General features: G+C 42.0%; 1 protein-coding gene and 1 long non-coding RNA gene across 2 annotated transcripts; one reads left to right on the top strand and one right to left on the bottom strand.

Moving 5' to 3' along the window:
- Positions 1–28,331: 28,331 nt before the first annotated feature.
- On the bottom strand, positions 28,332–50,656 carry LOC122728067. The gene is made up of 3 exons (XR_006353229.1): positions 50,472–50,656; positions 32,183–32,355; positions 28,332–30,735 (listed from the first exon to the last, which is right to left on the bottom strand). It is a non-coding gene; the product is annotated as an uncharacterized LOC122728067 (long non-coding RNA).
- Positions 50,657–50,717: 61 nt separating this feature from the next.
- PIK3R4 (phosphoinositide-3-kinase regulatory subunit 4) lies at positions 50,718–103,111 on the top strand. Its single transcript, XM_043966154.1, has 21 exons — positions 50,718–50,864; positions 51,504–51,650; positions 53,453–54,227; positions 56,444–56,577; positions 57,523–58,105; positions 60,667–60,801; positions 62,051–62,272; positions 67,877–68,050; positions 70,410–70,555; positions 76,999–77,202; positions 80,420–80,621; positions 83,399–83,598; positions 85,908–86,118; positions 89,847–90,012; positions 91,214–91,378; positions 92,590–92,801; positions 96,175–96,306; positions 98,700–98,800; positions 99,483–99,571; positions 99,955–100,063; positions 102,492–103,111. The coding sequence occupies exons 3-21, from the start codon at positions 53,492–53,494 to the stop codon at positions 102,660–102,662; spliced, it is 4,092 nt and encodes a 1,363-aa protein (XP_043822089.1). The 5' UTR covers positions 50,718–50,864; positions 51,504–51,650; positions 53,453–53,491; the 3' UTR covers positions 102,663–103,111.
- The last annotated feature ends 926 nt before the right edge of the window (positions 103,112–104,037 follow it).

Raw genomic sequence — 104,037 nt, 5'->3', positions numbered from 1 at the left:
GTTTCTATCTGTAACTTGATCTGTGTCATGGCTACACAGCAGCTTTGCAAATTATTATCCCTCTGCCCAAGCAGAGCACCTAAATGCTAAGGGTGATTGGCTAGCCTGGTTCTTAGTAGTTGCTTCCGTTACAGGAATGAAATGCATGGTTAGGAGCACCGTGGCACTTACAAACATCCACAGAACTCCAGTTGAAAAAGCGTTTGTTCAGTGCTGACTTTGTGCAAGGCACTGTTTAGTGCTTGGAATTCAAAGACAAAAACAATCCCTGCCTTGATAGAGTGTGTACTTTACTGTGGGGTGTGTGTGATAATTTCTGCACCATCTACTTTGTAGAATTGTTTAAAGAAAATGCTTTGTAAATGATAAAATATTATACATGTATGATATTATTATTACTGGGGTCACCAAAAGAAATAGATGTCACAATTTTTACCTTTAAGAAGCTTTAAATACAAGGGGAGGAAGCTGAGTTTACTTGATAATCATGATGAAAACACCGTATCTTTCATTCGTTAAGATGACACTTCCACATTGGTTCCCCAAATTTTTCTTGGTGTCCAGGTCATGATTAAGATCCACAAGGCAAATATGAAGTGCTATATGATGCTTCAAAAATACCATTCTAAAATGCCACTTGTATAGAAGTTCAAATTAGTAGTTGGAGAGAAATGGAGCTCAGCACTAAGACTTGTTTATTTGATTTAAATTCTCTTGTTGTAGAAAGTGAAAGCAATAGCAGTAGATCAGTAAAGGAATGTAGAAATGGATGAAAACAAGAGATTATTTCTGTAAGAGGCCCAATGAAAATGTGCTGCATTCTCTAAACAAGAATAGTACTAATGACCCACCATGATTCAGGGCATATGCATGGAGTAGTTTTTCCATGGAGGTCATGAATCAGCATTGATTCATCCACCCATATTGTCTTCTCCTTTCTGCTGAGACTAGCATACAGTCACAAGATGATTATCTAGAATTTCATAGAATCATAGTCCTTAGAGATAAAAGGAGCCTCAAGAAATCTTCTGGGTCAGCTCCAGAGCCTTCAGGTAGGCGTGGCATTATTAGCCTTATTTTGCAGATGAGGAAAGGAAGGCTGTGATATGCCCAGGGTCCCAAAGTCAGTAATTGATGGAGAAAATATTCATAGGAATAATCTGTGATGGAAGGTAGCAATATAGTCCAAGAGTTACCACTGGGAAAATGAGATTGGTTGATGGAGGATTTCACACATTTAAGTATTGAGAATGAAGTAAAAATCCCGAATGTCAACACATCAAGGACCTATGATTTTGATACTTAACCACTGTGTGACCTTGGGCAAATAATTTAATGTCTCACAACCTCAGTTTCCTCATCTGTAAAATGGGGATAATAATAAGCATAGCTTTAGTTTCCTCATCTGGAGAATGGGGATAATAGTAGCACCAACCAGCATTGTTCAGAGGATCGAATGAGATAATATGCATAAATCTCTTTACAGACCTTAAAGCACTATATAAATGCTAGCTACTATTATTATTTTGTCAGTGTAGGAATTTCTTCCAACATGAATTAGAAGCCATCTAGAACTTATGATCCTAAAAGAAATTCCTTGAGGCTCACAGAGGGCAAGCCACTTACTATGGTCACACAGCTTAATACCAGAGGCAGGATTTGAATCCAAGTCTTCTAGACTCCAAATTCACACTGTATCCACTTCACTGCAATGCTTCTCCTGAACACAGTGTGTTCAAGGAATCTTTTCTCTCAAGGATATTATTTGCATAATAATTAGAAGCAACTAATCAGCACATATTATGTACCCATGTGACCACATAAACCTTGCCCATATAATCCTTGATCACTCATGGGTCTAACCTCGTTATCAAACAGCACAGTAACTCTGACCTGCCTCACTTCACCCCTCCTTGGGGAGCCTGGTGGCCCCCATTTGGCTCACCATATTAGTGCCAGACTTAGTGTGGACACCTGATTGGCTTAGCTTACTATGATTCAGGACTCCAGGATTTTATGTGATCTGCCAGTCTCAGGCTCACCAACAGAGGAGATTACAGATACATGCTACAATGCACAGAAAGGCCATTTAAAAAAAATTTCCATTTTGTGCTCACCTTTGGATTGAGGTCATCAACAAGCAAGTCAATGTGTTGACTTGGTTTGGAGTATCTTGTCAAATTCTTCATAGAATTTCTCTGCCTCTTCAATCCTCTGTAACAGATGTTCATGCATAAACTACAATTATTTTTATTGTGTTCTTTTTGCCTATGATCATCGTTAGACCTTCAAGATATGTGCTGAGACTTTTATCTTCCAGTTTCACTCATGAGTGTCAATATCAATATGGTTCAGTTCCTCTAGAAGTATGTCCATTTGTTAGCTATTGGATAAGGACATCATTAGAGAAACAACTATTAAATTCACCTTTATAGATGGCCCCAAAAGTTGAATGATTCTTAGCATTCCCTTTCCTACCCCTGCAGAGCATCTTTGCAGAACTGTAATGGGGGCCTTACCAGACTGTGGATCATTCTGAATTTTTGTTCACTTCAGGAGGTGCCATGGCCAAAAAAATCTTTCCATATTCAGCTAGGTTGGTCCTTGGGCAACAGACACAGTCTCTCACCAGAACAGCATTCAAATCTTTCCCCACTTTGTAAACCTGCTGATGTTTGCACCTTGATAGAATAAATTTTGAAAATCTAGAGTTGCCCCTACACCATGATGAGTCATTAGAGTGTGGCATTTATGGCAAGAGTCAACAAACATTTGCTCTTCTTGCCAAGCAGACAGATATGATACTCAAAGGCAACCATAGATCAAGAATAGAAATGTATTTATACATTTTTTACAGAAGATGATCATGGAAGGTAATGATCACTATTGATCTCATGAAACAGAAAAGACTGGCAAGTTAATTTTTTAGAAAGTTTGGCAAGGACCCCAACTAAGCAAATTCATCACAAGATAATTTGTGGATGAAATTAGAAAGACAACAAGTAGTCAAGAAATGGAACAGGTCTTTCAGCAATACTGTATCAACTTTTCATCATGAGTGACAATGGAGCCACCATATTTGGATCCAACTTCTCACTCCCCATTATGTTTTTGTGAAAAAAAAAAAAGGAAATGAAACTTAGGTAAATCAAGTCAGAAAGAGAAGTGGAACCAGACCAAGTCCACAGATGTTATTTTTCTATTCCAAAAGTATATGAAGGCTAAGTTATTGCACAGAGCCAAACAACCAAACCTATTATTCTTTGTAAAAATATTTTATTGATGTCTTTGATTTGCATATTATAGTTGTTTCTGGAAAGATACCCTGCCCTTTGAAACTGAACTTTCCTTTGGGATAAAGAAAAACAGTTAAGCAAACAACAACCACCACAACAAACAAGACAGTTGCTATAAGTCTGAGAATGCATATGACATTTTGCTTTGGTAAGCCCCCTACCTCTGCTAGGGAGATGGAGAAAGAAAATTTTCTGCAGAATGCTGTTTCTAATGCTCTTGGTGATCTTTGGAAAAGGAGGAGGAAAGGCATTTTGAAGTCTAGAATTTTGATTTGTGGTGAAGAAAAAAAACCTGGTCAGGGCTGTCAGAAATGTTTGCAAATGTGTGAAAACCAGAGCTCCTTGCAAGGAAAAAATAATAGAATGTCACCAAGTAGATAATGTTGTGTTAATTTAGGGTGGCAACCCCATGACATTTTTCTTTCCTCCTCAGACCAAGTTTTACACTTCTTTGTACTAACCCGTTCTGACAATGATGTGCAGTCTAATTATTTTTTTGGCATGGCTGTTACGGAAGCCCCTTTATCCTTTATTCAGACTTGACAGTGCCTACCTTAAAAAATATACAAAGCAATTTTCAAAAATGTATTTATGACTTCCACCTGCAGTGCATTTCTACTGTTAGAGCTTTGAAGGCAAAAAACATTCACCTTTCATTTTACCCCAACACGGTTAAGATTAGCTTATCGGTGAGATCACATGAAAGAATAAAAATCAGTCCAAGCAGACATATATCATCACCACCTTTTGTTTTACAAACGTTTTGATCTTCTCAACTTGAGCTAGCTGGATTTACAAACTCTTCAAGATATAGGAAACGAATTAATTTGGGAACATAATTTGAACACTGAGGAAAAGTTACTTGTTTCACCCTCAAGTAATTTTCAAGTGTGAAATTGTTATTGTATTAATATTGTGTTACATTGTTAATATTGATTTGTACTGTATTGGTTACTGTATTTTTGTGTTTTGTTTGTTTTTGCGAGGCAATGAGGGTTAAGTGACTTGCCCAGGGTCACACAGCTAGAAAGTGTCAAGTGTCTGAGGCTGGGTTTGAACTCAGGTCCTCCTGAATTCAGGGCCAGTACTTTATCCCCTGAGCCACCCAGCTGCCCCAGTTACTGAATTTTTAAAAAAAGTCATCTCCTGCATTAGAAAACATATAATCTGAAACAGCCATTGGGCCATTCATCAGTTGCACTCAATTACACCCAGGTTCCCTGGGGCTGGAAGGGCCTTTGTGCTGCATTCCTGAATCTATATCTAAATTACTGTTCTCCTTTTTCTTGAACTATAATCACAATTTTAGATAAAATACAAGAAATTACCTTCATTTTGTTTGGTTTTTTGTGGGGCATTAGGGTTAAGTGACTTGCCCAGGGTCACACAGCTAATAAGTGTCTGTGGCTAGATTTGAACTCAGGTCCTCCTGAATCCAGGGCCAGTGCTTTATCCACTGCACCACCTAGCTGCCACGAAATTACCTTCATTTTGAAGAGCTTTACGTTGGACATAGGGAAGAGCTTTTCCATGGTAACACATTTGGTTGTCCATACTAGATTCTTATCCCATTTACGAGTCATTTCATGTGTGTATATCTTGCCTCCTCATATACCTAAGGATGACTAGAGGATCAGAGTCGCAACTATCAACTTTGGTACCAAGGGCAAATGGCATGAGATATTCTCTCACTTAAAAAATAAGTTTGGGGGCAGCTAGGTGGCGCAGTGGATAGAGCACCGGCCCTGGAGTCAGGAGTACTTGAGTTCAAATCCGGCCTCAGACACATAACACTTACTAGCTGTGTGACCCTGGGCAAGTCACTTAACCCCAATTGCCTCACTAAAAAAAAATAATAATAATAAGTTTAGTTGGGGGTGGGGTGCAGAGAGTCTGGGGAATTGGTCTCCAAACTCACCTGAGGTGGGGAGAGGAGGGAAGAGAAGAAGAGAGGGAATCGGAGGGGAGGGGAGGGGAGCAGGAAACATTCCATCTGCCAGCTTCTGATTTTAACCAACTATTCTCAATAACTATATGTTAAGCTCAATCGTTTCTGACTTGGTGAAGGAGTGGAAATCCTCCCAATATGCTCTACATTTTGGTGTCCTGTTGGAAAAGCCCCAGTTGCGCTTTGTTGAGGATGAAGCCTGTATTTTCTCTTTCTTGTGAATCATCCATAGTACCTAAAATAGTGTGCTGCTTATTGTGTTTCCTTATAAATGTTTGTTTACTGACTATTATGGATGATTCGCCCAGCATCAACTCACATGGCATCATAAGTTTTTCAGCAGGTGTATCTTTTGATTTTCAGGACATCTACTAGACCCCTCCACTGTGGGGTTATCCCAACAATTATTTTTCAGAATGGGAAAATTCCATGTCAAATGAAATTGCTTTACCTATCGGCTATGCCAGAGTTAATAAAATTCCAGAGTTACTTGAAAAGTAGCAAATCTTTCTAGGAAGATTCTATTAAGGACATCCCAGTATTCATAGCTATTTTGATTCCTTAAGAGCTTAAGGAAGAGCTAAAGATCCATAAAAATAAAGCTTTTAAGTTCCAGAAAACTTGAAGAAAATTAGTCATTTGATTAAACTTGATTCATAGCTCACAATAGTAGCTGTGCAAAAAACAGCAAACTAATCTAATAAATAAGCCTTCTTTGAACTGCTTATAGGGTTAGTGTTTGAAATGTATCCATGAAGGGACAAAGTTGGGAATGACGTAATTCAAACCAATGCAATTCAAGAGTTCTTATGCTTTCAGACATTTTATTACAGAGCTACTGAAGGATATATTGGATGAACATCTGAATTTATTAAGGCTGTTAGATGGTACAGTGGCTGGAGTGGTGGGCCTGGAGAAAGGAAGACCTGAGTTCAAATTAGGAATTTACTGGCTGTGTGACCCTAGACAAATGATTTAAACTGTCTGCCTCAGTTTCTTCTTCAATAAAATGGGAATAATCGCAACACCTACCTCCCTGGGCAGTTGTGGGGATAAAATGAGATAATATTTGTAAAGTGCTTTGCAAGCCTTAAATTTCTCTATGAATGCCAGGTATTATTATTATCATCTTGATTTTGTGTCTGATACCCAAATCACCTGTTTTTAGACAGCTGTGGCAGAGTGAATACAAATCCAGCTTCACAACAGTTATACCCTCAGATCCTTACACCTCTGACAGGTAGTGGCTCCGTCACCCTGGGAAAGTCAACCTTTCAGTGCTTTGGTCTAGATGCAGAGAAGGCACTAAACCTCATTGTAGATCTGTTTGCTCACCTGGCTTCCCTATAGCAGGGACATCACAGACTAGCCTGCTTCTCACCCATCACTGTGGCTCATTTCTCCTAAATCTATCTGCCTACTAAGGCACAGCAATGAGAAGGTTATTCTTCCTCTCAAAGGCTGATGACTGACTAAAGGTTTTATTCCATTTTTATACACAGTTTCCTCATCCGAGGCAGCTGGTAGCCCACTGGGTATAGCACCGGGCCTGGAGTCAGGAAGTCTGAGTTCAAATCTGGCTTCAGATACTTACTAGCTTGTGTGAACCTAGGCAAGTCATTTCCTCTCCTGTTTACCTCAGTTTCCTCAAATGCAAAATGGGGGTGATTATAGCACCTTCCTAGTAGGGTTGTTGGGAGGATCAAATGAGTTATATTTACTACTTAGCTGGACTAGTGGTTTCTTTTTCTAGGCCAAAGAGAGAACCAGATATAAAACACTCTTTTTTTAAAAAAGGAAGACAATAATTGGAGAGATATTTATTGTTCATGATTGGGCCATGCCAATATGTTTAAAAGTATGATACTACCTAAATTAAATTTCAGATTTTGTTCCATGCCAATCAAATTACTGAGTGGCTACTTTTTAGAATTAGACAAAAGAAAAACAAAATTAATCTGTTTCTTTACCACCTTCATTCTATATTCCTGTATTGCAGCCTCTACCTAGTACTCTAATTCAGTTCCCTCCTTAATTCCTGGGATTCTGATTGATGGGTGATCACAATAACTAGCTTTACCAAGGCTCAGTCCACTGCTTCTTCCCAGGAATCCAGTACTGTGGCCAACTTTCCTTTCCACCTCTAGTTCTGGGAAATCATATCAATACTACCACACTACCACTACTGGTAGTGTTTCAACCAATTGCCTTGTAAGTCCACTCACCATTCCTATGGCTTTCCAGACCACAATATACTTCCTTGGCCACCTTATACCTATTAAGATATAAGCTCTGGGGGGCAGTTAGGTGGTACAGTGGATAAAGCACTGGCCTTGGATGCAGGAGGACCTGAGTTCAAATCCAGCCTCAGACACTTGACACTTAACTAGCTGTGTGACTTTGGGCAAGTCACTTAACCCTCATTGCCATGCAAAAAAAAAAAAAAAAAGGATATAAGCTCTGCTTTTCATATTTGTATGTCCAGCATTTAGGATAATTCCTGGAACATAGTAAGCACTTAATAACTGTTTTTTTCCAATTATTCATTCATTGACAGTAACAGAAGGTCAAGGATATTAAAGGAAAATAATGAAAAAGTAGGAAGAAGAGACTTGCAGTGGCAGATCTCAATGTTTGCTACAAAGCAGTAACCATTAACATTATTGGGAGGGGGGCAGCTAGGTGGTGCAGTGGATAGAGCACCGGCCCTGGAGTCAGTCAGGAGGACCTGAGTTCAAATCCAGCCTTAGACACTTAACACTTACTAGCTGTGTGACCCTGGGCAAGTCACTTAACCCCAATTGCCTCACTTAAAAAAAAAAACATTATTGGGAGGGAGGGGGGGGAGGGAGGGAGGGGGAGGGGGAGAGAGAGAGAGAGAGAGAGAGAGAGAGAGAGAGAGAGAGAACTCTATGGGTCAGATAGAGTAAAAAACACAATACAGTAGACATTAAGAATACTAAGTTGGGGGGGCAGCTAGGTGGCTCAGCAGATAAAGCACCGGCCAGGGATTCAGGAAGACCTGAGTTCAAATCCGACCTCAGACACTTGACACTTACTAGCTGTGTGACCCTGGGCAAGTAACTTAACCCCTGTTGCCCTGCCCCCCCCAAAAAAAGAATACTAAGTGTGGGGGGGGGTGGAGCCAAGATGGCAGAGGAAGAATACTGAGTTGATAAACCTAAGGACACCAATTACAGGGAAAAGGATTCCCTATTGACAAGAACTTCTTGGAAAACTAAAAAGTAATCAGAAAGAAAGTAGGATTAGACCAGCAATTCATACTATATTACTACATAAGATGAAATAAATACATGACTTAAATATAAAAGGTAACATAATAAATCAATTAGAGAAGAAAGGAAGGAGATAGTTTTCACAACTCTGGATGGAGGAAGAGTTCTTGACAAATTAAAATATGGAGATGACCGTACAACATAAAACAGATAATTTTGATTACATAAATTTGAAAGTATTTTGCTTAATCAAAATGGATACATTTTGAATTAGAAGAGAAACAGTTACTTGGGAAAAAAATCTTGGTAGCAAATTTCTCTGATAATGGTCAGATATGATACTTATATAGGGAATTGATACAAATCTATAAGAGGCATTAAGAGCTATTTCCCAATAGATAAGTGGACAAAGAACATGAATAGTTTCAAATGAAAGAAAGACAAGTCATTAATAATTAAATGAAGGGAAATGCAAATTATAACAATTATGAGATTCCACCACATAATCATCAGATTGACAAAGATGAGAAAAGAAAAAAATGTCAGTTGTTGGAGTTGTGTGAGGACAGGCTTAATAACGCATTGTTTGAAGAGCTAAAAAAGAATTCTGAACAACAATTTGGAACTATAACCTAAAAGTCACTTAATTATGTACACTCTTTTTGACCCAGTGATATCACCACTAGGCAAAAGGGATCAAAGATGGAAGATGATGCATATGTACAAAAATATTTATGTTAGTACTTTTTGTTGCAACTAAGAATTGGAAACAAAGTGAGTATAGAAGATATATGAACTGATGAAAGGGTGAAATGAGCAGAACCAGAGAACAATTTACATGATGATCAGAGGGGGGAATGTATGGGGGGGGGAACTTTTAAAAACTATAGAACCAGAGACAAATGTATTGATTGCTTATGATTTCAGAGTACTACTGATGAATCCTGCCATCCACCTTTTGGCAGAGAGAGAGGTCATGAACTAGAGGTGAAGAATGAAAACATTTTCAAATATAGCCCATGTACTCATTTCTTTTTTAACTTATGTTTTTTGTTACAAGGGAGAGCTTCTATGGGAAGGAGTGAGGAATGAATTTAGGTAGTGATAGAAATGCACTCCCCCCCAAATAAATGAAAAACAAGAAAGGAGCATCAATAAAGCATTAAAAATACACAAAAGAAGCACTGGCCCTGGATTCAGGAGAACCTGGGTTCAAATCCAGCCTCAGACACTTGACACTTACCAGCTGTGTGACCCTGGACAAGTCACTTAACCCTCATTGCCCCACAAAAAAAATACACAAAAGAAAACAAAAAATTTAAAAGGAGATACAAATGAACAAGGGCAATTTTGTTACTATTATGTTACATTTAATAAACTTAAAATAAATTAACCATACAAAACTGTTCATGGTTTAATATATAAGCCCTCCTCTTTCTTTCTGTATACTGAAATGTTCAAGTAAGTTTGATGACTGTTAAGTTTGTAATGAAAAAAAAAAATAAAGGGATTGGAACCAGGACTGAACTATGATCTTTCTGCTATAGGAAGCTCCCAGGTGAAGAAATGCCCTTTATTCATGGAAGTTGACACCTTATGTACAACATATGATCTTAGAGAATTGTCTAGACCCCTTAGAAGTTAAACAAGTTGCCCAAGGTCGCACAGCCAGTATTGTGTCCCAATGACGGGATTCAAATCCTGGTCTTTCTTATTGTTAGCAAGACCTCTATTCACTGTTGCTTTCCTAAAAGAGAGAGAAACAGAGAGGGGGTAGAATTTTAGGGGGGAGGCATTTAAGACTTTTACAATAATAGTTTAAGCAAAGAGAGAGAGAGAGAGAGAGAGAGAGAGAGAGAGAGAGAGAGAGAGAGAGAGAGAGAGAGAGAGAGAGAGATAATGGTATAAACTAGGACAGGTACAAAAGGAATGGAGAGAAGCTAAATGTGAGAGACACTGTAGAAATGAAAGATCTTGGTAATTGATTGGGTGTATTTGGTGAGGAAGATGGAATAATCCAAAATGAATTCATGGTGATGAGCCTGAGAGATGAAGAGAGTGGTGGCAGTGCCAATAAAAAAAGAGAGCTAGAGAGAGGATGAAAAGGTTTGGGGGGAAAGATGATGAATTCAGTTTTAGACATGTTGAGTTTTAAGTACCAGGTGGATTTACAGGTGGAGATATCTAGCAGGCAGCTGGAAATACATAATTGAAGCTCTGGGGAAAGGGTTGGAGGTGGAGATAGAAATGTGGGAGTCATCTGCATGGAATGATAATTAAACCATAGGAGTGGATGAGAGCAGAGGGCCTAGAGAAAGGGGAAGGAAGCGAAGCCATGAAAAGGAAAATGAGAAGCCAGAAACAGCAGAGTATAGAAGGGGAAAGAGGAGAACCATGAGATCATAGTGTCCCAGAAGCCAAGGAATAAAAAGTAGTGCACAGTATCAAATGCCTTAGAAAGGTTGAGAATATACTGATATATATATATATATATATATATATATATATATATATATATATATATATATAAACCAACAATAAAAAACATCATTTAGATTTGGTCATAAGCAGGCTATTAGTGACTTTGGAGAGGGCTGGGGGTGACTGAGTTTGAAGAAGTGTAGGTAGTTCTTATTCTTTCTAGGTATTTGGCAGTGAAAGAGAGGAGGGAGAGGGTTATGGTTTGAGCAATAGATTGAGGGGAAAAAAAGGGTTAAGAGAAAGGTTTGGTTTAAAGACAGAGCAAACCTGAACGTGTTAGTAGATTGAGGGGAAAGTCTCATTAGAGAGGGGAAAACTGAAAATAAACGACAGGCTGATTGCTCGAAGAAGGTCTTAGAAGAGACAGCAGAAGATGGAAGGAAACCTATCAGCTAGAAGGATCAGTTTCAGTAAAGAGAAAATCTGCCTTTCCCTTTGAGACAATAGAGGGGGAAATGGAGGATTGGTGAAGACATTGAGAGAGGTAGAGGATTATCATCAATTCCTTTACTCTTATCTTCCCTTCAAATTCTTCCTAATTATTTCAGTTTATCCAGGTTCTTCTCACTCCCCTTTCAGATTTTTTGACTCGGGTTAACAGGTTTCCTAAACTACCCAGTGTTCCTCTCTTCTCTCTCCCCTAAGAAGCTTGGGAATACTTGTGTTTCTGGATTCATATTTGTTTCACCAACACGACATGATTACAGGTAGCCCTGCAGAGCCCATAGTTCATGGAAGAGTAAGCTAATTTCTATCCTGCATCATAAACCAGCCTAAGAATTGCCCCCACTGTGTTTTGTTGCCCAATCTTTATAGCTGGTGTTGATATATAGAGTAGAAGAACCATAGATGCTTTAGGAAACTCAAGAGCTTGTAGTAACAGGCTGTTAAAAAGCTTCCCAGGGGCCCCTGATAGCTTTGTCAATATCATATATTTTTTCAGAGTTCTGCCTTTGCACACTGGACTGGGAATATGTAGGTACAATGGTTATCTTTTAGTAGTACAATGGTATTTTTTAGCCAGTTCATACCAGGAGTTACACTGGCAAACTTGGAGAAGTCCTATCTGCTAGGATGTCTTGATTTTTAGGCTAAAAGCAAGCGTGAAAAGTGTACTATTTCAATAAGTTTGGACATGCAATCTTCTTTCCTTGACCTAATTACAAAATGTCTTCCTTGACTTTAGGGTTCAGATTGAGATATACATTTTTTTAACATGGCCAATGGGGGAATTTGTTTTGATTGACTATATATAGTTACAAGGTTTTTTTTTTCTTTCTTCTTTTCAATACTGGGGTGTGGGAAGGAGAAAGACTAGACTTTTGTTAACTGAAAAACAATTTTTAAGATTAAAAAATGATCCCCAATTAAGAAATGGTCAAAGGATATTGTGGGGACCAATTTTTAATTGGGGAGTGTTAGCTAAGCGGTTCGCTGCAATGTTGGGGCAAGGAAGGAGACCAGCAGCCTCCCCCAAAACAGAACAGGCTTTATTTTAACAAGAACAAACTTAAAAAAAACACACACACACACAAACAGGATCAGTAGGATCAGGGGAAAGGAAATAAAATGGGGAAAGGGAAATTATACAACCTGAGAAGATACCACCGCCCAGGAATCAGCTGAGAATACACAGCAGACCTCCTCACCAGCAGTCGTTCCAGCATCCCCTCACCAGGCTTCCAATGATTGTAATTTTGCCAGGCCCATGTAGGCGTTGAGTGGTGATGAGGTGAGGTGCCAGTGCCATGGCAATGGCTACAACCAGTGGGTGGAGCACCCTTCGGTTTGCGGAACCCCAGGCCAGTGCTCGCAGAGGCATAAAAACCTCAAATAGCAATTAATTCTTTACAATATGAACAGGGAGTTTTCAGATGAAGAAATTAAAGCTATCTATAGCCATATGAAAAAAATGTTCTCAATCACTACCGATTAGAGAAATGCAAATTAAAACTACTCTGAGGTACCACCTCACACTTATCCAATTGGGTAATATGGCAATAAAGGAAAATGATAAATGTTGGGGAGATATGGAAAATTGGAACAGTAATACCCTGTTGGTAGAGTTGTGAACCAATTCAACCATTCTGGAGAGCAATTTGGAACCATGCCCAAAAAGCTATAAAACTGTGCATACCTTTTGACACAGCAATAACCACTAGGTCTGTATCCCAAAGAGGTCATAAAAAAGGGGAAAGGACCCACATGTACAAAAATATTTATCTGTTCTTTTTGTGGTGGCAAAGAATTGAAAACTGAAGGGATTCCCATCGATTAGGGAATGGCTAAACACGTTGTGGTATATGAATGTAATGGAATATTATTGTGCTGTAAGAAATGATGAGCAGAAAAAAAGAAATGATAAGCAGGTGAATTTCAGAAAAATCTGGAGAGATTTACATGAATTGATGCTGAGTGAAATGAGCAGAACATTGTACACAGTATCGACAATATTGTGTGATGATCAACTGTGATAGACTTAGCTTTTCTTAGAAATACAATGATCTAAGACAGTGCCAAAAGACTCATGAAGGAAAATGTTCTCCACATTCAGAAAAAAGAACTATGCAGATCAAAGCATAGTATTTTTACTTTTGTTGTTGCTTTTTTTTTTTTTTTTTGCTGGGCAATGGGGGTTAAGTGACTTGCCCAGAGTCACATAGCTAGTAAGTGTCAAGTGTCTGAGGCTGGATTTGAACTCAGGTACTCCTGAATCCAGGGCTGGTGCTTTATCTACTGTGCCACCAGCTGCCCTGTTGTTGCTTTTTGTTGTTGTTGTTTCTTCTTTCTTATGTTTTTTTTTCCTTTTGTTCTGACTCTTCTCTTACAACATGACTAATGTAGAAATATATTTAATATGATTATAATGTATAATTTATATCAGATTGCTAGCTGGCATGGGGGGGAAGGAACAGTGGGAGAAAAATTTGGAACTCAAAATCTTACAAAATGAAGGTTGAAAATGATCTTTCTTTATATGTAATTTGAAAAAAAAAGTCTGATAAATTTTTTTTAAAAAATTAAGAACTAAAAAAAAGTCTCCCTTGAGCTATTTTTCACCAATTATTTTCTCAATGATCTAGTATAAATCAGCCACTGTTTGAAGCAATTTTGAATGGTGAATGGTATGTTTTTAACTCAGTTGAGTTCTTCCCTTTATCCAGTATTATAGGAATCATTAGATATAAAAGATCACTATTTCATCTTTTATGGTGTTTTAGGTAATTAAAAATGAATCATTTTTAATTTCAAAACTTCCTGCTACTTTCTCCTCCTTTCCCCCCCTCATTTTCCCTCAGTAGTATCCTTGCAAGCCTACTTCCACCCATAATCTCTTCAATGAGTTCCAGAGCACAATCTCATCTTGTGTGATCCTTGGCCTTGTGTTTCCATAGAGAAGGCTTCAGGCCTTCCTCTGATTCTTCTAATATTTTGTGAATAACAATTCCAGAGAACTCATGATGAAGCATGATATTCACCTCTTTAACAGAGGGATGATGGACTTGGGGATGCAAGCTAAGAAATATATGTGTATGTGCTCATTTATATATTGGATGTGGTCAGTGCATGAAGTTATGAATTTTGAATATACAAAGTTTGTTTCAAGGATTTTGCTTTTCTTTCTTTTTCATCAGCATGGGGAAAGTGAAGAAAGAGAATGTTTGTTAACTGAATAGACGTTTGATTTAATTAAAATGTATATTGTAGGGGGCAGCTAGGTGGCACAATGGATAAAGCACTGGCCCTAGATTCAGGAGCACACCTGAGTTCAAATCCAACCTCAGACACTTGACACTTACTAGCTGTGTGACCCTGGGCAAGTCACTTAACCCTCATTGCCTCACCCCCCCCAATGTATATTTTAGGATACTAGCACAATAGAGCCATCCATCTCTTATCCTTTCCTCTTGCCCAATGATCTTGTCCAATTTTTTCCCTATATGTCCTCTATGATTTAGATTATGCCAATGCTCATGCACAGTCATTAACAGTAATGTGCTACAGCTGAAATGTGCCTGCCCTGCATCTTTCTAGTATCATTTGAGTTGCCTACAATTTAAAAAAACCCTGTATTTTTTTTCAATCAGCAAAAATCCACCTTCTCACCCTTCACCCAAACCTCTCCCCATCCCTTATCCCACTCCAGTTGAGAACTAAAGAAAAACAAAATCTGGCACAAACATGTATAGTCAATCAGAACAATTTCCACGCCAACTATGTCCAAAAAACCCCATTGTTTTCATCCTGTACTCTGTGTTCTTCACTTCTCTATCAGGAGGTGGATAACATATTTCATTATTAATCCTTTGGGATCATGATTGGTCATTACAATGATTGATTCCCAAGTCTTTCAAAGTTTACTTTTATGTTGTTGTTGTCATTGTATAAATTGCTTTCCTGGTTCTGTCCATTTCACTCTGCATCAATTCATACAAGTCTTCTCACATTTCTCTAAAAAACCCCAACAAACCAAAACCCCAAACACTCCATCATTTCTGACAGCACAATAACATTCCATCAATTTACATACCATAACTTATTCATCCATTCCCCAATTTATGGGCACTCCCTCAGATTCCCATTCTTTGCCACTTCAAAAAGGATCATAAACAAATTTGTACATTTTTGGAGATTGTTTTGCTTAAGACTAATCTGTTCCTTAATCTATCTGCCTTTTAATTCTCCCTTCCCCCTTCTCCTATTTCCTAGCCACATAAAGTAGTGCTAGCCACCAGATCAAAGTTTAGCCCCCTTGTCCATAATAGTTTCTTTCGTCTGTTTCAGTGTCTTCCCAGAATGTACTCCAGCCATATTGACTCACTTTCTAACCTTAACTAAACGCACACACAGGACTCATTCTACCCATTATTCACTGAGACTCCTTCTATGTTCCTGGCCACTAAACTATCTGTTGCTATATACACCTCTGCCCTGAGACTCCTTGCTGATACTCTGAATGCCTCCTGTGAGGTTACAAACATTTGTTGCCCCTTGTAGCCGATCTTGCAACAGCAGGCTCAAAGGAGGGAATCTCCAGAGATAGGAGCTCACTTTTGTCTCTGTCTCCCCTTTGAACCTTATAATACCCCAAAGTCTTGACAACTAAGAACTGTACCTTTCGGATTTTTCTATTGCTAGTTACATTCCTGATGATTAAAAGGCTAGCCCTGAACAAGAGTGGCCCTTAGTAAAATTGTAAAATAGGTATTGTCTACTGGATGTCCAATAGACACTTTAAACTCAATATATTCAAAACCAAACTCATTGTCTTTGCCCCTAAACTCTCTCCATCCCTCCTACTTTCCCTACTACTGTAGAGAGTGACACAATCCTCCCTTGTCCCTCAGGCTTACACCCTAGGGAGTCATCCTGGATTTCTCATCTCTCACCCCACTGCCATCCAAGCTGTGGCTAAGACCTATCCATTTCACCTCTGCAGCATCTCTCAGATTCACCCCCTTCTCTCCTCTGACACTGCCAACCCCCCTGGGGCAGACCCTCATCACCTCTCTCCTGGACTATTGCTGTGGTGGCTGGTGGGTCTGCCTGCCTCATGTCTCTCCCCACTCTGGTCCATTTTCCATTCAGCCACTAAAGTGATTTTCCTAAAGCACAAGTAAAGTAGTGTTAGCATTCTGGCACCCTTGTCCAACTCTTTCCTCAGGTTGATGGCATATTACTCCCCCATTCCTGAGTCATGCAATGCCCCCCCTTTTTTTGGTGGAGCAATAAGGGTTAAGTGACTTGCCCAAGGTCACACACCCTTGTAAGTGTCATGTCAAGTGTCTGAGGTCACATTTGAACTCAAGTCCTCCTAAATCCAGGGCCAGTGCTTTATCCACTGTGCCACCTAGCTGCCCCAATGCAATGTCCTTTTAAAAATATCCACCCTCCATAGCTATATCTTCTTTCTTCATTCCAATCTGAAACAATTGTTCTTGGGAAAGGATCCCACACTCATGTACAAGGTATAAATGACTGCTTAAAGTGTTATCTTTCCCAGGAGTATCTTTTCTTTTAAAATAGCTAGCAAAACTTTAAGCTAAAGGAATAGAGAACTAACTCTGTCGTCATCAAGAAAATGTGTGTGTGTGTGTGTGTGTGTGTGTGTGTGTGTGTGTGTGTGTAATGGGGCATGCATTGCATGGGGCATCTTCTTCTTCCCACTGAAATGATACCTCATGAATCTCTGATTCTATCTATGGTGAAGACTGGGCCTGGCCCTGAAATCTGATTTTACTGTGTAATTTAAGTGTATGGACGTGAGAGACACACAGAGATTTCATTCAGCATGTCAAGATGTCTTTTTTAATATTCATTTTTCTTTTTAGATTTCAATCTCAGTTGGGGAGTGCCTCAGGAGAATCAATAGCTTTGGTCTGGATCATGAACTAGGAAGACAGAAAACATAAAACTGTCAATTCCTCAAAAGGAACTAAGCATCATTTATATTACATCCTCATACACAATAGAATTTCATGAGTCAGTTGATAAGGATAATTAAACAGTGTAGGTCAAGGACTGGACACAATCCATTCAACATCCTGAAAATCCATTAGTCTAAACGCTGAGAAACATTATTTAAAAGCTATAACATTTAATCTGTCGGTGCATATCTAAAAATTTTTTATTACAGTCAAGTAATATTCAGAAAAGGATAAAAGAAAATGTCTAAATTATCAGCTCCCTTACATTGTTAGAAAACTCATGATGAGAAACTATAAGGATAACCTTCTGTTTGAGATGTTACACTCATTCCCACCTCTGAATTTTGCTTATTAAAGGGAGGATTCCTTTATTCTTGTTCACCTTTATGAGGTACTGCTTCACAACCTGGCCCAGCCTCTCTTTCTGAAACATCACCGGACATTCCTTCTCTCCTTCTGAGCTCTCCTCTCTTCACGCCCACACTTATACTCCATCTCCTGTCTCCTCTCAGGCCTAGAATGCCCTCGCTCCTCACCTCGGATCCACAGTATCCCTTTCTTTCTTTAAGATTCTGCTTAAACACCACCTTCTACATGAATGCAGCCTGGCCTGATTCTCACTAAAGCCTGTGGCCTCCTCTTGGACTCTCTGGTATTGATTTTGCATTCTATAGGTAAACATACACACATATGTAGTATGTAAATAATGCATGTGCGTATATATATGTGTGTATGTGTCTGTAGGAGCTCTTTTCCCATATAGCATATAAGCACCTTGGGGAAAGGGTTCTTCCTTGTTTTCCCAGTGCTTGGTATTTCCTGGGGCCCTGTCTGGAAAACAGCAGGCACTTAAGGAATGCTTATCGGTTGATTGGCATGCACCCTACAGCAAAACACTCCACATCTAACTGATTCCAGATGCGGGACTCTGCCCACCAACCCACACCAACTCTAGGATTACAACAGGTGCTTCTAAGTTCTTTGTTCCTTGATTTGGTAGATGGTTGAATCACTCTCTATGTATAGCAATGTATTTGTTTACTGACTTCTGCAGAACGAATTCAATAACAGTGCAAGAGTTGATTAAGTGACTGTTGTGTGCTAGGTCCCAAGCCCACCGAGGTAGATTTGACACAGACTCTTTTCTCGTGGAACTTACAAGTAGAAGAGAAAAGGAAGGGGCAGCTCTAAGAGATTTGGGGTGCAGCAGTATCCTTTCCAGGAATGTGTGCATAGATGATAAGGGTGATGCACACATTGCCAGAGCTGACTCAGTGTTCAGGAGGCTCTGAAGAGAAGTGTCAGAGAGAAGAGGTATTAGACTGCCTCTCAAACTGAAGTCTACAGAGCCACTGTGCTGACCTTGCTGTTGTATGCCTGAGAAACCTGGACAGTCTACCTGCGCCATGCCAGGAAATGGAAACACTTTCATTTGAATCGTCTTAGGAAGATTCTGAAGATCATCTGGCAAGATAAGGTACTGGACAAAGGTCCTTTTTTTTTTTTAATGAAAACGTTTTTACAATTAATTAATTAATTAATTTTTCCATTACATGTAAAGATAGTTCTCAACTTTTGTTTATACAAGCTTTCCAATTTCAGATTTTTCTCCCTCCCTCCCCTCCCTCCCCCCTCCCCTAGACAGCAGGTAATCTGATATAGGTTATATATATATATATATATATATATATGCATTCTATAGGTAAACATACACACATATGTAGTATGTATATATGCATATACACACACACACACACACATATATATATATATATACATAATAACATTAATCCTATTTCTGTATTGGTTATGTTATAAGAGAAAAATCAGAGCAATGATGAAAAACCTCAAAATAGAAAAAACAACAGCACCAAAAACAAAAGAAATAGTATGGTTCATTCAGCATCTATACTCCACAGTTCTTTTTTTTTTTTTCTTGGATTTGGAGATCCTCTTCTATCATGAGTTCCCTGGAACTCTTCTGTACCATTGCATTGGTGAGAAGAATATAGTCCATCACAGTAGATCAACACTCAATGTTGATGATACTGTGTACAATGTTCTTCTGGTTCTGCTCTTCTCACTCATCATCAGCCCACACAAGACCCTCCAGGTTTCTCTGAACTCCTCCTGTTCATCGTTTCTTACAGCACAATAGTATTCCATTGTATTCATATACCACAACTTGTCCAGCCATTCCCCAATTGATGGGCATCCCCTCAACTTCCAATTCCTTGCCACCACATAAAGAGCAGCTATAAATATTTTTGTATATGTGGGTCCCTTTCCCCTCTCCATGATTTCTTTGGGAAAAAGACCCAAAAGTGGTATTGCTGGGTCAAAGGGTATGGACAGCTTTATCGCCCTTTGGGCATAATTCCAAATTGCTCTCCAGAATGGTTGGATCAGTTTACAGCTCCACCAACAATGCATTAATGTTCCAATTTTCCCACAGCTTCTCCAACATTTATTATTTTCCTTTTTTGTCATATAAGCCAATCTGATAGGTGTCAGGTGGTACCTCAGAGTTGTTTTAATTTGCATCTCTCTAATCAATAGTGATTTAGAGCATTTTTTTCACATGGGAATAGATAGCTTTGGTTTCTTCATCAGAAAACTGCCTCTTCATATCCTTTGACCATTTCTCAATTGGGGAATGACTTGGATTCTTGTAAATTTGATTTAGTGCCCTATATATTTTAGAGATGAGGCCTTTATCAGAAGTACTGGTCACAAAAATTGTTTCCCAGCTTTCTGCCTCCCTTCTAATTTTGGATGCATTGCTTCTGTTTCTCAAAGGTCCTTTCTTAAGCTAAACTGCCAAGCATTTAAACTCTATGCAGAGAGTGCAATTCGGATGGGCTGCACATGTTGTTTGAAGGCCAAACATAAATTTGACTAAAAGACTATTTTATGGAAAATTCACACAAGGCAAGCACTCATGTGGAGGTCAGAAGAAGAGATACAAGGACACTCTCAAGGTCTCTCCGAAGAACTTTGGAATTAATTGGGTGACATGGGAGACACTGGCACAGGACCGCCCAGAGTGGCGTGCCCTCATCAAAGAATGCGCTGTGTTCTATGAGCAAAGCAGAATTAAAGTAGCTCAAAACATGAGATTTAGAGGCATCGCCACTCTAAATGTTCATATGGATTATTTGTGCCTGACCTGTGGTAGAGCCTTCTGAGCTTGTATAGGTCTAATTGGCCAGACACACTGTGCCCTGACTCCAGCACAATGATGTCACCATGGTCCCCTTTGAGCCGGAAGGACAACCAGAAACTTGCAATCAAACTAGGGGAAATAAAAACAACAACAATAAAACAAAATAATAAACAAAATAAAAACCAAAACAAAATTAACTGTGTATCGCTCCTGGCCTCCAGTTTCAAAGCAACCACAGTTGCCTGTTGTACCTCTCCAACTCAATATGATTCAGGCACCTCAAACCCAACATGTTAAAAAAAAAAAGTATCTCAAACCCACCCCCTGCAAAATTTCTCCTCCTGGTTTTTCTTTTTCTGGGGAGGGGTCCACCTAGTGGTGTGTTGGTAAATGTTTCACAAGGGGTGGGGGAAAGGGCAGGATACACTTGCTTCTAAATTCATGAACACTTTCTGCATCACTTTTTTAAGTCTTGACAATCAACAATACACTAAATCAGGCCCTGACTTGAAGCGTTTGCGGATTCCTGAGGTGTAAATACTCAGACTAAGCATTTAACAGGGGGCTCCTGAGCAGGATGAGCTAGTTCCAGCACATCCCTGCTTCCAGACACCAAAGGTTTGTAATGCTGGAGTTTATCCTTGACTTCTCCTTCTTCCACAACACAATCTGACATATTCAATGAGGACTCTACTTCAAAGACTGCTCTTGCATCTCCACTCAAATGGGCATCACGGCAGTTCAGTGTCTTACCCCCTTCTGCCTATTGCTATTGTAATAAGCTCTTATGCTGACCTCTAGTCTCTTCCCTTTCCAAGTCATTCTGCGCGCAGCTGCCAAAATAATCTTCCTTTTTGGGGAGGTGGGGTGGGGTAGGGCAATGAGGGTTAAGTGACTTGCCCAGGGTCACACAGCTAGCGTCAAGTGTCTGAGGCTGGATTTGAACTCAGGCCCTCCTGAATCCAGGGCCGATGCTCTATCCACTGCCCCCCAAAATAATCTTCCTAAAGCACAAATCTAACCATGTGACTCTGCTGCTCAAGAAACTTCAAGGGCTCCCTGTTACCCTTGGAATTAAAATAAAATTTCTGTACTTGGTATTTGAAACTTCAATCTCATCAGTCAGTCAGTCAACAAGCATTAAGCACCTCCTATATGCCAGGCATTGTGCTAAGCACTGGTGATAATATAGCGCCTGCTAAGTGCCAGGCACTGTGCTCGGTACTTTACAAATATTATCTCAAATGAGATCCTGGAACAACCCTGGATGGTAAGTGCTATTATTATCCCCATTTTACAGATGAGGAAACTGAGGCAAACAGGTGAAGTGCCTTGCCCAGAGTCACACAGCTAGGAAGTATCTGAGTTCAGATGTGAACCCAGGACTCCTTAACTCTACATCCAGGGCTCTATCCACTGTGCTACTAGCTGCCTCAAAAGGCAAAAAAAAAAAAAAGAAAAAAAAAAAGAAAAAGAAGAAAGACCAATTTCCAGGAGTTGACATTCTAATGAGCTGATTTCAGACTATTTAAAGAGAGAGTCAGAAAACTGTCACTATAGTTAAAAGATGTTCTTGACCTTTAATAACAAGAAAAAGGGCCCTGGAAGGCATTGCATAGTCAAGATGGGGATGGGGTGGGATGGTTATTCTTCTGAATTTTTTGAAATCATGGGATTTTAAGGTTGGAAGGTGCTGCTTGCTCAGGTTCACACAGCTAGGTTCACAAAAATCATTTTATTTTGTGACCTGAGCTTAGAACCTGTGCCTGGGAAGTGAACTGTGTTTTAATATTCTATTTTCCTGTTTCTGGAGATGTGGAGGCTCAACAGAGGGGCAGAAATCTCCTAACATGGATCACAGCCATTCCCTCTGACATTAAAAGAAATCAAAGGTCATTTCATTGCCCCAAACATTACTCTTGCTGGGAAACCTCAACCTCTGTCCTTGAGAATCAGAACCTCCCACTGTCCTGGTGATGGATGGAGGGAGCTCTGACCGTAAGTCAAAGTCACTGCAGAGCATTTGGGGCTGTTGGAATGAGTTTCTGTCCTCCAACAGCTTTGTCTGTGGCGGTGGAGAACTCTTTCTAGAGCACAGGCATTAACTCTTTAGCGGCTGTTGAGTCTCAAGCGGCCGAGTCCACACTGCAATGCCATCTAATCCAACCAACATTCATGAAGCTCAAGGAGCTGTGTGAAGCAGAAGATAGACAAAACAAAGCAAAACAAAGCAAAACAAAGCAAAGCAAAGCAAAGCAAAGCAAAGCAAAGCAAAGCAAAGCAAAACAAAACAAAACAAAGCAAAGCAAAGCAAAGCAAAGCAAAACAAAGCAAAGCAAAGCAAAGCAAAACAAAACAAAACAAAACAAAGCAAAGCAAAACAAAACAAAGCAAAGCAAAACAAAACAAAGCAAAACAAAACACCAGTCCCTGGGAGCTTACATACTACTCTGGGAAATACTTTTGTTTAGGGAACTATTCAGGATTGCCTAGTAAAAATTCCATGACCCACAGTCCTCTAACTTTCCATTCTTTCCTCCCAGATCTACTTGCAAGAGTCCAATGGCTTTAGAATTCAAATCCTGTTTTTGTCACTGTGGAAATTTATTTTGATTTGGGGACCCTACCTTTGGGCTGAGATTAGAAAGCCTTAGGCCCTCAGGGTCTCTTCTATGTGGGAGGTATTGGTGCCCCTCCCCTTCTGCTTCAGCTGAGCCAAAAAGCCCTGTGGGCTGTACAGCTCGGGGGAGGGATCCCCAGCTCCCTCCACCCTGAGCGGATGTATCTGAGTGATCCTGAGCTTGTCCAGGCTGGGCTCTGGCATAGCCCGTGCCAAGGTCCCAGGCCCAAAGCAGGGGCACGGGCCCCTGGAGCTCTGGGTGTGGTACCCACGGGAGGCTCAAGCATGCCCCCCCCCCACCAGCCGCAGCCTTGGCTGTCGGATTAGCTTGGTGTGTATGGGGGCACAAGAAGCCCGAGATTTGAATGGAGAGAAGTAAGATATATATATATAGACCTGGGAGTTAGATGGAAGAGAGGCTTGCAGACGAGAATGAATGGGAACAGAGAGGGGAGGCCAAAGGACAAGATTGAGCAGAAAGAAGGAAGGAGAAAAAGCTAAGAGCAAGAAGGGAGGCCAAGGGACAAGATTAGAAGCTTGGTGAGAAGGGGGGGACTGACAAGATTAGAAGAACAGAGAGGGGCTGACAAGATTAGAAGAATGGAGAAGGACAGGGGCGGCAAAGGTGGCAGAGGGCAGACTGACTACAGACAGACAGAAGAACAGGACACAGCGGAGAGCACAGAAGAGAGCACAGGGTACAGGTTGGAGAAAGCAAAGATTAAGAGAACAGAAGGACACTGGAGCACTAGGAGAACGGAAGGAGAGGTCGGTGAGAGAGAAACACAGGGGTTCAGCAGAGGAAAGTTAGATGCAGGGGGATTGACAAAGTGAAAGGGGCTTGGAGTTAGCTGAGCAGTGAAAGTGGAACATACCCTAAGGCAAGAGGTGCTCTTATTGTATTAAAAAAGTTCCAGGCATAGCAGGTGGAAAGAGACACAGGCTGGAAGGCAGTCAGGTTGTACATTTTATTTCCCTGTATTCCTAATTTTAAATAGTATCTCATAAATAAACTCTGCTTTGATTATTTGGTTAAGAGGCTTCTTCTGCTTATCAATTTGGGAGTGGAGAAGTGTGGTGGTACTTTATAAACAGCCCATACTAAGTTAATATAAGTCAGACAGCCAGTTAGTCAAAAGTCCCCAGATTAGTCCTCCAGCCAAATTAGTTTCCAAATAAGGCCCAGCTAGTTTAAAATATTCTTCTGTCACTTACTCTCTCTATGACCTTGGGCAAGTCACTTCCACTCTGTGGGCTTCAATGGACTCATCTCTAAAATGCAGGGATTAGATTAGACAGCTTCTGCGTCCCTTACAATTTTGAGTACAGTGATCTCTAGCTCTCTGCATCACGGCTGACATGGGGCAGTTAAATTTGTCCAGATTGAAGGGTCTCCCTAACCCTTGTTTTGCAAATAAATTTCCAAAATTTAAAGACCCCTCCCCTCCTTTTCCCCCAAGTTTTTGTTTGTTTGTTTTGGTCGGGCAATAGGGGTTAAGTGACTTGCCTAAGGTCACACAGTCTGAGGCTGGATTTGAACTCAGGTACTCCTGAATCCAGAGCTGGTGCTTTATCCACTGTGCCACCTAGCTGCCCCCCAACTCTCCAGTTTGTTTTTTATTCAGTTCAATTTCCCTCAAATACCATGCAGAGAGCAAAGTATGTGACATCATGATTCTTTGCAAATCAAAATGGTAACCTGCCTACAAAGCTGGTTTATCAGGCTAAGGGCAGGAATGAGCAAAGCCAGAACATAGAGACTGGCCCACGAAGGCTGAGTGCTGAGGGCAGCCTTCCCCAAAGGAAGAAGTCATGAGTGGTGACTCATCCTAGATTAATGCAAAAGCATAGGACAAACATTTCTCTATTTAGAATTTTATTTTTCCCCAATAACATGTAAAAACAATTTTTTACATCCATTTTTAAAACTTTGTGTTCCAAATTCTCTTCCTTCCCTCCACCCCTTTAAGAAGGCAAGCAATTCAATATAAATTATACAGGATGAACATTTATCACCAAGGGCAGGGTGCATCACAGCAGTGTCCCACTTGGCAAATACCTGAAAGCCAGGACAGCCCTTGTACAGCATCTCCTGCTTGGCCTATTAATTTGTTTCCCATTGACAAATGGGCAGAATGCATGTGGAGACCTGGAAACCGATTTGGGATGATTTATCACTCTCATACTGAGATGACCAACCTGCTAGCAGAGCAAGGTCAGCTCTATGACTGTGCCAAAAACCACATCTGAGGGAAGATAATCAAACACAGGCACCGGGCACAGGAATATTTGCAAGCTTTCCATACAGCTTGTCCCAACTTTTAGGCTTATTTCTCTTGGAGGTCACACACTGAATTGAAGTAAAAGACCTTCCTTCAAAAAGTAGGAAATCGCTCAAACCAACTACAAATGAAATACAATTTAAAAAATTTACCATTAATGTAAAAGGCTATTTGCTTCTCCCCTTTATTTCCCTAAAATATTATTATATAATTCATGTATCCATATACTTGACTATCTGCATGATCATGGGTAATTAATGTCAGTTCCTTGAGTTTCCACTGATAAAATGGGGGATAATAATACTTGATCCAGGGCCATCACTAGGAAAGGAATGCCAGGATTTTGCCCCAGGGTCCTGGCACTCAGAAGTTTAACACGTAAACTCCTTTAGCAGATGTAGATATTGGGTAACTCACCTAGCTTCCCTGGACCTGTTTCCTCAACTGTAAAATGAATGAGGTCAAAATAGATGGCCTCTTAGGTCCCTTCTAGCCCTAGGTTTACAATGCTATATGATCCTAATAATCCACCATAATAATTCATTCCCCTTCCCCTCAATTGAAGTTGTTTTTTTTTTTGCGGGGCAGTGGGGGTTAAGTGACTTGCTCAGGGTCACACAGCTAGTAAGTGTCAAGTGTCTGAGGCTGGATTTGAACTCAGGAACTCCTGAATCCAGGGCCGGTGCTTTATCCACTTCGCCACCTAGCCGCCCCCAATTGAATTTGGTTTTGTAACATGCATTATGTTCTGGATCATAGATGATAAAGTGGAAGTGATGACATTTCCTGCTCCTTGCCCTGGGGTTAGTTACATCTCTGACTCGGACTTTCCACCTTAAGGGGGTTGCCAGGGTGCTGCATCCCTAACCTCCACGATGTGGAAGGGGTAATTGTATATGGAAAAGAAGACGTCCCAGAGAGATGTCCAGGTCCTGGACCCCATCAAGGTGTCATCCCAATCAGCATCCCAGGTACAAGTCTGCGGGATGGATAGGTGCACTTCCTTCCTGCTCTAGCAATTAGGAGCTTCAGGCCAGACCAAGCTACCAGGTCAATTACAAAGTGAGCTACCAACCTATTTGCCTGAAGAATAGTTTGCCCTGCTAGGGCAAGCAGGGAAAAGCTTGGAAGTTTTTGGGAAATCTTGGCGGCCTCTTCTAGAAGGAGACTGCAAACCCTGACAAGAGTAGGGGTCAATAGTGGACTATGCCAGTGAGTTCCAGGTCCTGAGTCAGGCTCTGGCCTGAGACAGGCTGGCTCTCAGAGAGATTGACCTCCAACCCCTATGGAAGACTAGCCTTGTGGAAGCTTCGGCCTCTTGGTGTGAGTTGATCCAGCCATGTCTAAGGATCAAAGACTATCTCCACCTTTCTAGGACTCTCTGAAATTCCTCTCCCTCCACCCCTTCTGACCATTCCTCTGTCTTAGAACCATGGACTGTTAGCACATTAGCACTAGCAGGGACCTTAAAGTCATCTAGTCCAATCTCCTCATTTTACTAGAAAATCTGGGTACATTTTTTTGGCCCTCCCTTCATACCAGAGAAGGTCTGAATTTTTTATTTTTCTTTTTTGGGGTGTTTACAGTACCTTATTGTAAAATTGGGGTCATATGGTCATAGGCTCTGTGTCATCTGAGGCTTCCGTAAAATCCTTCCAACATTCCCAATTAAATTTTTTTTTTTTGGCAGGGCAATGAGGGTTGAGTGACTTGCCCAGGGTCACACAGCTAGTAAGTGTCAAGTGTCTGAGGCTGGATTTCAACTCAGGTCCTCCTGAATCCAAGGCCAGTGCTTTATTCACTGTGCCACCTAGCTGCCCCCCAATTAATTTCTTATGCCAACTCATAATATATCAAAACTTTGATGGGGAAAGTACTCATTACTTTTTGCCTATGAACATGCTCAGGTCTTCCTAATTCTAAAAATCCAAAGCAAAACACTTTTCCTTGATCCTGATACCTTTTTTATCCCCCAGCTTCTTGAACGAGTAGACTGTCTCTCCCTCATCACCAACCACACACTGACCAACTTTTTCTAATCCAACGTCTACGTCTTATATTGTACTCCAGCTCCTTTCTAGAACGGGGGCTTCTCAAGTTCACCAGAGAGAATTCCAGTGGCCTTATCTTAGTCATTCTCCTAGAGCTCTCTGAAATAGGCTAAGGAGGAGGACACGCCTCCTCCTTGACGCTCCGTCTTCTCTTGCCCCCCACTGATACTGCTGGTTCTTGTCCTTTTTCTTGTCCTGTTTTCTCTTTTTCCTCTCCCTTGTTTCACCCATCCAGTCACCAAGGCTTGAAAAGTCTGGCTTTATGGAATCAGCAAAGTGTTATCCACTAGAAGGAACCTCAGTAGGACCTGAACACCCACAGAGATTCCTTCAACTTCTTCCATTGGTGAACGTGTCTCCCTCATTTATGCTTTAATATTGATAATCAGAGGGCTGTTAAACAGTTTTCTCTGGGATGGCATCCCTGACAATTCTCCCTTTGGAAACATTTTCCAAATTTATCCTCTCTTCTCTTTTTCTGTTGGCACTATCTTAGTTCAGACCGTCACTCCATCTTGGCTCCTCATTGTTCTCTACTATCCATTTCTCATAATCCCCCTCAGCTCTTAGGCTTCGTAAACTCTACAGGCTATTCTCCATAGCCCCCATAGGGGGCAGCTAGGTGGCTCAGTAGATAGAGCATTGGCTCTGAAGTTGGGAAGACCTGAGTTCAAATCCCAACTCAGACACTTAGTAGCTGTGTGACCCTAGGCAAGTCACTTAACCCCAACTGCCTTAAACATCTGGGGCCATCTCTTGTTGTCTTAATATCTATCTTGCCCCTGGACCCAGATGACCCTGGAGGATAGTGAGGTTGGTGACCTTGCACAGCTTTGCCTTACTTAAATCCAATTCACTGCAAGTCATGATATCACCCTGATGTCATGGTCCTCTTCAAGAACTAAGGACAAACAATAACAACATAGCTCCAGTGACTCAGTTCCCAGCAATGCTGCTCTTCCTTATAGTTCTTAACTTGGAATCTGTGAATTTGTTTTAAAAAAAATATTTTGATAACTGAATTTCAATTTAATTGGTTTCCTTTGTTGTCCTATGTATTTTATTTTATACATTTTAAAAACATGATTCTGAGGAGTCCATAGGCTTCACTGGATGGCCAAAGGGGTCCCATGACACATAAAAGGTAGCATCAGCTCCTCTGTAGGGAAAATGTCTGCCACCATACAGCACGTGACACTTGTCATTTTATACTGAGAAATAGCTCTCTGATCCCTGGTCTATATATAGCAATCAGCTTTCGGTTATATTAATCAAATCCAAAGAGACGTGCCCATTTTCAGCCTATAATGTCTGCTTGTTCCAAAGATGTTTCTGTAGATTTTTGACCTGTTTATTACATGCTCTATGAATATCTTTTTAAGCCTATACTTTTTTTGGCAAGGAGGCGTTCACATTTCTATAGTTATTTTAGGGTTATTGGCACTGTTTATTAATATTGAACAGATTTTTATTGGGATACTTTTGTATCTGTTATGGTGCATTGTACAGTTCTGAATGTATACATTAAGACTGGTATTGCATAGGGGTTAATTTCTTTAAATATTTTGTTCCCACTCAGCATTGAATGCACTTTCTCAGTAGATCTTGTGAGGCCTTCTCTTTCATATCTTAATAAATTTTGCCTAGAGGAGACAGATATTATTTGTAGGTATCACCTTTTATCTTATCAATGTGACCTCTGTATTCAAGCTCAAAGCCTCAATCTTTACCTTCCTTTGGAACAAATTAAGAATTTTACACTTATTGAGCTCAAATGACATTTTTATATCCTTGGAGAAAGAGACCATGCTTTGAAGGACTTATTTAATGTATTTTTTGGTGGGGTCATAGAGGCTGTTATGATACATGTACACAGTAGGCCAAAAGTCAGAAAGGGGGCTGCTGTTTTAATACCTTTTTGAAATTTTTTTGCTTTTTATGAGATTTTTCATACAGAATATAAATTCATTTTCTATATATACTGCATCCAATGCTGAGGTATTGTAAATCAAAAACAAAAAATAAAGGAAATATTAAATATTCTTGACTTTCGACCCACCCTGAACATCCAGGGATTAATCAAGTGTTTGGGTTTGACTTCTTAGTTTGGAAACTATACTTAGTCCTATTTAGGAAAGATAACTGATTTAAATCTAGGCATAATTATAATGGACAAACTTCCTCCTTGAAAAATGCCTCATGTCCAATTTTTCTTTATATCATCATGTTGGTGTTTTGTTTTAAATACAATTTTCCACGTGAACATAAAACTTTCTAGTGTTCTCACTTTATTAAGGCCAGTCTATGTATTTTCAGGACATGAATAAGCCATGAGTGCAGAACTTTGTCATAGGGTTTTGGATAACCAATAAAGGCAATATGTTATGGCACTTAGGGCCGGTTAACAATTACCAAATTGATAACAAATTGCTCTTTATACCTCTGGGATTTCTTGACACACCACTCATGCTCTTCAGATAACATATTGTTTTATTCTAAGTATTTAAGGGGTTGGGAAAGGGAGACAACCTGTGAGTATGTTATCCAGAGTTCATAAATACATAAACGACCTTTATTTGGAGGAGTCACTGGTGTTCTCATCTTTTGGCAATAGCTACATGAAGGCTCCTAACACGAAAGGTGAGATCAGGCTTGCTTTCAGAGAGAAAGCTGGTAAAGTGCTTTGCTAGTAATTCTTGTGCCACTGGGAAACATTGGAGTCAATAATTGACCTTATGTGGCTTCTGCTTCCATTTTGCAGAGAAGCTAGAATTTCTGACATCTCCTTTGATAGAATATCCTTCATTATTGCAATAGTGTGCAGTATTTTTTTTTCTTACTTGATCCAATGTGCATTTTCATTGTGTTGAACTTCTTGTAACCACATAGACTAAAAAGTTTCCAAAGCCTACTGCTCTGGGTTCTCTCTCACCTTTAATTTCTTTACTTCTCAAACTTCTGTAGTCAAGTTAATTGATGTTGAATGGTTTGTTTTATTATTTATGCTCGATTTGATACTTCCTATCACTTTAATCTTTTGACCTTTAATTCCATTCACTGATTAAGGAATCAATGATAATAGTGGGCAATTTATAGTTATTGTTGCCATTTCTCTCCTGGATCTTCTCTTCTTCTCTCTTTCCATCATTCAGAGAGTTGGGCCAATTTCCTCAAAGTACTCCAGGCCTGGTTCTGAGAAGACTGGCTGTGGATTGTGGAAACAGCAGCTAGGCAGAATGAAATTGGTAACCCCATTAGAATTCTTAAAGCATAGCTGATTACATCTCTAAAACATAAATTCTTTAGCCCGATATTCAAAGTCCCCAATAATCTCATGCTAAACTACCTTTCTCTTTTTCTCCCACTACCAATCACCTTCTCCCACCTCTAATTCCAATGCACCAGGAAAATGGTACAATTTGCTGTTCCCAAACCTGCCCTCTGCTTTTTTTTTTTAAATCACCATATCTTTTGATATGTTGTTATTTTTCCAAGTCTAGCTTACTTTCTTCTATGAAAGTCTTTTCCAAATCCCAACCAGACCAGAAGTAATATGGCCTACTTTGATAGCCCTTTGATGTTCTCTTGTGGTCTTGATCACATTTTGCACATACTCCAGAATTATTTTCTTGACCTCTACCAGCACTGGCTGATTACTGGGAAGAATGTCAACTCATTCCCTCAGACTCTAGGGAGCAGCTGTGGGGATAGTTGTTGTGTTTCCTGATTGATATTGATTAGTCAGACTACATTAATTGTTAGCAAGGGTTATTTACTGAAGTGGGAGAGTAAGAAATTGAAACAAAACATCCCTTGGATAGGGGTACACTTTCCTACCTTTACCAGACCAAGGGAAAGCGGGCTCAAGCTTAGAGAACACAAATGTGAAGAGGTAGCTCACAGGTCCTTGAAATCCTCTTGTTGGAGGCCTTAAAATATTCCCTTTAGGGATGGTATTTTTCCCCCCTAATGGGCACTGTAAGGGCCAAATTTAGTATGGGGAGAATTAATTGGGCAGCTCGCCATAATATTGGGGTTCAGAAAATAATAAGACCTCTAGGTCCAAAGTTTCCTCCCTTACAAACTGCCTTTTTTTAGTTATTTCTTCCAGACTAATAAAAAAGCAGATTAACAGCCTCTTTTCCACAAACAAACCAGGTTTATTAATGGGAACAAAATTTGCAACACATGTGAAGTTAATAAAGCCAGGGACAATGAAAAAGAGAATGGGGGAAGAGAAAAAATATGACCCACTTCTCAGATGATTAGAATCTAACAAAGACTGACTCAAACCCCAAACTTGCCTCCAGCTCAGCTAGCCCAAAGACCTGGCCTTGCTTCCACAACACAAACTCACCACCACCTGGAATCCCTAGTTCCAATGAGAATCAGCTGTGCTGTCTTTCCCGGTTGGGTCCGAAGGTCAACCACCACCCAGCTCCTCTCTCTCCATTTCTCCTGGAGTTCTCCCTTCCCCCTTCCTACCTCTCCCACAGGAAGGGGAGGCTTTTAGCCATGTTGAGTCTCCAATTGGTTCAACATATCCCCTGGGCTGTCCTCATTATAATTTGGCCAGGCCTATGTGGGTATAAGGGAACTACTAGGGGAGGCTTACTTAGTTTGATATTTTGACTCAATAAATGTTTTTTTTCTATAATCTCTTCAAGTACTCACCCATCTTCTCTTAGGCTTTTCAGGATTACATCTGTTTAGTCCGACCATAATGAAGCAAAGATGTGGTCATGGAAACCCCGAACGCCAAATTCCTTACACCACTTTGGAGAGTCTTGAATCTACATTCAGTCTGTCCTTGGCTTCTGATGCAGATGCTGAAGTTAGCCAGGATGCTGGTGAGAAAATGGGAATCCAAAATTCTCTGGACCTTTGAAGCTTACAGGATCCTCTTTCAATGAAGGGGGAGGAAGGAGGTAGCCAAAACACTCTCTCCACCATGGCAGTCCTCACGGGAAGGGTGAAAGGCTCTCTATTCGCCTGAGTTTTGAGCTTGCTACCTGGTTTTATACAGATCCACCCAATCACAGCTGACTTCTAGCATCTAATTGAAATGTCTTTGGTTTAAGGAGGTGTTCAGGCCTTGTTCTCACCTAATTCCCATGGGTTCATCCAATCATCACTTGTCAAAGGTAATTACTTTCAAATGGGATAAGGTGGTCCGTGGAGCCCCACCCTTAGAAATGGTTCTTTTTTTTTTTTCTTCTGCCTTGTCTCTCTTGCAAAACTACCAATTGCTTGAAAAGCAGGACTACGTTAGAGGACAAGGGGCCTTTGGGGTCATTTGCTCTAGAACAACTCTCTCATTTTACAAATGAGAAAATCAAAACCAAGAGTGGGTAGGTGACTTGCCCGAGGTCATCTAATTAGTAAGTAGCAAAAGCCAAAATCTGACCCCAGACACAGAGATAGCAAATGTAATGTCCTGTACATGGAACAGTAAGTAGGTTGGTTTGCCTGGAACATAGATTTCACAGAGGAAAATAAATAACATTCAATAAGTTTAGAAAGGGAGGCTGGGGCCAGATTGAAAGGGTTCTGAAATTCAAATAGAAGATAATATACTTTAAGAGGCAAGAGGGATACAATGAAGTTTATTGAGCAAGAAGAGAGTGACATAGTCAAATCTGTGCTTTGCTGCTGTTATTGCTGTTTCAGTCATGTATGACTCTTTGTGACTCCATTTGGGGTTTCTTGGCAAAGATACCGGAGTGGTTTGCTATTTCCTTCTCCAGCTCATTTTAAAGATGAGGAAACTGAGGCAAGTAGGTTTAAGTGACTTGCCCAGGGTCACACAGTAGGAAGTATCTCATCTCAGACACTTACTAGCTGTGTGATCTGGAGCAAGTCGCTTAATCCCAATTGCCTTAAATATATATCTTGCCATTGGACTCAGATGGCTCTGGAGGAGAGAGTGAGGCTGGAGACTTTATACAGCTCTCCCTCACTTTGATCCAATTCACTGTAAGTCATGACATCACCTGCCAAAGTCATGGTCCTCTTTGAGAATGAAGGACAAACAACAATTTGAGGTTCAACTTAAACTCAGGAAGAATCTTCTTGACTCTAGGCCCAGAGCTCTGTGCACTATGGTGCCACCTACCTGCCCACAATTTGGCAGCTGTCAGTCAGCAAGGATTTATTAAGGGTTTACTTTGTGCCTAGGACTGTGCTAAGTGTTAGAAATACAAATAGGAGACCGTATGCAAACAACTGGTGTAAATAGGATGTAATCTCAGAGGGAAGACATGGCAGAGGATGGACTGGGAAGGGGAGGAAATGAGGGCCCAAAGTCCAGTTAGGAGGCCAATGAAATAGTCCAGTTGAGGGGGTTATGGGGGCTGTGTGAATGGAGAGATGTTGGGAAGCTGTAAGGGTGAAGGAAGAGAGGATGAGCCTGAGTTTGTGAGCCTGAGGGACAGAAAGGGGGGTGGTGAAGATAATTGGAAAGAGGGGAGGGAGGGTTAAGGAGAAAGATAAGGAGGGGTTTTTTTGGCGATGTATTGAGTTTGGAAAGTATATCTAGACAAAAAAAAAGAAAGTATATCTAAGTAATAGTTTTAGAAAGAGAAGACAAAAAAAATTTTAAAAGAAGAAAAAAAAGAAAGAAGAATTATTTTCAGGAGTGAATAACTGTCTCTGTATTTGTCTATTTTGAAATGTGGGTTTTCATACATAGAATTTTCTATTTTAAATTTCTATCTAGAATTTCTTCTAGAAATTTTCTAAAAGCAATTTATCTGTCCCCTCCCTGAGAATTTCAAGCATATGAACTCAAGAAAGAGCTACACGACTGATGATGTTGCCTATGGGTTCCTATTGTTTTTCTTCCTTGTTGACAAATGATTATTTATTGGTCTGGAAATGAAAATGAAAGGACAGAAATATGATGGCAGCACCAATACTAACATTATAGTAGGACTTTGCCTCTACACTGTGTCTCTCCTTTGAGTGACATAAAGTTATGAAAGAAAAAGGCCTCAGGAGAATGTTGGCCTGGGGCCCTTGAAGAACAAATTTTTTTTAAGAGGAACAATTTAAATTTATTTGACTTTGACATCCAGAATCTATAAGAAACTTCTACAAATTTGTAAGAACAACCAATATCCAGAATTGTAAAAATAAAGCACATTTTTTCCATTTTTTAAAATCATAAAAGTATTTTATTATTTTCCAGTTACATCTAAAGATAGTTTTCAACATTTGTTTTCATAAGATTTTTAGTTCCAAATTTTTTCTCCCTCCCTCCATTTCCTCCTCCCTCCCCAAGAAAGAAAAGCAGTCTAATATAGATTATATACGTACAATCACATTAAACCTATTTCTCCATTAGTAATGTTATGAAAGAATCAGAGCACAAGGGAAAAACCTCAAAAAAGAAAAAAAAAATAACCCCAAAGTAGAAACAGTAGGGTTCAATCTGCATTCAGAATCCACAGTTCTTTTTTCTGGATGTGGAGAACATTTTCTATCTTGAGTTCTTTGAAATTGTCTTGGATCACTGCACTACTGAGAAGAGCCAAGTCTATCATAATTGATCATCACACAATGTTGCTGTTGCTGTGTACAATGCTCTCCTGGTTCTGCTCACTTCACTTAGCATCAGTTAAGTCTTTCCAGGTTTCTCTGAAATCTGCCTGCTCGTCATTTCTTACAGTACAGTAGTATTCTATTACATTCATATACCACAACTTGTGCTTCCCTTCTAATTTTGGCTGCATTGCTTCTGTTTGTACAAAACCTTTTTAATTTAATGTAATCAAAATGATCCATTTTGTATTTCATAATATTCTCTATCTCTTGTTTGGACATAAATTGTTCTCCTTTCCATAAATCTGAGAGGTAAATTATTCCTTCCTCTCTTAATTTACCTATGGTATCACCCTTTATGTCTAAATCCTGTACCTATTTTGATCTTGTTTTGGTATATGGTGTAAGATGTTGGTCTATGCCTAGAAAACTATAGAATTAATCAATAAAACCAAGAGCTGGTTTTATGAAAAAATCCATAAAATAGATAAAACTTTGGTTAATTTGATTTAAAAAAGAAGAAAAGCATATTACCAGTATCAAAAATGAAAGGGGTATATTTGCTATCAGTTAAGTGGAAATTAAATAATAATTAGGAGCTATTTTACTCAACTATATGGCAATAAATTTGACAATCTAAATGAAATGGATAAATATTTACAAAAATATAAATTGCCCAGATTAACAGAAGAGGAAATAAAATCCTTAAATAAGCCCATTTTACAAAAAGAAATTGAACAAGCCATCAATGAACTCCTTGTTAAGGGCTAAAATTCCAGCTAAACTGTCTAAAATATTTAATGAGCGGTCGCCAATAAATTATAAGCTTTAGCAAGAGTTAGGCTTTTAAGCATTTATTAAGGAGAATAAGAATTTGGTAAAGAGAGAGAGAAAGGCCTACATTCATCTATCTATTAAAGGGAGAGCACATTTCTAGCTCCGCTCTCCACCAGAGTCCAAAGGAAAAGAGCGAGACAGAGCGCCAGTCTCTTCCTTCTTCCTCCCACTAGCCAACATCACTTCCTGACGTCAAAGAAAAGACGCACGTTCTTGCCCTCAAAGACCTTCCTTTCATGGCGGAACTTTTCTACAGTAAGTCACCAGCAGGTGGCGTCATTCCAATCGTTACACTCCCTAAGAAAAAATCTCCAGGGCCAGATGGGTTTACAAGTGAATTCTACCAAACATTTAAAGAACAATTAATTCCAATACTCTACAAATTATTTTGAAAAGTAGGTGAAGGAATTCTATCAAATTCCTTTTATGACACAAACATGTTGATACCTAAACGATGCAGAGCCAGAACAGAGAATGAAGATTTTCCTAATGAATATCAATTTAAAAATCTTAAATTAAGTATTATCAAGGAGATTACAGCAATTCATCGCCAGGATAATACACTATGACCAGGTGAGATTTATGCCAGGAATGCAGGGCTGGTTCAACATTAGGAAAACTATCAATAGAATCAACCACATCAATAACAAAACTAACCCAAATCATATGATTCTCTCATTAGATACACAGAAAGCTTTTGACAAAATACAGCACTCATTCCTAATAAAAACACTAGAGAGTATAGGAATAGGTGGAGCTTTCTTTCAAATAATAAGCAGTATCTACCTAAAACCATCAGCAAACATGTTATAGGAATAAGTTAGAGGTATTTCCAATAAACTTGGGTGAAACAGGGATGTCTATTATTTAATATACTATTATACTCTATTATTTCATATATACTAGAAATGTTAGCTTTAGCAATAAGAGAAGAAAAAGGAATAAAAGGATTTAGAATAGGTAAGGAGGAGACAAAACTACCACTCTTTGCAGATGATATGATGGTATACTTAGAGACTCCTAAAGAATCACCTAAAACACTACTTTAAACAATGAGCAACTTTAGTAAAGTTGTAGGATATAAAATAAGTCCACATAAATCATCAGCATTTCTATACATGACCAACAAAGCTCAGCAGCAAGAGATAGAAAGAGAAAATTCCATTCAAAGTAACTGTGGCTAGCTGTGTGACTCTGGGCAAGTCACTTAACCCTCAGTGCTCCCCCCCCCCCCAAAAAAAGTAACTGTAGAACATATAAAATACTTGGCAGTATACCTGCCAAGACAAACCCAGGAACTCTATGAACACAATTATAAAACACTTTTCACACAAAGAAAATCAGATCTAAATAATTGGAAAGATGTCAATTGCTCATGGATAGGCCAATTTAATATAATAAAAATGACAATTCTACCTAAATTAATTTACTTATTCCATGCCATACCAATCAGACTACCTACAAATTATTTTATAGAGCTAGAAAAAATAATAACAAAATTCATCTGGAAGAACAAAAGGTCAAGAATATCAAGGGAACTAATGAAAAAAAAATGTACAGGACGGTGGGCTAGCCGTACCAAATCTGGTACACCAATGGAATAGGTTAGGCACAGGAGACACAGTAGTAAATGACTATGGTAATCTACTGTTTGATAAACTCAAAGACTCCGGCTTCTGGGATAGGAACTCAGTATTTGACAAAAACTGCTAGGAAAATTGGAAGATAGTAAGGCACATTTTAAGAACAAAACAGGAATGACAAATTTTAAATGTGAAACATTCAACATCATCATTGATCAAAATATCAGCCTCTTCCCAAAGTTCCTCCTTGTTGCTTATTTTTTCTACCTCTGCCAAATCCTAAAGATTTTTCATAAATGGAAAAAGGTGTTTGTTTCATAAAGTAAAGATGGTACTTATTGGAAGGGTTGGGGAACCATAAACCAGACATGATGAATTAATGAAAAAACACTTATTGAACTCCTATTCCTAAATTGCAAGTGCTATGCTCAGCACTGGGGGAAAACAACTAGAGAAAGACAGTCTATGGTCAAGTTGATACTTTGGGTGGAAGGACAACATATTAAGTGTTTAGCTACTGGGTAAATGAAAAGTTTTACATCTTCTAAGTCATAAGAATGCACCAGAGGGGCATTTGGCATGGCCCAGGCAGGCATGTTAGATGGTCAGCAAATCAGATGGATAGTAGGAAACTGTAGGGCATAGAAGCAGGGTCAAGTGGTAAAGCCAGGAAGTCCTTAGACAGCAGTGTCAGGGCAGATGGCAAGGTTTATTTCACAGTCCATCTTACCTGAAGGAAAAGATGGTGACTTTCATTAACCCAAGTCATGTGAGCAGTCAAGCAGTCTGGCTTGGCTTCTAGGTGGTCTGGGGCAAGAGTTAAACAAGTCAAAGTTCAGTTGGATCTGACAGAGATGAGGATATCTGCCCTTCTCTTATTTTTTAGTACATATGAACACTTTTCACAGCTGTTTATAGTATGATTTCTTTTTTGTTTGTATTATTTAAAAAACAGCACATAGAAAAACTGAGAAAGCATATTAAGGGAAAAAATGGCCAAATATAGCCATGGAATGAATACAGTTCCAACACAAGGGGGAAAAAGGTCAAGAGAAAAAAAATGATTTGGAGATTATATTGTGGGTTCAACAGTGACACTTTAAATGTCAACATCTGGAAGTACTGATTGAGTCTTCTCACTTCTTTCTAGTTGCTTCTCTGGCTAATCTTTGAGCTTCAACACTGCCTTCAACTTTTGAATGAGCAGGAACATACTTCCACTCTACATTCATGTCCCGGGTCACATTATCCAGCCTAGTGAATTGGTCTCTGTGGATGACATCGGTATTTTTACTTGTTTTCCAGCCATTTTCTTTCCAGTTGTCAATCCATTCACTCATCCCTCTGGTGATAAGTTGGTTATCTGTTCACACAATGAGTTTGTCCACATTTTGGGCCTTTGCTCAATTAATTTGACAGCAGCTTCTAATGATGCTCTTTGGTTTGTCCATCGTCCAGAATGTGTGCCACTTATGTTTAGATCATGGCCTGGTCCCCAGCAGACACCAACACCTCCTTGTGCACCTTCTCTTCCATTATGTTTGCAGGCACCCTTGACACACACAATGCTAGGGTCTGAACCCTGCTGTGGCTGCCCATACCAACTTTCAGAGCCTCTAGTCGGCCAGTCGTAGTCACAGCTCCATGAGTCCCTTGGATTGTGTTGCCAACTCATCTTCAGTCTCTCATTGGAAAAGATAGCGATGCTGACCTTCAGAGAATGTGAATAGAACAGACAATTTTTAATCCTTTTATTTGAAACCACTGTAAAATGATGCAGGTTAGTGCGGCACACTGTGACTTACTGCTGCCCCCTGGTGGAACTGCTTCTTCTAAAAGAAGAGAAGGAGAAAATGTGGTCTCTGATCGTTGCTACTCCTGCCTCTGGCAGGTGTCTTGATGGACAATCTATCAAAGTCTGGGGAGACTCGTGGTGGGAGAGATGGCTGATAACTACAAATTTACTGAGAACTGACTGATTTCCCACCTAGTCCCCTTCCCAGGCCAGTGAAAAGTGAACTGCATGGGGCTAACCAATCTTTGTCAATTCCAGACTCTTGATCGACTTATGGACCTCTCCCACCTCCCCCCAAGCAAACTATCCCCTCCCAACGGCTCCCCCCCTTATTCCCTGGACTTTGTGTTATTTTGCAAAAGGGTCCACCTACAAGCAGTTTCTATTTAGAGTTAAGTAGCTTCTATACTTAACTAAAGGGTAGTCTCATAGCTCCCTTTGTTAAAGATTTATTTACATTAAGTTCCCTTTGTTCCGTTACCCTGTAAGAAACAGGTAAACTGAGGCAGGACCCCGGTCTGGTGCAAAGCAGGAAGGCCATTTATTCTCAGTCTTGCAAGAACGGGCAAGTACCCCAAAGGAGTACTGCAACTTGTCCCAGTGAAGTCCTCCTTTTTATCCTAGATCTAACGCAAGGTCCCTCCCCCATCTGGGTTCACATTCTTCTCAATACTTCTAAACATGTAGGACCCCCCCCCCAGATGTGGGAGCACCAGACCCTGAGATTTTACAATCCTTTGTTCTCTAACTTTAGAGAAAAGGAAGGGAAATTTTGGGGCGTGGGAATAAGCTTTTAGGGCTTGGATTACGTGGTTTGTTCTTAGGGAAACATGCTCTACTGGTTAACTGTTAACTCAGAAGGAAAAAGGAAGGAATGGCGGAGATGGGGGGAAGAAGGCCCCAGGACTTGAATAATGTATCCTGCCCATTGAGGCAGACACATCAGTCCTATCACATCCCATAAAACCCTGTCCTCAGTTCCCATCTTTGGGTATTCCTAGCTTCTTGTTTTATGATACCAGGAGCTATAGTTCCTCTGCCCCGATTAAAGACTTTCTTTTTTCCTATATTGCTCGTTTCCTTAATTAACATGGCCAGAAGGTGAAAACATTTGTTTTTGGCCATAATTGTAGATTATGGCATGGAGGAACCTGGCCTACGATGGAGGAACGGATGACATACACACCTCAATGAAATTACTAACAACCATCCTTTTAATCTGTCTTACCCTTTCTAGTATCCCCTGCCCCACTCTCACTCACACTGGTGGGCCCTAGGTTGACTACTCTTGCTTTGGGGTTTGAGGGGGTAACCCTGGGGGTTGCTGGAGTTTCTAGAAAAGCCGTTTTATAAGCCCTCACTGGTATGCTTCAGACCGATAAGCCAGGCTAAATTGGCTTTAGAAAGGGTATTTGCTAAGTAGGTATAGGAAAGATAATTGTTACAACCAAAACCTCTCCACCCTCACCCCCCAAAGTGGGGACCTATTTTCCACTCACACTCACACACACACACATAGAGGTAATGAGGCATACCTACAGAGAACAACCATAGCAAAGGGATAACACAGTTCCTTATCCCTTTTCTCCCCTTGAAGAGGGAAGTTCCCTGTAGGTGTACCTCTTCTGGGCTCGGAGGATTGGTGCTTTCCTGGAATCCATGGCTTACACAACTCTCTACCCTGAGGAGTCACACTTCCTGAAGTTGCTATTCCTCAGTGTTTGTAATTTGTCCTCAGTAGGGCTCCCAGAGCAGATGTTGTGAGAATGTAGTGGGACCCCAACCTCCAAGGAATCCTTAAACATTCCCAAGGGAAAGGCAGTTCTGTACACCCAGAGGAATGGGTGTTGCTGAGCAGGACCTTTGGAAGCTGATAAGCAATACCGAGGTCTACAAGACGATATGCAGGATATGGATGGATGCTGCATATCTGATACCCCATTATTCAAAGATCCCCTCCCACTTATATTGCCCCTCCCAGTTTTTGCATTTCCTCTTGCTTCGTCATTTCTTCCCCTTTGTTTTATAAGCATATAAAAGATCAGGTCTTTTCTCACTTAAGTGGTTTTCCATAGTGATCTGTTCCCTGGCCAAATATTCCTCTCGCCTAATAAATCTTTTTATATTTGTGATGAGCCTCCAATTCTTTGGGTGAGCTAGTTTTCCCCCCACACCCATCCAGGTCACAAGTCCCCCCAACACAGATACTGCCATCAGTCTTCACTTGTTGCTGGAACACTGCTACCTAGAAGATGGTAACTACAGATTTTCTGACCTTTCAAAATTCATGAAGTCATCACCTGATCTTTGTTTTTTTTTTGTGAGGCAACTGGGGGTTAAGTGACTTGCCTAGGGTCACACAGCTAGTAAGTGTTAAATGTCTGAGGCCGCATTTGAACTCAGGTTCTCCTGACTCCAGGGCTGGTGCTCAATCCACTGCGCCACCTGATCTTTGGGAGAACAGAATGAGAGAAAAAAAAGAGGCTCTTCTTCCTACACCCCCCCAGGCAATTCCCTCTTAGGAGTCCTCTAACTCTGGATTTGACCACCACTTGAGTGACTGGTTTTGAACATAATCCAAAGTCTAATTCAGTCAAATCACTGTCTTTGTGGTGATTAAAAAGATTCAAGAGGCATAGTTTCTGCATAATTTAATCATTTTATTAATAAACCCAGCACGTTTATTAATAAAAATTGGTCATTTGGCCATCTCTCTTAGACCAAAGACAGCCATGACGGATGGGTTCACAGTTTATATACCCTTCAGAAGAGATGCTCTCCAGGGTGGGAATCAACCCTGAGTAGTTAATAATTAATAAATTAATAAATAATTAATAACAAGGAATATTACAATGAAGGGCTAAGAGTGACCTCATATCAGCCTTGGATAGAGAGACTAACTTTATACTCAGACCACCTCCAACCTGGAGCAATTTAGACAAAAGGGTCTGTCTCCACCCAAGCTTGATTGAATGGAATTTACCTTAGACTAAAGATAGAGAAAGTTAACACAACCTTCAAAGACTGAGGTCCTGAAAACAGAAAAAGAGGGAACTTCAAATCTCCCCAAATCATTAGTTTATTATTAGATTATGATTATCAGAAATAATTTCTCTCATCTTTATGTAATAACCAACACATTTTATTCCTCTTAAATTGATTAAGATCTTCTTTCTACTTAGAAGCTCTCTAGCCTTTCTATGATTAAGTGGATCTTTGTTGTTGTTCAGTTGTTTTCAATTATGTCTGAGTCTTGGCACTCTATCCACTGTGCTATCTAGCAGCCCTAAGTGGATCTTGACATAGCCTCTATTCATTAAAATACCAAGTAAGTCCTTTCCATCAATTTCCTCCAAAGTACATTTATGTAATTATTGCCATTTTATAGATGAGAAAATACTGTGATTTCCCAGGCAGGCACTGAAGTAAGGCTAGATTCAGAATTTATCATTTTTTGTGTTGAAATCAACATGGCCAAAGGGCAGCTGGGTGGTGCAGTGGATTCAGGAGGACCTGAGTTCAAATCTGGCTTCAGACACTTGACACTTATTAGCTATGTGACCCTGGGCAAATCACTTAACCCTCATTGCCCAGACCTGCCCCTCTCCGCCCCAAAAAAGAAATCAATGTGGCCAAATGATTTCTTTGCAATAATTTAATAAGGCATCTCTTAGGCATTCTTGCTGCTTCCTTCAGGTGTCTCCATTGCCCTCCACCCGTCTTTTTTTTTTTTTTTTTTTTGGTTTGGGGATACATTAAACTGCCCCAGATAAAAAGGGCACAGATAATGTATGCAAAATAAATGTAAATTTATGGGAATTAGAGAGCAGAGTAAAGTGGGGGGGGGCGGGAAGAGAGGGAAGGGAATAAGCATTTACATTGTTTATATTATCTTCTTCCTCTCTCCCTTAAGCAAATCACTCGATCAATCTGGGCCTTTTGTAAAATGGACTTGGACTAGATGATTTTTAGGGTCCCTTCTACCTCTAAATCTCTTATCTTATGGTGCAAAGGTGGTTTTATTTTCCCAGAGTTTACCTCATCCCTTGGTATTTTTCCAACACTCATTCCTTTGACTTAGGAAATATAAAAAGCCGACACATTGCTAGAAATGCACATTCTTCACAAGCCCCCTGAGAAGGAAGCAGTGCAAACGTACTTATTTTTACATTTCCAGCTAAGGAAGCCAATTGTCCCAAATTCAAGAGCTGGGCCATGAATGTGAGCCTCTGACCCCCGAGCCTCCTGCGCTTCCCTGCTCCAACGTCGCTGTCTTTCAAGCAGTTTGATTTAATGAGAAAACAAACCATGCTTGTACTCTGACCTCACTGTTGGGCATAGAAAGCAAGCAACGCTGAAAGATAACGGTTTTTTTTTAGGGAATTGGGGTCATTATTTTTGCTCTTGTTCATCCAAAAGGGGCACCCAAGCCAAAATTGCTGATGCTATCGGCCTGGAAAAAGCCTGATGGCTAAGCTGTAATTGTATTGTCCGAGGCAGGCGGGGCATGTTACCCGGTGTCACCGTGGGGGCCTCTGCTTGCTTCATCTTTATTAGAGAGTCAGCTATTAAAAATTAGACATGATTTCTGAGGATTCCAGAGAGAAAAGGGCTGCATGACACATACTCTGTATTTAAACAACAAGAGAACTTTTCAAAGGCTCAGAGTGCTCTGGGAAGCCATCAGGCACAATTCTTTGTGCTACAGTCTGAGGATATCAACCTTATCGGAGCCTAGATTTCTGGATTAAGGGGAAAGAAGAGAAAGCACTCAAAGCCTAAACACAAAAGCAATTCCTAACATAAACGAACCTGAAAAGGTGAACCAACAACAAACACAGTAAAAAGTCCACAACAGAAATCCCTGTAGTTAGTGATATTGAAGACAACTTAGAAATGTATGGAGAATGTTATTGTAATCTGTTACACATCATCTCCAAGGGCTTCTGATTTAAAGGTTGGTGTTGTCAAGCCCAAGAGACTGGTGAGATCTATAATCATTCAAAGAAAGCTTGGCCATCTAAATAGCCACACAGGAATAAACAAGGGGATGAAGAAAGGCTGTTAATGATGCTATTCGGCTGAATGGACAACCTATAGAACCTGTCCACTGGCACACGTATAATATATGAGGACTGACGCTGAATCAGTAATGGAGAAAAGCAGTCTATATCACCTTTGGGAAATTCCAAGGTTCTTTGGATGGCTTCAAACTTTTCAAGGAAGCAGTGGCCCACCTTTAAATATCAATATTCTTTTTGTGTTATTCTAGGGTGACAACTTATGTAACAGCAGAGTCTCTGAAGGACTGATGTTCGAGATTGCCCACAGGCCAATGGAGAGGTACTCGGTGGATGTGGGGAGGCCTTAACTATTAACAAAGAATTCTGAAGAAGCTGTAAAAAGGATGTTATCAAAGGAATATATGATGGATGATGAGAGTGAGAGAAAGCCAACAGACACTATACTGCACTAGTTTCCTCAGTGTTAAGAGAAATTGAGGAAGGCCTAGCCCACTTAGTATATTGCGTAGGAAACTTATGGGAAGAAATGGACAAAAATTCACTCAACATGGGCAGGCATGGAAGGAAATGCTTTGGTGGTATAGTGGATAGAGTGAAGGCCTTAGAATCAGGAAAACCTGAGTTCAAATATTGAGATACTTTGTAGTGGAAATACATTTTGCTGTGTAATTGATATTTCTTAGACTCTACTTTGTCGCTCGGGGCCCAGCTTGTAATTTTACATGGACACACTTTTAATTTGCTGTGCAGTTTAATTTTCTAGCTGGCTCGCTGAACGCGTTGCCTCCCTGGAATGTCTATTTTGATAAGCTACAATACTTTGCCCCATCTGTTGGCATCAGGCCATCATTGTTAAGAGCACCTTGCTCATATCCACCACCAGTCTCAGGTCGTGGCAAGTGCACCACCAAGAAAGCTTCCTGTAATGACTCTGGAAGTTTCCCCTTTCTCCCAGAATCCAACTGCATCAGCCACATGGTTAATAGGTCAAGCCTGGACCACCAGTAGCTCCCTTCAGCGCATGAGCCCCTGACCAAAATTAAGACTAGGTTTCTTGGCAGCCACACCTCCACAGGCAAGGTCGGACAAGCAGCCTGGCCTCCATTCTTTGCCCCCTCCGGAGAGAACAAGGGCTCCATCACTGAATCTTGTGCTTCAAGCTCTGTGGAAGCCCCTATTGTCTTATAAGTCACTGACCGGGGCTGGGACTAGACCTCCAGTAGCTACACCTTTGTGTACTTGTCCTCACTAAGCAAGGACTGAGGGCTCACAGAGAGGGAACACCTTCCGGTCCCTTTGGACAATGAACTGCTGACTAGGGCTGAGAACAGGACTCGTGCCCCAGTGGAAGGAAGCCCTTTCACCATGATACGGTCAGTCAAGGTGAGGCCTGCAACTCAGGAAGATGAGTCTTCTTGACTCCAGGCTTGGTGCTCCTGCAAGGCCTCATTTTCCAAGTTGATTATTTTTATAGTGTTGTTGTTCTTGTAAACATTGTTCTGCTGTTCTGCTCCCTTCACTCTGCATCAGTTCGTCTGTCTTTCCTTCCTCATTGCTTACGGTACAATTGTACGCCGTCACATTCACAGATTATTCAGTCACTCCTCAATTTTTCAGCATCCTCCTAGTTTCCTGGGGTTTTTTTGCTACCACAAAAAGAGCTGCTATAACTATTTTTGTACATAAAGGGCTTTTTTCTCTTTCTTTGATCCATTCTGGGTATAGGTCTAGTAGTAGTTTTGCTGAGTCAAAGGGCATGTCCTGTTTAGTAACTTGTGTATAATTAAAAGTTGCTTTCCAGAAGGGTATTCATTCACAGGTCTGCCAACAGTGCATCAATATGCTTGCTTTCACACAGGCCCTCCAACATTTTTCATTTTCCATTTTTGTCATCTTTACCACTCTGATGAGTGTGAAACAAAATCTCAGAATTGCTTTAATTTGCATTTCTCAAATTAGTAGAGATTTGGGGCATTTTTTTTTCCATATGGTTCTAGATAGCCTGTGTCTCTTCTTTGAGAACTACCTGTTTGTATCCTTAGACCATTTATCAAATGGGGAATGGCTCATTTTCTTATAAATTTGAACCAATTCTTTACATATTTTCTACACTGGACCTTTATCAGAAAAAAACTTACTACAAAAATATTTCCCAGTTGTTTCTTTTATTTTAGCTTTATTAGGTTTGTGCAAAAACTTTTTAGTTTTACATTATCAAGATTATCCATTTTATTTCCTGTGATCCTCTCTATTTCTTATTTGATCATGAACTTTTCTTCTAACCATAGATCTAATAGGTAATTTTCCTTCATGTTCTCTAATTTGTTTACAATGTGACATTTTATACCCAGTTCATGTATGGATTTGGAGGGTTTTTTTGCATAAAGTGTGAGGTATTGACCTAAATCTATTTCTTCTATGTTGCTACCCAATTTTCCTGGCAGTTTAAAAAAAAATAGTGAATAGTCCTAATCCCAGTATTTTAAGTCTTTGTATTTATCAAATTCAAGGGTATTAGATGCATTTTCTTCTATACGTTGTATACATAATTGATTCCACTGATTGATCTGTTTTTTAAATCACTTTCTTTTTTTGGGTATACTTCTTGCATTTATTTAATTTTTTCTTTTTTGGTGTGGTAATTGGGGTTAAGTGACTTGCCCAGGGTCACAATGCTAATAAGTGTCAAGTGTCTTGGGCTGGATTTGAACTCAGGTCCTCCTGACTCCAGGGCTGGTGCTCTATCCACTGTGCCACCTACCTGCCCTGATTAATCTATTTTTTAACCAGTACCAAATTGTTTTTAAGAATTACTGTTTGAAATTTGGTACTGCTAGGCCCAACTGTTGCCATTCTTTTGATTATTTCTCTTTAGATTCTTGAGGTTTTTTTCCTATTACTTTTTCTCATTTTGTAAAGCAGTACTGCTAAGTTAATTTAGGCAGTATTGACATTTTTATTATAGTGGCTCTTCCTACTCACGTTATTCAGTCATTTCAGTCATGTCTTACTCTTCATGACCCTACTTGGGGTTTTCTTGGCAAAGATACTAAAGTGGTTTGCCCTTTCCTCTTCCAGCTCATTTTATGGATGAGGAAACTGAGCTAAACAGAATAAAGTGACTCGTCCAGGATCACACAGCTAGGAAGTGTCTGAGGCTGGATTTGAACTCTGGTCTTCCTGACTCTAGGTCTGGCACTCTACTTACTGCACCATCTAGCTGCTCCTTACCTACCCATGAATGATCAGTATTTTCCTAATGATGTAGATTTGTTTTTATATATGTACACAGTGGTTTGTAGTTGTATTTATACAGTTCTTGTATGTTTCTTGGAAGGTAGACTCCCAGTTATTTTTATACATTCTGTAGTGATTTTAAATGTAGGAGATAAATTTCTCTTTTCTCTTCTCGTTATGTTAGGGCTTGGTTTAGAAAATAAGGTGTATATATATAATATGGATGGGCTTGCCTGAAGTAGGAGTCCATGGGAGGTACACTCTAATCAGGATACCTAGATCCCAAGATATTTTCTGAATGATGTTCCAAGAAAAGGCTATAGCCAGAAACATGAACCAAAGAAAGGGATTTTGAGAGATTTTCACTCCTCCTTAAGATTTAGCCAGCATCGTGTAAGCCCATAGTTGAGGCTCTGGGCCATGTGTTATCCCCTCAAAAATGTGAAAAAGCCCTAGAATAAGGGTTCCACACATTGAACTCAAGATTGTATTGGATAGGACAAGAAGACATGGATCAGTGTGGTGAACGCTTATCACTGGTGGTTTGTGTATTTATGGATAAATCTTTTAGAGCTAGACTTAAGCAGTATACAGCTATGTTTTTATCATTGATATCTAGAACTGGACTAACTTAGTATGTTTAACTATATTCTGTGAATAAGCAGGTGTCTGGTATGGTACAAAGTGCTTTCTATCCAAAGTCCTAAGGACTGTGGGGGTACAGTCAAAAGGGTGCTGAACTTGGAATGATAACATTTTGGTTTGAATCTAGCTCTGCCATTTATTAGCCATGTGACCTTGGACAAGTCACTTAAATCTCAGTTTCCTGAGATGCAGGCATCTCAAACTCATTATATCCAAAAAGGTCATTATCTTTCCCTTTAAACCTACCCTCTTTAGAAATTTTCAGTTTTTGTCAAGGGCACAACCAACCTTCCAAGACAACTCAGCAAGCAATTTTTTTGGAGGGTGGGGCAATGAGGATTAAATGACTTGCCCAGGGTCACACAGCTAGTATGTGTGAAGGGTTTGAGGTCAGATTTGAACTCAGGTCCTCCTGAATCCAGGGCCGGTACTTTATCCACTGCGCCACCTAGCTGCCCCTAGCAAGCATTTATTAAGCGTCTACTATGTGCCAGGCACTGTCTGAAGTGCTGGGGATTTTTAAAAAAAGGGCAAAAAACTAGTCCCTGATCTCAAGGAGGTCTTGGTATAATAGAGGAAATAACATGCAAACAACTACATACAAGATAAACCGGAGATAATCCCAGGGAAAATGTACAAGTTAGAAGAACTGGGGTGTGGGCAGCTAGGTGGCGCAGTAGATAAAGCACTGGCCCTGGATTCAGAAAGACCTGAGTTCAAATTCAGCCTCAGCCTCAGACACTTGACACTTACTAGCTGTGTGACCCTGGGTAAATCACTTAACCCTCATTGCCCTGCCCCTCCCCCCCCCAAAAGAACTGGGAATGATGGAACTTTAGCTGAGACCTGAAAGAAACCAGCAAAGCATGTCACAGAAGTTCTGAATTTAGGTGTCATCCTCTACTCTAGACTCTCCTTTATCTCCTACATCCAATCAGTTGCTAAATCTTATCCTTCTTTCTCCACAACATCTTTCTCATCCTTCCTCTCTCCTGAGACACCCTAGCTGAAGCAGCTAAGAGGTACAGGGGAAAGCATGCTGGGCTTGGGGTCAGGTAGACCTGAATTCAAATCCTGTCTCACTTACCAGCTAGTGACACCCTGGGTAAATCATTTAATTGTTATGTGTCTTAGTTTCCTCATCTGTAAGATGGGGATAATAACATACTTCATGGGGTTATTGTGAGGATCAAATGAGATATTTGTAAAGAGCTTTGCCAACCATAAAGTTCTTTATGGTATAAAGCTAACTATAATTATTAGTATTAGTAGGTCCGGGCCTTCATCATTCCATTGACCTGGACTATTGCAGTAGCCTCATAACTGGTCTATCTGCCTCAAGTCTCTTCCCTCTTCCATCCATCCTTCCACAAAGCTGCCAAAGTGATTTTTCAACCCAAGGTGCAGGTTCCATCGGAGTCTTTCCCTTCCTCAGTAAACTCCAGTGGCTCCCTACTATGACCTCCAGGATTCAATTTAAATTCTTCTGTTTGGCATTTCAAGGCCCTTCACAACCCGACCCTGACCTCTTCCTCCAGCCTTTTTACATAGTACTCTTCTTCAGGACCCTACGATCCACACCAAATGGACAGCCTGCCCCCTCTGGGTACCAGACTGTAGGAAAGATGGTGGAGGCAAAAAGGGGTTAACAGATCCACTGAGGCTTGAGTACCTAAAAGAGTTAACAGAGAAACTAAGGTGTGTGTTCTTACAGTAACCAAGAGGGTTTGTCTCTATCAACTCTCACCATCAACAGAGACAGTAACTAGGGACTAATAGCCATTAATATTCCTACGTGACAGGACACCTAGAAACCAGATCTAAGTAAAGAGATACCATCGACACAGAGACCCTATGAGATGGACAAGTTTCAGCATATTTTTTTTAAAGGACCAAAAATGTCCTTAGGCTCACCTTATGACGTCTAAACCCCCAAAACACACCTCCAGGGAAAAAGGTACCCGCCTCGGGGGTTGTTTTAGGACCCCAGGAAGCCCATATTAGGATAAACCCTCCCATGAACCTCTCCCAAGGAGGAGGCTAAGATAATGAGGAGATAATCTAATATTTCTCACTATAAATATAATAATATCACCTCTCTCCATGGTGATCTTCCTGAGGTCAGCAATCTTTCAATAAAACTTGGGAAACTGAGTCACCGAGTCTTGTAATTTCTTTGGGACGCCTCCCGATCAGTCTAATCCCCTCAATTCCATCCCACAGGAGGAAGATTTGCGGTTGTTCCCCTCCCCCAGGAGCCTTCTTCCCAATGACTCCCAGGTACCTAATTAGATATTCACCTGTTTACAAGTCAATGTCTCAACAGTCTGGAACGTGAGCTCCAGGAGGGCAGGGATGGTTTCCTCGGGCGTTCCCGGGAAGCCCACCCGGAGGCGCTTCGTCAATTCCGCTGCCTGAACTGACGCTCCGAGCCCTCTGCGTCTTTAGCGTCCCTCGTCTCGGTTGCGCAACCGAGGCAGCCACGGGGAGCTGCCTCCTTTGCCCCTTCCTTACGTCACTTCCGCAGCGTCCCGGAAGTGAGGTTCAACCCGTCGGTTTCCCCGCGGGCTGCGGGTCCTGGCGCAGCCGCTGGGGAGCCGGGGGTGGGAGGTGCCGGGGCCTCCGTGGGCCGGACCCCCGCGAGTGTCCGTCCGTCCGTCCCGCCTCCCGGGGCTCCGGCCGTGCGCAGCGAGGTGGGCTTGGTGGAAACCAGTCTGGGGGCGAGACGGGGCGGGTGGGTTGGGCCGGGGCAGGGGGAGGGTCCCCCTCTATCCCCCTCCCCAAACTCCTCCGGGACGCCCCGCCCCCGGAGCCGAGAGGCTCCCCTCTCTCTGACAGCTCCTCCTCCAAATCTTCCTCACCCGCGGCTGGTCCTACCCCCCCCCCCATCCCCCAATTCTCCGGAACTGGTTCTTAACTCCTGTGCCCCCCCCTCCCCCCGCCTCCGCGGCCCCCTTCCCCCCCTCCCCGTCAGTCCTGGCTCCCCAGTGATTCCCTCCCCCCAAGTCTGGTTCTTCTCTCCCTAGACTTTCCTCTCTGCAGCCCCTCCAGGGCCCCCCACCGCCCCCAGTTCATTTTTCCTGGGGGGTGAGGGGGTGGGCTCCTTCCTCCCCTTCCTCCTCAGTGCAGGTCCTGGAGCCCGGGCTGGTCCATTTCCCGAGAACCTGCTCGTTTTTCTCTCTTCAAAATGGGAAGTTGGGCTCAGTCGAGAACCCGGGGCTTGTTTTTGTTTTCTTGACTTTTTTGGGGGGGGGGTTCCCCACGGCAGAGTTTGGCTGCAGCTGTCGGCCTCGCGGCTTATTAGTTTCCTTTTCATCTTCTTTTTGCTTCAGTGTTCGCAGCTTTGCCAAGATTCTTCTCTGCCTCCCCCTCCTCCCCCCACGGGAATGGCCGCCTCCTGACCTTTTATAGAGGACTTTATGGTTTGCAAAGCACTTCACAAAGCTTATCTCACCTGACCCTCACTACAGCCTGGTGAGGTAGGTATTGCAGGTATCATTTATCCCTGTTTTATGGTTGAAGGCTTGGGTCAGGCTGGTCATCAAACCTTTATTGTGCCTTCTTTGCGACAGGGACTGTTCTAAGCACTAGGGATACAAAGAAAGGCCAAGACAGTGAGTGCCTGGTCCCAAAGAGGTCCCAGTCTGATGAGCAGCATTGTACAGGCGACATACAGGGTAAATAAGGGACAATCACTCTGCAGAGGCAAGAAGCTAAGATTAAGGGGGGCTGGGAAAGGCTTCTTGTAGAAGGCAGGATTTTAGCTGAAGGAGACTGGGGAAATCAGGAAGCTGAGATGAGGGGGGAGAGCCTTCCAGGCCTGGTCATGGCCAGTGGAAATGGGGGCATTGGATGGCAGATGGGAGTGAGCAGTGTGTAAGAAGGCGGGGAAACCATGGAGTGGCCCAGTTATCCAGGGCTTTGCATTGCAGAGGGGGAATTTGTATTTCATCCTGGAGTTAGTAAACATTTGCTAAGGACCTACTATGTGCCAGGCAATGTGCTAAGCACTGGGCATATAAAAAAGAGCAAAAGACAATCCTTGCTCTCAAGGAGTTCCTAGTCTGACTTGGAAACAACAGGTGAACAATTATGTACAAACAGGATAGATACAGGAGAAAATGGAGAGAATCCTGGAGGTCTGGGGGAGCTCTGAAATTGATTGAACGGTGGTATTGGGGCTGTGTGGCCTGGTCACACCCATACTTTAGGGAGGATGGACGGGCATTGGGAGAGATTTGTGGCAGAGACCAACCAGATTATTGCATAGGTGAGGTGATGGGGGCCTGCACCAGGGGGTGTCAGTGTCCGAGGAGAGAAGGGGATACATGTGAGAAATATCACAAGGTGAAAGCCACAGCTTAGGCAAGGATGCCTGGATGACATCCAGCTGGTGAGCCCGGATGACTGGGAGGATGGTGGTGCCCTTGAAAGTAATGGGGAATTTGGAAGATGGGGTAGCTTAATAGGGGAAGGATAATGAGTTCAGTTCTGGACATTGGAGTTTAAGATGTCAGTGGGTCATCCAGTTCCAGTCATTGGCTATATCTTAGCCTCTGAGGTCCAATTGCTGCTGACTTAATTGAGTAAGCACTAGCTATTAAGTGGCAGAGCCAGGATTTAAAATCAGGTGTTCTGAATCCAAATCCAGCACATTTTCTAGTACACCAGGTGCTTTGATGCACATTAAGTAGAGCTCTGTATTAGGCCTAGGATAATAGACAGGCTTGTAGATTTAGTGCTAGAAGAAACTTAGAGGTTTTGTCCAAACTCTTCATTTGTTCAGGAGAAGAAGCTGAGCGTTGAAATGATTTACCCACAGTCATCTAGGCATTGAGTGAATTGAACTCAAGTTCTCTGACTGCCAAGTCCAGCATTCTCTCTGTGCTGCCTTTGTGGCAGGTCAGCTGACTACTTATATAAAATGAGAGAGTGTGTTACTATTGTGCATTTTCCTTTTTCTTTCTTCCAGAACAGGTTGATGCTTCTTTTATGCCCACTCACAGCACTGGGCCTATGATATATGCTAAGCAAATGCTTTTTGAATTGAGTTTTTTAAAATCAAGAAATGTCAATTCTTAACTTTTTCAGCTAAAGTGGCACATTTCACTTTATTTTCCCAGATCTCTGGGTCTTAGTTACAGACCATTTTCAAATAAGAGCATCTTATTCTACCAGTCTCAGTGAAAGCATTTAGTTCATTTATCTCTTAAGGAAGAGAGAGAGCACAAAAAAAGAATGTGATTACCTCCTTGAGCATCTTTTCCATCTATTTTTGTAGGTATCATATCTTGACGACATTGACGGAGATTGTGTCACTATGGGAAACCAGCTGGCTGGCATTGCCCCCTCCCAGATCCTTTCTGTGGACAGCTATTTTTCAGACATCCATGATTTTGAATACGACAAAAGCCTCGGGAGTACTCGGTTTTTTAAAGTTGCTCGAGCTAAGCACAGAGAAGGCTTGGTTGTGGTGAAGGTCTTTGCAATTCAGGATCCAACATTACCTTTAACTAGCTATAAACAGGAACTGGAAGAGCTGAAAATAAGGCTTAATTCAGCCCAGAACTGTTTGCCCTTCCAGAGGGCCACAGAAAAAACATCTGAAAAAGCAGCTCTGCTCTTCAGGCAGTACGTCCGAGACAACCTCTACGATCGAATCAGTACCCGTCCTTTCTTAAATAATATTGAAAAGCGGTGGATTGCTTTCCAGATCTTGACTGCTGTGGACCAAGCTCACAAATCTGGGGTCCGCCATGGGGATATCAAAACCGAAAATGTCATGGTCACCAGTTGGAATTGGGTTCTTCTGACCGACTTTGCCAGTTTTAAACCTACTTATCTTCCAGAAGACAACCCTGCCGACTTCAACTACTTTTTTGACACGTCCCGGAGGAGGACTTGCTATATAGCTCCTGAACGCTTTGTGGATGGTGGCATGTTTGCCACAGAGTTAGAGTGCCTGAAGGATCCTTCCACCCCATTAGTGGACCTGACTAACAGCAACCAGAGGACAAGAGGGGAGCTGAAGCGCGCCATGGACATCTTTTCGGCAGGTATCCTTGAGGGGCTGAAAGATACTGGGTGAAGGATACTTGGCCTCCCCGCCTCCCCCACCTTGCAGTGATGACGTGCATTGCCTTAATTGTTTAGATCTTGAGAAATTAATTTATTGGCATGACAGTAGAAGCCACTGACATTAATCGCTTGCTTTTTTGGTGGCCCTTTAAGCTTTGCCAAGAGCTTCACCTGAGTTATTTCATTGATCCTCACAACTGTGTGAGAGGTTATTTCCCCATTTTTTTTAAGTTTGGAAACTGAGACAAAGACAAGCAACTTTCACACAGCTAGTAAATATCGGAGGCAGGATTTGAACAGGTCTTTTTTTACTCCAGATCCATCCCTTGATGCACTTATGTGAAGTCACTGTATTTTTACCAAACACCCACTGTGTTTCAGACATACTTTAAAGGGAGTATTGGTTGGTTTAGACAAAAACACCCATAGTTGTGAATTTTGTCATGATTTCTTTTAAGTTTTTCTGTGAGTTTACATATTATATATGGGCTTAAAAGTTGAAGCCAATTTTAAACAAGAGAGATTTATGATCAGTGATTATGGTGCATTTGTGCATCCCGTGAATATATTTGTAGAGCTCATACCCACAACTCCTTTTTGGACTTGGGCATAGAATGACTTAAATATTGTTATTCTGGATCCTTCTTATGTTCGATCCCACCCACTCATTTGTCTCTTAATAGTGACACCAAGGGATATTTGGGAAGGTCGTCCACTATCCTATTTACTTCATAAGATTATCTTGTGGTAACAGTCTAGTTTTTCTTACTCTCTTGTAGATTTCATAGGCACTTCCTCTCTTGTGCTTCCATTTTCTTTTGTGCTGAATGGGCCTAAGTTGTTTGGCTCGTGTCATACAGCATTGCTTCCATCTTCCTGAAGATGATGAGTATTTGTACCTCTTTCCCTTCCTTCATAATTCTTTTTATTTTGGCAGGGCAGTGAGGGTTAAGTGACTTGCCCAGGGTCACACAGCTAGTAAGTGTCAAGTGTCTGAGTCCACAATTGAACTTGGGTCCTCCTGAATCCAGGGCCAGTACTTTATCCACTGTGCCCCCCCCCCCCCCCCCATCTCCCCATCCTCCATAATTCAGATGATTGGTTGTGACCTCTCTAAATACTTCAGCAGTCCAGAAGTTGAGTGCCATTTTTCTACATTTTGGGTCCATTTTGATGGCTCCTCTCTACTGATTTGTATCTTTCTGGCTTTCATCCAAGAAATATACATATGTCCCAGACTATGTGAGTGCCCAGCAATCCCCAGCTTTCTCCCTTTGCACACAACAAAATAAACGAGGCCCTCAAAACCTCCACTATGTAGATGGGAACAAAACACTTGTGGGCTTCCATTCTACGAACAGCAGTCATCATACAGGGGCTGTTCTGCCCCTTATTTGGCCTCTACCACTAGATAAAAAAAGAACACTTTTTAAAGGCTTCCTTCAGCCTGTTTGAGTCTGTCCTGTGCCCTGTTTTAGGGAAATGTCCTTGCCTGCTTGAAAACTGTGGTCACTTTTCCATCCGTGGGTTGTTGAGTCTTGCTTTGTGCTGCCTTATCAGCGATGCTTTCTTGACGGAAGGTCTCAGACCCCGTGCTGTTCTTGGGACAAGGCTCAGTTGATGAACTTCAGACAGTAATTTTTTTAGTGTGACAATAGGGAAAGTTTTCCTAGATTCCTATCTCCCTCCTTTGCAGTGGGAGAAAGGATTAGTGAGGCTTTGTGCATTAGGGGTCTAAGGGACCTCAGAGCATCTTATTCTCTCCCCTTATTTTATACACAGGCAATGTGTGTACCAGAATTGGGTTTTGAACTCAGGTTCTCTGGCTCTTCCACTGTACTACACTGCCTACGGCCCTTTGAAAGTCAGGTTTCTACCCACTTGATTAGTACTTTATGGTTTGGTGTTACTTGTGGACTGTGGGCCTGTCACAGATCTGCTTGGAGCCTCAGTTTACTCATCTGTAAAATGGGGACAGTAATACCCATAATACCTTTTTATGTCTTGTCATGACCCTGCAATAGAATTAATGGATGTAAGATTCCATCTCTGTGAACTCCAAATACTATTTCATTTACTTTGTATTTGAGTTCTAGGGATCTGTTGAAATGTTTACCCTGTGTGGATAAAATGTGTTGGGTTGTGTTTCTGTTGTATCTCCTTTGCTGTAGAAGTTATATCTTATGTTTTCCAGGTTGTGTGATAGCTGAGCTATTTACCGAAGGGGTCCCACTGTTCGACTTGTCCCAGCTGCTGGCCTATAGAAATGGACATTTTTTCCCTGAACAAGTGCTAAACAAAATTGAAGACCGCAGCATCAGAGAATTGGTACGTGTAGTAAACTTGGGAAAGTCTGTGATAAGTATGTTGCAGAGAGACAGAATTCTTGTTATACTCAAAGTCCATTAATCTGGTCATCAGACACCTGGCATCATCATTTGTCTGGAATGGTCCTAAGCCTGGAATTGGGCAGAAAAACCTCTGCACCCATTGAAAGAAGGATGTCGGCTTTTACTGTGTGGAAGCCGACTGAAGCCTTCTTAGGCCCAAGGCCTGTTTGACTTTATTTTTCACACAGCACTCATTTATCTGGCTTCCCTTGGTATCCTTCAGTTCTTCCCTAAATTACAATCAACAAGGAAAAGGAGAGGAGAAATGTGGGAAATGAGGCAGGGGGACACCAGCTAAGAGAACACAGTGGCCATCCATACCTCAGAGACCCCCGAGGCCGGTCCTTTTGAGTGGGGCTAGGAGACACCAACAGGATCACAGCCTAGGGAATTTAGCCTGAAGATAAGTCCCTACTTAGTTCAGTCCTGAGGGAATAACAACAACTTGGCAGCTGGCCTTTCTCTGTCGCCCGCTCTGTGCCGGGCACTTGACAATAACTAGCTCCTTTGACTCTCACTAGAAGCAGAGAGGCAGGTGCTATCATACCCACTTCCATCTTGCAAAGTGTTTGGGCTCCCAGGAGTCTGTGGGGGGTCCAGTGAGATCCAGGAGGCAATTCGGGGACTTGATTATCGATGTCTATTGATCAGTGTCTTCTCCGGCCCATAGCTCTCCATCTGCCCTTGGAGGTCATTCTCTCTCACATTGTTTTCTGGTCCTGTGGTGTGCTCCAGGCCAGTTGCCGTGAGCAGGGGGATGGATGTTAACTCTGAGGATACTCGGTTAGGCATTTCCATCATAAAGTTGCCGATGTTATTGCTCATCTTGATTCATTGGGATCTCTCACCTCCTGTCTCCATTCTCTTTGGTTCTTTGGTGCAGGTGACTCAGATGATCCAGTGTGAGCCTGATAAACGTCTGCAGGCAGAAGATTACTTGAAGCAGCAGCGCGGCCACGCCTTCCCTGAGATCTTTTACACGTTCTTGCAGCCTTACATGGCCCAGTTTGCCAAGGAGACGTTCCTCTCTGCCGACGAGCGCATCCTGGTTATAAGGAAGGACTTGGAGAACATCATTCACAATATCTGTGGTCACGATCGAACGGAGAAAGCCGAGGGCGAGACGAAGGAGAACGGGCTGGTGATTCTGGTGTCTGTCATTACGTCCTGCCTCCAGACCCTCAAGTCCTGCGACTCCAAGCTGGCCGCGCTGGAGCTCATCCTGCACTTGGCCCCGAGGCTGAGCGTGGAGATCCTGCTGGATCGCATCACGCCTTACCTTCTGCACTTTAGCAATGACTCGGTGCCCAGGGTGCGGGCCGAAGCTGTGAGGACACTCACCAAGGTCCTGGCGCTTGTCAAAGAGGTGCCCCGCAACGATATCAACATCTATCCAGAGTACATTCTGCCAGGAATAGCGCATCTGGCTCAGGATGAGGCCACTGTTGTCAGGCTTGCCTATGCCGGTAAGAGTTTATCCTCCAGTGAATGGTCTCACAGGCATTTTTGTGAGTTAGTGATGTGACCCTCACGAGAGTCTCTTCACTTTTAGTGGGAATTTAATTTTGGCCTAGAACACTGAGGTCATATGTGTCATAAAGGAATTTTGAGATTGTGTTGGGTTACAACTTTAATGACTCGTATGTGTCTTCATGCTCCTGACATTGTTCAGAAGTAGCAAGTGAAGATTACATAGAACAGTTTCTTCTATTGGACCACTGTACTTGAGTAACTTGGAATGAGAATGAATGACTTTCCCGTCCAGTAATACTTTGATGCTAATGCATCAGAGTGATGTAGAGGTGACCCAGAGTTCACTGAGGCCCTCCTGGTGGGTCCTGCCACATTGGAAGGCTTTGACCATGCGGACCTTTGGATGAGGAGAAGCCTTCCTGGGGTGGCTGCACAGCGATGAGTTTATCAGTCATGGCAACTTGATAAAGACCATCAGTGGAGAGCTAGAAGGATTGGGATGTATCCTAGAGGGAGAAGGCCCCTGTAGAATCATGAGTCTTTGGAGTCTTGAAGTAGACCCTTGGGAACTCCCCTCTGCCTTCTGGTTCTCTGTGCTAATTTAGTTTGATTAAGATTTGAGCTCCTAGACACAATTTCTTTTTCCTGGCTGTTTGACGATGAATAAATGCACTCTGTTGATTTTCTGGCCTCAGTGGAGATTGTCTTAGCCCAGCCTTGACTTGAATGATTGATTAGCTGTAGCTCTCACCCTAAAGTCAGGCTCACGTGGAGGCTGGAAAGATTCATTTCAGCATGGAGGGTTTCTTGGCAATGCAAAACGAATCACATATGTCTGTATGACAGTATGGTGGAGGGAGGGATGTGTTGAACCCTCTGGCTAGTTTGTACCCAGTAAGTGTGGCCCTGGCACTGTGGGAAAGCGATTTGCCAATACGAATTGTGCAGTGGTACATGTTGCTGCCGTGTGAGGTCTGGGGCCATGTCTCCCAAGGACTGCTGCCAAGTAAGCGACAGTGCTCCCTTGTGTGTGTGAAGCCCACTGGATGCTGAGGCTTGGGGTGGATGGCATTGGGACCTAAATGAGAACCCATGGAAATACCAACTAGTTGTAGTTACATATTTATATAATGCAGAATTAGTTGATGTGAATAGATAAATTAGCTGATATATTTAACAAACATAAGTAGGTAAGCCAAACGATACCCAGTAGAGCAAAGATGAATCCCCCAAGGTCAGTGTCAAAGATATCTTGCCACAAGTAGGAGACCAGAGAAATAGAACAAGTGCTCTCATTCTAGCATGTGCATACAAGGCAGCCTTACTGCCCACTGACATCAATGCCAAGAAGACCATGGTGCCCTCCCCAAGGCCTGCTGACTGTGGAGCAGCTTTGAAGACTTGGGAGTATTCAGTTAGAAAGTGTTCCACGTGTTAATCCTATGGATTGTGCATCACCCTATTATATAGCACGGTGCTGTAATTGGCATTCATTACAACCCTTAGTTTTGAACCCAAAATGTATAAAATGTATTCAGTAGCTACTGTTTACTAAGTTATAGAAATGTGTGGTATGTTCTAGTCTTATCAAAAAAATAAAATGTAAGTGTTTCCAGGGTTAAACCTCAGGTGAACTGGGAAAATTCTTCCTCCTCCGATGATGCCAAATCAATGAGGTCCATCAAATATTGGTTAAGGTGGAAAGTAAGTAAAGTTAAACTGCTAATTTAGTAATACCATCTTTATTAAGCTAGTGCTTTGTTTTTATCAGATGCTGTTCTTCAGGTAAGCCCATGCAAAGAGATCTCTTAGGCAAGGTAAAGCATTGCTTTTACCTAACATCCTTCATTGGTTTAAGAAAATATGACATTGGGTGAAAAGTCATGGCAAGGGGCAGTTCTTCCCATGGCAGTGGTAACACAAATGGAAGAGATTTGTCCAGGCCCCTATGTACAGGTGACTCAAGACATGGCGTGCTGACATTCATGGGGTGGAGTGGACAGGGCTACGTTGGTAACTGACAGTCCCAATCTTTAGCTTGGCCTCTGACATTTCCAGTCCATGAAATGAGTGTGGGTTAGCTAAGATCTAACCAGAGATGATGGTGCCCATTGGAGTCTGAAGAAACTTAAGCCTGCTGAAGAACAGACTGGCTGTCGGGGCTGAACTGCCCTGCTCAGAGGGACTAGTTGATGGGCATAATGTAGAGCAGAGAGCAGACTTTAGGGTGGCAGTCAGTTTGATGTGTTAACACAAGTCTTATCAACAACACTGTTTGTGGCAGCTTTTTTGGAGTATATATGTGTAGCAGTTGGGGTTAGGTTAAGAGGGAATGTTGCATTCTAAGGTTCATAGTTTTGAAAATAAAGTGTATTATGAGGTTAGTAATTGGAAGTTTAACTGCTCCGTGATTTTGATAATACATTACAAACCTCAGACATTTTTCTTTGGAGTTTTTGGAGGGGCCTGGGGCAATGCAGAATGAAAAGTGTTCAGATGTAAGATTATATTAATAAGGATTATTGTTTTCTTGTTGTTTTTCTTCATCTTATAGAAAATATAGCCTTATTGGCAGAAACAGCTCTGAGATTCCTGGAGTTGGTACAGCTGAAAAACCTCAATATGGAAAATGACCCAAATAGTGAAGAATTAGATGAAGTTACACATCCCAGTGAAAACTATGACACAGGTAATGTGGCTGTGGCTTTTACGTTGTGCTTCTTCTCGGAGTGCTTCAGTAATAGTAGCTCCTCAGTTCTGGGCCAACCAGCTCAGCCTAGGGCAGGATGAGCAAAATCAGAGACAAAGCCAGGAAGTGAGCACGCTCTCGTGTGCTCAGTGACCAGTTACACTGGGACCAAACTTTGACCGTGCTTGGCAATTGCACATTCAGATTCTAATTTCTAGATATTTTTATCTATCTATTTACATATAGGTATATATACATACATATCCACACTATATCCACACATATGTATGTGTCCATATATGTGCATAGTGTATCTGTGTGTGCCTCTCTGTGGTCAAGTGGCAAGATCCTCAGCTGAGAGAGTAGGGGAAGGAAATGCGGGGGCAGGGGTGGGGGTGGGATATGGAAGGGAAGAGAAGGTTTTGATTAGCATTTGTGAGGAATGAGGTAGGGAATCCTCACCTTGGAGGCTGGGATGCACATTGAGGGGAGTGGTGGGTGATGCTGTTTCCTCCCTGGGTCTGGGCTTACCAGGCATAAATAAGTGGCTCGCTGGCCTCTTCCAGGCTGGCTGGGAGAGAGGAGGGGCTCATGCTGTTGATGAGTCGGTAGGTGCTGGTCCCCTTGGGTGGCAGAGGTTCTGGTTGGTGGCAAGGTCTGCGTCTAGTTCAGTTCTGACCTGCCTGGTGCAGGCAGCCCTGCTCTCCTTCTCTGGGATGTTGTACAAGACCAGACCCTCTCTTCCTATGACAGAAGGCCTAAGAATTAGGCCAAGGACTATATTACCATTGTTGCCTTAATCTCCTCTGGAGTATCGGACTCTTTTGAGATGTCTGTTGAATCATCTTATACTGGAATTAGGTTGTTGTTGCTAATTGAACTTGAACATCAAATTATTCCCCAAATTAAGCCAATATTTCATTAATTTCCTGCTTGAAGTAACTTATGGAAGAATCTCTACCTGTATTTCCCTATGTTAACTCATTTTCATAAATGGACTTTGATCAGTTGGAGGGATAATAATTATGTTTGCAATATTGATTAATTAGGATTTTTTTTTTCATTTATCTTCTGAGGCAAAACAGGATCACATTTCTGCCAACGCAGAGCCTGGGATTCTGAGAAACATTTCTAATCAGAGATCAACTGGGGGAGCTGGCTGCTGGCAGTACTGTAGTTTAATGTACTCTTGTGAGGTGGCAAGGGGAGAGGTTTTGCGTATATTGACTCCTTTGTAATCTCTTTGCAGAGCTCCAAGCTTTACATGAAATGGTCCAGCAGAAAGTTGTCACCTTGCTGAGTGACCCAGAAAATATCGTGAAGCAAACCCTCATGGAAAACGGCATCACGCGTCTGTGTGTATTTTTCGGCCGGCAGAAGGCCAACGATGTCTTATTGTCTCACATGATCACTTTCCTCAATGATAAGAATGATTGGCATCTCCGAGGAGCTTTTTTTGACAGCATTGTTGGTATGCTTTTGACTTTGCTTCCCTAATTGTTCTTTAAAATGTCATTTAATCTCTAATATTTCAGGATCACCCTTTTAGAGCTGGGAGGGACCTTGGAAGCCTTCTCATCCTGTTCCCTTATCTTGGAGATGGGGAAACTAAGGCCCAGCAAGCTTCTGTAACTTGCCCAAGGTCAGCTGGCCGCTAAGTACCAGAGCCAGGATTTCACCCAGGCCCGCCTTGGCTTCCCAGCCCGAGGCAGCTTCTTAGAATGTGGGGATGCTGATCTGGAATCTTTTACCCCCATACCTTTGTTCAGTTTGAGAATCTCAGGTCTGTGTGCTGATGGGTATGTTTTCATCTCTGCAATTCTTATTTTCAGTATGTTATGACAGTACATTTTGAAAACTGTGGAGGAGCACTGTGGTTTTTACAGAATCGGGGTGCTTTGAAAGTGACTCCGCAGACTTTGGAGTTCAGGGGTTCTTAATCTGGGGCTCTAGAACTTGATAACTGTTCAGATAGTTGGATTCCTTTGCAATTGTGTTTGAAATTTGATTTTAAGAAGAGGCCTCCCTCTGCTTCACCAGCCTGCCCAAGGGGCCCTGGGCACAAAATATGCTCCTCAGCCCTGTCTCCTTGTGCTGGACTAAGACCTCCTCCTGAATCCTTAACAAGTGGAATTTGCTTGGAGGGTAACACTTTCACTTGTGCTAGTCTGCTTTTGGGTGGACGGCTCTGATTTGTTAGGAGTTTTCCCTTAAGCCTTGCCTAAGTCTCCTTTTCTCTCTACTTCCACCCATTGTTTCCAGCTCTGCCCTCAGGCTAGGCAGGAACAGGCCCACCCTGTGACCTCCCGCTGTCATCCTGTTTTTCCCTGTACTTGGGTCACTCCACCCTTAGCTGTGTGACTTAGCAAGCAGAATTTTTCTTCTTCACTGTAGTTATGGCTGCAGTTAAGTTTCAGGAAAAGCATTTCTAATGTCAGTGTTATATAACAGCTCACAGTGAAATGATGAGTGGTCATCTCTGTCCTTGTGCTTAATCATTGAAAAGAGCACGTGCTCTTTAGACTGAGTGTTTAGGTTTGGATTAACCTGTGTCAGAATTCCAGAGGTGTAGTTGTCAGATTTTTCTACATACCCAGTACTAGCAGGGAAGTCAGGAAGCACATTCTTCGTTTCTCTTCTTCCCAGATATGGTTGAGTTGATAAAGCCTTCTGTATGAATATCTCTACTGCATTAGACTTCCCTGGTCCTTGATTTCTTTCCCCTTGTTACTACTTAATATCATGTATCTGTAGCCATTAGCCATTTTTTTTTCCCAGGGCCGTGAAGGTTAAGTGACTTGTCCAGGGTCACACGGCCATGGTAGCCATTCATTTTTTAAAAAATATTTTCTTTTTTCCCCAATGACATATAAAAGTAATTTTTAACATTCATTAAAAAAAAATTTAAGTTCTAAATTCTTCCCTTCCCTCCTGCCCTCCTTCCAGCAAATTGATAGAGGTTCTACATATGCTATCATACAAGATGTTTCCACATTAGCCATGCTGTGAAAAAGACATAGACCAAAAAAACCCAAAACAAAACCTAATGAAAAACATAAAATGAAAAATGGTAGACTTTGATCTGTATTCAGACTCCATCAGTTCTTTCTCTGGAGGTGGATGGCATTTTTCATCAGGAGTCCTTAGGAACTGACTTGGATCATCGTCGTGCTGAGAGTAGCTAGTCGTTCACGGTTGTATTGCTGGTCCTGTGTACAGTGTTCTCCTGGTTCTGCTTGCTTTACTTTGTGTCAGTTCATGCAAGTCTTTCCAGGTTTATTTGACATTATCTGCTCATCATCTCTTATATCACAGCAGTATTCCATTACTATTATATACTGACTGCAACTTGTTCAGCCATTCTCTAATTGATGGTCATCCCCTCAATTTCCAGTTCTTTACCACCACAAAAAGGACTGTTATAAATATTTTTGTACAAATAGGTCCTTTCCCCACTTCTTTTTTTCCAGATCTCTTTGGAAGACAGACCTAGTAGTGGTATAGTTGGATCAAAGGGTATGCACAGTTTTATAGCCTTTTGGACATGGTTCCAAATTGCTCTCCAGAAAGGTTGGATCAGTTCACAGCTCTACCAGAAGTGCATTAGTGTTACAGTTTTCCCATATCCCCACCAACATTTATCATTTTCCTATTCTTTACTATTAGTTTTGTTTGCATAAACCCTTTTTAATTTAATGTAATCAAAATGATCCATTTTGCATCTCATAATGCTTTTTTGTTTGGTCACAAATTCTTCCTCTTTCCATAGATTTGACAGGTCAACGATTCCTTGCTCTCCGAATTTGTTTGAGATCACCCTTTATGTTTAAATCATGTACCCATTTTGACCTCATCTTGGTATACAGTGTGTAAGATGTTGTACGCTCTGTTTCTGTCTCTGTGTCTGTCTGTCTCTCTCTCACACACACACACACACACACACACACACACACACACACACACACACACACACACACACACGTTGTTTAGAGTTGACGATTATAGCCAGGTGGAAGTCTGAAGTCTCTCAGTTTCCTTCTGCCTTTGTGCTCAGTAGTGGCCTCCTCCCTGCCCACCACAATGTGCTCATGACCACGGGCTGGCCCCGTGCTTCTCTCCTGGGCTCCCTTCCATCTCCTGTTCACTGAAGCAGTCTGCATTGTGTAGAGAATTGGGATGATGTCGGCCCTTTGTGTGAGGCTTTAGTGACTGCAATAGGAGCTAGGCAGATGTTCACAAAGCCTCTATCTAGGATGAAGTTTAGCCAGAGGCCCTCATGGGTCAGGTTGGAAAATGTTTCTTTTAACTTTGAACTGTTTTCTGGCTTCACTTGCATTCATTCATTCATTTCTTTTCTGACACCAAGAGGTTTACCTCCTGTATAGAAATATAGAATTGTACAATTTTAAAGCCGGGTCATTTAGAGATGAGCAAAATGAGGAGCAGAGAGTTACGATGACTTGCCAGTGGTCACACAGCTGGTTAGTGTCATCTGCTGGACTAGAACAAAGTACTACTGATGGTCATTTCATTTTTCCTTCTGCTCCATTTTAATGAGTGGGAAACAGTTTGGGGCCATTCTCCTGCTGTCAGATTAGACGACAGAAGCAGCCAGTGGTGGTGGTGGTGGCCTAGGAATTATTTTTCCTTTTTGAAGAAAGTAGATGCCGTCTCTTCCATACTTTGTTATTTAAATTAAGCCCCCTCCCTCATTCAGGTTTCCGGACTTGAAATCATCTTTGAATTCTCCTTGTCCAATCAGTAATCCTATTGATTCTACACCTAAGGTTCCTTGCACATGATAGGTGCTTGATAAATACTCTTGAATTTGCCCCATTTCCTATTTTGATTATTTTGTGGTTCTTTCTATTCACATTGTTGCAGTCATTGGTTGTGAACATTGATTTCTTGGCTCTGTTTATCTCACTTCATCAGGTTTGTGTAAGTTTTTTCATGCTTCTCTGTATTTATTATATTTGTCATTTCCTCTATTACAGTCACGTGCTACACTTTGCATAGCCTTCTTTAGGCAAAGGGCATCTGCTTTGTTTTCCATTTTTATGTAAGCTATTCAATTTTATGAAATTGAAATGATCAATTTTATTTTTTATAATTCTGTCCCTTGTTTGGTTAAGAATACATCTGCACAGGGCAGCTAGGTGGCACAATGGATAAATCACTGGCCCTGGATTCAGGAGGACCTGAGTTCAAATGCGGCTTCAGCCACTTGACACTTAGTAGCTGTGTGACCCTGGGCAAGTCACTTAACCCTCATTGCCCCCACCCCCAAAATACATGTGTACATACCTGTGAGAGCCCTGCCTTTTCTTCTTTTTGAAGGTTTTAATTCTTAGTTTTAATAATCTCATCTTTCTCAGATGACCTTTTGTTTGAATATCTGTGTACATGTGTATTCCCTCACAGAATGTTATCTCCCTGAATGAACATAGTAGAGCCTTCCTAAGTACTTTGTTAAATGGATCTGCTAAGTCCTCATTACTTGTCTTTTGTATAAAAGTGGAGCTGAGGGACAGGTAGGTGGTGCAGTGGATAAAGCACCGACCCTGGATTCAGGAGGAACTGAGTTCAAATCCGGCCTCAGACACCTGATACTAACTGTGTGATCCTGGGCAAGTCACTTAACCCTCATTGTCCCCCCCCCCCCTGCAAAAAAAAAAAAAAGTGGTATTGAAGAATTTGCCCAGTTTCACAGAGCGAATCATTGTTCTCAGAGTAAAAGTAAAGGAGCTAACATTTCTTGACTCCCTGTTGACTTTCTGCTCACTTTTCATTTTCTGTTTGGAGCTGATTGGTCACATGGTTTGAAATTTGAGATTCATAAATAAGTTCATGTTGGCATCAGAAAATGGAAGCCCTTTTGAGTTTTTCCTTTGGGGAGAGGCATAGATCTGTGATTTCGTTGTTTGATGACTCAGGGGCTACAAAGCTCCTCTCTAGGGAAGGGGAAGGTTTTCTTATTCCCATTGTAGGATTCATTGGCATTCCTTTTTGACTGGAAACTTCAGTGCACCATCATGGACTTGGATTTACTCTCCATTTAGCATAGGTCATAGCATCTGCATTTCATCTGTAAAAGAAAGTGTCAGTGTCCTGGATTTTAGATGGAACAGACACACAAAGTAGTAGATGCTAGAGGAGGGTGGACACCGCAGGCCAGGGTGCTGAAGTGCAGAGTGCCAAGCCTGGAGTCATAAGGGTCTGAGTTCAGATATGGCCTGACCCTTCCTAGCTTTGTGATCCTGGGCAAAGCTCTCTGGGCCACCCTTTAAGGCTGTAAGACAGTCTGAGGGCTGCCCTCAGCTGGGGCTTCCCTAAACCCGTGACATCACAGGTCCAGTCTCTGTCATTATCCCTGTTTTACGTATCTTCTGCATATGCTTCTGGATACACTTACTGTCTCTGCTAAAAGTGAGAGCTCTGTGAGAGTGGGGATTATTGTATTCTCTGTACTTGTCCCCCTCAGCACTTAGCAAGGACCGTGCACTGGCAGCCCTTAGTAAATGCCCGAGTTAAGCAACAAGCCCTTTCTAGTTGAAAAGTTGGCATTGCAGAGTCCTGTTCTGAGATAACTGGCACTCTTCTCTGCAAACCACTGCAGGGATGATCCCTTGCATCTGTGTTACACTGAAGCTTCTTTTCACATCCGAGGCTCATTTCCTGCCCACAGAATACTGTTCACTGCTTATCCTGCTGTGCTTGTTGGGTTCCCTCTGAGTAGTCCTGGTCTAAATTCCTCCTGGTTTCCCTTAGGAATGACCCTGGAGTATCTCCAACTATTCAGCCACGCTAGATTCTCATTTCCCATGGGTGGAATTAAGGTTTTACATCAAATGTTCAAGAACAAGTTGAAATTTGAGCAAAATGTTCATACACATTTGGTGTCTGAATTCTTTTGCCTCTAGCTCATGATGATCAAGTTCTGTATGGATTTCCTCATTGTAGGAGGAAGATGTGGAAATGCTTATTAAAGCAGCTTCTTTCTTCTGGGGTCATTGGGTGATGTGATTGGCACGTTTGATCTCATTGTTCCTTAAACACTGGTTCTGCTTTTCAGGTGTTGCTGCCTATGTTGGTTGGCAGAGCTCTTCCATCCTAAAGCCACTGCTCCAGCAAGGTCTCAGCGATGCCGAAGAATTTGTCATATTTAAGGCTCTCAATGCCCTGACCTGTATGTGCCAGTTAGGGCTGTTGCAAAAACCTCACATCTATGAATTTGCTTGTGATATTGGTAAGTCCCTGACTGCTCACAGTCCCGTTGTGTAGACTTGAAGGGTACCAGCTGGAGATGGGTAGAAATTCCTTGGCGTTTGGAAGGATTAGCATTGGCTACAAATGTAAACCGCTGTATGGCACAGTTGTGCTTTTTCCACCTTAGCTGAGGAATGATTTCCTCCTTCTCAACACTTAAAGTCGTTTGGTTAGTTTCACGTGACATTTCATATGCTCTGAATTGTAATCAGCTCTGGTTTATTACTTAATGTTGTTTATATGCTGTCACAGTCTGCTTTTGGGTTACCTCTTTAATTTATTGTACTTGGGAGTTCATAAAATTGGAGTTCTGAGACTTATTTCTTCTGATAATTAAATGAGTTGATTTAATGGCCCATAAGACACTGATACATTTATTTCCAGCTTTTAAAATTTATTTAAAATATTGATAGAATTAACAGTGAATTTTATAAATATATTAAACCTAAAAGCATGTGGAACATTTTTAGTCCTATGATTACTGTTTTCAAATAGCAAGCAATAGAGAAGCACCAACTGGCTTTATACTGAGTGGAAAAAAAGCAAATTGGAAAAATTGTCCTTTCAGTAAAACTCTGAGATTGCACTTCTTTCTTTCCTCAAGGAAAATTAGTAGCCCAAACCATTAGATTTTGAGGATGAGTGTTCACCCATGGCAGCCATAGAAGAGAGGAGAAAAGGAGCTGTGAATGTCAGTTGTGAGAGGAGTTCATAAGCAAACAGATGGTCTCAGATGTGTCCTATTTAAACTATTAGGAGAACAGACTTTTGTAGAATTTTAGGATTACCTAATTTACACACATGTAACTGAGATTTGGCCTCGCTGGAGCTATTATAGGAAAACTGCCTGAGTTTTAGGGTTTGAATGTCATGGTTTTAAATTTTATGATTCTTTGAATATTTATGGTGTTGGCCAATTCATCAGCCTCCATACCCTCCAACCCCACCCTGTCTACTGTTTTTTACTGTTGCCTAAAGGTACTCTGAGTCTCTGTTATTACAATAAGGTATTTATGGATTTGTCTATTCCAAGGAATCCTTAGCCCTGATTTACAAGTGATAAGGGTTTTCTGTATGTCCCTATGAGAATAAAGTTTCACTAAAAAAGTTTTTTTTGAAGTACTATCCCAAAGTTAACCTCCCTGTTAGCAACATTAAGTATAACATCTCTAATATTTGGAGGAAGCAAGCCTTCACATGTGAAACTAACAGTTTAATACAGAGAGCATTGGATTTGGAAGCAGGGAACTTGGGTTTAAATCACTTCACTACATTTATTTTGATTGTAATGTTAATAGACAAATTGCTTCATCTTTCTAGGCCTCAGTTTTCGCATCTGTAAAATGAAGGAATTGATGGAAATGACTTCTAAAGTCTCTTCCATGTCTAAATTAGGATCCTATAACTTTTCCTCCCCAATTAGCCCAAATTAGTAAGGTTTACTGTGTTCTAGATTTTATATAACTATATCTTTAAGTCAAGTTAGGTGGAAATTACATTTTCTCTTAATTCTATGCATTTTTCTTCGCTGATTCTGACATTTCACTTTTTTGGAGTTAATCTGTATTTATTCCCCTGTTAGATTGTAAACTCACACGGAGAAAGAATTTAAGTAGAAGAAAGTATACTTCAGCCATGTCATAATTACCTGGCATGGTGCCCTGCACATAGTAGGGACATAAGATTTCTCAGGTGAATTTATTGTAAGAATAGGTTTTAAACTCCTGAAGGATAAGCATGATATGTCCACTTGTTCATTTTGATTTTTTGACAGCATCCATTAATCTGAGGTTTACTGTACTATAAACTTGATGTATCAGGGCCCATTAAAAAAGGATGAGTCAAATGAACAGGTGGTGAGATTGCTTCTTTGATGTTAAGTGACTCTCCTACTTGTCAAATGACCTAAGTGACTCTGAACCATTGAAGACTCACCATTGGGACATTTTGTGTGTATGTCAGTATATCTTATATGGAAAAGAGTTTTAAATTTCAATGTTATCAATAAATAGTTTACCAGCTAAAATATTTTTGGATTGTTAAAGATTTGGGCAGTCATCTGTAAAGTCTTATTTAATTTATCTGTAATAGTCGGGGGGCTATGTTTTCTCTTTTATATTATTGGAACATATTCCTACAGAAAGGAATATAGTATAGAGAGCTTCATCTTGATGGAGTGTATGCCTAAGGGTAATTTAGTATGTAGAAGGAGCTTAATGAATCAGTCCATTATGTGCCACTTCAAAGTTGGCATGTTGTGAAAGATATTGGGAAGTATGTGTTTTGGGCATATGTGTGTCGAAACTACTCCTGAAACTGCTTTCATTCTTTTCTTTTAGCTCCCTTTCTCTGCCATCCCAATCTTTGGATACGCTATGGGGCAGTGGGATTTATAACAGTGGTAGCTCACCATTTGAACCTCGCCGATGTCTACTGCAAGCTAATGCCTTACCTCCATCCATTTATCACCCAGCCAATAATACAGGTATACTTTTCTGCCTTGGAACTCTTCCCTTATGTTTAGAGATCATTTGTTGGACAGGAAATTTGAAGAATAAGTTATTGTTTCCTTAGGTATTAGTATTCTTATAATTCCTTTGAAGGCAGTATTGCTTTTATAGACCTGATAACTTTGATGGTAATAAAAATTAAACTGCATCTTATGATTTTATACATCATATTCCATTTTATGGAGCAGTGTTTTTCAATCTTCGTTTTTATTATGTATTACAGTAAAACATCTGTTGTTGGATGATATATAGCCTAGCAAGAAAACATATATTGATGAACCACATGTTAGTCTTCTGATTTCATTGCAAGAAATGTAATTGATTTTGGCTGAAATCAGCATGTGTGATTAGTTGGGAAAAATTTTTTTCAAAAGTTTAGTGTGGAGAGACAGAGAGTTAATATGGTGGAATGAGACAAAGCATTTTTGCCTAGTTCACCTAGTATACCTCCTTACAATTATCTAGAAAATGCTTCATGGAATTCTTATTGGGAAATCAATGAACAAAGTCACAGTCTTTTTTCCAACACAAGGCAGCTTAGCAAGACAGCCAGAGAGGACCTAAAGGCCCTCGGGGGCACTGGAGTAGGGGCATTGGCTGTGGTGGGGAGCACTGTTCTGCCCAGGGATAGTAAGAGGGATGAGATGGAACACCAGAGCAGAAAGCCTTGGCGCAGAAGGATAGCCCAGGGGATCCTTAAATTAAAGCAGAACGCAGGACCAGGTCTGGTAGCTCTGGCCCATTGCCCAATTCCAGGTCACAGATTCATGGTGTGGAAGAGCATTTTTCAGGGAATGTACCCTCGCTGTGCTCAGATCAAGGAACAAATTCCAGAACCGTAGCTGTGTATCTCTGAGTACAGGTGCGGAGCAGCAGGGACTTGGTTTTATTCTTTAGCCTAGTGTCAAAGCCTGCAGTAGAATAACCAGGACAGTTCTTAGCCCAGGAGGGAGCCTGAGTTCAGTCACTGACCCTGCGGCCAACCGTGACTTTAAGTCCAGTGGCAGTCAACAAAAAATCAACCATGCACTAGCCAACAGACCTAGGTTAGAAACTTGCTGAGCTCAGATGAGGAAGGCAGTAAGTAAATGGGCCTCTTTCCAGATCACTGTGATTTGGGAGCACTAGAAACTTGTAGGCTTCCAGACTGCACTGGGAAAGCAGCAAAAGGACATAAAAGGACAAAAGCTTGAGCCAGATATCATGTGGTCTCCCCTCCTTCTCCCCACTTTAGTCATGCAGAACTCAGGCTTAACATAAAGTCCAAAGACTTGACAATAAAGAGCTGTTGTGGTAACAGGGAAGCTCAGGACACAAGGACACAGTCATAGAGGAGAATCACTTGAAAACACAAGCAAAGGCTCAAAGAAAAATGCATATTGGACACAAGCCCAAAAGGATTCCTACACGGGTTGAAGAAAGGGTTAAAAAAATTATTTTTTATTCATATAAGAACTATGGAAGAAAGATAAGAAAAGAGAGTTATACAGTTTGGTAAAAGAGGTATAAAATTTTTCTGAAGAAAATAAGTCCTTGAAAATTAGAATGGGCAAAATGAAACAACTTCATGACACACTAAGAAATACTAAAACAAAGTCAAAACACTGAAAAAATAGAAGAAAATGTGGAGTACCTTATAGGAAAAGTTTGACTTAGAAAACAGATGGAGGAGAAGTAATTTAAGAGTCATTGAACTACCTGAAAGCCAAGAACAAAAAAAGAACCTAGACTTCATATTTCAAGAAGTGATAAAACTGTTCATATCTCTTACATACAGAAGGCAAAGTAGAAATTGAAAGACTCCACTGGTTACCTTCTTAAACCCCCAAAATGAAAACTTCCAGAAATATTATAGCCAAATCCCAGATCTTCCAAATCAAGTAAAAAATACTGCAAGCAGCCAGAAAGAAAGAGTTCAGATACCATGGAGTCACAGTCATGATAACACAGCATTTAGCAGCCACCACTCCAAAGGAATGGATAGCTTGGAAAATGCTATTCCAAAAGGCAAAAGATCTAGGCTTACAATCAAGAATAATTCACCCAGCAGAACTGAGAAAAAAAATGGGCTTTTTTTTTTTGGGTGGGGCATTGAAGGTTAAGTGACTTTTACCCAGGGTCACACAGCTAGTGTCAAGTGTCTGAGGCCGGATTTGAACTCAGATCCTCCTGAATCTAGGGCCAGTGCCTTATCCACTGCAGCATCTAGCTGCCCCTAAAATGGGCCTTTAATGAAAAAGGACTTTTAAGAACTGCTGATGAAAAAAACAGTGATAAGTAGAAAATTTGACACACAAAGGACTCAAGAGAAGCATAAAAAGGTAAATATGAGTGAGATAGCATAAGGGACTGACTGAGGTTAAACTGTTTACATTCTTAGATGGGGAGATGATACATGTAACCCCTCAGAACTTTATCTCAATAGGGCTCATAGAGGAAGTCTAGTTGGAGGCCCTGAGTATGATTCTATTCTGTTTGAGTAATCAAGAAGAAGAGAAGGGTAGTGAAGAGGAATGCACTGGAAGAGTGAGGACAAGAGAAGAGTCAGGGAAAATTATCTTATTTAAATAGAGTGCAAGGAACAGTTCATACAGTGGAGGGGGCAGGGATAGCAGGCCACCACTTGAACGTCATTCTCATCTGAACTGGTTAGAGTGTGTGTACACACACACACACACACACACACACACACACACACACACACACACACATGAATACAGAAATTAATGGGACTCAACAGGCAAGTAGGAGGGAAAAGTTTTAAGGGAAAAGAGGAGGGGTGTGGAATAAGAGGGAAGTATTAGAAACAAAACAGACTGAAAGAGGGGATGGGAAAGAAAGAGAAGGAAAAATATAAAACAATAAGATGCAGAGAAATACACTGCAATTACGACTGTGACTGTGGTGAACTCACCCATCAGATGGAAGAGGATAGCAGATTAGATTAGAAAGCAGAATTAAACAGTATGTTGTTTATAAGAAACACATTTGAAACAGAAAGCCACATCCAGAATTAAAATAAGGGGCTGGAGCAAAATCCATTGTTTCAGCTAAAGTGAAAAAGCCAGGGGATGTAGTAATGATTTTAGAAAAAGCAAAAGGAAAAATAGATGTAATTAAAAGAGATAAACAGTGAAACTATATTTTGCTAAAAGGTATCATAACAAATTAATATCAGTGCTAAACATGTCTGAATTCTTAAAGGAAGAGAGAGATGAGTTACAAGAGGAAATAGTAAAACTATAATAGTGGGGGACTTCACTTTACCCCATCAGACCTAGATAAACCTAACCGTAAAATAAATGAGAAAGAAGTTAAAGAGATGAATAGAATTTTAGAAAAGATAGATACACTAGACTGGGAGAATGGTGAACGAGAATAGAAAGGAATCTGTCTCTCAACTGTACATAGCCCTTTCACAAAAATTGATCCTATATTGGCATAAAACTTCACCAAAAAAATGCAGAAAACTAGAAGTATTAAATCCAGCCTTTTCTGACCATGATGAAATTTTTTAAAAGTACATTCAGTAAAGGACCTTTGAAGCATGGATTAAAAAATAATTGGAAACTAAGTAACTTAATTCTAAGGAACAGGTGGGTAAGAGAACAAATCATAGAAACTGCCAATAATTTCATTAGATGATGCAGCAAATCAAAATTTGTAGGACTCAGCCAAGCAGGACTTGGGGGAAAACTTAAATCTCTAAACTCTTTCATCAATAAAAGAGAGAGCAGATCAATAAATTGGGCATATAACTAAAAAAAACCCCTAGAAAACCAACAAATTAAAAATTTCAAATTAAATACCAAAGTAGAAATGCTAAAAATCAAGGGCTAGGTTGACAAAATTTATCATTAAAAAATTGAATTAATAAATAAAACCAGGAGTGGTTTTTTTTGGGGGGAGGATATTGGCTAATTTGATTTAAAAAAAAAAAAAGCCAAATTATCAGGATAAAAATGAAAAAGGTTAATTCCCAATTAATGGGGTGGGGGGGGGGGAAGCAGTTTTAGGAGCTATTTCCCAACTCTATGCCAATAAAACTGACAATCTAAATCGAATGTATGAATATCAACAAAAATACAAAATTATTTATAGCTCCTCTTTTTTGCGTTAGCAAAGAATTGGCTCTTTGATTTGGAAAAGGCTAAGTAAGTTAATGGTATAAAAATGGAATGGAATACTATTGTGCTATAAGAAATTGTATAGAGGATGGTTTCAGAAAAACTAAGGAAGACCCCTATGATGTGATGCAAAGTGCAGTAAGCTGCTGAACCCGGAAAACAATTTATATAGTAATAGCAATATTGTAAAGATAATCAATCAACTTCGAAAGACTTAGGAACTCTGATCAATACAGTGACCAACCACATTTCCAAAGGACTCATGATGAAATGTACTCTCCACTTCTGTATAGAGAGATGATTGGATAGTCCGGACATTTTCTTGTTGACATTGATCTTTTTCAAGAATGAAGGACAGACAGCAACAAGAGAGGTGATAGACTCAGATTGCATATTGAAGAGCATTTTCTTTTCTTTTTTTGAACATGGTTCATCTGGAAATTTATTTTTCATGACTACATATTTTACTGGGTTTTATTTTCCTTGCCTTTTCAGTTGGTGGGAGAGTTGTGGGGGAGGAGGGAGATAATTCAGAAAATAAAATTGTATTATAAATAAAATAAAATTGAAAAAAAAGTAGTGTATTGGAATACTAGCTATGACTACATTGATTCTTGAGCAAATGAAGCACCTAGAATTTTAGCACTTGATAAATTTTAGGTTTTTGTTTAATATGTGTAGAAACCATTTACCCAGCCTGTGAGAGTTTAGACCCATCATCCAGATAAACAGCCAAGTCTCAAAACATATTTCTAAGCGGAATGGAATGTTGTAGGCTGTTTTAGGCAGTCATGGGGTCCTGCTAAAGGGACCTCGAAATATCCCATTCTTGCCATTTAAAAATATGTCCTCCATCTGGAAATTCACATACCCCTGTGGATTTCCTCCCTTGCTTTTTCTCTGCCAATCCAGCTTTCTTTTTGTTGGAATAAAACCACCTCTGGAATGGGTATCTTTTGGAAACTGAGCGTCTTTGGCTGTTCCTTCAACCATGAGTTTGTCCCAGTAGATTTGTCCATTCCTAGGAAACATTATGCTCTTTAGAGTTTTTGCTTCTTTACCCTGTGAACACTTTCTGCTTTAATCTTTTTACATGGAAGAATATGGACACAGTAAGCAGGAGTAAAGAGGCCTTTTTTTAAATAGGAAAACTTTTATTGTTATCTTTTGTTTTTATATTGCCTAAATTTCTCCTTGTATTCTTCTTACTTTCCCCTCTTAGAGAGCCATCCCATATAACAAAAAATGTTTTTTTTTTAAAGAAAAAAAGCAGAAATGGGGAAAAAACCAGCAACATCAATCATTACATTGAGAAAAAAATCTGAAAACACAGGGTATCCCCAAAGTCTTAAGTTTTGATAGCTTAAAATTGCACTAAGACTAAGAACTAAAGTTATTTGCTTGTGTCCCTCTTGTCTCTAAGAGGCCTTTTCTTGAAGTGGATTCGAGCTGTCTTGGAAACTTGACCTAATGTTGTCTGAGCTTAAACTCAGATCGCCATGAAATTATTGCTCTCGTAATTGTCCTGCTTTGCTTGGATCTTTTCTTTTTGTTTACTGAATGCTTGCAGCTCATTGAATTACCTAGTCATCATAGTCATGGGGAGAGTCTTAGGAAATTAAGCACTGGCTGCCAGTACATTTGTAATGAGACATATATGTCATTTGTTAGAAGTCAGCACCTTCAACTCCCTGTCTCTTCCAAGAAAAGCTCATTATTTTTTTTGCTTTTATTTTCATCTGTTTATGGTTTGTTCTTAGCAACATTTAAGTGTATAGGAGGAGTCTGAGAAGTTAATTTGACTTCAGTGACAAAAGTTCAGCTGCACACATGCGTAGTTTAACTTAATAGATTAAATAATTGGGCTGAACCCAAGGATCTCCTTCCATTTTGCAAGGCGCTGACTTTGAGGGCCTGGGGCATAGCTTACATTCTGGCAGAGGCAGTTGGCAAGGAAGCCCTGCCAACACTTGTTGACCATTATGGCTGCAAGAATACTTGGGTGGCACGGTGAATGTGGGAATTCCAGGTGTTTTTTAGACCTGAAGGTCATGGGCTCTTTTGATATAGTCTGCATAAAGACAGATCAGTGGCCTATAAAGTGTCTAAGCACAGACATTTATTAGCTGCCATTTAGCTTTCATCCTTTATGTGGGAATGTCTCAGACTTTGTTTAGGAAGGAAATAACTCTGCTCTACCTTAAAGAATTTGTTTTCTTGAAGTAAGGCTTGACTTGCTTTTTACTCTCTTGTATTCTAAGTTGATGATTTTTCCTTTTTTTCTAATGCAGATTGATAAGGAAATTGTTCTCCTCAGTGTTCTTCGAGAGCCAGTGAGCCGCTCCATCTTTGATTATGCCTTGAGGTCCAAAGATATTGGTAGCCTTTTCAGACATCTGCAGATGCGGCAGAAGAAAAGGAATGGCTCTCTCCCTGACTGCCCCCCACCTGAGGATCCTGCCATTGCACAGCTTTTGAAGAAACTGCTCTCACAGGTGTTATCACCTTCTGAAAATTAACACTTATGAGTACAGGTTTAACGGTATCAACCGCCTTGTTTAAAAGTGTCCTTGATGGCTTATATTTACCCACACCTTTATTGAGTCCTCCCTTGTAAAAAAGAAAAACTGTCCCTCTGTAGAGAAGAGGAAAGTGTCTCACTAGACCTGTTGATTAGGTTAGAATGGAATCAGTTTGAGTTAGGGACAGAGTCAGTCAGAGTCAGTCTCTCTCTACACACACACACACACACACACACACACACACACACACACACACACACACACACACACACACATGGTAGACTGACTTCACATTACATGGGCTGTAAAACAGGATACTCACCAAAAAATTGCTCCAGTCTTAATTAAGCATCACCCAGGTGTTATTGCTGAAATTCCTGTTTAAAAGAGCACAAAAGAATAGATTTTCTTTTAATCTACTGCTTATTCATTTCATCATGTCAGGCTGCAAAGAAAAGGGCAAGAAGCAGGCGGGCCGGTCTAGACCAACCAGTTGTTTCTATTGGCTTCAGAAGTAGATATGGTCCTAACTGAGGAAGCAGAGAGAGAACCTGGAAAGAAACAGTTACACCTGCAGGGGGAAGGAAGGGGCAGAGGTGTGTTGTTAGCTCTTGAATGGAACTCACACCAAGCTTCTCTTTCTGTGCTTGTCCTGGTCTCTCTTCCTTCCTTTTTTGGATTAAGCACCTGCGCTGGGCACTCAGACAGGTGGTAGGTCTGGGAAGCATCTGTTACCTCTCTCTTTTTTCCTTGTACAATATATCAACAGCCCTTCACTGAAAGTTCTCTCCTCCAACAGCGTCCTAGGTTAAGTGAGTCCTTGGGGACTGGCCTTGGAACCTTCAATAATTCATTCCAAATGACCAGTGCAACCTTTTTAAAAGTTGGAAAGTGTCGATTCTCCAGATGTTTAGCAAGGGCCGATTTGGACAGAAGTCATGCTCTTGGCATTCAGTAGTACCTCCCAGCTCATGTTGGGTCAAGTGTAAAGAGATACTTTGGCCCTCACTTTTGATCCTCTTTTTAAAGGGGAAGTCTTTTTTGATTTAACATCTCTAGCTTTTTAAATAAATTTTTTGTTCTTCAGTCCTTTACAAAGCACGGTTTGGACATTTTTAGTTTAATGTTTCCCCCCACTTAGTCCTTTCTAGCCGTTTCACCTTGTGGATTCATCCCTATGTACTCTTCCATTGCCAGTTGGATTTTGATTCTGTTCTGCCAGATAAACAACACGTGCTCAGACTATCAAACTGTTAACTGAAGAAAGAAAAAGTTAGAGGTTGGTTCAGGTTTTTCTGAAGAAATTGGCCAATAGAGATTTTTTTGGTGAATTGTTCTGATGGAGAGAAGAGGATTTATAGATGCAGGCATTTTATTTGTGATTTTATTTGAGCGCTTGTTATTAGGCCCAAGACAATGGAATTAAACAGATCAAGATACAGTTTACTTAAAAACTGTGTGCTCTTTAGAGGCCTATTGGCCATGTCCTTGCCCCATTAAAGAGAGCCATCAGGTTGGTTCTCTGCTGTTCTAAAATAGCAATAGTAGATCACTTGGAACGTCCTCATTTAACTGAGGAGTTGGGTGGTAGATTAAATATTACAGGCTTATTCCGAGGACATGAACGTTTTAGGAACAGCTGACTGCAAAACAATCGGATCTTTGCTTAGTATTTGAGAATCTCCATTCAGGTTTTGTGGAGAGTGAGGCTGGTATCTCGGCCATTGCATTCATGTGTTGTACTCAGTAGCTATTTTCCCTCTACAGGCATTATTGTTAGATGTTACTTTTCCCTAATTCTTTTTTAAAAAATCATCCTTATTATTCGCACCTCACAACGCCCAAGTGAAAGAATATCCTAAAGCCTAGAGGGTAGGATTGAGGATCAGAAGGAGTCCTGGGTTTTGTTCATCTCTGCTTAGAAAGGTTGTTTGAGCCTCTGGCCCCTTATTTTTTCCTTTATGCTTATAGATAAGGAAATGCACATTTTCCCAACACATCTGAGGGAGTTTGGTGGATTTGTGTGAGTTCCTTGGAGAAAGGTTCAATAAACAGAAATAGAAGCGGTTGGTGGTGTTACTGTTTTTGAGAGGTGACTGGTAACAGTTTCCCATTATACCATCTGAACATGGGATGTGCAGAAAGAACATGATTTATTGCAGCTATGAAAATGTATACCTTAAACATGGGGTCAGTACTATTTTAGTAGGAAAAGAAGGCAGAAGCGTATTGTTGTTTATATAAAACAAGCGTCCCTGTGTAACATTAAGCAATTAGTCATTCCAAGATTCATCTGGGTTTACTATGTGAGCTCTGTGGCCCTTTGATTCCCATTAGTAGCTTTAAAACTGTTTCTTCCTTTGCTGTCATTGACCATTCTAGAGGTATTCACTTTGTGGTTTTTATTTTTCACGAGAATTACAAAATTATAAGATAAAGATTATATGACAACAAAATTATATTTATACTATAAATTACAAGATTATGGGCATAATAAAATTACAAATTTCATGAGAATCATGTAATTATCTATGGGGACCAAGGTGTTTTAGCTCCTTTAAATCAAGGAGTGGGGACCCTTTTACAAGTTAGAAAGTACAGATCAGTGGTTTGGAGAATGAATGAAGTCAGAGCTGTAAGGAGGAAAAGGTGCAGCCACGTGCTCATCCCTGGAGTACAGAAATATTGATTGACAGGGACTTCCCTTCTTCTGCCATGTCTTGGGGAGGGAGAGGCATAGGAGCAACCCCCCCCCCCCCCGCCGCCATGTTTATCTTAAAGGCCCCACCACTGTGTCTTACACACACCGGGCACTTAAAGTTGATTGAAGTCAATTTGATTTTTGCATGATTTTATTACTCACTTAGGAAGGAGCAAACACAGGGATGTTGTTTGTAGGTGATTGTTGTAAATGATTGGATCACTGGTTTTCTCAAGAAGATAAAGCTGCGCCAGGAGCTAGTTTGCTTCTGTCCTAGTGCGTTCTTGCTCTTTTTACTCAGAACAATTCAGGAAAAAGTCTTAATTGGTCACTTTCTTTAGAAAAACTGAGAACTAACTTGTACCTTTTTTGGTCTCTTCTTAATGTTTTCAGCTTGGTGAGATTTGTCCCTTTGGGGGTTTGGGGAGCCTCTCTTTATGTTGGTCCTTATGAAAACAAATTGAAATCACTGTTTGTTTATCATTGTAGGGAATGACTGAGGAGGAAGAGGACAAGCTTTTAGCGTTGAAGGACTTCATGATGAAATCCAATAAAGCTAAGGCCAACGTAGTGGACCAGAGTCACCTGCATGATAGCAGTCAGAAAGGTGTCATTGACTTGGCTGCTCTCGGCCTAACCGGGAGGCAAGTTGATCTCGTGAAAACCAGACAGGAGCCAGAGGACAAACGAGGTTAGTGCCTGCTCTGTTTTTCCCCACAATACTTTTATCACTGGCGATTTAACAGAACTGGTTTCGATAATAATACAAAAAAACCACATAGGAATTTTTCAAAAATTTAATGCCCACAGGAAGTGAGATCATTTGACTCTTTGGCTGCTTACTTGGTAGCATGGACTATGGAATTTCTCCTCTGAGAAGTAATGCATTTAGTCCTGCTTCAGGCCAGTACTTGGTGGATCTGTGATTTCGTTAGGGTGGGGATTCCCTCTTGTGGGCCAAATCACAGCCTGTCTGTACCCTCTCACCCTTTGGGATTCTTGTTCTGGTTCTCACGTCAACATTTTCCCAATGACTTAACCACTGTGTTGGATGCATTCCTCTGTGTCTTTTGAGGTTTCATGGACACTCAGAAATGCATTTCTCCATTGCCTTTGGGTTACCTACAGTTTTGACATTTCAGAAACTGTGGTCTCCAGTTTGTCACCATGTGACATTACTGAAGACATAATGCGGTATTTGTTAAAAGATGGGTCTATGTTGTTGGGGATGGTTTCCTCATCTGGAAGTACCATGAATAACACTCAAGGTAGGTAAATTGTCAGTGTAAGAGGAGGCAAAAGGTTCAGCTTCCTGAATGTCCCGCTCAGCACACAGTTATTAATAGCCTGCTGTGTATGTTACTGTGCTCGTAGGTACTGAGGAAACAGACAAAAGTGAGATGCTACCTTTTCTAAACCATTCTGCAAGGGCATCTGACATCTTCCTATCTCTCTGAGATGTATGTGTGCATGCCTCTATCTTTCCGTCTCTCTATATCTTCCTACCTAAAATATATCTGTATTTGTATCTATGATCTATCCATCTTTCTATCTTCTGGTCTGTTGATAAATTAAAAAGAAAGACACAAACCAAGATGATGTGAGTAGAGACAGAGTAGGGCCTGAGTCCCTCAAGAGATTAGAGAAGGTTATGCATTGGAGGGTGTACTACAGTGTGAACCCTTGATGGAAGTAAGGAATTCTAAGAGGCCAGCATGAGGGGCAGGCTCTATCTAGGCATAGGGGGAGAGCCTTTGGGGACATGGAAGGTGGCACGCAGAGGCCGGAGACCACTGGGGAGTCCGGTTTCTTTTGAACTAGTGAGTGAGAAGTTGAATCACATGAGACAAAGCCAGGTTTTAAATGCCGCGGTGCTTGGCATTCCTTTGCCTCCATTGGCAGCACTTCCCAGTCTGCACGGTGCTTTCACTCTCACCCACATCACTGCTGGTTACCCCCAACCACATGGTCCTCCCCCACCAGTGAGGGACCAGACTCTGAGGTTCAGCGACCTTGTTTGATGGCTCGGCAGTTAGCCAGGGTCTCTACTCCTCGTCTGGCTCTGGAAATAGAAGAAGCCAGAGGAGCAAAGGAACCCTCTTGTCCTTCAACGTTACTGAGCTCAGGGGAGAGAAAAGCCCTTGTGATATGAAAATTTACCATGTGATTAGGGCAGACACTGAGGACCTGGTGCTGTCTTTGTTCTTGACCCTTTCTGCAAACGTGACAGTAATGCCAAAGAACATCTTCTCTTTAATTCAAGGACCAGATTTTGAAGGTGTGTAATAACAGCTGATTCAGAATTTGCTGTACAGATAATGCTTGTTGTGTTGTATGTCAGTATGTGGCTGGAGGGATTCCTTTCTATCTGAGTTTGACACCGGGTCCAGTTCAGCCATTGCTGCCCAGAGCAGTGATGGCTTGTCTGCGGTGACACAGCAGTCCTTTGATTGGAGCGCAGGACTTCTGAGCGCAAATCCAGACCAGCTTTTTTTTCTTCTTCCCAGGGGAGATACAGGACAGAGTGGAAGGAGCTTGGAGTCAGGAAGACCTGGGCTATGCCTGCCTTCACTGCCTCCTTCTGAGCGTGTCGCCCTCGTGACTGTAATTGGGTGGGAGGGCCCAGCGTGATGGGGGCATAGACACGAGAGCTCCCATTCACAGAGTGCTGTCCAGTTTGTAAAGTCCTCTCTTGACAACGCTCTTCTGGGCAAGGGCTACAGGAACCACTGCCCCATTTTGTAGCTAATCACATAGACGTCTGACCACTTGGCTTCCCTGAAGCGGAATGCTGGCCTTGGTCTCCTGCTTCCTAGTTTATTACTTTTCTCACTACATAGTATTGCTCATTATTTAAAAAGACCTCGATCCCTATCTCCTGTCAGAAGACATCCCTGGGGGCTTAGATTTCACCCCTCTTGCTTGTTTGCTTTCCTGATGAGGAGTGCTAGGACCTTGATCCGATTACTTAGAATTGTGACATTTAAAAAGAACGTGTTTTTCTGAAAAGGTTGTCTGTCTCCTCTAATAAGGCAGTCTCTTGAGGCCCAGCTAGCTTTGAGGGGATACAGAGAGGGAGGGCAAGAAGAAACCATGGTGGTCTACACTGTCCTGTCCTCACCATCCCAAGGGCTGATTTCAGCTCTGCTGGTTAATTGGCATTGTGGGCTCTGGGAAGTCACCGTGGTCATTGCTCACAACTGTTCCATCTGTCTTGGGCTCCTTGGGGATCTGCTGAGAGATAATGAGGCAATTTCCAAGTAATTTTGAGGTTCCAGAGAAGACACAAAACAATATTACTGTTTAATAACTTGTGTGATTAGGATGTAGAAGCTGTGGTTTGCCAGCCTCTCACTGAGCAAGGCTAGTACCGTAGCACTCGGTATTGTTACATGATTTCAGAGTGTGTGTGCTCTTTTAGATGTTGCCATCGACACCCTGTAACAGCCCTTGGCTGTTTTTCCACAGCCAGGAAACATGTCAAACAGGATTCAAATGTGAATGAAGAATGGAAGAGCATGTTCGGGTCACTGGAACCGGCTCACATCCCCCAGGCCCTCCCTAAAGGGCACGGGCCGGCAAGCGACCAGGAAGCCGCTCAGACGGGCAAAGTTCTCCGTTCCGAGTCTTCGGCGGGCCTTGGCATAACCCTGTCGTCCTCTCCACAGGTATTGGGAAAGCAGTCACGTGTTCTTCATGATGTCTTAGAATCCTCTCGGTTTTCTGTTCAATTGGTCAACGTTAGGCTTCCCTGGAGCTTCCCTGGGTGTTGTGACCCAGACTGACTGTCACAGAGGACCTTAAGTGCCAAATTAAGGAGTTTGTAGGTAATTGGGAGCCACAGAATGTTTTGGAGCAATACAGTAAAACCCACAGATCTCTACCCTGGCTGAACAGGGGAGACAGTGCCATTAAGTGATGACAACCCAAATTAGGCTTGTGGCTCTATGAGCAAAAAGAAGATGGACACAAGAGAGCTTGTGGAGGCAGAATCACCACTACTTAGAGATTGTTTGGCTATGAGGGGTGAGGAAGAGGAAGGAGTTATTGATAACTCTGAGATTCTGAACTGGGGTGACTGGTTTATGTGGCCATCAGTAGTCAGGAAGACTCTGTGACCTGGGGCAAGTTACTTAACATCTCTTTGTCTCAATTCCCTCGCCTGTAAAATGGGGCTAACGATAGTCTTTATTTACTTCACAGGGCTCTTGTGAGGTTGACATGAGATAATCTTTGTCAAGTGCTTAGCATAGTGCCCAGCAAAGAGGTGTTTATAAGTACTTGTTCCATTGACTTCCCCTGTCGGAGAGCAGTACCCTCAATCAGAACAGGCATGTTGGGAAGGCTTTATAAGAGGGGAGTGAAGGGGTGGATGATTTCTGCTCTGAACATGTTGAAGTCCCCATGTCCATGGCCCACCCAGAAAGAGACCTCTTGTGGACAGTTAATAGGGGAGGATGAAAAACTTCATATGAACGGATGCCAAGCGAAGTGAGCAGAGCTGGGAACTCAGGGCACAAATTGACAACCACAATGTAAATGGGAAGAGCAGTGACCACCAAAAATGGAAACATTGTTTTAGAATTATAAAGCACAGGACTGGTCTCAAAGAAAAGAGATGGGAAGACATGTCCTGTCCCACTCTTCTGCAGAGAGTGAGATCCATAGATCCTGAACATTGCATGTAATGGCAGATTTTTCTTAATGTGTTGATCAGTCTTGCTGAAGTTTTTCCTCTTTCTCTTTTCCTTTAAAAAACCCCAACAACTTTGTTTTAAGGGATGGCAGTTTAAGAAGGGTTAGGGAGAAAAACACTGGGAGAAAGTTAGGTGATATAAAAGCAAAAAATAAAAATGAATTAAAAAACATCAATATATGCTAGGAGTTTAGGAGAGAGATTGAGGTGGAGATATAGATTATAGAAAGAATTCTTGACTTCATCAAAAGATAAGCTTTCTGGGGCCAGGGCAATGAGAGTTAAGCGACTTGTCCAGGGTCACACAGCTAGTAAGTGTCAAGTGTCTGAGAACAGATTTGAATTCAGGTCTTCCTGAATCCAGGGCAGGTGCTTTATCCATTGTGCCACCTAGCTGCTCCCTGATAAACTCTTTTTGTTTTGGTTTGTTTTGTTTTTTTGTGAAGCAATTGGGGTTAAGTGACTTGCCCAGGATCACACAGCTAGTAAGTGTCAAGTGTCTGAGGCCAGATTTGAACTCAGGTCCTCCTGAATCCAGGGCTGTCGCTTTGTCCACTGTGCCACCCAGCTGCCCCCCAGATAAATTCTTTAAGAAAGAGTGTGGCCCTAGAAGGGAAGTGCCCTAGGGAAGAAGATGGGTAATAATTTAGGGAGAGAAAGTCCACAAAGAACTGGCTTCAAATCCTAACTGATCCCTTCTGGCTCTCTGACCCAAGGCAGTGACTCAAAAAAATCATCCATAGATTTTTTTATTTTTTTTTGCGGGGCAGTGGGGGTTAAGTGACTTGCCCAGGATCACACAGCCAGTAAGTGTCAAGTGTCTGAGGCCAGATTTGAACTCAGGAACTCCTGAATCCAGGGCCGGTGCTTTATCTACTGCGCCACCTAGCTGCCCTCCCATAGATTTTCTTAATTGGAAATTCCTCGTACAAATGAAATCACAGGTCTTTCCCCTTCCAAATGAATATGTGTAAAGAACAGGTTTCACATGTTGTGTGTCCCCCATGTCTGATCTCTTATGTGCTTGCTTACAAGGGCTGGTTGGATCGTTTGTGATAAGGTGGATTGGGATGTTTACCATCCATTCCTGCCCACACTGTGTGGCTTTTTCCCCATGAGTGTGCCGGGTATGGGGAGGGGCCTAGCGCTGGGGGCTTGCCTTGTTTTCTCCTGACAAAGTGTTGTTTCTGGAACGTGGGTCATTTATTCATAGAAACCTCCACGGGAAGTTTCCAGAATCTCAGTATCTCAGTGGGGTGTGTGCGTATGTACGATTTCCAGGCTCCGGAGGTGGCAGCCGTCCCAGCCCGGAAGCCAGCGGTGCAGGCTTCAAGCAGTACTGTGCTACCATCCACCTACCAAGTACGCATCACGACCTGCAAGACGGAGCTCCAGCAGCTGGTCCGGCAGAAACGGGAGCAATGTCATGCTGAAAGGATAGCCAAGCAGATGATGGAGAATGCCGAGTGGGAGAGCAAGCCCCCTCCGCCAGGTAATGCACCGATGTCATGCCTGAGCGAGCTCTGAGCTGACGGGGAGATGTGTATTCTGGGCTCCAGACCGTGTTTGTACATTTTCAGCAGCCCTGAGAATAGACCATACAGACCCACATACGGGCGGGCCCAGACGGGGACACAGGCGCCCTCGAGAGAGAGTTGGAGCTTCTGCTTCTGCGGCGAGCCGTGCTCCCAGATTCTCCCATCTCAGGCAGGGCGCCTGGTCTTCAGGGACGACAGTCATATCTCTGGTCTTTGTGGTGCTGCCCCGAGTTCAGAATCCTCAACAGGTCATTCTAGACTTTGAGCCAATTCATTATTCATTAGTCCCTCTTTTTTTTTTTAGTGAGGCAATTGGGGTTAAGTGACTTGCCCAGGGTCACCCAGCTAGTAAGTGTTAGGTGTCTGAGGCCGGATTTGAACTCAGGTACTTCTGACTCCAGGGCCGGTGCTCTATCTACTGTGCCACCTAGCTGCTCCACATTAGTCCCTCTTGATGAGTGTCCCTTTAGACTTGACCAGACTGATGGATTTTATTCATCTGTCAAAGGAAAGCTGTCTAGTTTTGTGGTTCAAGAAGGGCGCCACCACAGTTGGCTTTTGTAATTTCTTTCTTTGAACACTTCCATGGGTAGAGTAAATTTTTTTTTTTCTAGAGGGTAATGTTTAGCCTATACTGGCAGATTGTTTTAACTCGGGGGCAGAGTGTTCTGATTGCCTGTAAACTCAGCTCATCCTGCACACAGAGCAAATCCTGCTCTTCTTTTTCAACTTATTAGCAAGAACTCTTGCGGGGGTGGGATGATTTATTCTTTTTCCCACCTTTTTTTTTTTTTTTTTTGGTGGGGCAGTGAGGGTTAAGTGACTTGCCCAGTGTCACACAGCTATTAAGTGTCAAGTGTCTGAGGTCAGATTTGATGTCAGGTCCTCCTGACTCTAGGGCTGGTGCTCTATCCACTGTGCCACCTAACTGCCCTGAAAATGATTTATTCTTGACTTGTATAGCCTTGTTCTCCACAGCCAGTATTTACAGAAATCCCTATTTCTTTCTTGTTAAAAAAAAGAAAAAGAACGTGCTCCAAAAATGTCATATTTATCTCATTATTAGCCAAAAAACGGACTCCTGCTGCACTCAGATCTTCATCGTGGCTCTATTTTGGAAGCTTGTTTCTTACAGATTCCTTAATGCCATCTCTACCAAGATGGCATCACTGTTGAGGAATTAAGTTGGCCGGTTTCCATTAAAAAGCCTAAAGCTATTTCCATTCTACTAGACAGCAGGCAGAGTTGTTAGGGAAAGAGGCTATTGTCCCTCCTTTTCTGCTGCCCTGAAAAAGGGTAGAAATCTCTACTTCCTTGGGTTTCTTGGAAAGCATCTGACTCACTTCTAGAGAATGTTCACTTTTCATTCAGTAAAACATTGTCACATTTCTACAAACACTAGATGCCTACTGCGTGCAAGTGCATGCTGGGTTGGGCTCTGGGGATACAAAGGTAGAAACTTTGTTCAGTAGTTTTTCAGTTGTACCTGACTCTTCGTGACCCCATTTGGGAAAGATACTGGAATGGTTTGCCATTTCCTTCTCCAGCTCTTTTTTGGAGGGGTGAGGGGGGAGAATGAGGGTTAACTGACTCACCCAGGGTCACACAGCTAGTAAATGTTAAGTGTCCGAGGCAGAATTTGAACTCAGATCCTCCTGAATCCAGGGCTGGTCCTTTATCTACAGCGTCACCTAGCTGCCCCTCCAGCTCATTTTATATAATGAGGAAAATAGGGTTAAGTGACTGGCCCAGGGTCACACAGCTAGGAAGTGTCTGAGGCTGGAAGGTGAGTTTTCCTGAATCCAGGTGGGGCACTGTATGCACTATATTGCCTCCTAGCTGCTCAACTTCACATGTAATAATTCAGGAATCCTGCATTTCACTGGATAGACTCTGGCTTCATAGACCATGAAGGTGTCATGTTCTATCTTGTTCTTAGGGTAGGTTTTAGAAGCACTCTTTCCACTGTGCTACCTGGCTGCCCTGAAGGGACAGGCCTCCTCGTAGTCGTTTGTTATGTGCTCCGAGATATCCACTGAATGGTGTCCTGACATCCAGTCAGGTCCTGGCAGCACTGATTGGTGGCCCTCTGGGACATCATCCTTCTTTCCTCAGTGAGTCCCCCTTAGCACCCCAGCTCTGAATCGTACACTGTGCTTTTCCCTCAGATTTCCTCATTTCCCAGTTAGGGGAGCTTAACTCCCCTAGTAACAACAAGTAGATAAATACTGAGGATGAGGATGGTGGGGGATGGCCATGGTGGTGACAGATGCTTATTCCGTCTTTTATCATTCCATCTCTCCTAAACCTCTCTTCATCCCCATTGTGACCCGTGACCCCTTTTCTTCTCAGTACTTTCCCAGGCTAGTGCCTTGCTCTAACTAGACTTTGTGAATTGGCTCTCCTCTCCACTGCCCTTGACTCTTCCATGCCTTGCTTCCCATCACTGCTTATGCCTTGCCAAACCCCAAATGTAGAGTACTCCTACCACACCTCCTTTGCTCCTGCTCACATGGGCCTGAATGGGGCTGCAAGAAATAATGAAATTGTTGCATTAAGTCCATAGACATTTGTTGTCTGATTTTAACTGAGCCCTCACTGCAACAAGAGAATCCTCCTTCTCCTTAATTGATTCTCTGTCCCACTCCCCAAAGCAGCTCTTCTAAAACCTTTTCTTTTCTCCTTACAGTGCCCTCTCTCTCCTACCTTTCAGTTGAGGATTTTGTTTTGTTTCTCCCCAAAATATCAAGTCTGTCCACTGGGAGCTTTCTCTTTTTCTGTCTCACATTCCCCAGATAATCCCTGCCAGTATCTCCTCCTTTATTCCTGTTTCTTGCTTCCTTGGCAAGACAAACTTCTTTAGAAACCCTTGGTCCCACCTCCTTCTGTTTTCTCTAGCATCTGGCTCCCTTTGATATCCCATCTCTTACTCAACTTCAGGCTCTCCCTATGTATTAATTTCTTGCCGACTGCCTTATAATCATATCCAAGTCCCTCCCATCCCTAAAAAGAATCTTCTAGATCCTATCAACTCCCCAGTCTTTCTCCTTAGAGCTCTTCTACTCTCAAAGACTTTGAAAAGACTGTCCATAGTCAGGCCTTTCACTTCCATTTCTACACTGTCTTTAGTGTGACTTGAGCTTTCTCTCTCACCAGTGACTTCTTGTCACATCTGATGTCCTTTTCTCAGTTCTCTTCCTTTTTGTCCTTGTTGCAGCATTGGCCCCATCGATCGCTTCCTTTTTGGGTTTTGGTGGCACTACTTGCTCATGATTCTTTTCTTATCCATCTGTCCATTTGTTAATCTCCTTTACTGGATCTTCATCCTTGTCACACTCACTGACTGTTGGCATATGCCAAGGCTCTGGCCCTTGTGGTGTTGATCTTTCGTCTCCCTCAGTGATGCCATCTCCTCCCGTGGGGAGAATTGATGTCATTTCCATTTAGATGACTCTCAGATCTACATATCTGGCCTGAATCCTAGGAACTCCATCCCTGGAAGTTAGGCATTTTATAGTGGGTATCCTCTACACATCCTGAATGAATGAATGAATGAGAAAACACCGAATGCTCCTTCTGTGTCATGAAGTCTGGTGGAGTGATCAGTTTGGTAACTGATGATGCCAGCATGAGTGATGCTCACACTCGTGCTCCCCGTCACATCTTGTTTCCCTCTCCTCAGGGTGGCGGCCCAAAGGCCTTCTCGTTGCCCACCTTCACGAGCACAAGTCTGCGGTGAACCGCATCCGAGTCTCTGACGAGCATTCCCTCTTTGCGACGGGTTCGAATGATGGCACGGTGAAGATCTGGAACAGTCAGAAAATGGAAGGGAAAACGACGACCACCAGGTAAGGAGCAACAGGAAGCCCCCAGTGTGGAGAGGCAGCAACTAGTGGGGGAGAGCCTGTGCCTCAGGAGACCAAGGGAGGCCAGGGGAGGAGGCCCTGGTGGCTTTGCGGCTGGGACCCTGTGAATGGGCTCTGCTCCTGTCTCCTCTGCACCCTCGCTCATCATCTGTGGGAGCCAGCAGAGGCTGTGTGGTGCAGGAGGGGAGGTCGAGGGGGAGGGACGCCTTTTCTTCTGAGGGTGCAGCTTCCTAATACGATTGTGGAGCCCTTCAGTGACTCATCCAAGGTGAGTCATGCAGGGAGTAGAGGACAGAGCCACTTGTATATTCTAATAACTTGCTCTTGTTATATCCTCATCTGCACTATGGATCAGGGGGCAGTTAGGGGGGTTCACCGGAGTCAGGAAGAAGCCAAGTTCAGACCCTGAACAAGTCACCTACCCTCTGTTTGCCTTAGTTTCCTCATCTAGAGTATGGGGATGACAGTAGCTACCTCCTGGGGTTCAAGGATCAAATGAGATGATCATCATCAAATACTTAGCACGGTGCCTGGCGCACAGTGAGCACTGTCTAAACGTCAGCTGTTATTCTGTAGTATTGCTTGTGTGTGTGTGTGTGTGTGTGTGTGTGTGTGTGTGTGCGCGTGCGCATGTGCACGTAAAAGCTAGACGTTAAGCTCCATAGGGCTGGGTATGTGTTGGTTCCTTTCGTTAGCATTCTCAGCATCGTACCTTTGCGATGAAGAAATAATTGTTGACTAAAGGAATGGATGGAAAAAGAATGAACAGAAGAAAGAACAGTGTGTGTAAATGGTTGGCTGTGTGCCCAGCACAGTGCTCAGTTTGGGGGATACACAGAAGTAAGGACAATCCCTTCCACAAGGAGCAGTGGCCCCGAGGGCTCTCCTGGTTTGGAGCTTGATGGGGATGGTGAGCAGACCCAGACGAAGGTCCATGGCCCCTCCTCTCCAGCAGCAGGGGCAGTATTGATTGTATTATGGTTCAAGAGCTGGAAAACCGAGGGAGGGGCACATCTTCAAGGGCAACGTGGGGTGAGATGGGGTCTGGGAGTAAAGTGAATACAGGGAGGGGGAAGTAAGAAGAAGGTGAAATGTACAACCCGGTTTGTTTCTGAGATGTCCTTCAAGTGGAGGTTCTTAACCAAAGATCCACCAATTTGTAATGATAACAATGTTATTACAGGTCAATTCTAACATACTCACGGATTGGAGGGCGTGTCAAGACACTCACATTCTGCCAGGGATCCCATTATCTGGCCATTGCTTCTGATAATGGGGCCGTGCAGCTTCTTGGAATAGAAGCTTCCAAGCTACCTAAATCTCCCAAAATCCATCCCCTTCAAAGCAGGTATCTTCCTCTCGTTATGATTTCTGCTTCATTTTAAGAATGTTTGTACTCTAAGTCTGGTTATACAAGGTTAGCCTTTGTCCTTCAACAAAAGTTGCTTATAAGCTGGTATTCAGTTTGACCAAGTGTGGGCATCACAAGAGTCCTACAAGTCAGAAAGCTCTTCTAGGTCATTTTGTACAAACTGTAGCTGCTCAGGGATAGCCTTTCCACATTCGCCAGGGACAGGAGATATGGCCTTGCTAGCCCTATTCTGACGGAACCCCTTCCCCTGGAGACAGATCTAATTGTGGGCAAGTTTTCCCTTCAATTGAACTGAAATCTTTTCTTTATGACTTTCATGCACGACCCTTCTACCCCCTGGGCTGATGTGGGCTCCATTAAGTCTCCTCCCTCTTGTACTGTCAGCCCTTTTCACTCTTGAACTGGCCGTCAGGTTCTCTTCAGCCTTTTTCCCCCAGCTAACTGTCCCCACTTGTTTTAGCCAGAGCTGCTTGGTGTGATCTCCCATTTCCCCACCATCCTCCTTCTCCTTTGGACATGCTCTGATCTGTTCATTTCCTTCCTAAAATGTGACCTCACCTCCCAACTCTCCCACCTCTCCCAGCTGAACACAATTAGTTCAGATGTCTGATGAGGGATATTGGGTGGAGCAGAACTGCTGAGGTTCAGGGCCCTGTCTGAGGCCCTGCGGACACAGAAGATGGAACGAGACAGTCACATTTTAGTAATGGAGTAAAGACAGCCCGAAATCAAATGATACAAGAGGTGTTAAGAAGGGAATGATCTGGGGGTAAAGCAACGGCACCTGGAGCCCTGCTCACATTTCAGCAGCCTGGGACCTGAGGGGGACCCTTTCCAGGCGTGGGGAGCAGGGACTCGGAGATCCCTCCCTTGGTGAAGTCAAAGCAATGGTTCTTCATTAGCTCTTGGTGTGATGCCAAAGAGGATGGTAGGAAAGTAAAGGGTGTTTCACAGAATTATGGTTCTTGATGGTGGTTGCAGAGGTTTTCTGTTTGAGATGGATACGCCAGCCTTTGGGAAAGATCTCAGAGCAGCGTGCAGAGGAAACAGTGAGAGAAGCAGCTGGCTGTTCTCAGGCCCCAGAGTTAAACACAGGAGATTTGGCCAGCAGGCTCGATGTCGGACGGCGTCGCTGTCCTCTTCTGACCCAGAGCAGGAAGGCTCCCCCTCTTATTTTGTGTTCCTAGGTTTTTAGACCAGAAGGGGGATGGGTGCGTTGTGGATATGCATCACTTCAACTCCGGGGCCCAGTTAGTTCTGGCCTACGCCACGGTGAATGGCTCCTTGGTCGGTTGGGACCTCCGCTCTTCGAGTAACGCGTGGACCCTGAAGCACGATTTGAAGTCAGGTCTCATTACCTCATTTGCTGTGGACATCCACCAGTGCTGGCTGTGTATCGGTAAGCTGAATTTCATCCTGCTCTTATAATTGCTTTGCACTACTAAAGTAAAACAATATTTATTCGTTGCAGCCCCCTCCCCCTCTTGGATTTACTTGTCTCTAGTAATAGAAGTAGGCAGTTACATGAATAATTAAATACTCAGAATTAATCTCAAAATTTAATTTAATCCATTACTTTCAACCTTGCTTTGCTTGCTAGATCTTTTTATTAGTTCTTTAGAAAGTCATGTTATTAACAAATTAGTTTCTCTCTTTAGCCTTTTAACTAATGGAATTACTAATAAATAGAGAAAAGGTCAGAAATTAGGCAGTGTGTAGAAAGAGAAGCAGTAGTTGGGGTCCGTTGTATTCTACATCTTTGAAAATCAGCCATTAGCTAGTTACCAGAAGACTCTTGTTAGATTTAAATTAGATTATTTTTACAGCACTTCTTCTTCTTCTTTTTTGGTGAGGCAATTGGGGTTAAGTGACTTGCCCAGGGTCACACAGCTAGTAAGTAACATTTAGTCAGGTAGATTCCCCAAATAATGTTGTTCATGGGAGGGAGCATCTCAAAGTGGAAAGATGACCATATTTGGAATTAGAGGGCTGGGGTTTGGGCCCACCTTTGCCGTGGATTCTCTGCTGGCTGTGATCCCCTCTCTGAGCCTCAGTTATGTCACCTGTGAAATGGGGATAATAACACTTGTACTACCTATCCCAGAGGTCTTAGGACCTTAAGTTTTAAGGCATCGTGTAAAAAGATGGTAGTTATTAACATTAATGATGACCCTTCGTACTTAGAGGAAGGTCTTGGGGTAGTAGGGAGACCCTTCGTGGAGGATTTACAGTAGCAAAGGGACAGGCATTGTACAGGATGTCAGAATTTGGAAGTCTATCCACATTGATGAAAGCGTGAAACCAGTGCAGATTATCGATGGCATTAATACTGAGGACTGCGAGCATCACTTCTCCAAGTTCAGTGTGTCTTTCAGATTTCTTGGTTTTGGTTTGAGATCTGGTCCTTTTCCCATCTTGATGAAGTGAATGGGAAGGAACCAACAGACTCACCTTGCACTGAGATTAGACAGGCGGGGCAGCGACAAGGAGGGTTAGCACTGTGTTCAGTACAGGGGATAAAAAATCAGGAATTAAACAGTGTTTGGCCTCTTGGCCCCTGTATTTGTGTGCTGGGGAGTGAGCACACAAATACAGCTGTGAAAGTGTACGGTGTCCTCAGGAGATCCGAGCAACTGGGGAGATTGAGGAAGACTTCTGTGTGAGAGACGGCATCTGAAGTGAGCCTTGAAGGAAGAGAAGTCGGATTCTGAGAGGTGGAGGAGCTGAGGGAGTGTTTGTCAGGCATGGGTGACATCTTGTGCAGAGGCAGCCTTGGGGGAGGGGGGGTGGTCCGAGGGTGGAGTACCAAGTTCCCAGGGCAGGAGGAGGCCAGTGCTAGGAAGAGGAGTAATAGAAACTGAGTCTGCAAAGGTAGGGAGGACTCAAAGTACCTGCCTGAGGAGCTTCTATCTTATTCTGGATGGAATAGGGAGCCACGGAGGGTTCTTGAGAAGGGGACAGACCTCAGGCTTAAGAAGATGATGGAATGGAAGTAAGAAAATACAACAGAAAGCTGTTCTGGGGCTCTGTTTGAGGGGTGATAAGGGCCTGAATTAGGGTAGGCTCTAGGGAAGTAGAATTGATAACGCTGCAACTGATTTGACATGGGGATAAAGGGGAGGGAAGAATTGAGTGTGACCCCGAGCTCCTAGCTTGTGCCATCAGTAGAAATAAGGGGCTTTGGAGGAAGGGGTGGGTCTCGAGGAGAAGGAACATCCTGGTGAAGGTGTCCAGCCTGCAGATGATGCACCCCTGCTGAGGTTGTCCTTCTTCTGTGGAGCGGAAAACAAAGGACCAGAAGGACCGAGTGATGGGGTCAAGGTGCTTGAGCTTGGGAGCACGACGTGGTCTGTGCTCTAGGCCCTGATTGCACTTCTCGAATTTCCAGCCGTTCCCCAGCCTTGTGCCAGCTGCATTTGCCATTTTGTAGGAGGGCATTTTTCCAAAATGTTTAATCTTGGAAGTTGTTTTTTTCTTCTTCTGTATAGCTGTTGTGTTCACAATCACTCTCAATTTTGTCTTTTCATTAAAAACAGATTTGGAAAAGTGAAATCTTAGTGTTCCAAAGCATGAATCTATTGTACACATCCTGTGCCGCCTCATTCTTTGGTGAACATGTTTCCTTTATGATCACCATGGTGATTATTTTGGCTGGCATTTTCAGCCTGCATTTTAGTGGCCTCCATTTCCTCGACGGATCATGATCTCGTGTGGCACTTTCCTTGTTTCTAGCGCCTCCTTCCTACCCCTGCTCCCACCCCCCTTGGGCTTTGAAAAATCTCATTGAGACTCTACCACAGTATCTTTGCTTCTTGTTCTTTTCACTCTTCTTCAAAAGTATGTGACTCGCTGTGCTTCAGTTGTGCTTTGGGATTTCCTGACTTGTTTTTGTGAAGTCTCATAATTAACTTCCCCATATTGCTTTTCCTTTACAGCTTTCTGGACAGGTTGTTGTTTATTCATCTGGGATGTCAGAAATGGAAGTTTAGATTATGTTGTTCTTATGTGTGTGTGTTTCCCTTTTCTTGTTGTGTGGATCACGCAGGAGTTTGACCACCATAATAATGATGTTGATGCTTTGTCTCAAAGGAGAGACATCATGTAAAAATATGTATGTGGCCCTCACACATCTCCTTCCACCTCTTGCTGGTGGAAACAGAAGAAAGAACTAAGCCTTCCTTCCTTCAGCATCGTTTTTCTTCTTTCCCTAGCCACTGGAAATTGTGTTCCCGTGAATGACTTCAAGAGTTTGTTCACTAGGTGTTAGGCACGGACCAGTGCTGCACAGAGCGGCATCAGACAGACCCGCCCCCACACACTGACTTGAGTCCCTAGTGCAGTGCCTGGCTGCCCTGGGCTCTAGCCCAGACGCAAAAGCACATTGTTTCTGTTGAGTAGTTTCCACTTCCCTTCTGGTATGTAAGAGAGAGGCCCGGATTAACTGTGAGTAACCCATAATCCAGCTGACTGAGAGTAGATGGCAGGGGTAAGGCCCACTGATCTTCAGCAGGCCATGACCAATAGTCACTGATCGATGAATAAAATTCCCCTTCCTTCATTTTGTAATTCCCATGTAACTGTTGTCATGTGTGCACTACAGGGGCCTTCAGACAGTGGAGAGGCCAGGGCGGGGCGGTCCAAGGGCAGTAGCTAAGAAGCCTTTCTGATATAGGCCATTGAAAGCCAGAGCTCTTCACGGTTGAAAACCATGTGGCCTGGCTGTGCTGCGGCCATTAGGCTCTAACCCTTGTGCTTTTCCCCCACGCTGAAAGGTACAAGCAATGGGACTATGGCTTGTTGGGATATGAGGTTCCAGTTGCCAATTTCCAGTCACTGTCATCCTTCGAGGGCCCGAATCAGACGCCTCTTAATGCACCCTCTGTACCAGTCGTGGGTGATTGCAGGTGAGATGCAGGCTCGTTTTCCAGGTCTTTGAAACGGAGAGACTGCCTTAGAACTGACCTCATGTGTCACACTTCAGGTTGTGATTTTTTTTTTCCTTTTCTATCTTATACATGGATCAGATGCTTGCTTCTGCTTCCTTGCTTTTGGCATAGATGTGAGTTAACAAAAGATTCTACTTCTGCTTGTTAAGTGACATAGAGGTTGCCCCAGGAATAGCATTCCATAAGGCCTTTTTCACTAAGTTATCATTCTTTCTCTCCTGGTAAATGCTGAAAAATGAGCTAAAAATGGGGAGGAAACTCCTTTAATTTAGTACATTCCCACACTCAGGGATCTGCTGACTTTCAGTTAAGTGAAGAGGATAGAATTTTGAAACTAAAAACCTGTGAAATTAAGTTCAGTTGCCGGCCAAAGTCAGAAATAGATTTTTTTTTTTTTCAGGGCAATGGGGGTTAAGTGACTTCCCCAGGGTCACACAGCTAGTAAGTGTCAAGTGTCTGAGGCCAGATTTGAACTCAGGTCCTCCTGAATCCAGGGCCGGTGCTTTATCCACTGCGCCACCTAGCTGCCCCCAGAAATAGATTATTAAAGGGATAGTGTTTCACCATTTAGAATAGGAGCAGTAATCTCTAAGATTTGCACAGCTATATCAAGAACAGGTCATATACCACACTAGTGTCATTTCCCTTTTTAGCAGTGTTACTAGACTAATAGATTGGTGACTTGGATTTTACCAAAGCATTAGCAGAATCTCTTCGTCTAGATGAGTGTGGTCAAGTGAACTTGGAACTAGTTGCTTGAGTGAACAAAAAATGTGGTCATTCATGGAGAGATGTTAGTGTAGTAAAAACCTTAGCTCTTCAAGGGTTGACTCCTCTTTTTACTTCCTACATGCCTTGCACTGTTAGGAGAATCGTTCTCTGACCACCCCCAGCCCCAAATACTGACATTAATCAGACAGAAGTTCCTGCGGTAGTGGTTGCCATGCTTTTGAGTCCAAGGCTACTCTGAAAGAATTCAACATGTCTCAGAGATATTCTCATAGACAAGAATATTGTAGCCATGACACCAGTTCTTTGGGGTTTGTTTTCATAAAAAGCTTATTGTCAATGCTGTCCAGCTGTGGGCTCTTGAGACAAATGCTAATCCCAATCTGAATGGGTTTAGAATAACAAAGAGGCAAGTGGCATGCATGGTAACTCTTAATAACTTCCCTGGGTCATTTTGACTAAAGATGAAGAAAAAAATAGATGAAAATATAAGGGATGAGTAGTCGATAGGCTTAGTAGTGCAGTAAGTGGTTTTGGTTGTAGTGAAACTAAAGAGGGAAAAATAGAAAAGGGTATTTATATGTTTGCGTTTCCTGTGCATTTCTAAAGGTCTACCATTTTAGGAAGCCAGGGCATTCATTTTCCAGTGATGCTGGAGTGGGTGCTAGGGACTCCAGAAAGGGCTGACCCATTGACATAGACTGCATCTAAGTTCATCTTGGATTTTGGGGTGTTTTCATAAATTAACTCCAAGGGAAGAGAGATATAGTGTTTGTTCATTTGCTTGACAGCCTGGAACAATGTGCTGTCTCTATGGAGCATTGTACTGAGTTTTCGAGTTGAATTGGTAGGTGGGATTTCTAATCATCTCAGAGGACTGGACGAGAATTCAGAGTAGCCCAAGGTAGAGAAATCATGGCCCCAACCTACCGCAAAGATGCCATGGGGTGGAGAAGGAGAGAGAAGATAGGTCAGTAGTGAGACAGCTAGAAAAGTGCTGTATTCATATGGGTTCAGACTCTGAATGAGGCCTCAGAGAGAGCAGTAAGAATAGCAGACATGGATACGGTGCTTATGTGCTTTCAGCACTTGGCGATTCTTCTCTCATTTGATCCTCAGACAACCCTTGGAGGTCGGGGCTGTTATCAACCCTATTTGACAGCTGTAGAAAGTGAGGCAGGATCACACAGCTAGTAAGTGGCTCCGATCTTCCTGACGGCAGGCCCCGCGCTCTCTGTACCACCATCTGCAATATTAGGCTGTTGTTTTCATGGCCTGCAAGGTCAGGGTGTTACAGCGACATAGCCACAAGGACCCAGCCTACACCTTGTTTTCCTCTCTTTTCTTCCTTTTAGATCCCAGGAACCCCCCATTTTCTGTCTCAGCCATTTGGGTTCCTTTTAATGTCTGTTTGCTCTGCCCCCAGAGGCAGCTGCCAACATTCTCCCTCCCTCTCTGCTGGTGCATAGGTCAGCTTCAGTTTTACTTCTAAGAACATTGCTGGAGGCCAGCGCTCTCTGGAGATTCTGGGGAAGGAGACTGCTTGGGCAGCACTGGCTGGTCCAGCTGGCCAGGTTGGGAAGGCTGGGAGAGTAATTGTGTTGGCCTTATGTCTCCCTTAGCTGTTCAAGGCAACAATGAAGTGTCCATGTGGGACATGGAAACTGGTGACAGGCGCTTCACTCTCTGGGCCAGCAGCGCACCCCCACTTTCCGAATTACAGGTTTGGCTTCACTTTTTACTGTCTTAAGGACCAGCGTCTTGTCCTCCTCTAAGCACTGTTCTGCCATTCTGCTGAATCAGAGCTATGTCATGCCCACAGCTCTACTGTTCATTTGAAAGTTTTATAAGGCAAAACACCACGTGGTCATGCTTCTTTCCTTCCCTTTTTGTCTAAGATTATTGAGGGTGTGTAGTCTCTCTCCACAGGAACACTATCGTCTCACTTAATTCTTTAATTCGGGTTTTCTTTCAACTAATAAAAAGGTTCCTATTAGTTTTCTTAGTAGAAATAAAAGTACTGTTATTATATCCTTAAAGAATAATAAATTTTCTTTCCTGTACATTTTTGTCAAGTAGATTCAGAATATCTTTTGATTGTGGTGTTATTCAAAACTCACCCTGAGAATGAAATGGGAAAAAATGCCAGAGAAGTCAGCTGTCCATTCATCTAGTTAGCATTCTCTAAGGAAAACAAGTTTTTGAAACCTGTGGGGGCAGGGAAAGGGAGCCAGGGAACTATTGTCTATTAAAAGGAAGGGATTGAGTGATCATTAACAAGTCTTGAGAGAGAGCAGAATTATTTTCAAAAGCCACATATCTTATGTAAACTGATGATTTCACTGAAATTCTGTAAAGAAAAGATACATGGACACTAATCTGGGCCCATTTTTATTCCTTCCCAGCCTTCCTCACACAGTGTTCATGGGATCTACTGCAGTCCTGCAGATGGAAACCCTATCCTTTTAACAGCAGGCTCTGACATGAAGATAAGGTACAAGCTCCATCTGATAGGAGAGATGACAAAATTTGGAGAGTGGGGGAGTGGGTGGGAAGCTCTTGGCAACTTTGGCTACCAAAAGCTTGGTATTTTAAAAATTATGAATGCCAGTTTTATATTTATGCTTCAGATTATTTATGTTTTGCTAGGAAAGCTGTTGGTGCTTTGTTTTATAACTAATTTTGTTTTATTTTTTATTTATTTTTATCTTTTTAAAACTAATTTTAGGTCATTGCTTCTAGGAAATGCCATGAAATCTCAGTTCTCTTAAGAAGAAGAAAAGTTGCAATTCTCTACTGAGAAACTTAAACCAGCCACAGCAGTTCCTGCCTTGGGCCTTGAGAAGTTAGTCACTATTTACATGTTTTTCCTCACAGATTTTGGGATCTGGCTTACCCAGAAAGGTCCTATGTTGTTGCTGGAGGCAGCAGTTCTCCATCCGTGTCTTATTATCGGAAAATCATTGAAGGCACAGAGGTTGTCCAGGTATGGCAGGCCTTCGCATGCTTGGTTTGGGCTTCCCCTGACTTCTGCTCCTGTGAGTTGGCATCATTGGTAGTAGGTGAGAGCTACTGCAGAGTCTAGATGGTATCTGGTACCGCCCCCTTCTGCCCTCAGACAGGCGTGGGCACTGGGGCTCACACAGCTTGTGGCAGCACTGGCCTGGGGCCCAAAGCCTCTTGATTTTCTATCCAGGGCTTTCTGTGTCCTCCCTCATGGGCCTTTTCCATAGCAGTTTAAGTATCAGCAATTAATTTCTTTTTTTTTGTTTTGTTTTTTTTTTTGTTTGTTTGTTTTTCAGGGCAATTAGGGTTAAGTGATGTGCCCAGGATCACACAGCTAGTAAGTGTCTGAGGCTGGATTTGAACTCAGGTCCTCCTGAATCCAGGGCCAGTGCTTTATCCACTCTGCCACCTAGCTGCCCCAGCAATTAATTTCTATGAGGCTTTTTTTTTTTTAAAGAATAACCTGATCTGTATGCTCCAAGTAAAAGTTTTTCCATCATCCATTAGCTAGAAATTCACTCATTCACTGATCTCCTATTTTGAATGGCAGTTAGAGATTGTCATAATAGAAAATAATTATCATATAAGCCATGTCACTTTAGAGTAGTTAGAGTGATTCCACAAACCGCATAGGATTGGACATCATATCTTATTTTTCATGATACTTTAAATTAGACTCCCCTTGGAGTACTTGAGAAAAAAGAATGCAAACACGACATTGGGGTTTACGGAAAGGGACTAGTTAGAACAAGGCAGAAACCTGTTTGCTTTCTCACCTGTGCAAGGCCACTCCACTGCGAGACCAGTATAGGATGGGTAGATCTGTCCTCATTGGCATTACCTCTAGGGAGGTAGACCAGGTCTCTGCCACTCTGAAATTCTTAGGCTGGTCCACAGAAAATAGCCTCGGGTCAGAGTCATCTTGGCTTTGTAAAACTATACTTAAATCTTTTAGACGGGGTGGGTATGGGTGTCAGCCCGAGGTTCTAGGGATTAAGGGTGATCTAGGGTAACCTCATGTGCAGTTTAGGGGAACATTTACATGAAGGCTGAAGGCAGATCAGCTAAGCTAACCCTCAGACAGCACTGGGTAACCCACACCAATAGTGGGATGTTGGGCCTCTCGAGGCAGTTTGAATCAGGGAAAAGAGTCTATTTACTGTCAGTAATTGTTGATTTAAGCAAGTACCAGTTTTGCATGATAAGAAACATCGTATGGGATTAATAGTTGTTTTTGTCATGTTTTGGGCCCTTAGGAGTGGATGCTATAATGTCTGTGTATAACCTATTTTTTTTGTTTGTTTGTTTGGTTTTTTTGCAATGAAAATTTATTTTATTTTTTTCCAGTTACATGTAAGGGTAGTTTTCAACATTCATTTTCACAAGATTTAGAGTTCCAAATTTTTCTCCCTCCTTTTCCTCCCGCCTCCACAAGACAGCAACCAGGTTATATATATATAACCCACAAGTGTTCTTTTTATCAGTTCTTTCTATAGGGGTGCATAGTAAGCTTCCTCATTAGTTCCTTGGGATTGTCTTGGATCATTGCACTGCTGAGAGTAGTTAAGTCATTCACAGTTGCTCATTGAACAGTACTGCTGTCACTACGCACAATGTCCTCCCAGCTCTGCTCACTTCACTATACATCAGTTTATGAGTCTTTTCCAGGTTTTTCTGGGATCATCCTGTTTGTCATTTCTTATAGCACAACACCATTCCACCACAATCATATACCACAGCTTCTTCCGTGTGTATGACCTGTTTATTTGGAATCCCAGCTGTGTCTATCCTGTAATTTTTCCCCCTTGGGGACACATAATATGTATTTTCTTTCCAAGTGCCTAGTCTTGAGGAGATTCTGAATTATTATTTCATTTTAGGATCAAACAGGGTCCTGAAGGGATTACAGGTTTTTTTGTTTTTTTTGCAGGGCAATGAAGGTTGTGACTTGCCTAGGGTTATACAACTAGTAAGAGTCGAGTGTTTGAGGCTGGATTTGAACTCGGGTCCTCCTGAATCCAGGGCCAGTGCTCGATCCACTGCGCCACCTAGCTACCCCTGGGATTACAGTTTTAAACACTGACCTTTACTGACAGAATCCAGACGAGAGGGGATGTCAGTCAGTAGCCCCAAAATGGGATCCCTGCTGTTGAGGTGCTCACAATCCAATGGGGGAGACAGCCGTGTACAAAGAAGCTATCCACATAGATTAAATGGGAAACGATAATGCAACAACGTTTTTTCTGCCTTACTACAAAAATTCCTTTTCCTTGGGATGGGCTCCACCTTGAATATGGTGCTAATAATGCAGCATCTCCTCCCCAGAGCAAGCATGCTCACATAACCTAGCAGTGAGCTACCTTCTACTCATCTGACCTGTCCTCTCCCTCTTTTTGGATTCTAATTAGGAAATTCAGAACAAACAGAAGATCGGCCCTACAGACGACACACCTCGGAGGGGCCCAGAGTCTCTCCCTGTTGGCCATCATGATATCATCACAGATATTGCGACTTTCCAGACTACACAAGGCTTTATAGTAACTGCTTCCAGAGATGGCATTGTGAAAGTGTGGAAATAGAAACTGCACTGATTTGTATAATTTGTAATAAGGAAATAAATAATATACTACAGTTTTCTATATAAAAAAGTATTTTTAGAAAACAGAATTGACTGAAGATGGAGGTGAAAAGTCTTATCATTAGTGTTGTTATCTTATGTTTAACCCAGCTTTCAGAGTTGTTGTGTTCTGTTCAGTATTGTGGCTGAGTGAGCGAGGAAGACCATACCTGAGGTGGGGTTGCTGTCATTCCACCTTTCTTTGAGTAAGCACTGGAGGAGTCATGTCAGATTGTGGAAATGCAGAGTCTGAAAGTGCTAAGATGCAGCAGCATATTCATCAGCTGGTTTTACTTTGAATCAGTTCAGTTCAACCAGTGTTTATTCCTTGAAAAAGACATGCAATGTTGCCCTCTTCAGTCATATCTGCTTTGTTCAATATGCTTGAAAATAAATTCCACTTGACATGTTCAGGTTGTATTTTTTTAAACATGCAAACTTTGAAAGGGAGAAATCAGAATCCTCCCAGCAGTCTGATCCTTGTTTTGTTGGGCAAGAAGTACAGTATGTTCTTAGACACATGACAAGATCAGCCATTGGGTTTGGCTGACTTCTTAAAACTAAATCTTTAACTGGAATTTGATGAAGCGGGGGGGGGGGGAACCCCATCATAGCAGCGTTAGATATGCCTGAAAATCCATTTGGTTATCTGAGCCTGCTCAGTGGTGTTTGGAAAATGTCACCCAATAAAGAGACATTTCATGTGCTAGAAATGTTGGAGCTGGTCAGCTTGCCAACTGGCACACAAGCCTTTGATTGCAAAAACAGTGACGTCGATTTAAAAAAGACCTGGAGTTTACAAAAACAGACCCCACTCTATGGGTTACTATCAGAACTCTGCCCTGGCAGAGGGCAGCTCCTGTAACCTGTGCCTGAGCAGGACATCCCTCTAACAAAGGCTAACCACACACCTACCTCTTTGGGTGGAGTCCATTCTACTTTTGCACAGCAGAGTCTTAATTGCAGAAAACAAATTTCATTCCTCACCTTTTCAGACTAATTTGAGGTGGGCTTCTCTGGCACCTGGATACCCCTGATGGTTTCTAGGTATGTATGCAAGCCCATTCTCAAATATCCATCTTGATGTAGAAGCCATTTTCATTTGTAACGATTGGAATGACTCCACCTGCTGGAGATTTACCGTAGAAAAGCTCCGCCATGAGGTGAACGTCTCTGAGGGCAAGACCATGCGTCTTTTCTTTGGTGTCAGGAAGTGATGTTGGCTTGTGGGAGGAAGAAGGGGGAGGCTGGCGCTCTGACTCGCTCTCTTTCCTGAGGACGCTGGTGGAGAAGGCAGCTAGAAATGCGCTCTCCTTTTAATAGATAGATGAATCTAG

The sequence above is a fragment of the Dromiciops gliroides genome, chromosome 5 (assembly GCF_019393635.1).
Source record: "Dromiciops gliroides isolate mDroGli1 chromosome 5, mDroGli1.pri, whole genome shotgun sequence".
Classification (NCBI taxonomy): Eukaryota; Metazoa; Chordata; class Mammalia; order Microbiotheria; family Microbiotheriidae; genus Dromiciops; species Dromiciops gliroides.
The sequence above is the reverse complement of the archived record's forward strand: the minus strand, read 5'-3'. Positions and strand labels throughout refer to the sequence as shown.

Coding starts and splice junctions, on each gene's coding strand:
- PIK3R4 (XM_043966154.1), top strand. CDS start 53,492: ATGGGAAACCAGCTGGCTGGCATTGCCCCCTCCCAGATCCTTTCTGTG. Junction 62,273..67,876: donor TTTTTTTGACAGCATTGTTG/GTATGCTTTTGA, acceptor TCTGCTTTTCAG/GTGTTGCTGCCTATGTTGGT. Junction 90,013..91,213: donor GGGAAAACGACGACCACCAG/GTAAGGAGCAAC, acceptor ATGTTATTACAG/GTCAATTCTAACATACTCAC.